General features: G+C 47.0%; 1 protein-coding gene across 1 annotated transcript; it reads right to left on the bottom strand.

The window, feature by feature from the left end:
• Positions 1 to 62,802: 62,802 nt before the first annotated feature.
• SLC1A3 (solute carrier family 1 member 3) lies at positions 62,803 to 136,174 on the bottom strand. Its single transcript, XM_081090144.1, has 10 exons — positions 135,814 to 136,174; positions 133,959 to 134,234; positions 113,689 to 113,826; positions 77,960 to 78,164; positions 74,656 to 74,698; positions 71,799 to 72,091; positions 69,003 to 69,236; positions 68,265 to 68,459; positions 66,564 to 66,698; positions 62,803 to 65,038 (listed from the first exon to the last, which is right to left on the bottom strand). The coding sequence occupies exons 2-10, from the start codon at positions 134,140 to 134,142 to the stop codon at positions 64,834 to 64,836; spliced, it is 1,632 nt and encodes a 543-aa protein (XP_080946270.1). The 5' UTR covers positions 134,143 to 134,234; positions 135,814 to 136,174; the 3' UTR covers positions 62,803 to 64,833.
• Positions 136,175 to 144,179: the final 8,005 nt, after the last annotated feature.

The raw sequence follows: 144,179 nt of genomic DNA, 5'->3' as shown, positions 1-144,179 counted from the left end.
TCTCTGGTTGGTTCACTTTCACCTTGCCCACAGGGGCTGTTCCAGGCCTTCACGGTCCGCACACCTCCAAGGTCCCCTTCCTTACACAGCACCCTTGAGTATCTAATGTGTGCGAGGCCACACAGTCCAGTGCTGGGGATTCAAAGTTGTATGAGATCAGTCCCTTCCCTGAAGGATGTCGCAGGCCAGTGGGGAAGACTGACACATAAAGAGCTAATTGCAACACAAGATGGAAAGGGCAGTGGCCAGGCTCTATGCGTGGGACACATCCGAACTTAGGGAACCTTTTTCAATGGGTTTCAGTTGAATCTGTTTTGCTCAAAACTATTTTCTTATATCTGATTGCCCAGTTTTGAATGACTCTTCTCAAAGACCGATCAGTTCACATTATTCTCAATAAGACTAGTTTTCCTAGAGCTAGCAGGGAACCTGGTAATTTGGTGTGTTTTGTTTGTTTGTTTGTTTGTTTTTATATGTAATCATTGGAGAATTGGGGAGGACTTCCAGAGGGGGGTGATGTCTGAGCTGTTTTCACAGTTGAAGAGAATTGGGTGAAATGACGTGTTTTATTACTACGTGAGACCGTTTTACGTCAGTGTGCGTACACACAGCCCTGTACCCCTCTAAATCCTGTGGTAGAGCTGGGATGGTTCTTCCACAGCAACCCATGGTTTCCAAGCCTCGATGGCTTCCATGTGGTTTCTGACTTGTGCTCCGTTTGGAAATCCAATCCCATGGTCTGTGTATGAGACCTCTCACAGTCCCCTTCAGGTCCTCTCTCTCTGCACAGTCTGATTTCAGGTGCAAGCTGGCAGTAGCTCACCTGCTCATGCACACACCGCTCACTGCCAGCCCTGAGATTCCTTGTTGATTTCACCAACAGAGGGTGAGACACAGGGATACACTTTTCCCTTGTTCGCTCCACGCTGAGATGCAGCTGATATGACATGTTAGGGCCAAAGTCCTGCAATCAAGAGCAGTTAGTGGTGGCCAGTTCCATATGCAGCCTTGTTCTCCTTCCTTCCCTTTCCCCAGCTCCTGCTCTGAGGGGTTGTGCCTCCTGGTAAAATAGCATCACACAGCCGCAGGCTCTGCTCACTGAGGAGCCCAGACCAAGAAAGTATGCACATTTAGTTCAGAACTGGTTAAATGAGTGGGCTCTGAGGTCAGAGAAACGAGGCTTCAGTCCTAACAAGTTACTTAAGCTCTTCATGCCTCAGTGTTGTGGCCTGTGAGGAGTGGAATCATGCCTACTGCAGGGTGTTGTGATAAGTATTACATGAGATTTATGCAGCACCAGACACATCACACACACACACACAACTGTCAGCTGTTGTTACTCTTTTGTACCCATGCCAAGCTGGAGCAGAGTAAATGGCCCTGAATGTGAAGATGGAGACGATGGTGCCTTCATTCAAGCAGCACTTGATCCTTTTCCGAGGGCCTCATGTTATGACACTCAAGTCTTTCTCAACCCTGCGAGTTAGAGGGACAATGAACTTCGACTGAGCACCTGCTTCTGGACACCTCTGTCTGTAGAGTGTGGACAGTTTGATGAGAAGATCGGCAAGGTCAAAAATCTGATTGACACATGCAGCCGCTCTCCTGGGTGATGCAGGGGGAGGGGCAGATCCCGGGGCCCCAGGCTTCCTCGCGGCTCCTCCCTCTTGCTGATTTCTACTGCTCACCATTCTTGGGGGTCCCAAATGGCGCCCAATATACTGAGCTGCCCACGAAGGTCATCTGATCAGGACACGGTAGCATTGCTCTCAGAACTCCCTCAGAGGGGAGGGGGGATTTCCAGTTGTACCTCTGCCCAAAGATAGAGTACTTAAATTAGGAAAAGAAGTCATTTTACAAAGGGTTCATGGAAGGTCTCTGGCTTCCATTCTTAAGTGGAGCTAAGTAACAAGAACTCCTGGGAGGTACCAAAGGGAAATTCCTGGAGTGTTGATTTGCTCGGTTTTGGCATGTCCTTGCTTTTGGAAGTTCCCCAACGTAAACTTTTAGGTCATTTTCTATTTGAAGAATTCTGTCCTTGCACACGTTTGGCTTCTCCAACTGGTGCTTTCCTCAGACGAAACACTCAGTAAGATATAACTAAAGAAAATAAACACTTGACCGGAATTACCATAGTGTGCTTCTAATGAAAGAGCAGGTTTTAAAAATAGTGCATATTAAAACTCAGGTTTCCTAAAGTGGCTTTTCTGAGATAACAAAGCATCCTTTGCAGCGTAGCAACTGAAGATACACTGACTGGCTCTGGTTTTTTTTTTTTTTAATTTTTTATGTGGAATAATTCTATATTCCACAGGGCCTAATTTGCTTCACTTAGTGTAATTGTCAGTTATTTGGATGGAAAATAGCATGGTAGTAATTTTAATTTATTTTGCTTGATATAGTCAAAATTCATGCAGTGGAGAATAAAAGGAGGTCAGACTACGATCTGACAACTTTTTATTTTTCATATTTTGCTATAATTACTAACATTGAGCAAAGAGCCCAACTAAATTAAAAATAAAATACACGGTTGACATTTCCTCCTCATAGAAAGAAAAATGTGAAGTCCAATATAATTACAGAGCATAAAAAAGGACATACTTGTTTGGTTAATTTTCATATTTTCTCTGAAGAAATAACACATACGATGAAAACCTTTGTAAATAGGTTTAAGTTGACTCTGTTTCGGTCAAAACTATTTTCTTAAATCTGATTGCCCAGTTTTGAAGTACTCTTCTCAAAGACCAATCAGCTCATATTATTCTCAGCAAGACTGCTTTTCCTAATGCCAGCAGGGAACCTGGCAGAGTTTTGTTTTTTTCTGCAGGTAACAAGTGCCTTCCTTCTGTTCAAAATGGCTCTCAGAGTTGTGCGAGGGGATTTGTGGCCCATCACCAATGCTATTAATAAAATTAATAAAATAAATTAATAAAATAAGCTCAGTAGTTGAGCATCGACCTTTGAACCAGGAGGTCACGGTTCCAGTCCTGGTCAGGCCATATGCCCAGGTTGGAGGCTTGATCCCCAGTGTGGGGTGTGCAGAAGGCAGCTAATCAATGATTCTCTCTCATCATTGATGTTTCTATTTCTCTCTCCCTCTCCTTTCCTCTCTGAAAGTAATTTAAAAATATTTTAAAAAAACAGTAAGCTCAGCCCTAACCGGTTTGGCTCAGTGGATAGAGCGTCGGACCGCAGACTGAAGGGCCCCAGGTTCGATTCTGGTCAAGGGCATGTAACTTGGTTGCAGGCGCATCCCCAGTAGGGGGTGTGCAGGAGGCAGCTGATCAATGTTTCTCTCTCATCGATGTTTCTAACTCTCCCTTCCTCTCTGTAAAAAAATCAATAAAATATTTTTAAAAAATAAGCTCAGAACTGTTTATGGTAAGGACAGATCTTACAAAACCCATGACACTGTGTGGCCCGGATGCTTGGGACTTGTTTCTCTCTGAGAGGGAATTGTCTTAGATGCTAGAGAGTACCTGTCTGGGCAGCTTCAGTCCTCTCAGAATCTGGGGCTGGGGCTGAGTTAGGACTGACATGCAGACAAAAAAGGCCACCACCTCTGACCCAAGGAGTGTGTGCATATACATGTGATAACCTCAGGTCTTTCATCTGCAAAATGGAGGCAATTCTGTCTGCTTCTTTGGGGTTTTGAGGGGGGTTAAAATGAGGCATTTCTTAAAAAAAGGTGCTTTCACATATTTTTAAGATGGGAGTGGCAGAAAAAATGGGACTTGATCAAATGGGGATTATGTTAGTGGTCTCTGCGCTCTGTACATATTTATTCAGTGCCTTGCTTTTCTTTAAAACGGGGATAATGATGTTGACCTACTTCAAAAGGCTGATGAGAAGAACAGCTAATTACTGTTGGTAAAACACTTTGAAAACATTAAGTGCTATCTATGAAAATGCTAAATAATAATTTCCTGATGCTGCTGAAAGGATTAATTAGGGAATGTTTGCTTGAACCTTGAGCCTCTAATGAAAGGTGTTTCTCCTGTTGCTATTTTTGTGTTAACTATTATTTTGTGCTATAATTTAGGGAATAGCAAGTGTCACGTTTGTCTGGTTTTTAACTGTTTTCAGATGGAATTTTCATAATTTTTTGAGAGATCAAATGGATTTCATGTTAAGCATCCTGTCCAATGTCATTGAACTAGACTGACCTTTGCTTATTTCATGCTGTCATTCACAACTTCCTAGATGTTCTCTTCAAGCCTCTTTTTCACGGTCTGCTTGATGTTTGGTGATACATTTAGAATTCTCGAACTCCTCCTCTAGTTTGCTGACCACTTTATTCACCAATTACAAAAACATTTATTGATTAAGGAGATCTTGAAAATAATTTAATCTTTCTTTAAAAACATTACTAAGAATTAGAATTTGCTTAAAAATAAAAGTTGTCACTTCTATTTTCCATGCTTAAATGCATAGATATGCAGGCTAATGCTCCTGGTTTATTTTCTTAATTTTCTTGGTGGCAAAACTGCTGCCTTTAGAATATCCTTGTCCCAAAAGGGAATCTAATGAAATTTCATTGCCACTTCTTTCTAATGGATATAATTGCTCCAAATCATTTTGCAGTTTTCCAATATCTTGTGAGTAATAGCTGTGTCAGTTGAAAAAACCTAGATGATTTCCGAAGGTAAAGAATTCATTTAAAGCAGGGCTGGGGAACATCCAGATAAGGCCCACGAAATCATTTGGTCCGGCCCTGCCAAGGCCTTAGGGATGAGTTAATTAAATATTTGACCAAATATAGCAGGCTAATTTTTAAGTTGATAATTTTAGATGGCCCATGAATGATGTCATAAATATCCAAATGGCCCTTGGCAGGAAAAAAGTTCCCCATCCCTGGCAAAGGATATTGGACAGCTCACAGAATCCGTTGGGAAGCTGCAGGCCATGAAGACTGCCCAAATTGTGCTACCAAGTGCCTCCTCTGGACACCAGATCCTACCACGTGCACTGCTCACACCCTTGGCATTGGTGCCACCATGGCTGGTACCATAACTGCTGTCATTGTCACCTCTGGACATCATGTTGCTGCTGCCCCACCCATCTCAACAGTACATTTGGGCAGGCCTTTCTCTTTTTTTAAAAAAAATATATTTTATTGATTTTTTACAGAGAGGAAGGGAGAGGGGTAGAGAGTTAGAAACATTGATGAGCGAGAAACATCGATCAGCTGCCTCCTGCACACCCCCTACTGGGGATGTGCCCACAACCAAGGTACATGCCCTTGACCGGAATCGAACCTGGGACCCTTTAGTCCACAGGCCGACGCTCTATCCACTGAGCCAAACCAGTTAGGGCAAGGCCTTTCTCTTTTAATTAAAGTCTGAAGGGGATGCATCTAATGAACAAAGTCACAGGAAGGCTGAGAAACCCAGGGGCTGGCATCTCCAAGGTACACAGTGGGAAGCGGCCTTTCCATCAGCAGTGGAGGAGGGGGAGGGACGTTCTTCAAACACTGGAAAGAAGTTTAGGTGCTGGGTGGCTAGAAAGAATGACAAATGTCCCATGCACAACAAGATAGAACTATGGCCTAGAAATACGTGCAGTTGACTCCTCCTACTTCCTCCTGGGATAAACGTTTAGATGTTTTACATTGTAAAGATTTCTCTTCTTTACTTTTTCTGCTTACACGAATTAAATTCTGATTGGGATTTTAAAAATTCCATTATGAATCTCAATGCTTTCTAATGAACGTCCTCACAGATTTTTTCCCCCTACACGTTTTTTATAAAAGACTAGAGGCCCAATGCACAAAGATTAGTGCAAGAATGAGCCTTCCTTCCCCTGGCTGCCAGCACCGCCTTCACTCCAACCAGAGTTGCCTTTCTGCCTTCCCACGCTGCCCAGAGGCCCCGAGGGGCTGGGGAGGTGCGGAATGCCTGCATGCCTGCATATGCAAATTAACCCACCATCTTTGTTGGGTTGATTTGCATACTTGCTCCTGATTGGCTGGTGGGTGTCAAGAAGGTATGGTCAATTTGCATCTTTCTCTTTTATTAGTGTAGATTTCTTTTAATAGAGCATTATTGAGAAAGCTAGAGGCCCTATGCACGGAATTCGTGCACTGGAGGGGGGGGGTTCCCTCAGCCTGGACTGTGCCCTCTCGCAGTCTGGGAGCCCTCGGGGGATGTCTGACTGATGGCTTAGGCCCGCTCCCCAGGTCTAAGTTCTCAAAGCTCCCTAACTAGCCACCTAAGCATGTGAGTTGTGCACAGTGAGTGCCGGTGAGGAGCCGAAGAGAACCCTCACCTCCCGGTGGGCTAAGGCCAACAAAACCTTTCAGTGAAAACAAAAACACATGAATTTTAAAAATTGTAAAGATCCTTCTAAGCACCAAGAGATGAAGGATGCTCCACTCCTGCTCCTCACCGGCACTCACTATGCACAACTCCCATGGCTCAGTGCCTAGTTAGGGAGCTTTGAGAACTTGACAGAATACATTGGAGCCAGCACAGGCCATTCTGTGAAGCTTCCATTTGAGAATGTTCCGCTTGCAGATCAATAACTCCTGAAACGGAAACAGCACTGAAAAAAGTTATAATCTATGATCTATGAGGGTACTGTGGCCCGGGAGCCTTAATGGGCATGTGGAAGGCTTGTCGGGTTATTCTGACCGGGATGTTTTATCAGAGTACGTGCAAAAGCTCTGCTGGGCCCCTCTGGGATCCTACAACCCACTGTGTTCAACGGGGGCCATGTATACATGGTGGATATGTGTATAATTAATATTTTAAAAGACAGTAAGTGGACTGTAGGTTATTAGTACTACATTTTATTTTGGAACAGATCCATGCTTGTTTGGCTGAAAACACAAAGTCCTTCTCTTTCCAGGAGACTATGTTATATCCAGCTATTGATTTAATAAATATTGATTGCCTATTATGTGTGAGGCACTATGTAGGTATCTGTATGAATGTATAGAGAGAGAATATTCACATAAAAGTTGAGAGTTATTCTGCCTTGTATCATCTCCTGAATTATTATCTCAAACAGCTATTTAGTTCTCGTTTGGGTTTTGGCTCTCCAGCCAGTCTCTGAGCTTTTCGGGGTTGGACTGGAGCGCAAGCTCCGCCTTCGCCCAACTCATCACCCCTGAGCATTAGCAGAGGACGCCTGCTGAGCATCAAAGAGGTACAGGGTTCCATTTCTTCACAAGCCATGCCTTTCCCGCGAATTTTGAAGGTAACGTGCTGACACTACAGGGCACCGATGGGAAGGCGTAGCGAAAGGCATCTATTTGCACAAACGTTCGTGGGCCTGAAGTTGCGGAGGGATCTTGCTTCAGAGCAGCTCCAGACCCTATAGACCTGGGCAGGGCCTGAGGTTCTGCTGTAACAGCTCCCACGTGACGCCGGGCTGCTGGTCCCCAACTACACTTGACCAGGGCAAGGTTTTAGGACCTAAAGTTTAGGTGACGGCCGTATCAGAGATCAGCCTCATAACCGTAGGCGAAGCAGTCAGAGCGCCCCGCTCCCTCCAGCCCTGACACCGCCCCCCATCCCCCCAAAACCAGTCGGCCTGTGACCGCGCCTGGCCGGCCTGAGAGCCGTTTGCGGGGCCCTGGAGGGCTGGCCCCCCTTCCCTGCCTGGGTCCCCGCCCCTGAGCCGGGGTGGAGCGCCGCTGCCAGGTGAGCGCCACCGCGGGCGGAAGACGCGACCCACGTGGGGCGGCTCCCACCGCTCCCGCCGGGACCCGGCCGACCGGTTTTACCTGTCCGGGCCGAGGAGGCTGCGGGCCAGCGGGGCCATCGGAGGGGGAGGCGCTCCGCAGCCTCCCTCCCGCCCCTCCCGCCCCTCGGCGGCTCCCCGCCCGCACCCCCCGCGCCGCGGAGAGCGAGGCCCGCGCAGCAGCTGGCCGGCGCGACTAACACCGACACCGCCCGGGCATGTGTAGGAACCGCCGCGGCCGGGAGATGCGGGGCGGCACAGCCCGCACGGGGCGGCGAGGGGGAGGCCGCGGGCCGGCGGCGGGAAGCGGCTGGCGTGGCGCTCGCGCGGCCGGTGCGCGCCGTGGGCGCCGGTGGCGGGGATTCCCGCTCCCGCCCGGGTCCCGGGAGGACCGCCCTGGCGGCTCGATTGCGGGCGGCACGGCCACCGGCGGCCAACGACTGCCTCCTCCCCGCGGGGAGGCTCCCCCCCACCCCCCCACCCCGGCCCCGGCAGGAGCGGCGGGGAGGTGCGAGCGCGCGGTGCGCCCCGCAACGCCACCCCCGGCCGGGACCTCACTCTCCACTGACTGTGCAGCCGAGAACCGGAGGGGCGCAGCGCCAGGGCCCGCCGAGCTGCCGGCTTCTCCAGCGGGCACGCCTGGGCCGGGCTGGAGGGCGCACTTTTCAGAGTTCCTGGCTTTCCCTAGCGTCCCGGCAGCTCCCGGAGAGATTGGGGGGGGGGGGGAGGGGGGAAGGGGGGCGTTGATCCTGGGATCCCCCTGAGTGATGATGGGGTGATCCTGGGAGCTCCCGAGTGGAAGTGGGGTGCTCCGGGGAGCTCTCTGAGTGACGATGGGGTGATCCCGGAAGCTCCCTGAGCGATGATGGGGTGATCCTGGGAGCTCCCTGAGTGATGGTGGGATGTTCCCTGCAGCTCCCAGAGTGGAGGTGGGGTGTTCCTGGGAGCTCCCGAGTGGAGGTGGGGGGTCCCGAGTGGAGGTGGGGGTCCCGAGTGGAGGTGCGGTGCGGGACACCCCGTTTCCTCTTTGGACCAGCCGGATGAGGTGGGCGCGGATGGTTCAGAAGGACCCGGGACGGCGTGAGAGGGTGCAGTAGGTGGAAGCACAGGGCCTTACAGACACCATGACCCGGCTCCAGACCCTGACTCTGCCCCCCATTAAATTATGTGACGTTGGGCAAATGGATGCTTTTCTGAGCCACCGGCCCCTCATACCTCACAAGGTCGTGCAGGGCTAACACTTACGTGGTACTGACAGTTAGGGGACGCTTCTAAACACCCAATTCCACAGCCACCTTGACAAAGAAGGACCACCGTTTGCATTGCCATTTCCCAGATGGGAAAGCTGAGGCCATACATGTTAGGGGATGTGCCCAAGGCAGGGCTAAGAGTGCAGACAAGGTGGTGCAGCTCCAAGTCCATCCTCTCCCCAGGGCAGAAGCTGCCTGCTCAGTGATAATGTGCGTGTCAAGCTGCTGGAAACAGCAGGGTGGTAGCTGTTATTGTTTCCATTACCACCGGCACATAAACATCCAACTGATCCTAGCTAAGAAGTAATGGACTCATTATTGATTTACAAGGGAAATGGCAGAGGGGCTGAGGGTCCCGGTGCTTATGGGAAATCCATCAAAGGCCGCTGGACAGGGGTGGGGAATAGGAATGTGGGTTCCCAGCTCCAAGCCCATCACTGTGTCCACAGCCTAGACACGGATCAAGACCCTCAAGAAACAATTTGGGACAGAATGGCTCCGTGACAAGGGGCATGAGCCTGTGGGTCTATATAAGTCTCCTGTCACCGACCAGGTGCGTTTCACTCACGTTAACAGGACAAAAAGCACCAAGCTGTTGGTTTTCCTGCCGTTTTGGAAAACACATTTTTCAACGGTGCTATTTGGGCCTCTTAAGAGTGAAATTCTTGGAATTGACTCAAAAAACTGCCATCCAAAGCCGAGCTGTGCGCTTGAAGCTGCCATTTGAGCACAGACGGCTGCGCTGAGTGAGGTATGGGGAGAGCTCCGGCATGAAGGCACTCGGGACGACGCTTTCAAAGGACGCCATCGTGTTTTAATTGTAACCATCTTCCCGAGAGAATTCAGAGTAGATCACGGATGGGGTGGGAAACCGTCAGGCCAGGAAGCAGGTGGCACCGGAAGTGGTGCGATTTCTGCCCACGAAGAGTTTTCAGGGTGGTGCCAGCAGGCATTCTGGCTCCGCGGAGAGCAGCCTGTTTACCTGTCACCAGGCATTGTCCAGTCACCAGGGCAATTGAGGGCTCGCGGGGAACGTGCACACCCTGGGTTAGTGTCCTCGCGCTGCTGTAAAAAATCGCCACAGACTTGGTGGCTTAAAACTACCAAATCCATCATCTGACAGTTGTGTGGGCTGGAGGTCTCCTTGGGTGCAAATCAGCATCAACCAGCAGGATTTGCATCCCTGCCTGGAGGCTCTGAGGGTTCACCTGTTTCCTTTCCTTTTTCTTTTTATAAAAAAAATATATTTTTATTGATTTCAGAGAGGAAGAGAAAGGGGGAGAGAGAGAAACATCAATGATGAGAAAGAATCATTGATCGGCTGCCTCCTGCATGCCCCCTATTGGGGATTGAGCCCACAACTGGGGCATGTGCCATGATGGAATCGAACTGTGACCTCCTGGTTCATAGGTCAATGTTCCACCACTGATCCACGCCGGCCTGCTGGGCTCCTTGCCTTTTCTAGCCTCCAGTGGCTGCCAGGATTCCTCAGGTGATGGCCTCTTTGTCTGTCTTCCAAGCCAGCAATGGCAGGTCTAGTTCTTACATTGCATCACTTGGGACTCTCTTCTGCACCCTCTTCCGCTTTTAAGGACCCTTGTGATCACACTGGGCCCACCTAGGTAATCCAGGGTAATCTTATTTGAAGGTCCTCACATTAGCAATTTAATTCTATTTGCAGCCTTAATTTCTCTTTGTCATGTCATGTAACATATTCACAGGCTCTGAGAATCAAGATGTGGACATCCTTGAGGGTCATTATTCTTCCTGCCTCACAACCCAGTTGCTTTGGTGGAAGGCATAATTTTAATTAAAAAAAAGTATGCTCAACATTTAATCTGTGAAAGGTACTATTAGCAGGGGCACGGACCTGAGATTGAGTCCTAACTCTGCCAGTTACTCGTTACGTTATTTTGGGCCAGTTATATAACCGTCCTAACCCTCAATCACTTCGTCTGTAAAATGGGGCTGATCTACCTTGTTGGATTGTTGTTTGAATTAAATGAGATAGTGCCTGGCATGTGGTAAACACTAATGAATGTTTTGGTTATTGTTATTATTATTAATGTGGCATGGGGATTGCAAAGGAGTATAAAGCATGGTGTTGCCCTTGTGGAGTTTGGGGAGTAAGGCAGACTCGCACATGTGGTTGTGGAATAAGACAGCACACAGGAACAGATGATGGAAAATAGGAAGCAGTATTACACGTAGGTGCCCAACGGCGTACTACAGACCGCAGAAGCCACTGACTGATCTCTTCAGTCATCAGGACAGGCAGGCAGGCAGGCAGGAGGCAGGGTTGCTGCTGATGGAAGCAGAGGAAGGATTGGAATGAGATAGGCAGAGCGGGGAGCGTCAGGCACATGAGCATAGGCACGGCATATTACAAGATGACAGTAAGTGAGACGATTAACTTACCTTATGGAATGGAGGGCTTGTGTAGGGGTGTCCATTCATTCATTCATTCATTCATTTCCCATTTTTTCCCAGGATGTTGAGGGAGGAGTGGACTATCACACTTGAAGGGGCCTGACCGTGGAAGAACTTGACCGCTAGGTTGCACAGTTAAGATTTTCCCTGGTGGCAGCAGGGAGCCCTGGAAAGTTGTAGAGCAGAGGTAGATTCCTGGTGAAAGCAGTGTTTAGGAAGGTCAATCGGAGAGTAGGGTGTGTCGATGGATTGGTAGAAGGAGAGCCTGGAGGGAGGGCGACCTGTGGGGAGATGCTTTCAGGGGCCCAGATCATAGTGGCTGGAGGAGATGCCATGGCAATCGGCCTCAGAAAAGGGGGTGCATGCCAGGGACACAGCAAAGCAAGAACAAAGGGCCGTGGTCGTCATAGAGAGGGAGGATAAAAATTCCTGGAAGTTTGGTGATGACAATAATAGAAGTCAGAAATGAGTTCTATCGGAGCTTTTCTGTGTTTTGTTTAAGATGTTGGCAGGTCATCCAGTTGGCACACATCCAGGAAGCCACTGGAAGGGGAGCTGGAATGTGAGAGAGGTCACGCTGGATGAGTAGGCTTGGAAGTCCTCAGAGGAGAGGTGGTGGCTGGAATCCTCCTGCTTTTCATGATCAGCCCCGTCTGAATGCCCGCACTGGCGGGTTCCTAGCAGCATCCCTCACCCTCTTTTCCTCATTCTGTGTCTCCCTTTGCATGCCCGGATATGGGCTGATTGTGCCTCCCCAAGATTCCTATGTTGGTGTTCTATCCCCAGTACCTTCAAAGGTGACTGTATTGGGGAATAAGGCCTTTAACACTAGATTGCCCAAGGAAGTCATTTTGACTGTTTTTTTAATTTCAATTAGAAAAACAATTATGTATATAAGGACACAATGTCTTAGAATTTTGTGACTTTTCTTTTACAACATATGAATGCGTTTATTAATAATTGTAGTTACCTCCCCCTCCTTCATTTCCGGTATATATATATGTGTTATACCTATATTGCCCAAAAGAAGTCATTTTGACTGCTTGGGGGGGCGGGGGGGGGGGGGAATTATGACTCTTATTATTGAATTGAGTAATTTTCTTATATGACCAGGTCGGCTCTGTATTGAAATAACAGTTTTCATTTTTTTTTTCGATTACCGTCACATGATAACATACAAGTACATGATAAATTGTCGATACTTGATAAGTTGCAGTTGCTCAATAAGCTAAACTAGTACTTGTTATTCGAATCTTTATGCAGTGATACTTGTTCTAATAAGTTGTTAATTGTATTTCTTTTGCGCCCTAAATTCATGAAAGAAATGTCGAATAGAAGTGAGTTATTGGAAAAGCTAAGGAACATAAGTGAAGAGTGCTCCGATATTATTCTTTCACAATGCAGTCATTTTGACTGCTTTTGGGCAATATAGGTATATACTAAATTTCAGTCTTTCTAGTGTTAAAGAGGCCATAAAGGTTAACTTGGATCACTGGGGTGAGCCCTACTCCAGTATGACTGGCGTCCTTATAAAAGAAGGAGATTAGACAAAGACACACACAGAAGAAAGACCGTGTGAAGACACAGGGAGAAGAGGCCATCTATGAGCCAAGGAGCAAGGCCTCAGAAGAAACCAGCCCCGCAGACACCTGGATCTGCCTTCCAGCCTCCAGGATTGTGAGAAAATACGTGCAGTTGCTCGCGCCACCCAGCCTGTGGCGCTTGGTCATGGCAGCCCTAGCAGACTAAAGGCCAGTGTCCTTGTCGCATCCTCCCATCGGAGCCAGGGGCACTCCATGCTACCAGAGCATCCCCTGGTTACACCTCACAGGCCTGTGTCCCAGCCCTCATTCTCTGGATATGTCGTGCGTGGGTGGTATCGAGTAGTTCTCAGAAATGTGGTGAGCTGGCACGGCCATGGCATATTCAGCCCCAGGGCGCCTTATGTGCCATGCCAGCTCAGCCTGGCTCAGTGACCCTGAGTGGGGGGGGGGGGGGGCGGGGGGCGGGGAGGGGTGATGAAAGGATTGAGAAAAGACAGACAAGAGAGTGAAAGCTGGGTCTCGGTGGGACACTGCTCCCTGATGAGGAGACAGCGTCAGCGCCCACAAGCCCTGTCTTTATTTTATAGCAGATGCCACGAGGCAGAGTAGGGGCGTGATCACGTTGTTTACAGCATTCTCGTGAGTTTCAACCTCACTCAACTACATGCATCTGAACTGTAGCACAAGGCACGTGGGGCCACGTGTTCGGACCATAGGTTCAAGCTTACAACTATAGCTGTTGGCTATGATTGTGCTGGGAGGGCCCTGCCCTCCAGCTGGGACTTGCACGTGGCAACGAGAGGACCCTGTCCTTGCATTAGTCCGCGGCTTGAACCTGGCCAAAACACTGTACCTGCGCCCCATACAGAAAGATTGTTCTGTGAACTGAAAATAAAGCTATTTATTCTTCCCTGATAAGGGCACTCTGCGTCAGGAGCCTCCCAGGGTGGGGACACCGGTGGGAGAGGGGGTTGGTCAAAGGCGCCTTTCTGAGCGGCCAGCTCACAGCTGTTGGAGGACTGCTTGGCCACCTCTGGAAAGGCTCCCCGCACAGGCCTTCCTCGGGAAGCATGCTCAGCAGGAAGCGTGTCCTTCCTCGTTAGCAAGACAGAACGCGAAGATTTGACTGCGCTTATAATTCACGCGGTGTGGGATTTCCCCCCATCCAGTCATGATTCTAAATCTCAGTCGGACCCTGTTTTCCATAACACAGAGTTCACAAGAGCTCAGGACCAAGCCAGCACTGAATGCAGCCCTCGGGGGAAACAGACGGATCTATTCGCACGCCCCCCAACCAAGAGCTTATCTACAAAAGGGTAGAATAGTTAGTGTCCAGAAAGTTCCTGTGGTTCAACCGGATAGATTCCAAGTCCTGCCTTAGGACTTGGGGGACAGGGACCGTGACTCCGTGACTGCTGTGTTCACTGGGGCCGGCCTTTACGGTGGATCGGGGCCATGATTGTGAGGCAGGTGCTGCTGAACTGTTCTTCGTCTCCGCAGAGGACAATGTGAGCGAGTGGGCTGGAGTCCTCGCCCAGTCATGGCAGACATTGGGAGCCTGCTTCTAAGGCCACTCTAAGGTCTGGCCAGGTGGTGCTCTTGCTCCCTCCTCTGGCCTCCCGTGGTACTACCCTGAATTTCCCACAGTTGTTCCACAACTTACTTCACCATGGAGTTGTTTATGCGCCTGTTCCGACCAATAGGCTGCCATCTCCCAAAGGCATGGCTCCTGTCTCCTCTATCTTTGTCCCTCGGCCTCGGCCTCTAGTTGGCATTGGGTGAGCCCTCAGTGAGTGGTGACTGACTCTTTGCCCTTTGAAACTCTTTGTCCTGGAGACTGTGTGTGTGTGTGTGTGTGTGTGTGTGTGTGTGTGTGTGTGTGAGAGAGAGAGAGAGAGAGAGAGAGCGAGAGAGAGAGAGAGAGAGAGTAAATGACTTTTGGGAACGACTCAAAGGTTTGTTACTTTGGATATCAAATAAATGTGTGACTAGTGTAGTTGAATATCTAGCATATGTTAATGTTGAGACACAATGTTGACTGACTAACAGAGGGCTGGGAAACACACATATTTGCTAGAGGGAGACACGTGGCTTCATCTCTAGACATTTTTTAAGGAAATGAAAGAGAAACTTCTGAGGTGGGGTGTGGGCAGCCTGCTGAATGCAGATTTTCTCCTGACTTACAGGGCGCTTGGCTCCATGAAGCTGCGTACTAGAGTCAATATGGCTGCCACAGCGACTCGCTCGTGCAGCAGGTGCTTTGGGTTTGACTTCCACACACTTCTTGAGATGCATATTATTTCTCCCCATTTTACAGACGGGGAACTGAGGATCAGAGAGGTTGTTTCTTCATTTAGTCAACCATGTTATTACATTCATGCTATGTGCCAAACACTGTGTTGGGCTGTGGGATACAGCAATGACACGTAGTCCTTGCCCTCGTGGGGTTTACAATCTGGTGCAAGTGAGCAACAATGAGGTAAGAGAGATGGCTTCACAGGGTGCTGTTGAAGGCGATAGCAGGAGGGTACTCAGGAGCTTATAGCAGAGTGAGGAACTGGGGAGCAAACAGCCCATTACAATGGGTGTGATTGTAAGTGTCCACAGTGTAAGCACCAGGTGTTCTGTGAACACATGGGAGACAGGAAGTGCCATCCAGCTGAGACCTGAAAGGTGATGAGGAGTTGGTGGGGGAAGGGAAGGGAAAGTGTTTTCAGGGAACAGAGAATGCAAAGGCTAGAGGTTAGAGCTGGCATAGTTCTGGCTAGACCAGGGGTGGGCAAACTTTTTGACTCGAGGGCCACAATGGGTTCTTAAACTGGACCGGAGGGCCGGAACAAAAGCATGGATGGAGTGTTTGTGTGAACTAATATAAATTCAAAGTAAACATCATTACATAAAAGGGTACGGTCTTTTTTTTGAATAGTTTTATTCATTTCAAACGGGCCGGATCCGGCCCGCGGGCCGTAGTTTGCCCACGCCTGGGCTAGACCATGGGTTTGAGTGAGAAATGAGGCTGGAGAGATAAGTAGGAGTCCGATCCTAAGGGTTATATAAAAAGCTTGGACTTGAACTCGGTGGCTTGAACAAAGTAGGAGCAGGTGAGTTACTTCTCTGGTTCCGTGACCAGAAAGTGGTACGCTGGGGATTGGAACTGATGTTCAGTCTAACTGTAAAGCTCATCGTGTGGCCACTGACCCCCACTGCCGGGAAACAGTCTACTAACTGGGAGGAGAAAAGGTGGAGACTCACCTGTGCTTTCCTACCAATCACCTCCCTGCAGGCCCAGCCCCCACGGGTTTTTCCATTTCAGTTTCCCTGGGCAGCAGCCCCAGAAGAGGGCGTGTCACCCAGGAACAGGTGGCAGGTGCTGGCACCAAGGAGCCGTTCTGTGACTGCCCCCTGACTGCTTTCCACCCTCTTCCTGGAGCTGACATTTCTGTCCACGACACACCTCTGCAAGACACAACCCGTGCTGGGGAAGCTGCTGGCCTTTTACTATCTCCCTAAAACGAGAAGAAAAGCAACCGGGGTCCCACCTTGCCAGAGGAGCAGGCGTTGGGTGGGGAGAAGGTGCTGTGTTCTCTTTGCTGCCGTCTCTGTTCTGTTGGGTGGATTCAGGGTGCATCCGCTTGCGTGCTATTTTGCATTGCTTTCCTGTATGTCTCCTCCCTGGAGGGCTGCCATCGAGCCAATGTTTAACTCATTCTGCACGCCATTATTTCGTAGTTTGGAACCCCAAAATGTTACGAAGCTTTCATGGTAAACAAAGCATTTCAATAACTGCTCAAGAGAGTGGGAAAATGAACTTGTTTCCTCCGTCTTTCTATATTCAGCAGGATGGCTGGCCGTCTTTGTTCATTTTTGTCCTTTGGTTTAGTGCAGTGGGTGAGGGTGCAGTCTGTCCCAGACCAAGTTCAAATCCTGACACTAACACTTGCTAACTGGGTGACCTTGGGCTTAACACTTAACACTTCTGGGCTCCCCTTTCCTCATCTGTAGCAAAGAGATAATAATAGAATCTGTCTCCCAGCGTGACGATGGGGATGGACTGGATTGATTAAAAGGATGTCTGGCACATAAGCTACTTCCTAAGTGTCAAGCTTTGGTTCTTGTTCATGATACAGTTTGCATCTTGTTGTTGTGGAGACTCTGACCTCAGCTCCAAATAGGCTTTTAGGAAAGGCTTTGGAGAGTGAGGCAGCGCTGACTGCACCCCATCCCCTCTCCCTGTGAAGTCCATCAGCATACAAGGAGGTGATTATGCGATGAGGCTCTTCTGAGGACGGAAGGAAGGAGGTACAGCTCTGAGGTGGTTTCTGAGAGGGTTCAGAAACATTGCAAACGAAATAACGTTCTGTATGTTAACACAGGTGGTGTCCATCATTCCCAGCAGCCTCCTGGGGCAGCCCAGAGCACATGGCTCCGTGACAGATACTTGTGTTAAAAGTGGACACGTGCGCCCTCTGAGTGACATTCCAGTCTTTTCCAAGTCACAGAGGGAAGATCCTTTGGGGTGTGCCCCTGTGACGACACGCTGGCTTTCTCCTCAACTCGGGTGAACGCCTATTGCTGTGAACAAGTTTTTATTGCAGGTCAGTTCATTCTTCAGCTCTGAATATGTGAGTGACTGGAGGGAGAAGGCTGCCCTTCGATGATGCCGACAGAGGCTGTGATAAACAGGTTCGGCTGTCTGCACTGCCTGGGCATGTGCAGGTGACCGTGGAGACGGCCATGGAGGGACAGGAATGGGCATATGGTCCTCATTGGCACAGCGTCCCAAAGTAATTAAAAAATGTCTTAAAATGCAGAACTCCCCCAAACTGTAACGTATATCATGGTAGATGTCAAATTAGCATTTTCGGCCTCCCTTGAACAATGCCGTAATCTCATTAATCTACAGAAGGAACCGACTGCATGGACTGCAACCAGTTGGCTGCACATATGTTGCATATTGGACTGGCCATTTGGCTGGATCTCATTAACGCAGAGAAATTGGGTTTTATTTTGGGCGCTGAACTCAAACCTGGGCCTGCTCATTACTTTTTGAGCTCCCTCTTTAAAGGGATAGGTTTGTAAGTGCCAAAAATTCAGTACCAACTTGAAATGTTTTTTGGTTTTTTTTTTTTTTTAACAAAAAACCTATAAAGAAACTCTACAGATGAAAGGGACACATATTGGAAATGGAGACATAAGGCTGGCTTCAGATCATTGCGACATTAAATAGCAGCATTCACAATATTATACATTAGAACTGTCAAATCCATAGGATCTTGCTCACTTTGGGGTAACTCAGTTGATTGACACTTGATTTATTTTGCGTGGTATTGTACACTATTAAGCCTTTCAGCACAATGCTTTGTTTTAAAAGTCTTTATTAACAAGTTTGAAAATTTTAAAATCTTCTAGATATTTTTGAAAGCAAATGAATGTCTACCGTTTGCCTGCACTGTCTTAGTCAGTTTGGGCTGCTATCACAGCATACCGCAGACTCGGTGGCTTAAACAACAGAGTTTTACCTCTCACAGTTCTGGAGGCTGGGAGTCCAGGGTCCAGGAGCCAGCTGACTTGGTGTCTGGTTGGAACCCTCTTCCTGACCTGCCTTCTCACTGTGCCCTCTGCTGGCAGAGGCAGAGAGAGATCATCTCTCTTGGGGTGTCTTTTCTTATTAGGGCGCTCATCTCATTTATGAAGACTCCACCCTCAAGACCTAATCACTTACCAAAGGCCCCACCTCCAACTCTCATCACCTTGGGGATGAAGGCTTCAACAGGTGGCTTTTGGAGGATGCATTATCCATTCACATCACCCACTGATATTTCCCGAGTATTTGGTATGGGCTTAGCACATCATACTAAGCATCGTAAGAACATATATTTGCAAGTGACACTAAGGTATTTGTGGTTAGACCAAGTTCAAAATTATCTCGAATCCTGGGTGGGGTATGGCATCTTCCAAAAAGTACAATGGGGATTCAGAAGAGGGCAAGGTCATGTCTGGGTGTGCTTGTTGGGAAGGGGAAGTGGATTTGGAGTCAGAAACACCTTCATAGCGGAGGGAGCATTTGAAAAGAGGGAGATTTGAAAAGTGGTGGTGGGATTCTGACAGGCAGAGGTGGGAGTAGGAAGGTGGCTTGAATTCTCAGGAGTGAAGGGTGGGAGATGAGAAACCACAGGAACATCTGAGAAGGGGGACACCGGAGGGTGTTTAGAAAGGCGATGTTGGGGACCCTCTGATGGAGAGGACTCAATGGCAGAGCAAAGAGTGTGGTGGTCAGTGGGAGGCTACTGAGGGTTTTTGAGCAAGAAAATGACAGAAACTGGACCAGTTCTTTTTCATAATTTTTTTTATTGGTGACCTTTTTTTTAAATTATTCTTTAATGTTTAAAGTATTACATATGTCTGGGCCAGTTCTTTAGGATGAATAATAAGGCAGTGTGTGGTGCATGGGACAGGCTGGCGAGAACATTGGTTAGGAGACAATGATGACGGTCTCACCTGAGGAAGGGCAGTGGAAACAGAGGGCATGCTTAGCCAGAGCTACTTCGGAAGCAGAATCCGTGGGATGCGGACGCTGGCTGATGCAGCAGGATCATAGGACACCCCCCCCCCAAATTCCCATTTTAAACAGTAGCAATCATTGCATATCTGTAGGCAGGCCAGTTACCATGACGTACGCTGGTTGATAGGACGCTCAGGAGACAAACTTTTGCTCTGTTAGCGATGCCCTCTCAGAAGCTAAGTCGTTCATTCCCTGAGACTAAGGCAAGCTGTGTGTGGAGCAGGACGGATGGGGGTGAGGTGCTCTTCTTTAAGCTGCCCAACACTGCACCCCAGAGGTTACACATTCTTGTAAGCTTGTTAGAAAGATGAGATAACCTGACAGGGGGACCAGAAGTTGGAACTGTCCCTAGGACCGAACCATGCCGCACACATTCTCCCACGACAAGCCTTAATGTTTTCACAGGATCTTGACACCGACTTTTAAAATTAGGCTTACAAGAATTTCTGCCAAGATGGTGGATGGGGTGAAGAAATGGGCTTGTAGGAGTTTTAAGGACTGCAGTTCCAGTAGCCCTGCGGTATCTACCTGGAATTTTGGAATCAGGGGGTGCCCCCAGCTGGGGACATGCTGGCCTGTGATGGGTGCTTATGTCCGTGGGTAAAGAGGGTTCCCTTTTGAGCTACACCCTGAATCCAGAGTTCAGATAGAGCAGGCCTCACTCTTAGGAGAGAGAGTAGACCTTTGATTTCATTCATCTCTCTTTTTGTGCAGGAGAATTTTCTGAATGGAAACGAGACCCCTGAGACTCTTGGCACAGAAATGGTAAATTGGAAATCTATTCATGAAGACTTCTCTGCATTTAATTAAGTGACACCCTCTGGGGAGCTAGCAGTGTACAGAGTAATAACCCATCGCACGGGGCGGCTAAGTGGGTGGACTTCAGCCCAAACTTGTTAGTCACAGGAAGATTCCAGTGGTCTATGAAAATATCCAGAAATGACTATATTTAAAAGCATATTTGCTAACAATTTCTTGTCTTGGTATGGTGACTGAGCGAGGCAAACGTGAATTTCAATGGATTTCCTGAGTCCAAGTGCAAGTATCAAATCAATGTGAACCTTTGGGGGGTTTTTCTTACTGTTGGGGCGAGGCTGCTTTCTGTCCCGCGATGGGCAGCGCCTGGGACAGCGTCTACATTGTGCTCCGTGACTCAGGACTAATGACTGGGCTGGAGAGAGTGAGCAGGACAGGAAAACCTGTTCCCAGCCTGCGGAAGCTGGCAGGACCAGCTTATAGTGGGCAGGGGGGTTTAATGTGTCACATGACCCATGGACTTTAACTTTGTACTCTGGGTCCTTACAGACATGCCTACTTCCTTGCAGGGGACTCTCGGTCAATTACAGGGTAGCAAAGAGGTGTGTGTGTGTGTGTGTGTGTGTGTGTGTGTGTGTGTGTGTGTGTAAGTAGCACATTTTCATGAGATGCGATACAATTCCAGCTCCCATTTTGTGGGCTGAATTGATTACAATAAACAACGGAGATGTAGCTGGTGTTGAGGCTGTGCGGGTCTTCTTTACAGGGTCCCGTGTCCTTCCTGTGAGAGGTATATCTATGTAGTGACAGCTTGAAAAATCTGGGCAGATATTTTAAAGCACGGCCTTGGTACGTTCCCTCCCCGTTAGAAGGAAAGAGGAACGCGTGAGCTCATGTTGCAGGTGATGAAACCTAATTGACTGAGGCATTAAGGTAGCTCACCCCCGAGTGACGTTCATGGCAGGAAGAGCTCCACTTGGGGCTCTGGGGTGAGATCTGGATCCAGGAGCTGGCTTTCCCCTTCCCACGTGAATCACTTGGGCAGGTCTTTTAGGTGCCGGAGCCTCAGTTACCTCGTATGTAAAATGGGGGTAAAATAGATGAGAGAATGTGTGTAGGGGCCCAGAACTGTGGCTGGAACCGAATCGGTCGTCGTTAGCAGCATCCTTAATAACAAACTTGCTCTAAATTCCCACGCTGGCCTGGAATCTCCCCGCCAGTGTTGAGGGTGAGAGCCCGAGGCAGGAATGTGTGGCTGCTGATCTGGAACACGGGCTTTAACTTCTAGCCGCGGCCCTTCCCTTATTCCAGTCCCCTTCTAAGTCAACGCACTTTCCATTCTCTTTTACTGCCCCTGGATCAGCGTAGCCTGTGCTAATATGCTTGGACCTAAAGGGCAATTGCTGCTTCTTAGACAAAAGCCTCATTTGGAGACCTGTATAATCTTGAGCCGGAAAGCAGTAAGGGCCTTGAAGCCAGCCGGACTGGGTTTGAATCTGAGTTTTACACCCTGTGGTGTGAGGCGGGCTAGCCCCGGGAGCCGGCGTAGCATGGTGATCTCAGGCTTGAGTGCTGGGGTAAGATTGTGTATGTTGAAATCCTTATTCCCTAAATCAATTACACAATCTCCCTGAGCCTCAGTTTCTTCATCTGTAAAATGGGGTTCATACCAAAATAGAGGCAAAGAAGCATTGAACGGACTGTCAAACTACAGTGGGAAGGTAGGGGAGGGTTGGGGGGATAAGAGATCAACTGAAGGACTTGTATGCATGCATATAAGCACAACCAACAGATGCAAGACACTGGGGGCGGGTTGGGGGGGGGGAGGCTGTGAGGGCAAGTGCCGGGTGGTAGGGGAGGCCTTGGGGGACGTCAATGCGGGGGGCGGGGAGGGGACATATGTACTACTATTTGTAATACCTTAAACAATAAAATAAAATTTAAAAAAAGATGGAAATAATGAAAAAAATAAAATGGGGTTCATAATAATCTTTACCTCATAGGATTAATATGAGGACTAAATGGTATTACATTAAGCACTTAGCTCGGACTTATAGTCAACTAGAGGTCCAGTGCACAAATTCATGCACCAGTGGTGTACCTCGGCCTGGCCTGTGGGATCGGGCTGAAACCAGCCCTCCAATATCTCCCGAGAGGTCCTGGATTGTGAGAGGGCACAGGCCAGGCCGAGGGACCCCACCAGTGTACGATCGGGGCCAGGGAGGGACACGGGACGTTGGCCAGCCGAAGAGGGACCACGGGAGGGCTCCAGGGCATGTCTGGCCCATCTTGCTCAGTCCCAATCAGCCAGACCCCAGCAGCAGGCTAACCAACAGGTTGCCTGTCTGCGCCCTGTTGGTCATAGAGAGCGGTTGAGCAGCCTCAGCATATCATTAGCATTTTATGCTTTGATTGGTTGAAGGGCCAACTGGACAACCAGACACTTAGCATATTAGGCTTTTATTATATAGGATGAGCAATAAATATTTGTCACTGTTATGACTATTACAATATGACCCTGGGTAAGTTATTTAACCTCTCAGGGACTCAGTTTTTTTACCTGTAAAATTGAATAGTTATATGTGTCTGATAAAGATGAGAAGAATAGGTGTAGAAATGTACATAAAGGACATGATGCATGGTGGATTCTTGATGAAGGGGGAGCTATTTAACTATGTCCGCAAATTAGTCTTCACGAGGGAGAGCCCTCACTGGCTCAGGGCCTCCTGTGGCCAGCTTCATGTCTTTCATGCGCTGCCCAAGTTGAACCACGTTCCCCACAGAATTGACATCGTTCCAGAGTGGATTCTGTCCCAGGTATCACGGGGGAACCCCTCCCTGCCCGGACAGGGCCTACGTAACTGATCTGCACCGCATCGCTACCAGGGTCCCAGGGGTGGCCTGGCCCACGAGGCCGCTGTGTTTGAGTTCCGTAGGTCAACAAACAAACATTTGAAATGAAGTAAGCGTGTTAGTCACGGCAGGTTCAGGTTGCTGTGCTTAGCGTCTGTCCGTCCGCTGTAGGGCAGCCGGCCTGTGCTTCCTACAGCCCGCACAGCGAGAAAACACTGGCCCCTGAGCCCGAGGGCGCTGAGCGCACTTGATGCTGATGCATCGGGACAGGTGCTGGCAAAGCCTCTTCCTGTGGTGGCGGCGGCGGGGAGCATGGGACCTGCCATTTTTCAGGCTAAAGAGAGTTTACCGAGCCAGCGACTAGGCTTGTAGGCTTGGCACTGGGAACATAAATACGGGCTGAGGACACAGTCTGTGATTGCAAGGGAAGTGTCGTGGGCGCTGGGCCAGGGAGGGAAACACACAGGCCAGGAAGCAAACAAAGCTCACATTTTCCTCACTGGCTCCTGGGCGGAAGGCACCTCAGGTGTAGGCGGTCCTTGGGGTCTCGCTGGGGAGGTGTGGCTCATCCAGGGGCGACTACCAGCTTACCTGTGAGTGTCCTGGTCACCCCTCCCCCGCCGCCCGGTTCCTCTCCCTGCACAGGTCTAGCTCTTCTCCCTGCTCAGAAACTCTGAGCTACCTGGGCCCCAGCTGGGCCTTCCTGCCTCTCTCTTTCTTGGAAATTTAGCAGGGCTTAGGCGGAATTGCGGTTTCTGCGTATCATTACCCCCCAATCTGCCAAATCAGTGCTGCATTTAATTATAATGATGATGATAGCCAGACATTGCTTAGGTAAAGGTCTTTGATTTTTCACAGAAAATCACATTTTTATTTAATTTTTCCCCAGAAGCTGCTACATATGCATATTCATCTTCTCCACCAGGTATTTGTTGAGTATCAACATGTTTATCGGCCTCAGAGGTGCAAAGAAGCATAATATATGGTGCCCACCTACCTACCCTACACCCTCCAACCACATGAGCTTTGTCAGTTGCCCTGCGACCTGTTGGCTCCGTGACCTTTGGCATGTTATTTGACCTCGGCTTTCACGTCTTATGTCGGAATACCATTAGTACTCCTTTCCTCGGGTCTTGATTTGCACGAATCCCACATACAATCCTAGTCAATGTCAGCACTCAGCTACCCAGAATGTGCCAGGGACGGTATTATAAGCATGATCTCCTATGCCTCACCACGGTGCTGCGAAGTAATATTACTGCTCCCACTTTACAGGTGAAGAAGCTGAGGTCTAGAGACAGTCTTTTTAAAAAAATATTTATTTATTAATTGATTGGGGTGACATTGGTCAACATGAACATACAGGTTTCAGGTGTGGGTTCCTATGTTACAAGATCTGTATGTGGCACCGTGTGCCCACCACCCAGAGTCAGATCTTCTCCTGTCACCTTCCAGTAGGACCCCCTTCTCCCTAGATTCAGTCTTAAAGTCACAGAGCTATTATGTGGAAACGCTGGTATTCAAACCCAGATCGTGTCCAATCACTGCACTGGAGCTTAGGCGATGTGAAACCCAAAGGCGTGGTCCAAACGGTGAGAACAAGAGGGACCCAGACAAAGGAGCCCAAGAGTTGAGGGCCTGGTTATTCTGACCGCATTCCTGGCGTCACCCCATTTTTAATTTTATGCATTTCTACGTTTAATAAGAAAACACTTACATATACCGTTCCGGAAGAAGTTGTGTGCATTTCACTGTTTGCACGTAGTTAGACATTTTGCTCTCAGTCAATGCTAGAGTGAGTTATTTGCATTCAAAGTTTTGCTTAAGTAAAAGGGGGCATTTGTTTAAAGGGGAGCATGTGGGTGACTTTGTGACTCAATTTGGCACCAGTGCCCTCTGGTGGTAACATTGGAAATCATTTACTTTTTACAGAGTGTACGAAGTAAAGAGGAAAAAGCAGCTTGAATTTACCCTGGCATTGTTACTGTTTTTTTAATAAAATATCTTATAAAGGTCCAAAACTGTAAGAAAGAGGTGGCGCAAACATTGGCTGCATTTGCAGTTTTGAGCGGAAAATATTTTGAAATCAGTTTCACGGTATGTGAGTGAATGTCAAGGGAAGCAACTGCTGCCCGAAGATTTTTACTTGCTGCCTTTTACACCGAGTTCTCCTAGAGGATGCTGCGTTGGAATACACCTGATATGGATGTATATATTTTCCCCCATGAAATGCACTTAAAAGCCGCAGGGGAGAAAGGCCCCCGTGCTGGAGCTCCTGGGAAGGGTGTGGAGTCGTCGTTCCAAAGGCCTTGGTGGGAGGTTGGAGAGCCACCTTCCCCGGATGCTCAGGGACCCAAGGGCGGAGCGGAAAGTCAGTTGTGTGTTTCTGAGGAGAAGACGCTGCTCTGGGAAAGGGGTTATGTGAGCAGGTGCTGCACTTCCTGTTTCATCGCTGAGCCAATCCTCTGGTCTGACTGTGGCCTCTTTTTCTATAAGAAAGGGACTTGGAGAACCTGAGTGACTTGCCACCCAGCTGGTAAGTGGCGGGCCTGGGACTCGGCCTCAAGCCTCTGGCCTCTCGGCTGATGGCTTTGCCGTCTTCCCGTGGAGGATTCCTAGTGCTGGGTCGGATTCACATGCAGCTCAACCCCAAACTGCACCTGTGAACTTGGCCGAGCGTCCTAGCCCCGCGGGGGAGCGGAGCAGCGGGCCCACGTTTTTGTGTAAACAGCCTTGGCTGACGCGTGGCAGTGTCACCTCTACAGAACCACCGGCAGCAGGGAGCTCTGCCCCTGCCGATGAGCTCAGAGGAAAAACACCTGACCTGTGCTAATAACGGGGAGCTTCGCGCAAAGCCACACCTGCCTGAATGGCAGAGCACCTTTAAACACAGCAGCCTCCTCTATGGCACAGCTTAGCATGCCCAGAGGGGACCGGCACCTCAAGAAACCAGACCTGATGCAAACCTGCCCCTCCCCCAGAACCCCCTTGGCCCTGACTTTGCCGTCTCAGAGGCTAACCCTGTCCCTGAGATCGGATACATGTGGGCGCTTTCAGATGAATGACGTCAACTCCCAGTGGCAATTCTGCCTCCTTTTCTTGGAAAAAGTACTTTGCAGAAATATTTACAACCCTAATCTCCCTCCCTGATACAATGTTGGCAGGAGACGGTTTGGACAGCGAGGTGGCAGTGGCTGTTTTGCAAATTCACTTCAGAAGAATTTATCCTGTGTGGGGAGCAGGTAGCCAGAAATATAAGCTCTTGCCCAGCTGGTGTGGTTTAGTGGTTGAGCGTCAGTCCGTGAACCAGGAGGTCACGGGAGATTCCCTGTCCGGACACATGCTCGGGTTTTGGGCTCGATCCCCAGTGTGGGGCGTGCAGGAGGCAGCTGATCAATGATTCTCTCTCAACATTGATGTTTCTCTCCCTTGCTTTCCGAAATCAATAATAATAATAAAAGAACCCTGATCTCTTACCTGCAACTCTTTCTCTCTATGTATAAGCTCTTGTGCCATCTCTCCTCAATGCAGAGTGGAGACCCAGAATGTGGGGTGGCGAGGTGGTGTCCCCCAGAATATCTGATGCTGCTAAGGCTGTAGTGTAAATGGAGGAGTTGCTGGGGAACCACCCCTCGGGGGCAGCCCCCCACTCTGGTTGCACTTCCTCTGGGCCACAGAGGTGGGGACGTGGAGCATATCAGACAGCCTGGCGTCCAAGTAGCAGAAGGAACGAGAGCGCTGGGAAGCCCCGCGTGACTCCATGCCACCTGCCTGGCTGAAGAGGAGGGCTCTGAGGCTGCAGGAAGCTCATGGGCGGCGCACGTTCTCATTTGCCAGGTCATCTCCCATTTAGCTCTCCACTAAGCGGGCTCACACATACTTACCAACGACACTGCTTAGACTACAAAGAGCGGTCTGTTGTCTTGAGCGTTTTATTTTCTTGGTTTTGTGTATTTTAAGTCTCCAGAATCCATTAGGCGGCCCAGCCCCTTGGCGGTTCTGGTTCTTCCCAGACATGCCTTGGTCCCCCCACTCCCTTACTCAGTTCCTTTTACCTCTTTTTCTTTTAAAATTCCCCCTCCCTTCCCCTGAACTGCCATTCCACCTGTGTTGTTCTTTTTGCGCCCTCATTATGCTGTGTCCTTGACCTTCTCCCTCTCCTCTCCCTTCCATTGTTCCCATGTGGGCTCCCCGGCTACATTTCAGGTGGTCAGACGTTGTCCTCCAAGCACCATGGGCACCACTGTCTATTCAGCGGCAAGGGCTGCTCCCTCCTGGCTTGGCAGATGACACTGCCCAAAGTCTCCCCGCAGAGGCCAACCCGTCTGACCCAGATAATGCCACCAGTTAAAACAATCCTGGCCCAGGGCCCACAGGACTCACCAGTCACTATGCTGTATTGGAAAGTAAAACATTAGATTATAATCAACTCAAATCTCCCCTTCTAGCTTCTCTGAGCATAACATGAGTCCCCGGGAGCAAACGAGGGGAGGAAACTACTTCTCCCAGCTTTCTGCACTTCTAGGCCCTTGGCTCAAATTAAATACTCCATTAGAGCAGAGAAGGACTCATGGCCACCATGCCTGTCACCATAAGCGGCTTTCGAATTTGTTTTGGAAGCCAGTAGAGAATTCCAGGATAGCATCTACCATCTCAAGAGTGTAGTTTCAGGGTACAGATTGGATAGGCCAATGGATGCTGGGCCAAGGAGCTTGGCCTGCATTCCATAACAATAGTAATAACAGCTCTTTCTTACTGTAAGCTTATTAAATACCAGACCCCGTTCTATATCAGCTCATTTAATCCTCATAGTGATCCTGTGAAATATGTACTATATCACCCCCATTTCAGGAGGAGGGCACTGAGGCACAGAGAGGCTAAGTAACTTGCCCGAAGTTACAGAGCGAAGTGGCAGAATCAGTGTTGGAACCCAGGCAGATCGGCTCCAGAATCCGTGCTCTTAATAGTTCCCTACACCACAATCAGGAGTAACAGGAGCTCCAGAAGGTGGGTGAGTGAGCACAACTTAAAGACAATGATGCTCAGGCAGAGGCAGAGAGAGAGAGAGAAAGAGAGAGGGAGTGATTGATGGATGAATGAAGGAGTCCAGTAAGAGTCTCTTGTAAGAAATCCTGGCATGCAAGTATAAAAGTCTGAATTAGGCTGGACACAGTAAATATGGAAAGCTATAGACCAGAGGGACGATGTGGAGAACTTATTGGAACTACTTTGGAACTCAGAGGTAGAAGCATGGCCTGGAATGTTCATCTTTGAGAGAATGGTGGGGCCATGGCCAGAAGTAGAGGAGGCAGGAGGGCCTCTGATTTGTGTGTGGCCTTGACATTGGGTTGATCAGGGTTCCAAGGTGCAGAGATCAAACCTCCTCCCACCTCCCATATCTACCCCCGAAAGGAGGGATGCTGCTGGAGGTTAGTTACACCCGGGGGAACCTGCAAGCTAGAGGTGAGGCTCTTCCTGGGAGAAGTGAAGAGATTATAAACAGAAGCACCCTGCATGCCCTGTGTGCCTCAGAATGATGGAAAGTCAAGTTCCAAGCACCACCTGAGTATGCCCCAGCCCCTTCAAAGTCCTGGTGGGTGGGGCCAGGGAAAAGAAGCATGGCGGAGGGTGGAGGATAGCTCAGGGGAAGCACGTACTCCCATTTTCACACATCCCCATGTTTTCTCTCTGGTGGGAAGATGTGAGAGTCAAGGACATGGTGAGGTCAGGGAGAAATGAGCCAAGCAATAGTCTATCCAGCCTGCCCTTATTCTAGGCTGGACACTAAGGGGCTAGGAATTTGGGGCCCAAACTCCAAGCTGTGCTGAAGACTATTTATTTGCCCTCGAACTATGTCCTCCTTTTAATCCAGAGCAGAAGTCATCGATGGGGTGGGATTTAAGGATTTAGAATCTGCCTTAATCAGCCATGATATTGATCTGTCTTTCATGTAATCAGATTTAAATTCCTCTTTATAGTTCTTTAATGTTCTAAACTACTTCTGTCTTCTCATTTCAATATGATACTCAGTGGTGATAAATGTCCTTAAAATATTTGGTGCAAAGAGCTAAAAGAAACTACAAAAATAAAGACATTCTCCCCCATTTTCCAAAGTATTGTGGTGTGTGATAAAATGATATCTGAAGCCCCAAATTTAAAAAGCTCTCATTGACAATAAACAAAGAAAAACCAAGGGCGTGTGAATGTTAATAATTTGGAAATGTAGCTGGAGGTATCCTTATTTTTGAATAACACATGTTCGCACTTCATCATTTTAAATAACAAAGTAATTTTTTTCTTTTATAATTTCAGCAGCAGATATCTTAGGGTAAGAGACCAAGATCTGGATCTATGTGAATAGGATTTTTTTATTTCACCAGTGAATTCAAATAGTGTTTTCCCAGGGTGAAAACAGATGGCAGAGACTTTATTTGTGGTCAAAGGTATTATGTTGAGAGTGAACCTTTCTTCAACAGGCAGATTTGAATAAATTTGGGAAGTGATTTCAGATATAATATGTCTCCTAGAACCTGATTTATGGCAGGTGCTTTTGTTAACAAAATTTATACACTCAAACCAGTGAATCAGAGGAGCTAATTTTCCTTCTGGCAAATCACAATTGTTTTAAATTTATATTTTATTTTTATTTTTTTTGCCATTGACTACATACCTGGATATCAGAATTGTCTTGGAAAACTCAGTCTGTGAGTCAGAGTTTGCATGTATCTCATATCTCAGCTGAAGAATGTTTTCTGATCTGATTTTCAAGGCCTCAGTGTGTTTAAAAGAAATTATTTGGGGGAGATAACAAAATCCTGGTTTGCTGTTAACTTTGTCTATAAATTATAATTTTGATATCTCCAGTGGTGCCAAGTTTCAATGGAATATTGTCCCAAGAGGCTGTTTTAAACCATAAATTACTACACAAATGGAAGAGGATAGTGTTAGTATTACAATACACAGCTTTGTTACCAAGCCAAATTTCTTTTACATTCCCAGTGGAAATTAGGCACTTAGGTGGATCGTCCCTGACTGCAGAGTATTTGTTGGATAACTATGGTTTTGGAAACAACACAGGATACCTGCAAGAAAATTATGAGGCCACACACAGACGTGGGAAAAGAACTGAAAGGAATATGTGTTTGCAGTGACTTAACTGTCCTTGTCTACTCTGGGGTCAGGCTCATTTTCTCATCAGTGAACTTCTTAGATTGTAATTCCTTGGTGTTTCTTCTCTTCTCAGTTTCTTTTCACCCCCGCCAGTTCACAGGCTCAAATGTACAGAATGCAGGAGGATGAGTGACACAGAGCCAGCATGGGCCGAGAGCTCTGAACTGGACAAGGCAGAGGTGGTGTGCCCCCCCAAATCTGCTTGGCCACTTAGGACCACGGAGGACTCCATAGACAGAGGATTTCAGGCTTTATTGTGATGAGAATTTCTTGGTCAACAATTACCTTGTATAAAACAAACAAGCAGCCCGCCGGTGGACTCAGTGGTTGAGTGTCAACCTATGAATCAGGAGGTCACGGTTTGATTTCCGGTCAGGGCACATGCTCAGGCTGCAGGCTTGATCACCATGGAGGGTGTGCAGGAGTCAGCCAGTCAATGATTCTCTCTCATCATGGATGTTTCTATCTCTCTCTCTCCCTCTCTCTTCCTCTCTGAAATCAATAAAAGTCTATTTAAAAACCACACAAAGAAATTTGAAACATTAAGTCTGAGGAGCCCATGAGTCAATATTCTTTTTTTTTTTTTAATATATTTTACTGATTTTTTACAGAGAGGAAGGGAGAGGAATAGAGAGTTAGAAACATCGATCAGCTGCCTCCCGCACCCCCCCCCCCCCCCAGGGATGTGCCTGCAACCAAGGCACATGCCCCTGTCCGAAATCGAACCCGGGACCCCTCAGTCCGCAGGCTGACGCTCCATCCACTGAGCCAAACTGGTGCTGGCAATATTCTTAATCATTTCAGGGAATTCTGATGCAGCTGGTTGAGGACCACAGTTTGAGAGACATTGCATAGAGTCCTACCTTCAATATGTGGTACTCCTACTAGGTGGCATCTCAGCTCAAGTCATCTCATTGGCATAGGCCTTGCTCATGTTCCTCTTACATACACATGGCTGCCTGTGGCCTGGGCATTCATCTTTGCTTCAGTGACCATCAGCTCTAGTGTCTTCATGGAGGAAGAACTACCCACGACGACTTTCCTTTGCAGGGAGCTGTGGGCTTGGCCAGTACCTAATGCTTCATTGTGTATTAGGACAGGAAGGAAATGTAATTATTCAATATACCACCCAGATGCCATGTCCACAATAACGAAAGCAAATATATATTGTCCAGACTTTTTTGTTAAATCCTCACCCGAGGATATTTTTCCATTGATTTTCAGAGAGAGTGGAAGAGAGAGGGAAAGACAGAGAGAAATTTCGATATGCATTGGTTGCCTCCTGCATGAGCCCCAACCAGGGCCCGGGCCAGGAAGAAGTCTGCAACTGAGGTACGTGTCCTTAACCAGAATTCAAACTAGGGACCCTTTGGCCCGCAGGCCGATGCTCTATCCACTGAGCCAAGCTGGCTATGGCCAGACATTTTTTTTTTCTCCAAAGCATTTGATTAGCATTCATACATTTAACCCTCAAAACCAACTTTTTTTGGTAGTAGATGCTATTATTATCTTCATTTTACAGATTAACAAATTGAGGCATAGAACTTGCCCAACTATTTGTACATGGTGGAGCCACAATTCAAACCTACACAAGTTAGCTCTGAAGCCACTGTTTTTTATGATTGCGTTGGCCTCACAACAGAGAATCAGTGTGTGTGTGTGTGTGTGTGTGTGTGTGTGGTTGGGGATGTTACAGGGAGAAGAATGCAGGGCAAAACCTAGTTCAGAAAAGCAAGACTGTGCAGAAGCCTCCATTGGTGGGTATTGGGGGAGGGAGTTGGAAGACAGTGACAGACAGATGTCACAAACCAACAAGACGCAGCTGTCTTGCCTGGGGGGCCAGAGAGGATTCCAGCAAGAGATTTTTGAGGGGTTTCTCGTACTCACTTCTTCCCTGACCTCTTAAGAAGGAGTAGAAATGGTACCTAATGATTCCCTTTAAAATAAGGCCATAGTAAACACCTTCCTTCGGAGCCTGAAACCTCCTTCCTAGCCAATACCCCCCGGGGCCTAGCACCATTTGACAGACAAGCCTTGAGAATGCAGGATTAGTCAGGGAATTTAGCCTGGAGTGTGTGTAAGGAGAGAAGGTGGAGGGTGGTTATGTGTGCGTGGTTGAAGAGCAAGAAGTTTGCAGTGGGAACCTGAGAAGGGAAGACTCTCTGCCCTGAAGCTCTGAGGGCCCAAATCCAAAGCAGCTACTCAGCTGTAATCCAGTCTCCACTAAAGCCTGAGGCAATTATTCCAGAAATTCAGGAGGAGGGGGAGCTATTGAATTACTGGAACAATTATCTCCATTTCCTTTCTTTCCTTCTCTTTGTTTGCAGAGACAGATCTGGGTGGGGGCTGCCTCCTAAATCCTTAGCTTTTTGAGAAAAGCACAGTCATCATTGAAATATCATTTTGGGGGCACATAGGGGTCTTGTCAAGGTTTTCTTGATGCTTCTGAAATGGAATCTTTCCCCTTTAATTAGCTACTTTTCTCTTTCAATCAGTGGCTTAGGAAGTAACAGGGAAGACCTGACTTGAAAAGACCATGGCCATTTAGATTTACTCCCATGTCACAATCAATTTAGTTTAGTTCAGGAGTGCTTTCTCCCAGCGCTGACTCAAGGCAGGGGGTGGACAGCATGATCATTCCTTCCCCCAGTTCTGAGCAGGCTGGTGGTCTGTGCAAAGTGTGGGTTCTGGCTAATCCTTGGCACGCTGTGCGAAGTGGGTATTTACACACCCCAAAGCAACAGGTCTTGGTGCTGAGCCGCAGAATTTGAAAGAGGGGTGCATTTCTCTGGGACAGTTGTTCCTCTGACAACACCCACAAAGATGCTCTCTGTTTCGGGCAAAGCAATTACTCCGGAGACTTTAGGGAGTCTCAAGACAACTGGATGCAAGATGAGAAAGGGGATAGGTCGCGAAGGTAGGCTGTTCCCCCCACAGGGACTCCTTCCTAAGGCACATGACTGACTTCGAGGCAAGAGGCCATGAAAGTGTGTCTGCCCTTAAGAGAGTCAACGCTCCATTTTCTGAAGCGAATGGAGGAAAGGGGTGTTTTGGTTCCCTATATCACTTTCCAGAAATGAGTCTATTGTACAAAGTACTTCAGCCTACAATGCTACCAAATATAATTTACTGTTACTCAGATGATTCAGAAGACCCTCTGGGATCAAGACATTTTCCGCTGCAGCTGCGTGGAGGGGCCATTTCCCAGCCATGTCTAGTAATGAGTCAGAAAAATCAGAAGAAATGCCCCTCTCTGTTATATTGTTCTAATCTGAGCCAATCCTTCGCTCAATTGGAATGTATAGTTTACCTGTGACTGACAAGGGATTGTCCAGGTATGTGGGGCGTGTAAAGGAGTGTAAGCAGTGAACCTTGGTTGTAAACAAGGGGACATCTTCATGGGTTCTTTGTCAGAGCTTAAGACGAGAACTCAGTATTGGGGTTTGTGATGGGTTTGGTAGGGCTGCTCCCCATGTCCACCCACCTCCCTTCTAACATACCTCCCTGCACCGTAGTGCCTGGCGAGCCAGACGTCACCGTTCCCAGGCTCCCGTGCCCTCGGGCTCTGGATGGGATTGCAGTTCAGCCATGATGTTGCGCTGGTGCGAGGTCCAGACGGCAGAAATGAGGCAGAGGCCATGCTCTCGCTGCTGCTTTCCCTTTTAAAAGTTCGGTGGTGGCGGAATTTGCATTTTCTGTGGCAGCATTAACAGCAGTCTGCAGGTTTCAAGAGGCAGGTCACAGGAGCCCTTCCTGCAGGTGAGGATGAAAGCACGTCTGCTCTCATGTGGAGCCAGCTTCCTGTCCGCGAGGGCCACCGCACGGTGGCTTCCTGCCTTTGGTGCTCATCTCTTGTTTTAAGAGGTGGCCGTTTCCTCGTCTTGGGAGTGGCTTTAGGAGCCAACAACCTCAGTCTGTTTCCCTGGCCCTCTCAGTGATTCAGTGAGCTTTTTAATACCTGTAGTAAATCCTTTCATGCTCCAACTTGCTAGAGTGGCTTCTGTTCCCTGCAGTTGAACCCTGTCCATGACTGTGATTGGTACCAGCAGGATTACAAAGAACAGACTAAAGACATCAGAAACTGGATTTGTTTTTTTCTGACTTGATTGGGTTTGAAAGGAGCAATGACTCTGCTAGCATCCGCATGGGGAACACTGGCAGTGTGTGACATGGAGCGGTAAATAGTTCCTTAAAATACTGGTCCCTGGGAATACAAGGACTGTGGAGTTGGGTGGCTGTTTTCACCTACATTAGAGAACTTAGAGAAAGAAAAATATATTGTGCCACTCCAGCAGGACCAAGGGTGATCCCGAGTGGGGGCGTGAAAGGATTAAGGAAAGACAGACAAGAGAATAATAGCTGGGTCTCGGTGGGACGTTGCCTCCCTGATGAGGAGACAACGACAGCTCCCACAAGCCGTGTCTTTATTTTATAGCAGATGCCACGAGGCAGAGAAAAGGCGTGATCACATTGTTTACAGCATTCTCCTGAGTTTCAACCTCACTCAACTACATGCACCCGAACTCTATCACAAGGCACGTGGGGCCACGTGTTTGGACCATAGGTTCAAGTTTACAGTCACAGCCGTTGGCTATGATTGTGCTGGGAGGGCCCTGCCCTCCAGCTGGGACTTGCATGTGGCAATGAGAGGACCCTGTCCTTTCATTAGTCCGAGGCTTGAACCTGCCAAAACACCGTAACCGCGCCCCACAATATATGCTCAAGATTTTAAAGTTACCTGCATGAGGCAAAAACCAGAGGACTAAAATCCTATGACTTTCTAGAGGAATCATTGATATAATGTAGCTGTGGGGATGATACAGTCTATATTCAAATGCGATCTGATCGTGTGGGTTGATGGTTAAAAAATAATCTGAACTCACAGGATCACTAGGGCTCTTGTGCAAAAGTTTGGGTATTAATTGGGAAAGAGTGGGATCTGAGAATTGGGGCCATTTAGGTGGGTTTAATTGAACCTGAGTACCAAGATCTCCAAAACTCCATTAATCTCTGCTCCCAATGGCAGCATCTCCTCCTCCCTGACCTGATGGGGCTGGTCCAAACTCGCTTAGAGACTCCATAATGACCTTGCTGAGGTAGTTTCCTTGCAAGGAGATGCCAGCTTTCCTCCTGCCCCCATTTCCCACCACTCAGTGTTCTAGATTTAACTAGAGTCAACCACCAGCATGTCCCCAGAAGGACAAGCACAATATCTATTTTATGAAGCAAAGATTTACACACCCAAGGAATGGCAAGATTTTGCTCATTTATGTCAGCAAAACCCCTAGGGAATAGTTGTGGGGATGGATTATGAGAATCTAGGCCAGACAAGAAGAAACACAATTTTAAATCTGGCTTAACTGATTATTGTGGGTGTATTTTCCAACCATTCTGAATTGATTGTTCTAGTGGATGCAGGTGGAAATGGGCCTGACCGTTGTCCTGGCTGATTGGGTAGAAATGAACTTAATGGTGGCCTGTGTGGAATGAAGGAGAGTCATCAGAGATCCATGGTGTGACGTAGGGGGAAGAGTCCAAGCGCTTAGGAGAAAGGACATGCGACCCAGGAACTCACTAAGTAACTCACTCTCTGTTCACCAAGGCATTGAGACACAAAATTAGGAGAAAGAACACCCTTGAAAAGTATTGCAGTGGAGTCCTCTATAAGTCAGGAGTGAAGGTGAGAGACGCTGCTATTTAAATGAACACTTTAAAATATAGATTTTTATTGATTTTAGAGAGGAAGGGAGAGAGAGATAGAAACATCAATGATGAGAGAGAATCATTGATTAACGTCCTCCTGCATGCCCCCCTCAACCCCCCTGGGATCGAGCCTACAACCCAGGCATGTGCCCTGACCCAGAATTAAACCATGACCTCCTGCCCTAGCTGGTTTGGCTCAGTGGATAGAGCGTTGGCCTGCGAACTGAAGGGTCCTGGGTTCAATTCTGGTCAAGGGCATATGCCTGGGTTGTGGGCTTGATCCCAGTAAGGGGTGAGCAGGAGGCAACCAATCAATGATTCTCATCATTGATGTTTCTTTCTCTCTCTCCCTCTCCCTTCCTCTCTGAAATCAATAAAAATATATTAAACACACACACACACACACACACACACACACACACACACACACAAACCCAAAAACAACCCGTGACCTCCTGGTTCATAGATCCTATGCTGAACCATTGTGCCATGCTAGCTGGGCTGAAATGAACATTTTGATTGCCCTGGGTTTGTTGAGATCATGGAGGGCGGTGGGCAAGGGGCAATACTTAAACATTGGAAGCACGGTAGAAGCAGCTTCTAGCAGCAGAGCCTGAGTGGAATCTGATCTTTGTTGGCAGTTAATTTATCATGAGGTTCCTAGGAACGACTAGGTGGCCATTCTATCAGAATCCAACTTGATATATATAACAAAAAATACTGTAGATCTGAAAAGCATAAGCCCAACCACAGCCACCACAGTGAAAAGTCAAAGGCCTTCACTCAATTGCCAGATTAGTTATAAGCCCAGAGCCATTGAATAAAGGGGACACCAGAACCCTGGATCCCATCAAGACAATGTAGTGTAAATCTTTCTCCTCGTCTCCAAAGAAACCTGTAACTCTTTAATAACTTAACTCTGCTGTGGGAAAAGAGAACCGCCCAGACTTTCGGGGGCTTATCAGATTCTAACTGTCATTAACATTAATCCCCGAAGACTCTCAATACCACCGTGGCTCTCTAGAGGTGACAATGGCATGTGGGTTGCGTTTGTCTCTCAGGGGTCCCATGGGTTTGTGAGGCCCTCTTGTAATCATTTTCCTTATTTGTAATTGCATACTTGGAGTAGATGTTTCGCGACGGCAGAGTTGGCACGTTGGCTCTGTGGAGTAAAGGCTATTTACTGTGAGGGGTCAGGTGGGAGCTGGAACTCTATCAAAATAGTAAACCAAGACAATACTGCACCCTGAGGAAATCACAAAGATTACTGCCATCAGAGAAGGCTTTTAAAAAGTGCAGGGAATATGATTCTTCTCGTATCGACATTTAACTCATCTACTTGACCTCTACAGAATGACCATGAGTCTTGGGGAATGACAGTAGATCACTGTCAACTTAATCAGATGACAACTCGAATTGTATTTGCTATTTCACACGTCAAATGGAGACAGTTCCTAGCACCTGGTAAGGACCTATAAATTGGGCAAATACTGTTTTAAATGTTAGTACAGGATACCAGAAAGAGTCGTCTTCCACCTCACAGAGACAGTAGTGTTCTTTCCCCTTCCTTACCTAGGGCCTATGCCAGCTCTCCGATTCTCAGTCATATTTTAATTGTCAGGGAAGTTGATCATCACACTATGCTGCGGAACATCGTACTGGGCCGCCATACTGACGACAGCATTAGGCAGGGCCTGGTGAAAAAGAAGTAATGTGTTCTTTGTAAGACGCAGGCATGAGAGAGGATATTTTTTAAAAATTTATTTTTTTTACAGAGAGGAAGGGAGAGGGATAGAAAGTTAGAAACATCGATGAGAGAGAAACATCGATCAGCTGCCTCCTGCTCACCCTCTACTGGGGATGTGCCCACAATCAAGGTACATGCCCTTGACTGGAATTGAACCCGGGACCCTTCAGTTCGCAGGCTGACGCTCTATCCACTGAGCCAAACTGGTCAGGGCGAGAGAGGATATTTTAAAAATCATGAAAATATAAGCGTCTGTCACCTCAGTTAGGTTTATGGAAGGCCAGTGGTCTGGAGTATTTTGAGGGATCTCATCCAAAGAGAAAGACTAGTTGTATCTTCCACGAAAGAAGAGGCACATACTTGGAAGGTGATTCTTTGGTGTTTAGAGGCAGCATATCCCACAGCGGGGTGCTGTTCAGGCCCATTTACTGAGCAACTTGTAAGGCTGCCCGCTTCGTGTGGGGCCCAGAGTGTGAAAAGGTTTTTCCGATGGTGCAGGTTGCCGGGCAAACAGTGTGCTTCCCCTAATAACCCAGCTGATCCAATGGTGACCGAAGCATCTTTATCTGATAAGGATGGTGCATAGAGCCTGCATCAAGCCTTCACAGAAGCATTACAGTACAAGTCCCTAGGGTTCTGGAACACATTTGTCAGAGGATTACTTTCCTTTTAAGAAATAGACCTGCCCTGACCGGTTTGGCTCAGTGGATAGAGCGTCGGCCTGCAGACTGAAGGTTCCTAGGTTCGATTCCGGTCAAGGGCATGTACCTTGGTTGCGGGCACATCCCCAGTAGGAGGTGTACAGGAGGCAGCTGATCGATGTTCCTCTCATCGATGTTTCAAACACTCTATCCCTCTGACTTTCCCTTCCTCTCTATAAAAAAATCAATAAAATATATTTAAAAAAAAAAAAGACAAAGAAATAGACCTGGCTTGCTTCTCATGGAACGACAAGTGATTCTGCCACCTGAGCTCTCCATCATAGGCTGGGTGTTATCTGATGAACCACGCCGTGAGAATGGGTCTTCTCATTCTTCATTCTTCAGCACTTCATCCTTAAGTGGTCTTGAAGGAACAAGACAATTGATTGAACATGGAGCTCACATTCCCGGGGTATCACCTACTGCTGCATTGACTCTCACTCAGTCAATACCTACAGATTCTTAAGGCAAGGCCCAATAAACAAGTTAGCTGAGAAAGAAAAAAAAATCAAGCCTGGTTTATGGATATGTTCCATATGATATGCATGTGTCACCTGGAAGTCAACTTCTGTGGCCTGACAGCCCCACTCAGAGGGGACCTTGAAGGGCAATAGGAAAAGAAAACCTCTCATTGGGAAGAACTTGTCAATGTTGCCTGAAAAGAAAGCTGTTCAGAGGTCCAGCTCAGCACAGATTCATTAGTAATGGTTTATGGCAAGGGTGGGCAAACTTTTTGACTCGAGGGCCACAATGGGTTCTTAAACTGGACCGGAGGGCCGGAACAAAAGCATGGATGGAGTGTTTGTGTGAACTAATATAAATTCAAAGTAAACATCATTACATAAAAGGGTACGGTCTTTTTTTTTTTAGTTTTATTCATTTCAAACGGGCCGGATCCGGCCCGCGGGCCGTAGTTTGCCCACGGCTGGTTTATGGGCACGGGATTATCTGGATGGTCAGAGATTTGGAAGGAAAAAGATTGGAGGACTCATGTCAAGAAGGACTGGGGAGAGGTAGGTGAATGGAACTCCCACAGTGGGCACACAATATGAGCCTGTGTATGACCCATATATTTACTCAGAGAAGAGCATGTTTTGAGGAGAAGTTGCTGGAAAATGAATGAGGCACATTGACCTGTTTTGTGGAGATCTGTGAGCCTCTTTCCCCGGTCTGACAGATTGTTTCCTCATGATTACATTCAGGTTATGCATTTTTGGCAGGAAGACCACATAACCAGTGTTGTGTCCTTTTCAATCAAAACATCAGGAGGCACGTGATATCAATTTGTCTCATTCAATTGGAATTTGAGGTTGCCACTCACCATTTTGGGCACCTGGTGCAAATGAACCAACAGGCTAAAGACAGGTCATGACTATGTCAGCTGGGTGATTACGCTGGTTATCAAGGGGAAGCAGATTGCTGTTACACAGTGGGAGCAGCAAGAAGTATTTTTGGAAACTAGGGGAACCCCTGGGGTATTTCATAGTATGCCATCCCCAGTGGTAAAGGTTATCTTATATCAAAATAATGTATTTAATCTATTTATTTGAATTGTATATTTAAGATTAACTTTGAATGAAAGAGTATAGAAATCTGGTCTAATCAGGATCACCAAGGTTCATATCTGCTAGGAGTGATGGTCTGGGCGATCGACCACCTAAATAACCTGGGTCAGCCCTGGTGCCCACTGAGGTCAAAAGTGATCTATAATGAGCTGTGGAGACAAAAAGTTGTAAATACCAACTGTAGGTAGTCTTGTGACTAAAACTGGAACTCTCACAACCACCATGGTTTCTTCTTTGTTCTGTTATGTATATTTTATATATATATAAACCCTTTTCCTTCCTCCTTTCTCTTTCATCACAATGTTATAAATGGTCTACTGGTGATGGTTACTTTTTAAAGTTAATTTATATATTACAGAATATCATGGTGGGGTTGTGACCAGACTAGAGAAGGAATGAATGTCATTTAAAGATAGATGCAGAGACTTGTGAAACTTTGGGGAAAGTGAGTACATTTTTTTTTTTTACAAAGGGTGGTTATGATATTATTGTTTGGATGTTTAAACATGGAGAGAAGGTAAGTATAGAAGTTGAAAAGCCAGAGGAACAGTCAATGGCATTTATGGTAGATTGGTGCTCTATATTCATTCATGCGTTCTGCTGTGCATTTTCCTGCTTTGCAGAAGTTAGAAAGCAAAAAATTATTTTACCCTGACTCTCTTGCAGCTAATTTTGAATGCTGTTTAGGCTGAGACAGTCAAACACAGTTGAGCAAGATTTGGAAGGCAGAAGAGGAATGGAGGCTGTACTTCTGCTGTATTTTTTTTTTTCCAGAAAGCACAATCACAGAGGGATCTGTCCTTCCTCCCTCCGCCTCCTGCAGCAGCATTAACCTCCACACCAGTGTCTAGTAACTCCGTTGGCTTGAGTGCTGAGGCAGAGCATGGGGCCTCCCCTCTGCTGGTGTGTTAGGCAGAGCTGGCATCGTGCAACTTCCCGGTGTGGCAGCTTCCTGGTTGCAGCACTTCCTGATCACGGCTGTGTGGTGTGATTCTGGAGCCAGCTGCTTCCTGATCACAGAAGAGGCAGAACCCCTTTGGCGACCCATTTCTGCATTGTGGCTTTTTGTTCCCCAAAGCTTGACTCGGAGGCTATTTCTTCAGCTTTCCCAGTGATTCAGTAAGCCTTGACAGTAAGCCTGTAGTCAGTATGTCTCCCACTTAAGCCGGCTATAATGGATTCTGTTCTTTGCAAGCAAACCCTGATCAATATAGGGATTCAGGAGCTCACTGTCCCGTGCCAGTATTTTACCTGAGGAACAAGCAGGGTTCAGGTGTGGCTTCTCCACTGCCACTCGTCATGCTGTCTATTGCTGTGGAGAGAAATCTATCAAAAATTACATGTCAGTTCTTGTCTTTTATTTATTTTTAAAATAAGTTTTTATTGATTTGAGGGAGAGAGAGAGAGAGAGAGAGAGAGAGAGAGAGAGAGAGAGAGAAACATCAATGTAAGAGAAACTTTGATCAGTTGCCTCCTGTATGCACCTGACCGGGGACCTGAAACCTGGGCGTGTGCTGTGATTGGGAATCAAACCAATGACCTTTCTCTGCATGGGATGACGCTCAACCAGCTGAGTCACACTGGCCAGGGCAGTTCATGTCTTTTATTTCTCCTTCATCAGCCTTTGATTCTGATGGGAAACCGTTATGGTTTGAGGAATATGAGACTGAAAACTATTGAGACATTGAGGGGTTCATGAGGACATATGTCACACCCTCTGTGACAGTCGTTCTCAAACTCACCTACACATTAGAGTAATGGGGAGTTAAAAAAAATTCCTGATTCCTGGGCTGTGCCCAGACCAACTCAATCAGAATCTTCTAGGTGATTCCAATGGGTAGCCAGGGTTGGAGAACCACTGCAGCCTGGGAAGAGAGAGAGAGGCGAATTCTCAGGTTATGTATGAGTTGCAGTTGTGGAGCAATAACATCCTAGTAAAGTAGCAAATTTACTACCTCACAGTCAGAAATACATGGGTCTCACTGGGCTAAAATCAAGGCATCGGCAAGGCAGGAGTTCTTTCTGGAAACCCTAGGGGAGAATCTGTTTCCTTGTCTTTTCCAGATTCTAGAGGCTACCTGCTTTCCTTGGTTCTTGGCCCCCTTCCATCTTCAAAGCCAGCAAATGCTGGTTGAGTTTTTCTCGTGATGCCATCTCCCTGGTTTTGACTCTTCTGCCCCACCCCTTCCACTTTAAGAACCCTATGATTACGCTGGGCCCTTAACTACGCTGGGATAATCCAGGTTAATCTTCCCATCTCCTGGTCAGTTAATTAGCACCTTAATTCCACCTCTAACCTTAATTCTTCCTTGCCATGTAACCTAACATAGTCACAGGTTCTGTGGGTTGGATGTGGATATCTGTGGGAGCCTTAGTCTATTTATAAGGAAATAGGGACAAGGGCACTGGGGTACAGACACCCTAGGGATTCCTTCCCCACGCTTTTTGTATCAGAAGAAGCGACTGGAAGGGCCAAGGCACTCAGACACGGCTATACTATTAATTCAGAGGTGATGGGAAGCTTGCACACTTTATATTCATACTTCTGTAAGAAGCAGGGTTAGCCAGAATGAGTTGCTAAGACATTAGAGAACAATTTGAGATTGTTTAGTCTTGCCACTTTTCACCTATTTGCAAAATTATTTTTCTATTATTTGAAAGTTCTTTGCAATCCCCTGGATGTCGGGCTATAGATGATGGGAGGACATACACATTGAACCTTCCAGTTGCTGACCTGCGGCCTCTTGTTAGCAACCAGGAGGGGCCTATTAGGAGCAGGTGGTCCTGCTAGCTAATTGTTTTTCTCTTTTTAAGAGCAATTCAATAGTAACTATTCCAAAACTCACATTATTCTTCTGGCGGTTGTCCTCCAAATGTATTGCTTTGTAATACATTGCTGTACCACTGCTGTAGACTAATTCATCTAGTTCCTGCAGGGGCAGGTTGTATAGCTAATTTAACCAAATTCATTGGGAAGCTGTGGCTCATAAGGGCATTTGTGAGACTTTTTTTTTTTTTGACCTTGCTGAATGATTGGTAGCACATGCTTTGAGCATATTCCATGCCCGGAGTACCAGAGCCATGATCTGTGGTATAGCATGCCCCTTGGGTACTGATTTGTTGCCATGCAAGAGCAGACCCTGTATCTTGAGGAAATGTCTGGCTTTGTCCTCAGGCACCCTCATAACCACTTGCTCCTCTGGTCTCAAAGGCACCCGGACCCATCCTTAACCAGCATCTCAGACTGTCTGCGCGCTGGGGGCCTGAGTGGAAGCTAGTGGTCTGTGTTTCCTGGGGCCACGCTTAGTGGGGTGGAGCGGAGTTAGGTCGCAATCATGGGAACGAGGTTGGGGAGCTGGCTCACTGGCTGCCCCAGTCCAGACTCCCAGGTCCTTCAGCTTCGCCCTCGGGGTGCTCTCACTCTACAATCCTTCCTGCGATTCCGGTGGCTCCTGCTGTTTGCTTCCTCCTCTCCGGGCGTGAGGCTGGCCTCATGGGCCCTGTCTTCTAGGTGGCTGCTCTGGCTGCCTGGAAACTTCTGTCCCTGGCTGAATCTGCGGCACAATTATAGGCTCTATACAAGCTTTGTCATGAGCTCTCCCCACTCTTGACTTGCTATTTTTATGTATATGGTCCCTGCTGCTGATCCTGCGTGCTCATTTATACTGTGTCATCATATTATTGTACATGCTCTTGTTGCAAAGCTCTTCAAATCCTCCATGGACGAATGGATACAGGACACAAATATAGAGAATAGTAACTTCAACGTCCCTCCCCCCATTGAGAGATTGGTGATGACTGTCAGCTGTGTGTTTTACCCCACCACGTGGAAAGGGCAGGGGGAGTGGAGCAAATTTCAACTATTTCACTTTGTTGATCAAGGGAGGTCTCACTGCCGGGCTTAGAAGAGGGGGGCTTTACCCAACCAGGCACGTTTTCAAATGCTCCAGGTAGGCACATGCCCACGAATCCTTAACACCAGGAGTTAATCTCAGACCTGAGTCGGTGGAAAGAATTATTACCTGGCACCTTCATTTTTGTGAAAAATGAAAAAAAAAGATCCTGTAGCTAACTGAATTCCCACTCTGGCCATTTTTTTTTTTCCTGACAGAAATAAAAACTAAACTAGATCCAGTCTTATCTCAATTGGCAGCATCTCACACTCAGATAAAAAAGGTCAGTTTGGATTGTGCATCCAGCGTACACATGAGCCTGAGGGAAAGTTGTAAAACCTGATTCTTGGCCTCCTTTTCTCTGCTCTTTCTCGCCCTCCCCGCCTCCTGCTGTGCATTCTCCTGACGCTGGCTGGAGTTTCCATGTGGGCCCCAGTTGTGCCAACAGCGATGGCTGCTCTCTGTGGAGCCTGGACCACTTGCCAGGCTGTGCGGAGCACCCTGCACGCACGACCTCCCTCCTTCCCCCGCGGGAGGATGGGCACGTTGTAATGAGCCCGGTCAGACACGAGGGTTCACAGCTCCACTCTGCCCTGGGTCGGCAGCCCACACAACCAAGTTGTTGGTATTCTCCACGTTTTCATCCTGGGCTTTAAAATGTAATGGCAACTAGGATGCTGCCTACAGAACAGAAGTAGCGGGCAGACTACGGGGAACTGGAGTTAATGTTTTCTATGTATTTTTAATCCTTTCCCCCAAACGGTAATTACGGGTGTAAATGAAAGTTCTGGGAGCCACTGTTCATACTGAAATTTAACTGCTTCCTCCCTGCAGTCAAACAAACACTGGTGAGACTGAGCCCAGCGGAGCCGAAGATGTGGGGAAGTGCTGGCTTCTGACCTTGGTTTCTGACAGGCTGGACACCAAGCGCCCTCTGTAATGCTGAATCGTCTGAGAAAACTGAAGTACACAGCCCTGTACACCTGCAGGCAAGGCGGTCCGGCTGCTTCTGGAAGGTCTGACCCTTGGGGTTGGAGCACAAGCTTCGCGAGCAGATGGCAGGGCGGCGGAGGCTGGGGTTGTCGTTGTTTCCACCTCCTCCTGGAGTGTGCAGCCCTTCCTCCCTCCTCAGTGTCCTGGGGAAGCCACCTGCGCCAGAGTCCTCCTGCTTCACAGGCAAAGCCCTACCGGTGGCTTTCAGAGTCAGAACCTGGGGCTCCGGGGACTGGCACGTGCTCCCCAGTCAGGCAGCCCGGTTCTCACAGGGCAGAGGGCCCGCTTGTTGGGCCCAGGGCACCGAGGGAGCGCGGCCTTGCATCAGATGCGGGAGATCTTGCATCACGGAGCTCTGAGGATGAGGCTGGAACAACCACAGCTGAAACTGATGCAACAGGCGGGAGGGGCTGGCTGGTGGCCCGAGAGTTGTTGCCCTCACGAAAGGGAAGACAGAAAGGAAAATTAAACACCGTATCTTGAGGCACTGAAGGTGAGTTGCCAACTGCATATTCCCTGAGATCATCCCTGATCTTTTAAGATGATCTGAAAGGGAATACAATGAAGTCACTCAGGAAACAAGTGATGAGGGATGTTAGAGACTCATCAGAATATTAGCCTTTCTTAGTTTTAGTAACACGAATGAGGTCTGGACAACGGTTTGGTTCTTGTTACTGTCGTTCACTTGTGTGTGAAAACTTTCATGTTAAAAACGGCAACAACAGGAAACATGACTTACAGGAGTGGACTGAAGAATGGTCCCCAAAGGTAGCAGGTCCTCGTCCCTGCAGCCTGTGACTGTTTCCTTATTTTGCAAAATCGTTTTTGCAGGTATGTGATTGAGCTAAGCACCTTGAGATGGAGAGATCATTCTGGATTATCCAGTAGGCACTACATCATTACGGTCTAATCCTTTTAAGAGGGAAGCAGAAGAAGACTTCACATGCACAGAAGAGGAGGAGGCAATGTGACCACAGAGGTGGAGACTGAAAGGATGTGGCCACAAGCCAAGGAATGCTGGCAGCCACCAGAAGGGGGAGGAGGCAAGGAAAGGCCTCTGGAGGAAGCACGGCTCTGCTGACACCCTGACCTTGGCCCAGTGATGCTGATTTGAGACTTCTGGCCTCCAAGTGAGAGAATAACTGTTGTTGTGGTGAGCTAGCAAGTTGGTAGTAATCTGTTACAGAAGTCATAGGCCTCTAATACACTTAGCTAACTTGAACTTACTGAGCTCAAAATCAGAGTATCTACTATGTGCCCGGCACTCTGTAAGCAACTTGCACATACACTATTCCACTTAATCCTCATTGCAATACTTAGAAATACCTCCTACAATCCCCAGCTCTGTAGCTGAGGAAGGAAACGGGGACTCAGAGACTCAGTAAGTTGCCTAAGGTCACACAGCTGGTAAGTAGTAGAGCTTACCAGTTGTGTGAATCCAAGTCCTTCTGACTCCAGAGCACTATGATTTCAGGTAATTATGGCAATCATCTTTCAAAACAGTGGTGAGAGCAAAAATAGGTGGTTGGTGATGTTGGGAATCTGTATCCCTACTGGCCTGGCTCATATTGGGCTTGTGTTTGTCAGCAATGTCACTCTGACATTTCTCTCCCGTCCTTGTTGTCTCCCTTCTGGGAACCTCTCCTTCCCTCTGGTCCCCCTTCCCCCCGACCCTTCAGCCACTTAAATATTCTCATCTTTAATTTCCATCAATACCCCCTGAGTGCCCCTATAACTCGCTTATGATATGTCTCTTTTGGTGCTGTAGCTTGTATTAAAGTGGTTTTGTAATGCGGATTTGCTTATTTTGTCCTGCGCTGAACTGCCTGAGGACAGGAACCACATCTCATTTATTTATCTGTATTTCTCTCAGGTTTGGTGCTCATGGAGTACATAGCAATCCTTTTTTTGACTTGAATTTCTCTCTGGTTGCTCATGAAAGTCCACTGCAACCCTCCTCTCCAACTGTATTCCTTTTTATTTATTTATTTTTAAAATATATTTTATTGATTTTTTTACAGAGAGGAGGGGACAGGGATAGAGAGTTAGAAACACTGATGAGAGAGAAACATCGATCAGCGGCCTCTTGCACACTCCCTACTGGGGACGTGCCCGCAACCAAGGTACATGCCCTTGACCGGAATAGAACCTGGGACCCTTCAGTCTGCAGGCCGACGCTCTATCCACTGAGCCAAACCAGTTAGGGCAACTGTATTCCTTTTTAAAAAAAATATATTTTTATTGATTGCAGAGAGGAAAGAAGAGGGAAAGAGAGATAGAAACATCCATGAGGAGAAGGGATCATCAATTGCCTGACTCCTGCGCGCCCCACACTGGGGATCGAGCCCGCAACCCAGGCATGTGCCCTGACCGGGAATCGAACCGTGACCTCCTGGTTCATAAATTGACGCTCAACCACTGAGCCATGCTGGCGGGACAACTGTATTCCTTTTGTACCCTCTCCCAGCTCCCACCTTCACTATCAAAAGCTCAGGAATAGCTCAACGAATAAGACTCTACCACGATGACCATGTCCTACATGTGTGCTGTCCACGCGGGAGCCACTGGCCACATGCGCCTATTGAGCCTTCCGAATGTGGCCAGTGCCCCTGAATTGTAGATGTCAGTCAGCACTACCGTATCAGGCAGCACAACTCCTAACACGGAACACACAAGCTCCTGCACCTGAAGCTCAGCTGGGGACCAGGCTTGTGTAAGATTTCTGCAGAAGTGTCTTCTTGAGAACAGAAACAGGCGCTGACGGGAGGCTGCACGGTTCATTTCCAGGCAGGTCATGGCTCACCTCCCTTCTCAAGTTGTCTTGCGCAGATGGCCATGCAATCAATCTTTGGACTAACCATGTGGGCACTGCTGTTGTCGAGAGGGTGGCAGCCCCACTGAGGTGACATTCGTGCCTATGGCATACGACGGGGGAGACCCTACGTGGTCAGTTATCGAATTGCCCAGGAACCCTTCAGAGGCATTGAGATGCTAACTGGAAAGAATTCATTCCCTTCTCTCCCCCCGGCCCCTCTTTATTTCTGTCAAATTCAATTTCCTTGTTTTGTTTTCCCAGGGCACCAGTAGCTGTCAGAATGTATTGCTGGGAGCCTACTTTGTCATCTTACCTTTGGCGGGTGAAGAACTTTGCTTTTTGGTTCCAGGGGCAGCCAGGTGAAAAGGCGCCCCCGAAACAAGATTTGTTCTGCCAGCTTCCTTCCATTTGTCAAATAGACAGAAGCCTCACCTGCCTCCCTTTGTAATAATGCCCCGAAAGTACTCGGAATCTTCTTCCACCTATGTTTCTTGTCTCTTATCTAATATGTGTGGCCGGGAAGAAGAAAATGAACACGTTTACAATGTCGTGTAATACTTATACACGTGTTGTCAAAGCTCGTTGTTTTAAGCAGGGTGTCTCAGCTTTGGTGAAAGTGAGCAGTGCCTATGAGTAGAGGAGGAACCACAGAAGAGTTTCACAGTCTTATTCATAGGAGAGCCTCATGCTTAGCCCTTTCACGTGCTGACGCTGACGACTAAGACACAAGTCCTGACTTAAGCAATGATTGCCCTTCAAAATAGAAAGATGAATGGCACATTCATTAATAAAACTTTTTGAGGTTCCTCTATATTCTACCCAGTTAGAAAGAACGGTATTTAAAAAACCCCACCTCATTTGCAAAGAAGGAAATTCAGACTACCAATCAATTAAGGCAGCGGTTCTCAACCTGTGGGTCGTGAACAATGAAAATACATCCTGCATGTCAGATATTTACATTACGATTCATAACAGTAGCAAAATCACAGTTATGAAGTAGCAACGAAGATAATTTTATGGTTGGGGGTCACCACAACATGAGGAACTGTATTAAAGGGTCGCGGCATTAGGAAGGTTGAGAACCACTGAATTAAGGCTTTTTGCTTTCCCAATCAAACTGGGTATCTGCAATATTGAATAGTCAATATGACTTTTAAGCCTCCTAACTCCCAGCACCATCTTCAAAGAACACAAGGCATCTCTTCAGGCTTAGCCATTTTCCCTGACACAGATCTGATGGCTACCGCTTGTGCAGGTGATGTTAACAGTGGCCAATGAGAAAGCAGAAAGAGGTTTTCCTTGTCCTCACAAAGCAGGTCAGGTGGAAAAAGGAAAATGCTACTCATTCTTCCCTTGGCAACGAGATCCGGAAGGGTCATGAAGGCCTCAAAGGGTCATGAAGGCCTCAATTTTAAAAGAGTTGTTGATTGTTCTTGTGTTAAATATGTTTGTTGATATTATATATACATGTATGTGTGTATATATATACATACATGTATATGTTATATATATATATTGTGTGTGTGTGTGTGTGTGTGTGTGTGTGTGTGTGTGTGTGTATACAAATATATACACACAGTATGAACTGCACTGTTGAAAGACCCTGACGGAAGGAAAAATTAAGCGAGTTGGGTTTCTGTGATTTCATAAATGAAAATGGGATCTTGCATAACACCATGTATCTCGTGAAACAGACAGAACACGGTGCCTGGCTGGGAGGCATTCTTCCCTTGGCAACAGTTTCTTTTCTCTGGATTCCTCCTCTTTTGACTCTTCACCCCTGTCATCATGACAATGCTACTCAGGGCAGCTCACGTTCATTGTCATCCAGAGGGTCTCCTGCAGATCCTGCTCCGGGTCAGGCCCTTTCCGGAGCTGACCTTCAGTCTTCATGTCCACCCTGAGAGTAGGTGGCGTTTCCATTTCACAGACAAGGACACCGCGGCTAAGTGAGGTACAGTGACTTCCCTGTGTCTGGCTGATCAGAGGTGACAAGAGCTGAACTCGGAACGGAGCCTTGATTTTAAAGCACCACAGCCCGCTGCTCTGCTGTGGAGAGTGAAGGAAGGTTCACGTCATGGACGTGGAGCCCGGGCCTCATGGAGAAGCAGAGCCCTAACCGGGAAAACTCCTTCAGGTTTGGAGACCTGGCCGAGGCTTATGAGGTGGGCCGACGCGTGGTCACCCAACGATGTCCGTGCCCGACCTCTGGAACCTGTGCATGTGTTCCCTGACATGTGAAAGGGATGCTTTCATGATCTTGCGCTGGGGAAATTATGCTAGGTTACCTGGTGGACCACAAGGATGCTTATACCAGGGAGGCAGGAGGCTTAACGTGAGTAGCAGATGTGACAGTGGAAGCACGAGGTTGGAGAGAAGCGAGAAAGGGCCATCAGGCAAGGAACGGGGGCGGCATCTAGAAACTGCAAAGGCAGGGAAATAGGGTTTCTCTGGAAGCCCCAGAAGGAATGCAGGCTGGCCAACGCCTACCTTGATTTTGGACTTTTGACCTACAGGCCTGTAAGAGAATAAAAACGGTAAGAGAATAAACGTGTGCTGTCTTACATCACTCAGCGGTTATTTGTTGCAGCAGCCATAGGGAAAGGATACAGCTTATTAACCAAAAGGAGACAGTCACCCACGGATTGGGTGGGGCAATTGCTGCCCTCATTGGAGCCAATGATTCCTGCTCTTTTTCTATCTTTTCCTTTTTCTTTCTTTCTTTCTTTCTTTCTTTCTTTCTTTCTTTCTTCACAACACTCCAGGGAGACCTCTTTTGTTTTCTTTAACCCTTACCTGAAGATATGGTTTTTAAAAATTGATTTTAGAGAAAGAGGAAGGGAGAGAGAGAGAGAAAAAAAAACCCCACCAATGTGAGAGGGAAACATCAATTGTTGCCTCCTGTAAGCATCCTGACCTACGCACCCCAACCAGGGATCTAAACTGCAACCTGGGCATGTGCCCTGACAGGAATTGAACCCATGACCTTTCGATGTACGGGATAGTGTTCTACCAACTGAGCCACACTGGCCAGGGCCAGGAAGGCCGCTTATATCCAAAGGGTCATGAAGGCCTCAATTTTAAAAGAGTTGTTGATTGTTCTTGTGTTAAATATGTTTGTTGATATTATATATACATGTATGTGTGTATATATATACATACATGTATATGTTATATATATATATTGTGTGTGTGTGTGTGTGTGTGTGTATACAAATATATACACACAGTATGAACTGCACTGTTGAAAGACCCTGACGGAAGGAAAAATTAAGCGAGTTGGGTTTCTGTGATTTCATAAATGAAAATGGGATCTTGCATAACACCATGTATCTCGTGAAACAGACAGAACACGGTGCCTGGCTGGGAGGAGTCTTCAATGGCAGGTACCTGACAAGCCAAGGTGTTAGAACATCACAATTCGGCAGCCATCACGAATACCTGGTTTAGAAAATGTTTACTCCATCTAGAGCAAGAACACCTTTCAGCTACACGGGTTCTCCACCTGGGAAAGGAACATAGTTACTACAGTATTATTGACTGTATTCCCAGGGAACATATAGAAATATATGAGGGGGGGTTGGTTGCTATAGCAACAGGATTGAGATGGTGGGAAATGGGAGGGGTGGTGGGAAGGTAGAGGGGTGGGGAATGACTAGCATTTGGTGTCCAGTGCCTGTGGTTCCCAGGGCAGTCCCAGCTCCAGAACTGTCTCACCTAAATGATAATGACATTGTCCAGTTTAAAATGTAGTCCCAGAATTAAATTCACTGCTTAAATTCTGGAAAATGGGTAACAATAATAGTCCCTTTTCCAGAGGGCTGACACGACTTGATTTTAACTATGTAAGCCTCTCAGAACACAGTTAGATTTCTCTGAGAAATCTCCTGGCACATAGTAAGACCTCGATGAATCTTCATTATTGTTCTAATGGAGCAAGCCAGGCAGGCAGAGATGGGAGGAAGTAGGGCTCCAGACTTTGAAGGACAACTAGTGAGTGTCAGACATAAAATGATGGGAGGGGAAGAAAACCAATACATTTTTAATAATTTGTATCATTTCTCAATTACAATGGGCATACAATATTAATTTCAGATGTGCAACGTACTGATTAGACATTTATATAACCTACAAAGTGCTCCCCTCCATAAGCCTAGTACCCATCTGATACCATAATAGTTATCATATAATTATTGACTGTATTCCCTATGCTGTACTTTACATCCCATGGCTATTTTATAACTGCCAACTTCTTTTTTTTTCTCCTGTGACTATAAATATATATGCGTGTGTGTGTATATATATATGCCTAAGCGACTGGAATCATATGACCGGTCGCTATGACGCGCACTGACTACCAGGGGGCAGACGCTCAATGCAGGAGCTGGCCCCTGGTGGTCAGTGCGCTCCCACAGGGGGAGCGCCGCTCAGCTGAGACCTGTCCAGGTGGCCCACCAGTCTGCCGGCAGCCACTCCCTCCTTCAGTAGTCCTGCAGATCCAATCTCCTGAGAACAGGCCAGGCACAAGCCACCCGCCTCCTGGAAGTTGGCCTCGGGCACTGCAGCTGCTTCCCCTCCCTAGTGGCTCTGCCACCAGGTGGCTCTGACAACCAGGGCGAATGTCAGCCGGGTGGATCCGGATCCTGGGCCAGCAAGGGCATCTCACTGCTCACTCCTCCCACCCCCCTCAGGACCCCACCTGTGCATGAATTTGAGTACCAGGCCTCTAGTATCATCATAATAATACAGCCAAATTTCAGTGCTGACAGCCTAAATTATCTAGTTCAGCTTTCTTGCACCTTCTACAATTTCACTGAAACCATTCGGTGAACCAACCAATTTGTGCTTCTTAATCTCTTTACCTTGTCACCCAGTTCCCCAGACCCCCTCCCCGCTGGCAACCACCAATTGAGAACCGATGTTTTTCGAATGCTTAATAAGTATCTGGAGCTTAATATCAAAGGAGCTGTTTTGAGGGTCAACTAAAATAAGACACCCCTTTGCCCACTGTAGGTCATTGCTTTCTCATCCCGATTTTGCAGCCGGGCCCTAGGAGTTTAAGTAGTTTATCCAGGATCACATGACAGGTGATGGACCCTGGCTGTGGTGGGCTCTAAGCCCCAGCCCTTTCCCTCCCCCTGCTGTGTCCAGCTACAAGGAGAAGGGATGTGACCCAGGAGGGGTGTGGGGACATGAGGAATCAATTCATGTGCAGTTAGGGTTGGGATCTGGGAACCAGCAATGCTTTCCTCAAAGTTCAAGATCCTGGGGTGCTGGCCTCGTGGTGGCCACCAGATGTCAGTGCGAACAACGAATTGGCTTCTGTTTGCAGAGCCAACTGCCAGGGAGCACAGACGCCTTCCTTGGGCAAGCAGGGCCGGCAGGTTCCCCTTGCGAGGGAAGCTCTACCTGGTCGTGGAGCCCATCTGCAAATTCCCCGAATGCGGAGGCATTTTGGAGGCCCGGCTGAGGAACCTATGCTGGCGGGCTAGGACAGTTGGCTCTTTAAAAGTCCAAATCATCGCTTCCTAAGGAACAGTTTGTATTGGGAGGATGGCAGTTCCTTGAGGGAGGTCAGTTGTGGAAACTGAAAGGCACCCAAACCCATGGATTCATGAAGTGAAAAAGTTATTGATTGGTTATTGGTGATTGAACAGCAAAGGTATGGGACTGTAGCTTTAAATTCTTAAAGTCATGAAATGTAATGTACTCACAATGCAAAAAACTATGCACAATTAAAATTAAAATTCCCTGAAATAATACTTGACAACATGTAGGCGCTGTGATGTTCCCTATTCGAAGTCTATTCTATTCTTTCATTTTAAAAAAAAAAAAAAGGCTGGTTGGGACCCACCCAACTGATGACCCACAGGTCGAAGAGCGTGGCCTCGGAGAGAATCTGGCAGTTTGGCTCAGAAGTCCTGGGCTTGCGATGCCTCATCGCGGTTAATTCCGGATCAGAGTCGCCTCAGGGGGGACACCCTGGCCTTGGACATGGACCTGGCTCCAACTGCACCTTTTCCTGGAGTAAGTTATCCGTTCTCTGAAGCGGCAGCTTCTCGTATAACTCGGGTACATCGTCCTCCTGACGGGACCGTGGTGAGGGGTCTGGTACGTAGCAGCTTTCAACCCAGGCTTTCCGCCCGCCCTTGAAGGGCTTCCTCTGCTCTGTGGTCGGAGAGCTTTACACTTAACTAAACGAGGGCATTTGGACGTGGAAGGGGGGTCAATCCTCAGGACAGAGGCCCCCTGCGTGTGCAGTCCAGGCCCGATCGCACCGAGGCCGCGAGCTGGGGGAGGAAGGTCTGTCCAGTTTCCAGCGATGCTGTCACGGGAATCCCCTGTCTGTCCCTCCCCAGGGACTTACGTCACCAACAGCATCACTCATTGAGTATCTTCCCTGCAGGATCTTGTGCTTGGCTGGGAAACACTTGAAATACTGCTGAATGAGTGCACAATCAGGAATGAGTGGGGCCGTGGGGCGGATGTCCCCACTGCAGAGTTCTAGAGGCCCCATGCGGGGCCGAGGGAGGAGCTGGAAGACTGGCTTGTCGGTGGTCAAGGTCGTGAACATGAATCCCAGGGTGCAGTCTGACTCCCTGCAGACAGGTGGGAGTCTGACCGCTGTGCCCAGGTTGGAACTGGGTGTTCCAGGATCCTGGGCCTGGCCCTGGGGCATTGCTTCAGAGCACCGAGCCAGGGCGCTGGAGATGCCAGGGAGGATGCCACAGCGGGGAGAGAACGGGAAAGCCGCTGGGCTCTGAGTCCTCGGCCTGAGGGCTGGGGAGAGAGAGTGATAGAGAAAGGGAGAGAACGAGTGATCGCATGTAATCAAGGGAGAGCGGGGGAGTAAAGAGGAGGAAGGCGGGAGGTGGAGAATCCTCGCAGCCTCAGAAAGCCCCAGACTCTTGGGAGCCCACAGACTCCTGGAAAAGAGGCTCCTCTGGCTCCCACATTGGCTGCTTTTACTACTCAGTCCCCTCGCCTGACTCGATCCTTTTCATGGGCTCCTGACACTTTAGAGCTGGGAAAGACTTGGGAGATTATTTGCTGCCATCCTGTAGTGAGATCTCTCCCCCCCCCCCCCCCCCCACCCTATAAAAAGCCACCCTGGACCCATAGCGTGAAAACAAAAGCAGTAACAACATTGGTGCTAACAGTAGCCCGAGGTGGTAGTAAAAATGCAATTGCTAAAGCGTGGGTGCTGAGCGGTCGGAAGGCCACGGCGGTAAATACCCGCGTGGCTGAACCCCTGCACTGATTTGTGGCTGCATTTCAGCCCGGGGAATAGCTGCAGTGTACTGAGCACATGTACGTGCTGGCGTGAGTTAAGTGTTACCTAATTAAATCCCCAGAAAATGTCATGCTCCCGGTGATACTTCGCCAGAGGGGACACAGGTTTATAGCCATGAACTCAGAGTGCAGGGGGCGGGGTGGGTGTGACTTGGCCTAGGAGCTCCTTGCTGCAAAGCTCCTGCTCAGGCTCACCCACTCGGGGTGACTCGGCCTCAGACGCTCAGAGCTGGGACAGGCAGCCACAGGAAGCATCGGCGTGGCGTCTGGGAGCGGGAGCCCATGAGTGAGGGAATCTTTTCCGTTCTGCTTAGAGAGATGCCTTGATTTCTTCCGACCAGGGCCCTGAAAGACGTTAGTGCCATCCTGGCCTTTGATGTCCGTTTGGGCAGGAAACAAATAGTAAAAGGTGACTTTGTTCCCACATCAAAGTTTTCCTTGATCTTCTTGGGGGTGGATCTGAAAAACATTTCCATTATTTTTACTTCAAGCCTCCTGTCCCCTTCCAGAGGGCTTTGACCTGAAGGAAACAGCCAGGCTTGGATCAGGCAGGACCCTGCAGGTCCGAAGGCCCAGTGTGGGCTCCCTCACGGGGTCCAAGCTCGACAACTTCTGCAACGTGGGTCCTCGGCCTCTCCTCTCCTGAGCCCTCTACATGCAGCCAGGCGGCCCATGAGACCTGGCAGCGCGCCCTGGGGCAAGTCACCACCTCTGAGGCCATAGATGGAGGGAATTAAGGGAGGGGGGGGGGGGGAACCTAGGCCAGACATAGAAGCCCAGAGTAGTTTGCATTTCCTAAGTGAATAAATCTCAAAGGGAGAAATAAGGACTTCTTAAGCAAAAGTAAAAAAATCAGTCTATGAAAAGACACTGGGAAAATCCATTGAATGAAAAAGAACCCCAGTGAAATTTCTCTCCCACTAGGCCACATTTTCTATAATAAAAGTCACTATAAAAATGATAAAATCGTTTGGTGGGAAAAATTGACATGATTTTCTCGTTTGCTTTTCTGAGTATACAGGGTGGAGCAAAAGTAGGTTTATCGTTGTTCATATGGGAAATAATACAATAATTAATGAACAATAACATAAGAATAAACTCTATGTTTCGTGTACTCACAGCCGTAAGCCTACTGCTGCCCACCCTGGACTTCCTGCCCAGCCAGCCAAGGGTGCACTCATCTGCCTCATGAAACGAGGGTATTGGCAGCAGAAGGGAATCGATAGTATTCAGGCTCTGATTCTCAAAACAGGGTCTTATTTCAAGGCCATGGACTTGAGAGCAGGCATTGTGAAGAGAGACTCTTCTGAGTTCCTCCTCTTTCTTCCTTAGCTTTCAAGGCCCAGGCCTGGCCACGGGGTGTTCCCTGGGAAATTCACTGTAGGAAGAGGAGCGGGGAAACAGAAACACACCCCTTCGCGCCGCGGGGGTGGCTGTAAAAGGCAGGCAGGGCGAAGAGAAGTATCGTGCCCAGGAGGGCAGGTGTCACCCAGCTGAGGAGGCGAGCCCTGGGGGCAGGGGGCCTGTCGTCGCCCTCGCTGCGCTGGGCCCCTGCGCCAGGCGAGGGTGAGCGTGTCTGAGACCCTCGTGCCCTGTGCCCTGTGGACGTCAGGTGCAGAGCCAGCAGGTCTCCCCGGGACCCTGCCTTGGCGGAAGCATGTTCCAGGGCTGGAGGAAGCGTGTGGAGAAGAGGGCGGAGCAAGAAGTTGGGGATTGCACCGAAAGATGCTGAGCATTTAAACAGAAAGCTACCCAAAGCTCAATAGAAAGTTATCCAAAGGGGACGAGGAGGGCAAAGACAGGGGTTGCCACCCGGAGGAGGAACAGGTGAGTCAGAGAGAAATCAACGGGCCTCCTGTCTCCCTCCCAGCGACATCCCACCACACCTGGAGGGAATGCCAAGCCCGCACCCTGGTCTGCAAGGCACTGGGGACCAGCGGCTTTCAGAGCCACCCCGAGGGCTGCTAGAACCATGGCTGGGCTCCCCTCCCACTTTCTTCTCCTCTCTCTTTTTTAAATGTTTTTATTGATGTCAGAGAGAAAGGAAGAGGAAGAGAGAGACAGAAACATCAATGATGAGAATCACCGATCAGCTGCCTCCTGCACACCCTCTCCTGGGGATGGTGCCCACAGTCTGGGCCTGTGCTCTGACCGGGAATCGAACCTTGACCTCCTGGTCCCTAGGTCCACACGCAACCCCTGAGCCACGCCAGGGCTGCCCTCCCACATGCTGGCTGGGGAGGCGGAGGGTGGGAGCTGAGAGTGCGCATTTCGAAGGCAGACACCCTGAGAATCACTGCTGTGGACACAGGATGCTTCAAGCTACCTTTTCTCCTGACTTCTGAGCTACGTCCCGTCTCTCTGGCCTTTGCTTGAGTTCCTAGCAGTGAGCGTCCTGTAGATGCCCTGTCCTCTTGGAGTCTGGGCGGCACGGCCCCAGGAGCCTAGGGAAGGCCCTGGCCACACGGTGGCAGCAGTGCCAGGTGGAAGGGCCTGGAGCGGGCAGCTCATCACTCCCCCCTCCCCGCCTCCCCCCCCAAGTTCCCACAGGCCTCCCTGCCCCTCCCCTCCCCTTGGCAGGGAGGGCGCGGGAGGGCCTGGCAGGGGAGGTGCTGGCACACAGAGGGGCCGGTTTGTTCTCTGGGAGGCGTGGGGAAGCTGGGTGGTCTGTGAGCGTGGAACTGTGCCCTCACAAAGCCTCCATGCGGGAGCCGGCCTGACAAAGGCCTCGGCCGGGCCTGGCAGGGCCCCACGAGGCCGGTTTCCAGGGGGACAGTCTGCAAAGCCTCCCACTCAGCTGGGGCCTCCTCGGGAGTTCCGTCCTGTTTGCTCACTGGGCCCCGATGGAGCCGGAACCCCTCCCGCCCCAGCGCCACCTCCACGCCTCTCCTCCCTCATGGGGCCCCTTTGTGCTAAACATCTTCCCAAGGGACAGGAGCCGAGCCGAGAATTCTATGCTTTCATCTGTTCAGCTCACATCGCACCCCCGTGCGAAGGTGTCATTAACTCCCTTCGCTGAGGAAGTGGATTTCCGCTCCCATCGGCCACGCGTGGTTGACCCCAGAACCCACTTCGACGCCACCGCCTATTGTGTACGGGGCCCCGACATGAAATTAGCTGAGAGACTGGGGGTTCAGCCAACCCCACATGTGCAGGTGAGGACGCTGAGGTCCGGGGAAACTGAATGAGCCGGTCAAGGTACCACCACTGATTCAAAGCAAAGTCAGGGACCAGAGCTCACACTTGCTCACCAGGTCTGCTTCCCACTCTGCCCAGTGAAACGACCTTTCCCACGAGGTCAAAAGACTGTGTTCAGACGGAGCCAAGACGGTCCAGGAGCCTGATGGAACTTCTGGAGGACTCAGGTGGGAGCAGGTGTGGCTGCAGCCCAGCGCTGTGCACAAGTCTGCATTCCTCCCCGCTCCCCCGTAGCGAGGGCCCCTGGGTTTGAGGACGCAGGGAGCTGTTCTCTGGCTGTGTCAGTTTCCTAACAGACATGCAGACTTTCTCGAGGTTCCCACTGCTTTCTAACAGCACCTCACAGAGACACTGTGTGCCCAGGCGGGGGGACGTGGTGACGGTTTTCAGACGTGTGCTGCTGATGGGGCCTCTGCGTGCGAAGCGCTCACAGACAGACACCCATGCTCGGTGCCTTCGGGGGCTGTCGGGGGCCTGGAAGGTTCTGTTTTCTCCTGTCCGTCTGTCTGTGAGCTCCCTCAGGGCACTGCAGGATGCCCTCACCCTACTGAGCTGGAAAAGAAATCTTCTACGAGACTCACCACTCTCCTTAATATGGTTGCACAGTCACTGTTATTGGAAGTTTATACTTTCATTTTTTTATCCTCACCCGAGGATATGTGTGGGTGTTTTTTTTTTTTAAATTGACTTTTTAGAGTAAGAGCAAGGGAGAGAGAGAGAAACACTGATCGTTTGCATGCCGTATGTGCCCCGACAGGGAATTGAACCCACAACCTAGGTATGTACCCTGCGTGGGAACTGGACCTGAAACCTTTTAGTGTACAGGTGATGCCCAACCAACGGAGTCCCCCGGGCAGGGCAAGCGTTTGTGATTGAAGGGGCATCTGGTATCCCTCTGCAGTACCAGTTGGGCTCTGCTTTTCATATCCGTGAGCTCTGGCTTAATGAAGGGGCTTTGGAGGGAGTGACGCCCACCCATGGAGGATGGGGTTCCCCGAAGAAACTCTGAAGAACGTCTCATTCCCAACTTTACAACGACTGGAAAAGGATGGTATTTGAATAGCACAATGTGAGAAAACACAGGCACTCTTCTACAGGGAGAACCCCAAATGGAATAAAAAATGTGTTCACTATGGGAAACAATAGGAATGCCAGAGTTTCCAGCCTTGTAATGGGTCACAGAAGGTATTTTACGCTTGAAGTGGGAAAGGGGACAGGAGGAAGGAGTGAGAGAAGGAAAGGAGGAAACAAGAAAAGAGAAGAAAACAGATGTGAGTCTTAAAGTATTTCCAGCGCAGGCAACGGGCACTGTTCAGTGTATTGAAGGTGGTTCTGCAAAGTCTTAAGGGTGAGTAATCAGGCGTTTAAAATGCAGCCACAACATTTATAAGCACATAATGAGCGATAACGGCTCCAGAACAAGTAAATGGTAGGGCATGTCCCAGGTCTGGACTGCCTTTTAAAGCCTACTTCTCTCTCTCTCTCTCTCTCTCTCTCTCTCCCTTTCTTTTCTTTTTACCTGCAGAGAGAAATTAAAAATTAGGATGATTATTTTAAATAATGCCACACAAACTCTTCCATCTATAATGCCCACATCATTGGACAGTGTCTTGAACCTTCACTTCAGTTTATGAGGGGTGGCCAGATTAACAGATAACATGCCAGGTTGCCCCATGCAATATGTGGGGAAAGACACGAAAACATTATGCCATTGAATCCTTATGCTAAAACACTACTTGTCGCTTATCTGAAATCCAAATTTAACCGGGTGTCTCGTATTTTACCGACACCCCTACTTCTATGTGTAAGTTCGCTAAAAGGCCACTGTTTCCAAATTGAAGGCTTAGCCAGCATTCTCTGGGGCTGATGGGGGATGACCAGCTGAAGGTGTTACCAAGCTGCAGCCTGAGAACCTGTGTCTGGGAAACAGAAAGGAAGGGGCTCCTGGCGGAGACCATTGGAGAAGCAGAGTGACCAGAAGGAACAGGGAAACAGAAGGGGACAGTGGGGAAGTTTAAAATCCTGATGGCTTTCACATATCGACCCGCCCTGGGCTCTGCAGACCTTGGAAGTCCATAGGCCAGCGGTTCTCAACCTGTGGGTCGCGATCCCTTTGGGGGTGGAAGGACCCTTTCACAGGGGTCGCCTAAATACATCCTGCATATCAGATATTTACATGACGATTCATAACAGTAGCAACATTACAGTTATGAAGTAGCAATGAAAATAATTCTATGGTTGGGGGTCACCACAGTATGAGGAACTGTATTAAAGGGTCCGGGCATTAGGAAGGTTGAGAACCACTGCCATAGGCACTTAAAGCCAGTTCCCTTTCGGAGGAAATAGTCCCTCCGCTGGAAGGGCTCGGAGCGCCCCCTGGTGGCTATGGTAGGAATCGCCCCCAACCGCCCTCGATCACCCCCCAGATTTCTCACCTCCCTTCCCATTCCGAAGCCTGACTGCCCATCGGCTTCTTCCGCTCTTCCTTCCTCATTCTCCGTGGGCTCGTTCCTCGGAGCCTGCCTCGGGGGTGACATCCCCCAGCTGCTCTGGCCCCGGAAGAGGCCACACAGAGCGGGTCATTGTTGCCCCAGTGCTGGGACCACCGGCTGGGAGAAGGGGCCGCGCTTCGCGGAGGCCGGATGACTGACAGCAGCGTCGGGTCACAGCGCCCCGCGGGCGCCCGGAGGGCGGGCCCGGGCCCCCCTTCCCCGCAGGACTGCAGGACCCTCCTCCATCCGCTCCCATCCGCGGGAAGCCAGCCCTTCCTCCAAGCGCTCCTCGGACCCACGCCATTCACTGCCTGGTGTGTGCGAATGAAAACTTAACAGAAAGGATTTTCCTGGGAAAGTGAGACTTGTCAGCCTGGGAAGAGATCCTGCTGGGGTGGGGGGACAGTGGTGCTGAAAGGGAAAACATGGGCAGGACCCCAACGCCTCAAAACGCAGGATTTAAAACATCTGGTAGGAATGCATTTTCTTTTTATTTTTTTAAATATATTTTATTGATTTTTTACAGAGAGGAAGGGAGAGAGATAGAGAGTTAGAAACATCGATGAGAGAGAAACATCGATCAGCTGCCTCCTGCACATCTCCCAGTGGGGATGTGCCCGCAATCCAGGTACATGCCCCTGACCGGAACCGAACCCGACACCCTTCAGTCCGCAGGCCGACGCTCTATCCACTGAGCAAACCGGTTTCGGCAGGAATGCATTTTCTTATCAGAAACACGTGAAACACGTTAACCTAAGAGGTGTCCATGGCTCCACCTGGGAACAGACCTGTCCTACCACCCGCAGAGAGAGATCGGTGCTGCTCCCCCAGCATCTAAGTCACACTGACGGCTGCCCTGTCCCTTCAGGACAGCAAGGCCTCCACCATCTTCCCCTCCGATCAGCTTCAGAGTCGGTGCGGGCGGCAACCAGCTGCGGGCAGAGAAGGAAACCGTGGCCTCAGTGGGAACCGTGGCCGCAGTGGGAAGCCTCCTAGCGGCCGGTCCGTCTCTTCCTGCACCCCTGACGCCCGTGTCCAGGACGACCCAGGTGTGCACAGCTGTGCCCGTGTGGCTCCCTCAGGGGGAGCAGCTCCCTGAGCGGAGCAGCTTCCTCCCAGGGCCCCCATCGGCCATTCCAACAGCACAGATGCCTGGGGAAAGTCAGGGTGTACCCATCAAACAGTGGTTTGTTCATTGTGGGTCAAAAGTTCCTTTAGAGAAATGGGTGAAAATGAAAGATTTCTACCCCAGACAAAGGCAAATGCACAAAACTCTCCCATGATTTCAAGGGCTCGGGGAACTCACGGAAGTCTTCACGCGGATGACCTAGGGCAGTGATGGCGAACCTATGACACGCGAACTCATTTTTATGGTTGATTTTTCTTTGTTAAATGGTATTTAAATATATAAAATAAATATCAAAAATATAAGTCTTTGTTTTACTATGGTTGCAAAGATCAAAAAATTTCTATATGTGACACGGCACCAGAGTGAAGTTAGGGTTTTTCAAAATGCTGACACGCCAAGCTCAAAAGGTTCGCCATCACTGACTAGAGGTTAGCGGCCCCTCCTAGGGGTCTGTCCTGAAGGCAGCGGGTCAGATTAACCGGTCTCCAGATGCAAGCCCGGCCTGGGCCTTCAGGACACCGCCTGCCAGTTATCTATTAAAAGGCATGATGGGAAAGGGCCGGGCATCCCATGTCCGTCCTCACGACGAGAAGAACGCACCAGCACAATGGCTGTGTCTGACCTGTTCCGTGAGGACCGCATGCAGCTTTCACAAGTGGCGGCCGTAATCACATAGATAAACCTCCCTGATCTCAAGATCAGACAGGAAATCACTTTTTCCAGAAGAACCGATGGTGGCATTCAGCTTTTCTCATGCCAACGTGGAAATGGTTTGGTTTGTCTGAGAAATGCTTCCCTCCCCGCCCTCCTGTTCCCAGTCCAGGCCTCAGAGGTGGGCAGGGAGAGGGTTTTGATTTTTTTTTTTTAAATTTATTTCCTTGTGCCCGGCTCCCCCACCTGGTTCTGCATAGATTTTACCTCGTAAGAGAAATAAAACATTGCTCAGAGCTCTCCGCGAGATTTTCCTGAAAGGAAAGCTTGTTTTCCTTCAGGGAGAATAACAACAACAACGTGCAAAGGTGTCATGTAAAACTAGTTTTTCTTTATTGAAAATACATCTACAAGGTAAGGCTCCCCGCCCACCTGGGTGCGTGACCCCGCAGAGCCTGTGATGGGCGGGCGAGAGGCTCCGTAAGAAATGGTTAGTGTATAAAAGTGATCACATCGCATAACAAGTCACTTGACACGATTAATTTTTGCTCTACCGGTGTAAGATGACATCCGCGTACAGGAACTTCTGAAGCGTGTTCCCCAAATAGAGCCTCGACATTAAAGGGTTACTCCACCATAGCCTAATGTTAACTTTTACGCATACATAATGCGCGGAGTCTATATAAAAATCTCTCTAATTGCAAACCGGAGGACGCATGTCTAGATCCTCAGTCTGTTAGCATCATTAAGTCCACCCTCCACCATGTTCGGTCAGAAACTCAAACTCCGCTGGCTGGCACCGTCCGACAGCTCCCACTCCATGTGTGTGGCTGGATGTTCCTCAGAGGGGGAAAATTAATCTCTAAGCTGGGAGCTGCCTTGCCTGAACCAATGCCCCGGCCGTTTTTTTCTTGGAACCACACTGACCATGTCTTTATACTGATTCCTCGCCTACCATTTCTCTCAGGGACACAAATAAAACCAAGCAAAACCCCACTCCAGCAGAAGGTTTTGAATGGTTAGGTGGAATTCCAACACAAAGACATATCTTGTTTCCCTCATTCCAAGAACTTTTGATTATAGTCCAAAACCTTTTCAAATGGGAGACCACCCACCCAGCTCACAGACCTCTGTTAGAGAGAGCGCTCATTCGTTTGACTTGTTTAAAATATATAACAAGGAATCTCATATTCTGATATGCAGACTTCCTTGAGGAATGTTTCTGAACTGAAGAGAAAAAGTGTTTCTGGTTAAAAAAAACAAAAAACCTCTTTCATAAAAAATTCTTCCTTAACGATGACCTCTATATAACCTTGATATTTAAAAATCCTCTCTTTCGAACGTCAGCTGTGCTTCGTTCTTCCCTAGCTGGCTCTTTCATGTTCCACAGTAAGACCATGAGCACCCTTGCTAGTTGCTAGACTTACATTTTAGTTTCTAAAGGTCTACCGTCAGTTGAGGAGTGGTGGGAAATATCCTTCCCAGACCAGTCCAGGGAAAGGTAGGAAGAAGGGAAAACTCCCCGTCGGGAAGAACTGAGTGAGGAGATTGTGAATAATTCCACGCCTCCTCTGGCCTGGTGACGTGTACAGCTGACATTTTGTATACAGGACCTGGCAGCCCACACCACATCCTGCCCCTACTCAGAAGCGTTCATTCCCCATCAACATCCACGGGATGATGCTTGCTACCGGATGTTCCCAGGGGAAAGAGAGGACAGGATATTTGGGTTACAAGTGACCACGAAGGCGTTTAGGGAACTCACCCATTTTACAGATGAGGACACTGAGACCTAGAGATAACACGGAACTTGCCCGTGGCCACATGGAACTTTCACTTTATGCACCTCCTCACAGCTGTGCTAGGTGTGGACTCCTATGGTCCTGCTACTAATAAAACAAACACACAAATCAGGACAGAAAGGGGAGAAAAGCCTTCTGTCCAGCTGAAAACCAAGTGCAGTTTATCAAGTTGTTCTGTTTTGATCCTAAAGTTGAAGTGTGTTCTGAAGGACTTTCAAAGTTTGAAAGTTGATTTAAGCACATGTTTAGCCTACTATTTGTTTGACTCTAACTTATAAAAAAAAATCACATTTACAGGATTGTGTGTCACATAAACTTGCAAAATCTGATCAAGACTATTTTTTTTTGTTTTAAATCTCGGTACCTTCTTAGAGAAGACTAACATGAAATGACTTGAAACCTTCGAATGCGGGATGAACACTACACATGTCGCGCTGCCACACCCTCCCTCGTGTTTGGATGCACGCTTGCAAACCCTGCCAGACCTGGGAGGACAAGGGAGTAAGGGGCTTCCTGGAGAGGATAAGCTGTAACGAGATGGAAACATTTTGTCATGGTTTTCAAACCCTGGTGCTCAAGAGAGCATTTCTTTCTGTTAGTCTACATCTTGGTTTCACTGTCGATGGGTTTCTCAGTGTCGCTCTCCTGGGCAATCAGCTGATAGGGCTTCTTCATTTCGTTCTCTTCGATCACTGAGTTACCCATCTCCACATCTGGGTTCTTCAGTTCATGTCGAGACAAGTGCTCCACAATGCCGGCCCCCAGGGAGTCTCCCAGCACGTTGGTGGTGGTGCGGAGGCGGTCCCTGGGGAAGGCGGGGAGAAGGAACAGTGAGGCTCCATCAGGTGACTCCAGCTCGTGTTTTGAACCCCCCCAGGAAGTTTGGAAGCATCTCTTAAAATTCTGCTTGGTGTATCCCCCAACCGCCTCATTACATAATCTATACATCACCTTTACAATAGCAGTTATTGCAAGTTATAAGGACCTATAGGTGATTAATTTTCAGTTACTAGAGTACCAACCGTGCGGAATGATCCTTCCCTTTCTCCTTTTATTTAAAATTTCTCTTTGATTCTCTTTCCTACAACTCACCTTGCTTTACACCCAGCGGTTCTCAAAGTATAGTCCAGAGACCCCCCCTGGGTGTCCCTGAGGCCAAAACTATTTTCATAATAATGCTAGGAGGTCATTTGACCTTTTTACTCTCATCTCCTCAAGCATGTCTAGCAGAGTTTTGCAAAGACTACAACAAAAGATGCAACCGACTGAATACAGAAGCAGCCGGGAGACCCCAGCCATCTTGCATTAAAGCCAGACATGAAGGTGATTTGCAGAAATGTAAAATGATACCATTCTTTCCACTAAATTTTTGGTTTGGCAAATGATGTTTCTCATAAAAATGTGATGTATGTTCACATGTAGCGGATTTATTATTGTAACCTTTAGATGAAGTCCACATTTTAAGACTTTCTGTTTTTCTAATCTGCTACATGTTGATACAGATGACCCACGTAGATGAGAGGAGAAGCCAGGGTGGCTGGGTAACTTGCCCCGTGTCACAGAGCCAGGATGTGAACACAGATCCAAGTGACGTGGAACTCATGCTCGCAGCTGATCTCCCCCCACCCCCGCACCCGTCCTGCCGTGGGCACACGGTGGGGCTCTGGGGTCCTTAGACCTGGTGACGTCAACCTGTGTTGACTCCGCATGGACTGTGTCCTTGCAGGCATTCACTTTGGGAGCCCTGGGGAGATATTGCTGCAAGTGGATGGGAACTTAGGAGAGAAAACAGGCGGAGGAGCCAGCTGGAAGGGTGAGGGGTGGGGCCTGGAGGGTACTTGTTGGACCCTTCCCCAGAGCCAAAGTCAATTCCACGTAAGGATGCTGGCTCTCTCCCCAGTGCCTGCCGGGCTGCCTGCTCCCTGCTGGGCTCAGAGGGGACCCTCTGTGCCGCATCACGCCATTGGAATGGGAAACACAGGAGGACGGGCCAGCCAGCGTGGAGGCCTGCCGCTCTGTCCGCCGCGGGAAGGTTGTGCAATTCAGAAAGGGCCTTGCTGGCTTGTGCTGGCTCTGCGGACGGCGGGTTTCCCAATCCCCGAGTGGCTTTATGGAGTGAGAAGTGTAGCAGCCACATGTGCACCCAGGCTGGTGAGGGACTGAACCCACATGGCGTCTGGGGCTCAGGCTCAAGCAATAAAGACAATTTAATAGCTGGCCTGGCTGCCGCTCCCTGGGGAGCCCCCCGGCAGGCGTGCCAGGTGCCCTATGCCCTAAGCTGACAGAGGGGCGCCCTACGGCAGCAGCCGACACAGTCCGAGCTTACTCACAGGAACCAGTCCACCGCGATGATGAGTGTGATGTCGTCGGTGGGCAGGCCCACAGAGGTCAGCACGATGACCATGGTGACCAGGCCTGCCTGAGGGATCCCAGCGGCCCCGATGCTGGCCGCCGTGGCTGTGATGCTGTTAAAAGAAGTTCCCAAACAGAAACCATTTGTACGAATCTCCCCCAGTGCCCTGCAAACACCCAGCGCAATGTCTGACTTGCCAAGCGAAGAGATGAGGATATGCTTTAGAAAACCGAGAGCCTGTAGAAAACCCATTGAACTAACCATCACGTTCACGAACATTTATGAATGGCTTATTGTATGCCATCGGATACGCTAGACATGGCTTAGCTCATTTGATCCTCAACCACCCTCAGGAAGTCGGTCCTATTATGATTGCCATTTCTAAAAGAAGAAACTGGTGGCTATAGCCTTCTCACGTACCTGAAAACATTTTGTAAGGCCTAAAATACTGCATGGTTCAATAACAAATTGTTTCTAAGAATTTCTCTGTCCAAGTGGAGGGCTATAAACATACGGAACTTGCATGGTTAATGAGGTCAGAAAAAAATCAGATTTATCAATGAAAAAGCAAAATGATTATGAACTAAGTTCTGTAGAATTATAAATATTTTGTATGGAGACAGCGTGGACCCAGTTTGTAAGGCACATACCCTTGTCTGGGGCTCGGTTTGTTAAATGCCTACTTGATAGGCGGGTGTGAGAATGTGAACATGTTTTAAAAGCAGTTAAGTCTTACCTAGGTGTAAAGTATTGATAAAGTAATGAGACTGTTCATGGATCCCCCACATTGGTCCCCTTCCATGGTATTGGGATTTGTAGCTGGTGTATGGCTGCTCGGAGTGAAGACTACATTTCCCAGCCTCCCTTGGACTCCTTTAGACACAGTTCTGGCCAATGAGACATGCATGAAAGTGACCAAGCAGACTGTGCACCGCCTCTTCTTCCCTATGGCTAACATTTGGAGGTGGCGATGAGCCACCTTGGACCATCTGGGTGAGGGTGACGCCCCAGGGACGATGGAACCACAGGCCTGGGCCTGGTACACATGGAACACCTCCCAGCCACGAGGGCTTGTGGAGCAGAGCCCAAAGAGAGAAATGCAGTTCTGTCTTACTGAAGTCACTGTTACTTCATTTTTTAATGCCTTTTAAAACTGGAGTGAGAAATATCCATACCATCTATTCTGCAGAAAGATGTATTTTTCTATTTCTATGTATTACATATTTCTGTGTATTTCTTCAAAGAGAAAGAGCTAGGTATATTTATAGATGATATACTAATAAGTAAATCAATCAAGTGGCAAGTGCTATGTGTGGTGTGATTCCATTAACCACAAATAAAAGGGTGTGTATGTCTCCGCATAAGCAAAATTCTTCATACACCAAACATGAACAGCGCCACCTACAGCACGATGGAGAGTGATGGTGGCAGGCAAGCTTCATGTTTGACCTTACACATTTCTATATTATTAGACTTTCATTATTAATGAATATGCACATCTGTAATTTAAAAAAACAGTAAGTAAAAATAACTAAATATCAAAAATAAACCTATTCCACAAACCTTGACCTCCCATTTACGTGTGAGTCCCTTCCCACCAGTTTCTTCACCTGATCCCTGATCACTGCCTCATCATTGAAAGTGATTCTTAAGAAAATGTGTAGAACTTTCCTTGTACCTGATCGTAATAATCTGTCCAAAGTTCAGGTCAAAGTTGTTAACTTGAGCGATGAAAATGGCAGCCAGAGCCTCGTAGAGGGCGGTCCCATCCATGTTAATGGTGGCCCCCACCGGGAGCACGAATCTGGTGACGCGTTTGTCCACGCCGTTGTTCTCTTCCAGGCACTTGAAGGTGATGGGCAGGGTGGCCGAGCTGAGGACAGTAACACAGGGCATGTCAGCTGACCATCCTGATTGTGTGGACCAGGCCTGAGTGTTTGGTGTTTTGGATGCAGAATTCCTTCCTGTTCAAGGAAGCAAGTCAGCGCCCATAGAATTAGGGAAGCCTGGTCAGGAACAGTGGGGGTCCTCTTATTGGGTCCCCTGGCAACTCTCCCGCCTCTGGATCCTCTGTGAGGCCTCACTTGTCATCATTTCCCGTCACCACAGCCTGTGGCAGGTGACTGCCATCTCTCCCTCAGGCCAGCTCAACGGGAAGAGGGAGGTGATAGTGGACCAGGAAGGAGAGCCGATTCCATTTTGTGCCCCCACAAGGTATACAGCCAGCCATCCCTTGAATCCCAAAGGGAGTCTGATTAGCATCCGGAGTGAAAAAGCCAATTCCTACGCCTGGAGGTTTAAACCCGCCCTCCCCATCAGGGTCCCCAGGATTCAGGTCCTCCACCTGAACCCCAGGATTCTGGCTCACAGTCAAGTCTGAGGTCCATGTTCCGACGGGAGTAAGCCACACACACACCTGGAGGAGGTTCCCAGCGCCGTGATGAGCGCCTGCAGCAGCCCTCCGATGAAAACCCAAGGGTTTTTCCGCGTCACCAAGAAGTAGAGGAGGGGCAGGACGATGACGGCGTGGATGAGCAGGCCGATGATGACCGTCATGGTGTACATGGCCAGCTGGCCCCCGATCACGCCCATGTCCTCCATCTCGACTATTTTGCCTGCAATCAGGAAGAGGATGCCCAGGGGGGCGTACCTGTGCGGAGGACACGGGACAGTCGGGAGTCTGATTTGCCGACAGGCCCTGCTGCAGAAGGGACCCGGGGAGGAGAGAAAGTGGCACGGAGTTCTAGCCAAACCTTCCCACCAGGACCGCTGTTGGCGCTCGGAGAAACTGTGAGCTTCTCTCTTTTCTTTTTTAAATATAAATTTAAATGTAAACACTGCGGAATTAGGCCTTCCTCTCACCCAGAATTTCTCTAGGTTCATTGGTAAGAAAAGACAAGGACAGAGGTTTGGTTACCCACCTCTTTTCTCCTAGATAATTCTCTCTACACCTGGGTCCCTTTTTGGGTCCTCAGATGCCACCCACTCCGCTGCCTCCTGCTGACCTGCTAGGTGCCCTGAACCACCAGAACCCACCCAAACCCAGACGTTAGGACACATTTCCCCCCGCAGAGCCCAAGCCCCAAGCGACAGCAAGAGGCGCAAGGTGCCCGTCAGTGTCTTGGACTGGCAGGCAGCTCTCTCATTCCAGGACGCTGTTCTTAGTTCTTCCTGCCTTACACACGACTCACAATAATACTTCATATTCGTCTTCAACTCTTTTACTCAAAGTTCTCCTAAGAGGAGATTTTGTTACAGTGCCAATGGAAAACCAGTACCACTTGCCACGTGTAGAAGGCAACCATAAACTACATTCAGAGCTATTGAAATGAATAACATGCATGTATCCGCCGCAAGCAGGTTACAGGTGTTCTCATTCAGTAATGATTAACCACAGGCGGCTACTGCCCCTTGTGATCCTTCCCCCGTAGACTCAGCAAGAATGAACCACGGAGACAAAGAATGGCTTGTACGTGTTCCAACAGCCCGGCTGCTTAAAGGACCCGCTGCCCGGCACTCGACCTCCTCCGACGTGGGCAGCCAAGGACAACCAAACTCACATGACCAGCACCTGAGAGGCCAGTGCTCCGAAGGAGAGGGGGCTGCTGGGAAGTGGGGTCAACGCATTTCAGATAGAAAAATACAATGCTGCCTTTAGAAGTCCTTTGAAAACACAGGCCAGGGAATTACAAGATAACCTGCTTGCAGAAATGTTGAATAACTCGACGTTGAATGTGCAGGCAAAATGCACAGCGAGAAACGCGCCATGTGGGGTTCATTCAGAGGCCCTGAATGGGCTTCTTTCATAAAAGAGGTGAAAGGTGCAGGCATTTTAATAATATGAAGACAAATGCCCACTTTCAGCCCTGCCAGGATCTCAAAGGAGGGCCCCCAGGATTTCATCTGGGGGCTCCTGTGGAGACCACATTCTGACCGGTCTTTGTGCCCGAGTTTTCATTTCCATCTTGTGGAAACCCCTGAAAAATGAATGTCTCTGGGCTTTGGTGGCAATAAAGACAAAGAATATTTCTAATCCTGTTGGTATTTGTCTTAGAAATGGATGGCTTCCTGCCTCAGGTGCCAAGCAGGCGTCTGGATTAAAAATAAAGGTTAAAGCAATCAAAGGGCTTTCTCCCCACTGGAGAGAATTTACTTTTCAAGGCCAATGTTCCTCTTTGGATTTAGTCTTTCCCTTTGTACCTTGCTCCCCACTTCATTTGAAGGGCGTTTGTGACAGTTGTGGCTGGGCCCTCTATACTGCTTGCCCAGGAGCGCCTCAGGCACCAGCAGACACTGGGTTTCTTAGGGCTCAAACAGAGTGGGGATCAGAGTTCTTCTGGGGGCCCAGGGGCCTCTACGTTTGTTTCTCCTGCTACTGGGAATGCTCTTTCCCTGGTACCTGGCATGGTTGTCTTTGCCTGGTCCCTCAGGTCTTAGCAAAAAAGGTCACCTCCTCAGAGGCCTTTTCAAGGCAAGTTTGATGCCTCCTCCCCAGTCACTTTTTAATCACATCACATCACATCACATCACATAAAACAAAAGCTGCCGCTTTATTTTTTATTCACAGCACCTGTGACTGAAGCATATGGTTGATTTGTTTGTTTATCTTCTGTCTCCCTTAAAAGAATGTAAGATCCAGGATATTCTTATGTTTTCTTCATGGCTATATCCATAGTACCTGGCAGGATATACTTGGTATATAGTAGACACTCAATAAATATGCCTTACATGAATAACTAAGGAGATTTAAAATTGGGGAATGAGAGAGGGGATCCCATCAGCACGGGATAAAGGAGTTGACGCCTTTCAAAAACAGGGAAGCAAAGTTATTAAGAGAGGCTTACAGATGGGTTCAAGACCACTGCACGCCCAGAAAATCACTGATTTGCCCGGTTGGTGTGGCTTAGTGGTTGAGTGTAGACCAGGAGATCATGGTTTGACTCCTGGTCAGGGCCCACGCCCAGGTTGTGGGCTCGATACCCAGTGGGAGGGAGGTGTGCAGGAGGCAGCCAATCAATGATTCTCTCTCATCATTGATATTTCTATCTTCCTTTCCGGGGGAGTCGGGGGGAGTCATTGCTTTTCTTGTGCTTATCAGGATGAGATCATTGCAATGGCCACCCTGCCTGATGGCGTCGTCCTCAGAACAGAACCCGTGCTGACGGCCACACGCATCTTGAGCATGGCATATTCAGCAAGTGGAAATACGCACCACATGATCACTGCCACCAGCCTCATGATGGCCTCATTGAGAGAGTCGAAGAAGTCCCTCAGGGCTTGGCCCTGCTCCTTCATGTTTCCAATCACGAAGCCAAAGCACATGGAGAAGACGACCAGGCCCAGCGCATTGACCCCGTTCACGGAGCCGGGGACCGGGATCATCTCCTCCGTGATCTTGGAAAGCGTCTCCATGGCCTCCGACACGTTGTTGATCACGGCGCCCAGGAGCGTGTCGTTAGACGGAACGGGCACTTTAATGCTTCTCTTTTCATAGTTGGTTTTAAACTTGAAAGGAAAAGGCACAACAGGGATTAAAGGTGATATTTTTTCTGCTTTATACTTTTCTGTTGTCCAAATTTTATATTATACGCATTACTCTGCAGTCAAATAATAGTGTTATAGACAGTGTCTATTGCCTGGCTGGTGTGGCTCATTGGTTGACTGTGGGCCTATGAACCAGGAGGTCATGGTTCAATCCCTGGTTAGGGCACATGCCAGGGTTGTGAGCTTGATCCCCAGTGTGGGGCATGCAGGAGGCAGCCGATCAATGATTTTTCTCTCATCATTAATGTTTCTATTTCTCTCTCCCTCTTTCCTCTTCTCTGAAATCAATAAAAATATTTTTTAAAAGAAAGTATCTATGATCTATCTATCTATCTATCTATCTATCTAATCTCTGACAAACCTCTACTACTTCCTCAGCATACACACACACACACACACACACACACATAACAAACCATCATAGGAAAGACATATCTGGTTGAAGATGTTTAACTAAATATACAGATGTGCTTTTGCTTTATTCTGAAGCCCTAATAAAATGAGTATAACAGCTTTAAAAAAAACTATAAACCCAAATATTCACAATATCCCTTTACCCTCAATGGGTTCATGCTATGGGATTATGGACAAATCACCTAACGTCTTTTTGCTCATGTTCCTCGGCTGTGGAACAGGGATAACTGTGCAGGTTCTAGCTCACAGGGTTGTTATGATGATCAAATTAAATAGAATATATGAGAACACCTCGTAAATTTTACAGTACTAAATTAATGGTGGCTAATGGTGCTCAATAACAGAGCCCTTCACTGACTAGACTCAGTTGGAGATTTCAGTGCGTATTAAAATTCTTAAATCTCCAAACAACAGTCTTTAAAGCAACCCTGAGAATATCAATTCTTAAGAACAGGTGCTAGATTAATAGTTGAACCCACTTCTCAAGTCCGTAGTGGTATTTCTGCTTTTATTCAGAAGGTGGTCTTTCCCCATAAATTCTACATAAACGTTCCAGACAGGAGATATAAAGTATATTACTAAATAAAATGTATTGCCAAATAAAGCCCCTATCTTTCTATGATTTTAATGTGAGCAGAATTCCTGGCCTTCATGTTGATGAAGAAATTGCAGCCACAGGCGATTTCTGGGAAAATATACTTGCTTCCCCTTCAAAATCCTGTAAAGGGAATCCAAAACCAAGTGCAAGAAATCTCCACGAGTCATCAGCACTTTCCTGTGCTGCCAGAAACCAGCATTTTTGATGTCGCCCAGTGCCAGCTGACGAACTAGAAGAGCCAGACCCAGAGTACTGGGTTTGGCTGGTCAGGTTGAAAAGGGTTTTTTATTTATGGTTACAGTTGTTTTTGAATAAAAGGAATTAGATTTTGGCCTCATGGTCTTCTTCTTCCTCTTCTTCTCCTTTTTTTTTTTTTTTTTTAAAGAAAGGGTTCTGTTAGAATTTTGCAGTGTATGCATGCATTACCTATTAAAAATAGTCAATAGAATTTTTAAAAAGAGGGAGAAAAACAAAGGGTGGCTTGTAAGTCTAAAACTTGGTCCTTCATGAAGTTGGGAGTTTGTTTTGTTTGCTTTACCGATCCTAAGCAGAGGGGTTAGGGTCTTATAACGAGGGCAAACTGACGCCATCTGGAAAACTGTTTGGGAACTATTATCGAACCCAGAAAGTCTAATTATTTCCCTTTTAATATCTGGGCAACTAAGCTTTTTTTATTCAAGTGAGGTTAGAATGAACTTTACGGAGTTTCTCCCCTAATAGTAAAATATATTTGTATTCAAAACACAGAGGGCCAAGGGTTGCTTGGATATCCGAGGCTAACGGGAACTGGAGCTCACTATAGCCTCCAGGTGGGGTATCCCTTCCTAGGAAGCAGGTTGTTGGAGCAGAAAGATGACAGAATTTGGAGTTAATACAATGGATGTGAATCTGGGTCTGTCACTTACTACTTGTGAGAGCTTGTGCCTGTTATACATATAACCCCCGAGTTATCCTAGATGAGCTGCCTCATCAATGAAATGAAGACAATGACATCTGTCAACTTATGTGGCGTCCAGTTCATAAAGATTCCATTTCCTTCTGATATGGTTGCTCCTTTAGAATCCATAAGCCTCTAGCAGACTTTTTAAAAAATGGCCCAATGATTTTTAAAAAAATCAAATCCAGAAACTTGAATAATCTCCCTAACCTTTAAAACAGCTTGTAAATGCATTTCATGTTGGAGTTTGCCTGCTTGGTGGGCTTGTGTGTGTGGGAGGTGGGGGTGGGAAGAGAGAGGGAGCTTCCTGATTAGCCTTCTTATAAATAACAGAGATTCAGTAAGCTCTTTGTAGGTAAGACATGCAGCATTTGGCAACTAATAAGCATTCGGTGTAAGGTAAGACCCATCCCTGCTTCCTAAACTCATTAGAAAACTCTAGTACTTTCCCATCTGGTTGAGACGTTGTTTCTTATTGCAGAGATATGGACAAAAATAAAATATAAAAGAGGGCCCCGCTGTGTTGGTGTGCCATAGAGGAATTACTAAGGTCATTAGTAGCTGTAGAGTGTTTACCTGTTTAAAGCAGGCTTCCACCAGATTTGGAGGGAACATATTCCTGCAAAGAAGATAACAGTCACTTGGAAATTTTTCCCAAATAATAAGTTAACGCCTTAACTACCTTTTCATTCTGCCTAAGGGAAAACTGCACTGAGCTAAGCAGCAAATGGAAAAAGAGAAAGATTTTGGCGGCTTTTATGACTTAAAATGCGGCATATGATCATCCCGAAGTGTGGCCCATGTAGTTCATACTTTTCAGGGAAGTCCCAAATTTAACTCACCTGTCCTCTTGTCAGACAATGGGGTTCTTCGTTCAGACATTATATTATCAAAACCCTGTTCCTTGGAAGAATCAAAGTGAGAATAGAAATGCCTTTTGTCAGAAGCGTTCTGGTTAATTGCAGTTATTATTCAGTAAAGGCCACTGTGTCATGGTGCCATGTCATGGTCAGACTGTGGGATTTTGTTCTCCAAGAGTTCCTCCTGGAGGTCCGCTGGGGGATGGGACGTTGACACTGAATTGCTGGAGCTTCTGAGGCTCTTCTGTTGACTAATGGGAGGAAGGACCACAACATTTGACCTTGAGGCCTCTGTGGTAAGATTTGTCACTTCCTCCGAGCAGTGTTTGAATTTATGGCAGGGAGAAGATAAGGGGCCACACTCTAGCTGAGGAGTCTCTAACCAGAAGCGTGACCTTGGTCAAGTCATGGCACCCACTTAGGTCTCAGTGACTCATCTATTTCATGAGGAAATGGGCTTACACTCTGATAAGAGCTCCAAGAGTGAAGACTGTGGGGAAAGGAGACATGGCCCAGGCAGCTGTAGAGTCTGACATTGTAGCAGTTGTATGCTGTCAAAGTCATATTTGAAGTTTATAAATTCTTATCCCTTTCTTCCTACTGCCTAGACCAGTGGTTCTCAACCTTCTGGCCCTTTAAATACAGTTCCTCATATTGTGACCCAACCATAAAATTATTTTCGTTGCTACTTCATAACTGGAATGTTGCTACTGTTATGAATTGTAATGTAAATACCTGATATGCAGGATGGTCTTAGGCGACCCCTGTGAAAGGGTCGTTTGACCGCCAAAGGGGTCGCGACCCACAGGTTGAGAACCCCTGGCCTAGACCATCCTGTTTCCTATCCCTTCCCATCTACACGCTACGGCTCTGCTTCTATAAACCTCAAGACAAATGTGAGTTCAGGAGATTCTAGGATGAATGTTTAAGCCACGTGATTGGGTGGGGGTAGGTTAGTCACATAGGTATCACTATAGCAAGGAAGGGCAGAACATATGGTACTCTGATGGGTCAACCAGATTGGGAATGACAAGATCCCAACTCTTCAAACAAGGAATAGAAATTGTACTGAAAAAGATTATATAAAATACTTCTAATTCAAACTACCTGAGGATAAATAGTTACGAAAAAAAATGGTGAAAAGCCTTAATTAACTGTATGAACAGAATAAGAGATAGCTATTGGGTGACAACTTGATATGAAATTTTATAGGGTAGCTTGTTATCTTCAGATCTTTGCAATTAACTCCCTGAACAAGACTTTCAAGAAGAGGCCCTGTGGGGCTGGGTCATGCTTACATACAGACGGTACAAAGTCACCCACAGTAGGAATTGAGAAGTGTGGCCAAAGAGGCCCTTTGCCCCCCAACTCCCTGTTGAATCCACCTGTCACAGACCCGGTTGCTGAGTTGGCATATGAAATACAATCTCCAGGAGGAGTTTTTTTCAGATGATCAATGGGGATCCCCATAGGGTTGGTATCTAGGATTGGTACACCAGTCACGTTGCCAATAAGTTTGTAAGGAAGGGAGGAAAGGGCTATATTTGGAGTTGACAGTCTGGGTGGGGCTACATGGTGGGTGGGGGATGCCAAGCAGGTGGGAATTTAGAGGCCTGGGCTGGGATATCTTCCATTTGCCCTTCTAGATCCACCCTCCATGCTGCTCTGTGCCCTGGGAGGCTGACACAGGACTACAGCACGTGGGTTCTCTTGCCTATGGCTTCCTGTTGGGTTTGTCTAGATCAGTGATGGCGAACCTTTTGAGCTTGGTGTGTCAGCATTTTGAAAAACCCTAACTTAACTCTGGTGCCGTGTCACATATAGAAATTTTTTGATATTTGCAACCATAGTCAGACAAAGACTTATATTTTTGATATTTATTTTATATATTTAAATGCCATTTAACAAAGAAAAATCAACCAAAAAAATGAGTTCGCGTGTCACCTCTGACACGCGTGTCATAGGTTCGCCATCACTGGTCTAGGGGGACGCTCTGAAAGATCACAGAATAGGAGAGAGATAAGTGGATGTTCATATTCTTCCAGCTCTCTCTCTAACAGGTTGGGCAGCAGCTCCCTCCCTCTACACTAGAGCTATAGCTCCTCTCCCCAGGGCCTTTCCCAAGGCCACAGCTCTTCCTGAGTTCCAGTAACAGCTCCTGGCTTTATCCCCCAGACTAGAGGTAGTAACAGAACAGTTTCCTATTGCTGTTAGTCCCCTGGTGCCCCACCATCCCTTATAAGTTCCCTTAACTCTGCCTGCACCGGTGCAAGCACCTTTCAATGATCCTTTTGAAAATGCAATATGCTTCCTGCCAGGACCTGACTGATGCAAGGGTAGAGAGAGCAAGCAGGAGGTTCCAGGATCAAACTTTGACATATGTCATAGTTCCATGTAAGAACAACTCTATCACCAAGTCTGTTTCAATATTAAATAAGACTCAATTGTAATCAGTGTGTGTTTTGTACAGAAACTAATGCTAAAGAAGTCATCCTTTAACCTTTTATTACTGATTGGCCTACTCCTTTCTCATAAACAGTACAAACAACAACAACAACAACTTTGAAATAGGAATGACTAGATGATCTCTAAAGTCCCTTTTGGAAAGAAATTGTTATGTATAATGAATGAGAATACAGATCACAGGTTCTGAATTATAAGAGTCCAAACAGGCTACACTTGAATAAAAACTAGCCTTAAAAAGCAAGACTTGAGAAAAGTAAGGAATTATTAATATTCCAAGGTGAGCTGCAGGGTTGAGAGGGGATCAGATTTAAATCCTAAAAGCAGGGCTCTCAAAATCCATCTATGTCCACCCCTTGCTCTTCTGACCTCTTCTACATAAGACTGATATGGATCCTAACTTTAATTTCTGTTAGAACAAAGTAAAGATGTGGCCATTTTAAGCCCAGCAAGACGGGTTCAGTTGGATCCCACTTTCAGGGCTTGATTAGCTCCCCCAAATAAGAGGAGTTGGGTGGTCAAAATACACCCGACCGGACGGGCTTGGGAGGACGTACCTGATCAAGTCCAGGAAGGCATCTGCAGCTGTCACTTGTATAACCTTGCCTTCTCTGTGCATGTGCTCCTTTGTGCCCTTCCCAGGATGGATGATGATGACAATGATTATGCCAATCACCACGGCAATGATGGTCGTAGTCATGTAATAGACTACAGCGCGCATTCCCATCTTCCCCGATGCCTTTCTATCCAGAGCCGCCATTCCTGGTGAAGGCAAACAGAAGATTTTCAGGAAGTCAGTCCAGGGAATTCTCCAGCAAAAGGGAGTGGGAACAGTATCTCCTTCTACACTTCCCTACGCTCATCCCACCTGACAATGGGATTTCATACATGTATGAGAACTTGGCGCCAAATTTAATCAGGGCATCTCAGGTGAAGGGGAAAGGCCACAGAATGTCCAAGCACCAGCTGCCCCGCAAACACACAATCAACCGTTTTCTGCCTCAAGAGTTGATTTCACGTGTCTCTTGAATGATTTGAAAAAGCTATAAAATTCTTTCCTCGGTTACCACTACCAGTAGTTGGAGAAGCTATGAGTGTGAATAGTAAGTAGTATGTTGTGTGTGTGTGTGTGTGTGTGTGTGTACGCACTCGTATGTGTTCGTGGATGAAGAGAGAGAGACTTACAAACATTTTTAGGCAAGATAGTCTAAGCATATCTCAAATCTAAGCACTGTGGTGACTCACATAGATTAACTGCCATTGAATTATTATTATTATTTTTAAAATATATTTTTATTGATTTCAGAGAGGAAGGGAGAGGGAGAGAGAAATAGAAACATCAATGATGAGAGAGAATCATGGATTGTCTGCCCCCTGTATGTCCCCTACTGGGGATTAAGCCTGCAACCCAGGTATGTGCCCTTGACCGGAATCAAACCTGGGACCTTTCAGTCCACAGGCCAACACTCTACCCACTGAGCCAAACCAGCTAGAGTTCTTCAATTTGTATTTAAAGTACAATGGAATTATAAGGCCTAAGTTCTCCAATTGCTTCTCTGCTGTTTCATTTAATCTCATCTATTCAAAACCTTTTATAAAGAAGTATTTGGGTGGGGTCCTCATTTTTGGACCCTGCTTTCCATCACCTTGTTCCACAGGCCTGGAGTACCTCATGTCATGTTAAACATTCTTCTCCTCACTTTCAGGACAGGCTCACAGATTACCTCAGGCAAGGTGTTATCTTAGGAGGCATGACTTTTAAAGTTTCCTGTCAAATGGATCAGATCTTAATGCCTCTCTGGATGGAAAAAACCATGCAAAGGACACAAAAATCTCAAAAGATAAGATTATGGGCTCTTCTGTTTCATTAGCTATTTTCTGCCTTCCCTCTTTTTCCTCCCATGAAAACAGTAAAATCACAGGATAATCCAATTATAGTTTATTGTACTATTTAAAATGGTGTTTCTAGAAATAGTACATGAAAAGGTTATATTATAATTAAATGATCAGTATCAGATTCTAATAGTGGTTTAACATTTAGGTAGTGACCTGTTCATACCAAAATATTTAGAGTAAGGTAAAGTATGAAAAAATCATGTCCATGACTGCCAGATAACTGGCTGGATTTGCCCTCAAATCTTAATACAATGGTAATGAGCTTATGTGGGAATCAAAGCCATGAACTTCCATTTATAATTTCATTTGTATTTGAATCATATCACTTATCCTTTTCATAGTAAGCACTTGCTTAGTACGTGATATATTCTTATTTCTAACCACAACCTATAAGGCAGATTAAAAGACAATTAAGTAACTCTCTGAGGCCTTAGTTCACACCAAGTAAAATGGAGTGGGAACGTGAACCCAGATCTTATGTGACTGAGTTTACTGTACCCTCTGCCCCTGAAAAAACTAATTACAGCTCCCACAGACCAGGAGGCCAACTCTGGCTTTAGTGTATGAACTTGGCTTCTTGAGTCTTTGCCCTAGGGGTAAGTATCCATTTATTGGGATGACGCTACTTCAACACTTCAGCATTAAAAATGAGCTAATCTGTTTTCTGAGTATCCCATGCCCCATTTCATCCTCGTCTGAACCACATCTCAAAAACATCTTGACTTCGCTCTGCTTCAAATACTTTTCTTCAGGAGGGGCCTCTCTCCTTCCCATCATTGGCTGAGCTTGTCACCACTGAAACCTGAGCTTCTTCGGCCAGTGAGCGGCATGGACACAATAAGCTGCACATCTCTGCTAGGAGTACCAGGTAGCAGTACTTTCTTCCCTGAGATGCTTTCTTTCCCTCCCACCTTCTCCTCTGTGTGCCGGTCCATCCTCACACCATCTCTTCCCTGATGCTCCTGCCCACTGTTCCTGACCTAGAGCTATTCAGAGAGCTGGGTATTGTAGGCCGCAGTCACAAAGACAGGAATGGAAGAGAGTTTCTTGATGCAAATGGGTTCATATGCATTTGCCTTTTTATGTATGAAGACAGTCTTTTGGCAATCAGTTCGGCACAACATATGTACACCAAATTCATGGGTTTTTTTGGGCGGAGATGGGGAAAGTGTTTCATAAATATATACATGGAAGTCTGCAAGTCTATATTTTAAGTCAGATTTCTTCTGACATAATATTTAGTATAGTTTCTTGGATAAATAAAATATGTATTCAGCCAAGAATTACAGAATAATATATAAATAATGTCAAGTTCCCCAGGCTCTATGATTTGTATGGACTTTATTCTCCCTCTGCTAAATACCTATGTCCCACACATCAATGTGTCTCACAGCGTGTTGTCCGATGCTTCCTGTCCCTGGCTTTGAAACATGAACTCTAATGAAGGCGCCCTCTGTTATGAACTGTCTTTCTCATCCTCACTGCGTTCCAGCACTCGTGCAGGGCCATTGGATCGGGCCCAGAAACAACGGAAGAGGGGGGGATGGCAGCTGCTGGTTCCAGAATATTGTTTCCGTTTTTATTTTATTTTAGATGTACCCTTTCTCCACGGTGGGCTTCTCAAACACTCATCTGATGAAAGCCGCCTGCTCTCAACCCTCCTAGAATTTCAAGATAGGCAAACTCACAGCACGGGGACGCAAGGCTGAGCTCTAGCATGTACCCTATTCATCTGAATATAAGGTGGTGTCTTTTTTCCCTTTTAAGTAAGAAAGGTGAACTCTAAAAATACAGTGCACTTTATAGCTACGGATCAAAAACCGGGATCTTGTGTCCTAAAGCAGCAGCCCAATGCTGGAGCAAGTGCACACGGGACCTTTCTGGAAGGTGAGTGAGCCAGAGGGCCCAAGAGCTCAGAGGAAAGGCAGTGAGGGGCTGGGGGTGGGCATGAAACAAACCCCTTGGAGTCTCTGCCCTAACTGGTTTGGCTCAGTGGATAGAGCATTAGCCTATGGACAGAAGGGTCCCAGGTTCCATTCCAGTCAAGGGCACATGCCTGAGTTGTGGGCTTGATCCCCAGTAGGGGGCATGCAGGAGGCAGCCGATCCATGATTCTCTCTCATCATTGATGTTTCTCTCTCTTTCCCTCTGAAATCAATAAAGATATATTAAAAAAAAAAATCCCATGGAGTCTCTGCCTACAGCTATAGTGTATTCTTCTTTTCACTGAAGTATCTCCTTCTGGACTCCTTCTAGACTAGATTGTAAAAAAATAAAATAGTAAAATTCTATGATTCTATGCATCTGGTACACAAGGCAAATCTTTAAAAGTTAGGTTAGAAATTGTTGGGAATATTGAATCACAATTTATAAGCAGGTTATAGCCTCTGGGCTTAATCTAAAAGGCAATATTTCTTTCTTTTTTAAAAAAATATATATTTTATTGATTTTTTACAGAGCGGAAGGGAGAAAGATAGAGAGTTAGAAACATCGATGAGAGAGAAACATCGATCAGCTGCCTCCTGCACACCCCACACTGGGGATGTGCCCGCAACCAAGGTACATGCCCTTGACCAGAATCCAACCTGGGACCCTTCAGTCCGCAGGCTGACGCTCTATCCACCGAGCCAAACCGGTGAGGGCAAGGCAATATTTCAAATTACAGCCAATCGCTGGCTATTTTAGAAGCACATTCTTTTTTAAAAAAAATTATGCCACAGTGATAAAGAGTTCAGGCTCTGGGGTTAGACCACTTGGTTCCCGCTTTTGGCCCTGGTACTGTATGACCTCCGTAAGCCTCAGTTCTGTGAAACATTATTTAAGCTGTGTGTGTGTGTGTGTGTGTAGGAGTGTGGCCAGGTCACAGTGTAAATACATTTATATTTTATTTATCGGTTCTGGCAAACAAAATGAAAAGCTGGCAAACACTGATATATACCCCATCAGGTAATGGTAGAGACTTTCAAAAGGAACCATGCGCTCTGGTTTTCTAGCATCTTCTCTTCCTATGACCTCGGGCGCCCACCGCCCCCAAGAAGCCGCCTTCCTGTGTCTCACTCATACAGACCAAGGATGAGTGTGCTGACCTCTGGCACCTGGTCAATTCACGTGAGCAGAAATTCCACGAACGTTGTAACGAGGGGAAAAGTTTTAGAAAAGGTTTGCTTCCTGGAATGTGGGTAATGGGTGATGCTTAGTGAAGAGAGTTGAAACCATCTCCACAAAGAGTTGAGCTCGGTGCTGTGGCATTCACAGCCAATTAAACACAAACCCTTTCACACTGTCCCAGGCTTCCTTCCGCTGTGGCTGCTTCTAGCATCACAGACCTCGGCATTTCATCGGCCTCTAACGCCTCTTGTTTTATGAGTTTATACTGCAATGACCGGGAGGCCTCCTTACAGACTCACTGCTTGAGTTTGTCAGGCAAATTGATTTTTAAATCTGACCCTTCAAACTTGTCAACAAAAGTCTTCCCTCCAGCGCTAGTGTTCGCTAGTGAAAGGAAGGGGTGGGGAAGGCGAAGGGAAACGTTCTCTTTTGGAAGACGGTTCAATGAAAACAGCAGTGGAGCGGACAGTCGTATTCGTGGCAGAACAAGTCCCATCGATCACCTCTGACCCTCACTCTGGTAGGACCAGGCAGACGATCCCTTTTCCCTGGTTACAGGCGTCCCCTGAACATGAACTCCCCTACAGGGAGGCAGTGAGGGGAGGCTGTGGCCCCAGGTCAACTGCTGGTACCTCCAAACAAGGAGCTTCGCCCTAACCTCCGGGGTGGGACTGCTTCTCGGGGTGACCGGCCGCTGAGGCCCCCTGAGCGCCCGGCTTTGCTCTTATCCGCACCAGCCCTCATCACAGCCCACCGGAACCTTGCAACCGGCCCAGCAGTGGGCCTGCCAGACAGCCCGCCACAGGCCTTCCTCCTCCTTCCTCTTCCTCGCAGCCAGCTCCCGGGCCCGCACAGGAGGCCAGCTCTGAAATGCCCTCTCGCCGGCCACAGCTGCCCGCAAGCCCGCTGAGTGGGGGCTTAGATGCACAGGAGCCCGTCCTTCGCTCAGGGCATCGGAATGCGCTGCACAAGATGCTTTTCTGCAGAGGAGCCGGGGCAATCCGTCTCCTTTATGTGCGCTCAGCGGAGCAAGAGGGAGAGGCGGCGGGCCAGGAGGAGCTGGCAGCCCCGGATCTCAACAGCTGCCAGCGCGGACCAAGGCCCTTTCTTCGGTTACCTCATGGTAGCAGCCCCGCACAAAGGATCACTGTCCTCCTGCCAGCACGGAGAAGCCCGGGGCCACGGAAAGCAGCAGCTAGAAGTGCGGCTTGGGCAGCGGGGACAAGGGGCCCAGCAGACCAACTCCTGGTTGTACCTGGGAAGCCTGGCTCTGGAAGGAGAAATCTACGGGAAGACACGCCAACGTGCGGTGGGCCGGCCACCAGCACCCGCGGGGCAGGGCCGCCATGGGACCGTGAGCTGACTTCCTCCACAGGAGGAAGAGCGCGTGGAGAGCAGCAAATTGCTTTGATTTAATGAGAGGAGGTTCTTGGAGGGCCAGGGACCGAACCCCCTCCTCCTTTCTCCCCCAAAGAATCATGATTTACAACCAGCCATGGCGGGAGGAGTGTGTCATCTCCTGAAGAGCCCCTTTGGCTCTGCCATGTGCTCCTTGCTGGAGAAAAGGCCTGTATGCTCTGGGTCCTGAGGGACCTGAGGAAGATGCTGACGGAGACAGCATGGCCCAGCCGCAGAATGCTGAAGGGACGGGACTCTCCCACTGGGCCGACCTGCTCGGAGCTCAGCAAAAGGCGCCGCAAGTGGACTGCAGAGCGTGGCAGCCTCTGGGGGTGCCTGTTCTTCCTGCGGAAGGTCTGTCTGTCACAGAAGAAAAGCCTCCTAGTAACTCAAAGCAACAGATGGACATTAAAAACCCATGAGGCCCGGCTGGTGTGGCTCAGTGGTTGAGTGTCGATCTATGAACCAGGAGGTCACAGTTCGATTCCCAGTGAGGGCACATGACCAGGTTGTAGGTTCAGTCCCTGGTAGGGGGTGTGCAGGAGGCAGCCGATCCATGATTCTCTCATTGATGTTTCTATCTCTCTCTCTCCCTCACCCTTGCTCCCTGAAATCAATAAAAATAAAAAAATGACATACACACACACACACACACACACACACACACACACACACACCCCAATGCAGCCTGGCCCTGATTCCCAGAAGAGCTGAAGCAGAGATTCCTGGGGCCAAAGGAGGTGCACAAACTGTGTGACCCTATGTCCACCTCCACCCCCAATTCTTTGCCACCAAAAGATTATGGAAGCAGAACCAACCTGACAACACTGAATGGATTGAGGCTAAGATTGCTGCCTGAAACTGAAATGGAGATATTTTTAAAAGACATATCTTATCCTATATAATAAACTCTATATGCAAATAGACCGAATGGTGGAACGACTGGTCGCTATGATGTGCACTGACCACCAGGGGGCAGACACTCAACGCAGGTGCTGACCCCTGGTGGTCAGTGTGCTCCCACAGGGGGAGCACCACTCAGTCAGAAGCTGGGCTTACGGCTGGAGAGCATAGTGATGGTGGCAGGAGCCTCTCCTGCCTCCAAGGCAGAGCTAAGGAACAGTGAGCCAGGCTTCTGGAGTGGGCCTAAGCTGGCAGGCAGACATCCCCTGAGGGGTCCTGGACTGCCAGAGGGTGCGGGCCGGGCTGAGGGACTCTCCCCCCCCCCGCCCCCAAGTGCATGAATGTCGTGCACCGGGCCTCTCGTTTCTTATATAAAAAGAGACAAGTGAGAATAAAATGTGCTCCCCACAGCTATTTTCCAAATTAAATCCAGAAAGTAGTAGTATAAAAGGATAAAATTTACAAAATTTAAGTCCACATTTTGGCCAGCTAAGGGAGTGTGCAAAATTAAGTCTTTGAGGATAGAGTTGGAGTTGATACGAGAAGGAAGAGAAGATTGTGGCAATAAGAGAGTTGAGACATTGACAGACAGGAGGAGAGAGGAAGGAGAAAGAGAAAGAGGGGGAGACTAAAGAGCAAGAGGTATGGGATGGAGAAAAAGTTCAGTAGGTGCTTTTATCTCAGTCGGCATATTTATTGGGCTGTGGCCAAGAGCCCTCCCCCTTTCAGTTCTGATTAGTTTTCTCAATATTTAAAAGTTCATCAGTTGTTCTTATCTAATCTATAAAGGAACAGTTGCACCCACAAAGCGAGAGGTCACATTCCCAGCCACCTGACCCAAACAATGAACACAGTATCGCTTCACAGAGTGGAAAGGACTATGCTAAACTCGGTCGCCCCCCTCCCCCCACTCACCTCGGCCTCACTGAAGGTGAGAGAACACTCTCCCGCTAGAACAGGAAAAGCTGCATTTTTGGCCCCAACAATGGAATGGACTATTTCTGGTATATTCCACCAGCAGTAGCGCCACACCCAGAGGACTTTCCCTTCTATAGACAGGAGTGTTTTCACATATTCTCCTTTAGTTTTGTAACATTTATGTACATAGTTTCTATGTGAGTCTCAGCTTCATATCTTGATTTTTTCCCCCAGGGGTATTTAGGAATTCCCAAAAATTCCCCAAAGAAAATTAGAGGCAGTCCCTTACATCAAACTTCACTTACCCTGAATATCCTTCAGGGATCTAGGAGGGTGCCAGAGCAAGGATGTGGGAATGGCGTTTGGCTGATGTGAGACTGAGGTAGCATGGATTGGATTGGTAAGATTATTCTTTAACTTGGAATTTATGGGTAGGGTGGGTAAGGATGCAGCCAACAGTGTTTGACAACAACTAGTGGGTGGGTACATTTGAGGAATATCTGGAAACACTAAATGATAAGACAGAGAAAGAGAGGTCAGCTGGTGTGTCTCAGTGGTTGAGTGTTGACCTATGAACCAGGAGGTCACGGTTCGATTCCCAGTCAGGGGGTATGCAGGAGGCAGCCAATCAATGATTCTCTCTCATCATTGATGCTTCTATTTCTCCCTTCCTCTCTGAAATCAATAAAAATATATTGTTTAAAAGTGGCTATATTAACTGTTTCTCTAATTAATTTTTTTCACTTATTTATGCATCACTCTACTTTTATTAAGGAACTTCTCAATGCTCTGGCCAAAGACAAGGTCATTAGAGCCCTCGTGTTTTAGTGTAGTAAGACTTAAAAAGATATTAGTGTGAAACAGCCCTGAACAAATAAAACTACTTGAAATTTATACAGCAGAGTATTTGGAATGAAACTTGGAAGAAAGTAGGAATATTTGCTTGTTTCCCAAATTTGAAACTGTTAGGAAGTAGTTGAAATAACTCGATAGGTTGCTTGGTGTGAACCCTGGCTCCCTCATGTATTAGCGTGGACTGGTCAAGACAGGTAACTTCTCAGTATCCCAGTAAATGAGGGATCATAACAGTATTTACTTTATAGGGTTGTTCTGAGGATTAAATGAGTTCAACATGTGATGCCTCAGAACAATACCTGGCACATATACGTTAGCCATGACAATGGTGATGTTTCCGCTTTGTGAAGAATTCTTTTAGCTCTGAAGGGCTCCTTGGAACACCACTGTAAAATGTGAGAACTTGGTACGTGTAACTGGACCCGATACTGCCAGGCACCGGCTAAGTCAGTGGTTCTCAACCTTCTGGCCCTTTAAATACAGTTCCTCATGTTGTGACCCAACCATAACATTATTTTCATTGCTACTTCATAACTGTAATGTTGCTACTGTTATGAATCATAATGTAAATATCTGATATGCAAGATGGTCTTAGGCGACCCCTGTGAAAGGGTAGTTCGACCGCCAAAGGGCTCACGACCCCACACAGCTATAACTGGTATGGCTGGCATTTGAACTAAAGTCTTTCTGCCTCCAGAACCCACTGTATAAACTCTACACCTACTGCCCCGGAGATTCTTTTTTTAAAAAAATATATTTTATTGATTTTTTACAGAGAGGAAGGGAGAGGAACATCAATGAGAGAGAACCACTGATCAGCTGCCTCCTGCACCCTCCCTACTGGGGATGTGCCCGCAACCAAGGTACATGCCCTTGACCGGAATCGAACCTGGGACCCTCCAGTCCGCAGGCCGATGCTCTATCCACTAAGCCAAACCAGTTAGGGCTGGAGATTCTTTATAAATTAAGACTTCTTTGCACGGGACCTGTATCAGTTGTTGATTTGCGTTTCATTCACCTAATGGGGAAGACTCGCAAAAACCTGTTAAGTTCCTATTTGAAAGGGCCGCCACCTATCACACTAGGAAAGGATAGCGCATGTGCTAGAAAGCAAAGCGATGATGAGGAGTGGCTACGTCAAAGCACTGGGCTGCCCGGGTTGAGGTAGTCTGACATCTCACTGAACTGAGAGTCAAGACCTGCCAGCTTTATTCAGGGGCTGATATACTCATGGGTAACCTAACGAAGAAGAAAGAAAACTCAACAATGGGTCACCACATGTTGGGGGAGGCCGTGAGTCATTCCTAGAACCCCCGGGCCTCTTGCGGAAGCCACAGCACCCCTCCTCACATTCCCTGCAGAGCGTCGGCTTTAAACTCTCGCTCAGCCTACCCACAATGGCACTCACCTTCGCCGAGACTAGCTAGTCGTTGTTGGGCAGCTTTGATTTCTTAAAAAGAACCGAAATCTGGTTCCTTATAACCCTCGTGCCCTGAGATAAAAAATGTTTGCTTCTGGAGGAACAAGAGTAAGTCTGGTCCCCATTCCCAGGGGGGCTTTGGTGTTTTTTTCTTCAGACTAAGCACACCTCATTTCTTCACCTGGTCCTCACCTATCGTTATTTCCAGATGCTCACCCATTTATAATCCCTCCCGCTGCCTGCCAGTCAGTGCTTTGTGCTCCGGCCCACACCTTCCTCCTCAGCTCCGTTTCCTACGGAGTCCTACCCTACCCTTCCAGGCAGCCTAGACTAGACGTGCCTCGGGTTTCCCTGTCTCTGCATCGTTGCTTTCAGGGCTTCCTCTGTCCTGTGGACATTCTACCGCTGGTCCTGAATCCCCACAGCACTTCTTTTGTGCTTCTTGGCTTCATAGTCTGCTTCGTTTTACAGTCATGTATGTACCTGCCGGCCTCTCTATTTAAATGTTCAACTCCTTGAGGCTAGAGACTGGCAGTCTCTTCCCATCATTCTTCTCCACACTGGTTAGCAAATGGCCTGCCCCACACAGGAGTCCAATAAATGTGTCTTGGATTGGATTCAACACCCTCCTAGCAGCTCCTCTGCTTTGTTAAAGTTGCCCCTGAATGTTCTCGGAACTGAACAAATTACTCCCGATGCAGTGTGACCGGTACAGTGAGCTATTAATTCTACGGAGGAAGCACACGACTGTCTGTATTCTTGTTAGCCACCACATCCCACTGTTGGTTCATATTGAGCTTTTAGTCCCAGGAACTGCTGCCAAGCTCAGTTGCTCCCCATCCTGCAATTGCGAAATTGCCTTTTGCGTCTAAAAGCAGGAATGAACGTTTATTCCCTGCTCAATTTCATCTTGTTGGTTTCCATCCAGCATCACAGCCTATTGAAGCAATTTTCAATCATGACCATAGACACGTGATAGAAACTACCTTGGGGGGACTTACGTCATCTAAAAGCACCATGTATAAGGGTTAGAAGGAGCTAGATCTTAAAGTTGTTGTTTAAAAAAAAAGAAAAAAAAGGAACAGAACAGGATTTTTAAAAAACCCACCAGGTACTTTACCAGGCATGTTCCCAAGTTGACATGGAGCCTTAAGCCCTCAATAGGTCCAAATGTTCAGCCAGTTGAAAAATCTCCTTCACTGTTTTATTAGGTTCTATTTTATTGTCAAAGGTATTACCGAAGACTCGAATATTTTCAGAATAATGAAAACAAACTGTATCAGGGATTCTACAGCAAAATGTCATTATAGGAAGTATTTTAAAAACACAAAGAGATTCCTTGTAGCCCATGATCTGGGAGCTCACCTGCTTCTACTCAGCCCTCATCCTTCAGGATGATGAGGTGAGGGCGGGGAGAATGAGATCCATGCCCTCGTTAAAGCAGCCAGGGTAAATGTGGAGCCTTTCTGGCCAAGCTTGTCTGCAAAGGCTCTGGCCAATGTCAACATCAGGAGCCTCCTCTGCGATGTAGGGGCTGGTGGACCTGCCCAGCAGCTGGGGCTGCCCCAGCAGGAGGTTCTGTCCCCTCCACCCGGCCATCCCAGCTGAGGAGGACAAAGTGGAAGCAAAGAAAGAAGAATCTGAGGGATCTGATGATGACATAGGCTTTTGGTCTTTTTGACCAAACCTCTTTTGTAACACGTTCAACAAAAAGCTGAACTCGGAAAAAAAGTAATGCCTTTCATTCATCTTTACTCCTTCCGCAATACCCTATCAGCTTATGACTTTCCAGGGTCTAGTTCTTCAACTGCAAATACACGTGATGGTCTCTATTTCTATATGCCCAGTGGCTATCACAGTAGAGACGCAATAGATATTTGGAGAATAGAGCATGAATGACAAAGTCTGCAGATTCAGTGGGTGAGACTAATTAAGCAACTGCACCCAACCCACACATCCATGGCTTTTCTGTAACATTACTACAACAAGAGCTCATCACCGCCACTAGTGCTGGGATAACCTCAGAAAGTTCTTTTGTTGAGTAAAGAAGTCATATTCTCACCAAATAACCAAATGTTCAACCACACGCGGCGTAAGTGCACAAGTATGAGGAAATTGTGGATCATACTCTGCTCATGTGGAGAACAGTCTTTTTATCACAGGCGGAAATTAAGGCAACAGATGCACTTGCGCATTATAAACTGATTCTATACAAATGGTGCAGAGGCCACACCACATTAGGGGTTGCATGGCCTGACAGAGAGAGGGGGCTTTAGTGACAAACAGATCTGAGTGTGAATGCTGTCTCAGCACTTGCTGGGGGATGGGGGGAGGGGCCTTGGGAAGTTTCCTCATCTGTAAAACACAGATAATAATGATGTAGCAGAAGGGATAACAAGTATGTCTGAATGTCTGTTCAATGACCGGCCTGTCTTTTATAATTAATAACTGCTAGCAATTATCATGCAGGTGAAAGAAAAAATGTCACTGACCAAAGAATAAATGTGCAATCAAGACGATCATTTTGCTACTTTAAGGTGGAAGAGAGTAACACAATCTGAATGGCAACACCAATGTTCTCATACACTGACAGCGAATTATTGGCAGTGACCGTGTGCCAGGCTCTGTCCCAGGCTCAGTGAACCATGTGGCGTTGTTTCTAACTTGCACACATCTAACTGCTAGGGAATCTTGAATAGAGACCATGATCCCACAGGGGACCTGCAAACACCCTTGGAAACCAAGCCTGTCATCAAAAAGCCAAAATTAAATGCCTAAAACTGGGGCTTCGCCATGGCTGAGGAGCTCCAGGTTTGGAGAGGAAGGCCACGAAGCCAAGAAGTTCAGTGACGTACGGAATGGCACCAGTAGCTCGTGGTGAGGCTTGGCAGAATGAAAGCTTCCCCATGGTCTTTTGCAGAGCAGTTTCAAGCGCTGCTCTAACACACTAACTAGAAACTGGTTCCGTTTATGACAAATGAAGTTCTCCCAATCTTGGAAGGTCACGGGCTTTCTTGGCAAATGGATTTTTTTTGTTCTTACACAGAAAAATATAGTGACTTCGATTGTTTACTCGGGGTCATCTCCAAGCAGTTTTCTTGTCTAAAATCACTGACAAACTGCAGCGAGCATGACTTAGGAAGGAGCAAGTCGGCTAAAAGGAGGTGGACGGGCAAGCAATACGATCTCCGAAACAGGCTACCAATTAGTACAGAGCCAAGGCTTGGTCAAGGAGAATGCCATCAGCTGACCTGGCCAAGGTGAGGAAATGATCCTCCCTAGGTGGACCCCAGATGCCCAAGCGAGAAAGGCCTCACACCTGATACTCTCCCACAGGGAAGCCAAAGGCCTTTGAACTTGATGTTGACAGCACTGAAGTGGAGTGAGAGTGGCAGCCATCCGCTCACATTGGGGCAGCGCCTATCGTCCACCTACCACCCACTGCCGTGATTGCCATGAGCTCCCTCTGGGGACCCCCATTTGGCATGGATGGCAAGTCTCTATTGAGACGACTGTTATTTCCACCTCATAAATGAACCTTGAATGCCGGAGCGCCTTCCCCCAGAGCTAGTCAGTGCTGCAACTGTACAGAAACGGATCTGGAAAGTGTGTTCTTGACCCAAACAGGGATTAGCACAGGCAAATGCAGCCGGAGCGAGCCTCTGCTTCTTTAGTCACACGCTCTGCACTACCAGGCTGGCCCGCTTCTATTTCAGAGGGAAACACCTCGTCTCCCCGCAGAAATGGGAGATCCGGGGCTGGAGTCCATGTTTAAGAAATTTGAGACCCCTTTCCTCAGCACCCAGCACCCTGCCTGGAGGGGCGCCATACTGAATGCATGAATGAATGAATGAATGAATGAATGACAACAGGCAACAGTGACCGGGCGTGACCCAGAGCCCCGTGCAGTGAGGACACGGAAGGGAACGAAGCATGAAAACACATGGCAGATGCCGTCAGGGAAAGCAGAGCTGTGCAAGGTCAGACCGGGAAAATAAAGGAAGTGCCCCTGAGAAGTGTATCCACAGTCTTAGGAAGCCAGAGCCCACGTGACTGCCCCAGGAATGCGGTGGACTAACTCTCACATGAGCAGAAATGTCAAGTATTTCAAGTAGGGAGATAAACTGGGTAAGAGTGAGATGAATGGGAGAAGTACGCAAGCTGCACACACACGCCCCTCCTCGTGCTGTGAGTGAGGCCTGAGAGCATTTCCCCCGGCTTCTCATAACCACTCACTGGGCTTGCTGTTTGCACAGGGTTCTACATATTCCCAGCAGCCCTGCAGGGGTGTAAGGCCCCCTCAGAAGTGACTGTCTTCTGATGGTGGAGCTGATTTGATGAATAAGAAAACAGGAACATTTTGCATTTTTCTTCGGTCATCACACTTGGCTCATTTGAGACGGATTTATTGAGCACTTACTATATGCCAGGCCCAGGGCTGTGGCTGGAACTACAACCCGGTGCTTGCTGTCCATGCTGGGCCCGTGGGGAGCACAGTGTTGGGCAGGCACCGCGGTGTGGGGTGAGCTACACTCGGGGGTCGTGGGGGCAGGAAAAGAGGGGGAGCGTGGGGAAAGGGAATAACCTATAAACACAAGTTCCGGCAACCCTGGGCTTGGCGGTCAGGGGCGATGGAAAAGCCACGGCAGAGAAGGAAGGAGCCCACAGCAGTGCCAGGTTGGACCTGCCCGAGCATGGCTACCAGACCGGACTCTGCGAGCCAAGGATTGAGCGGCGGTGGCGTCAGAACCAGTAAACAGGCTGGGAGAACTGTCGGGGGAAGCGTGGATCAGAGGTTGGGCATGTACCCGAACACCGGGACATGTCGAGGGCATGAAGGCTGGTGAAGCTTCCATGATGAATCACGAAATAGCCCCAAATTCGAAGACGAGTGACCCTCGCCAGGCGGCCCAACACCTCGCATCTGGTCACATTTATTATTGCAAGCGGCTGCCTAGAAGCGAGAAGCATGCAGACCCCCGCACCTGGCAGCCCCAGCCCGACCAGGGCGGAACGGACTCCCCAGGACTCCCCAGCGCAGGGAGGCCAGGGTTTGTAGGCGGTCACAGCAAGTCCCTCCGGGAGGGGCCCTGGGAAGCAGCTCCCAGGACGCATTTCCATCCCCGGGCCCCGCCCTCGCCATTCCGAAGCCTGCGGCGAGCTCAGCTTCCCGGGGTGGGGGCTGTAGTGTTGCCCGGTGCCCAGCAGCATTCTCCGTGACATTTTCTTCCCCTCGCGTGGACGCCCCGGGCGCTCCGGGGAGAACAGGGGAGCATGTGACTCAGCGTGTCAGCCACACAGCTCGGGATCGGGTTTCTTTCTTGTAACTCAGCGCGGGAGGCCGTGCAGCTCCCTGGGCAGCTCCGGGATTTGGGGGGGGGGGGGGTGCCGGAGTGAATCTCGCTCTGTGTGTGTAACCGCACACCTGCTGCTGATGCCCGGGACCAGAAGAAACCGGCAACACGCGTTGTTCTATTTTAAGGAGGGCGCTCAGGCCCAGGGCAGGCAGCGATGCCCTTTCTCTCCTTGAAAGCGACGGAGAGCCAGCTGTTCGGCTGCAGGGTAAGCGCAGTGGCCCGACTTCCAACAGCTGATCTGCGGCCGGAGGGAGAAAGTGTGGAGTGAGTGTGTGTGAGTGTGAGTGTGTATGTAAGTGTGTGTGTGCGCATACCCGTCGGAGCTGGGGTGCCGAAGCTCACCTTCCCTCATATCCGGAAATGCCCACCAGGGAAGCGACAAGCTGGCACCCAGACCCTCCTGTGCAAGGCTCCGCTTTCAACCGCTCCTCACATGCCCTCGGGCATTAGTAGGCACTCCACCAAATATGAGCGGAAAGACTGAATCAGGGAATCTTTCCAGAAAAAGCATGGCAAAGCTCTCTCTGGCTGTTCAAAAAGAAAAAATAATAAGCCAACCGCATCCATCGGCAGCAGGGCGCAAGCGTTCTCTACGTCAAGAGTCCAAATGTTGGCTCTTCTGGTCTGATTCTGCTCAAGGAAGCGGGTCACAGTTCCAGGAGAAGCTGGGTCACCTGGAACTTGAAGTCTTCTCTGCTATGCTAACCTCTCTGAAAAGTGTTATGCAGCATATCATATGTTTTTACACCAGAGTGGAGGCGTTCATGATTCTAAAATAACTTGGCCAGTGTGGCTCAGTTGGTTGAGCATCACCCCATGCACCAAGAGGTTGCTGGTTCGATTCCCGGTCAGAGCACATGCCCGGATTGTGGGCTTGATCCTCCGGGGGGGGGGGGGGGGGGCAGGAGGCAGCCGATTCGTGGTTCTCGCTCATCGATGTTTCTCTCCCTCCCTCTCTAAAATTAATAAAAATATATTTCAAAAAATAAGATAAAATAACCAAAGACTCTCTGGGGTCTCAGAAAATGATTGGGTGAAGTGCCCAACAAAATGGTCCTTTACTTTTATGAAACTTACAGTTAGCCAGAGGAGGTGGAGAATGCCAATGGGGCCACCTAATTACTGGGCTGGAAGGTTTCCTGGAGGAAGTGACATCTAAGGTAAGACAGGAGGTAAGGGGGGTTCCAGGGAAGAGGAAGACATGAGGAGAGGGGGTGAGAAATGAGATGAAAGAGAAAAGCAGGAGCCATACAAGACGTGACCTGTATTCCAAAAGCAATGTGGGGATAAGCTCAGAGTTGAGTCTTAGGAAGATCATACTGTTTTCATGTGAAAACGCAGTTTGGAAAGGGGCAAGTTCCTAGGGGGAGTGGGGGAAGGCAGGGAGACTGGCACGGGCGTTGCTGCTGTAGACTTGGACTGAGATGCTGTCTGGACCAGGTGGAGGTGGTGCCATAGTCAGAAGTTAGAGTTAGGAGGGCCAGTCCACAAGCCCGGGGGTGGGGGAGGAGGCCGAGCAGGGAGCTAAGTTCGAGCTGAGTCCCTAGTTTCTACATTTCCTTTGATTTTGTAAAATCAACTTTTAATATTTTTCTACTCTCCCTGTAAACCTAAAAACGCCGAATTCTCCTCCATATTTCTGCTCCTTCACCAGGAATATGTTTATTCTACAAGCACTCATCGTCTTCATAATATTGAACCAGCTCGGTAAAACCCGCACCTTTACAGACACCAGTGGGTCCTTTCTAGGAAGGGAGACGGGTCTAGAACTATGAAGCCTTAAGTGTATCTTTATGCCTGTTTTGCAGATGATTCTGGTTATGCATTCACCTGGGACTCATCATGTAGCTGTGCCCGTTTGGAAACAAAAGAATGGATTTTTGTGCGTCTAGAGAAGTTGGTCCCAGGATAGAGAACAATGTTAAGCAACACTAGAGAAATGGAATTAGCAAAATCCAGATTGTGGAGAACAAATTGCAAAAGAAAAGAGATAGAGATAGAGATAGAGATGGGGTGGGTGGGGGGGAGGAAAGAGAGAGAGAGAGAGAGAGAGAGAGAGAGAGAGAGAGAGAGGAAGAGAAAAGGCCCATAGATTAGGAGACGTAAAGGATATGTAAAACAAACCCAACGTACAAATGTGGCTTAATTCAAACCAACAAACTAAAGAGAGAGAGAGAAAAAGAAATGGGGATTTTTGAAAACTGACTGGGTATTATGAAGTGATTATTGTTCATTTTCAAACAACTGATAATGGGGATTATGGTTATGTTTAGGGAAAAGAATCCCTATCTTTTAGACATTAATGACTGTAACAGAAACCAGTCTTTCCCAACGACTACAGAAAATCCCTATCCCGAATCTAGGAGAGAAGGCTTTCACTCACTCTCATCTGGAGCTAGAGGTCAAGGTAGAAGCAGCAGACAAGTTCACCCAACATTTAAACTGGCTTCCCCATCTGCCTCTACACTGAGAGCTGGGTGCCCCAGGTAACAGTAAGGTAGACGGACATTCCCAAACTCCACTCTCAAGTCTGCCTCGCTGTTTATTCCTGAAAGTGAACAGAAAGTCAGTCAAAGTTTGAGCCAAATTTTAAATGCACTGAAGTAATCCATGTGGAGCATCTTATAAGTCTTTATTTTTGGAAAACTTACACAATTATCCTCAATTGGAAAGGTACTTCTCCCTCAAGGATTGCAGAGTGGGGGGCATGAGTATCAGGGTACCAGAAAAATCTTCAGAGTTCTTTGAAACCATATAGATTCTGTCCTCCCCACACCGGTAAAGACAAAATTAAGAGATTCTATTAGCTACCATTAATTAGTAGGCAGAGTGATTTTATGACGCAAGAATGCTGGGACTAGAAAAATGTTGAGAACCGTTGATCTAGACTTTTCTTTGGGGCATTTGCTCTAAGTGAACTATACCTTGTCTTTCAACACAGGCAAGGACTGTTTTAGAACAAATTTGTTGGGTAAAAAGAGTTCCTGAAAGAGGTAGAAATATCTTTCTTTTTAATAGACTAGAAAAGGCTAGAACCCTGCTCACTTTTCAAATTTGATCTTGTCAACCAACAGAGGGTAAGATTGTGGTTTTCTTTGGGAAGGCTAAAAATAGGAATTTAAGCCAATTGTCCATTTTTGTGATAGACATAAGTAACTTTTCAGATAATCTTTTACCCACAAGCCAATCAGATAAACTCATTCAGCTAGGGCAGACTTGTGACTTTCATACTTAGACACACATCCTATATAATAAAGAGCTTATATGCAAATTAGACCAAACAGCCGGACGACCTTCCGACAAAGCCGGGGCTGTGAGGGCCGAGCCCCTTGCATGAATTTCATAAGTAAATAACATAAGAGTTGAACTGTACAATTGGGACTGTTCATTTTATATCGTATTAAAGTGTATATTTATGCTGTGTGGGGTTTTTTGTATGTGTGTATTTTCTTTTTCTATCGAAATCTTAGTAACCCTTGAACCACAGATTTTTAACACAGTCATAAGACATTAAATCCCATACATTCCTGCCTTGACTCTTCATAATGTATATGGCCGAAGGGAAAAACAGAGAGAATCGCTAGCTCTAAGGGCCAGTCACACACTGGGCCTGTTCATGCCTAAACAAGTCCTTTTCAGGACTCTCCAACGAGGCGGCACTGTTTGAATGTGGGTTTGGACAGTCTGCACATGCGGGAAGTTTGAATCAGCAGCTCAGTGTCCCGGGAGGCCAGAGGGTTTATCCTACAAGATCACTCGGGTTGTAAACGAAGCCTATCAAAGTCTTGAATACCTCCCGAGGGCAGCAAAAGGGTGCAAAAGCCAAACTTTCACACGATGCCGCGCCGACAGGATGAGGTGCGGTGCAGGAAGCATGTGGAGCTAGTCCAAGATCTGACTAATTATGGGAGTGAAAATGGTAGATTTCTGCAGGCTCAAATTAATTTGTGTTCCAAATATACTAGTCATCATAATATTAATTTTTGTTCCAAACTATGCTACTCATCAGTAAGGAAAGGTATATTAAAACGAACCTCAAATTTCCTTGAAAAGTTCCTAAGTTAAAATCATTTTCAAAAACAATAACAGAAAAGTATTCAGAAAAATAAAATACTATTTCTTGCACACCTATGTGCTTGGCCCTATAAAGAAAAAAAGGATAAATATTAACCAATGGTAAGCTTAATGCTAAGTAATGACTTAATTAAAAAAAGACAAACACAAAACTTCTAAGTGATCACATAGAAATGCAGAATAGCTTATTAACCCCTTCTCTACTGTAATGCTACAGAGCCTGGCCCACGTGGCTCAGTGGTTGAGCATTGACCTAAGAACCAGGAGGTTGGATTCGCAGTTAGGGAATATGCCTGGGTTGTGGGCTCGATCCCCATTGTGGAGCCTGCAGGAGGCAGCCAATCAATGATTCTCCCTCATCATTTTTTTTCTCTCCCTCATCATTGATGTTTCTATTTCTCTTTCCCCTCTCCCTTCCTCTCTGAAATCAATAAAAAATATATTTATAATGCTACAGGAAATAATGGATGATCCAAATAACAGAATCCCAAAATACTCACTACAGTAATCAGAGCCTATTTTAGCCTCCTCCACATAAAGTTTGGGATAAATTAAAAACAAGAAACAAGAAAAGACATGAAGTTAACGTGATAAATTGCAATAAAAGAAACTGCTCTCTTTTAAAGTATCATAAGTGAGACTGCTGCCTTTTCTCTAAAACTGATTTCAGTTGTAAAAATAAAATAAAAGAAATGACTGGAGTCTGGATGTTTGTTAAGAAAATAATAGTCTTTCAGTCAAAATTTGACCCAAATCTGCCTTTTTCTGGTGCTAAAATCTATTTCCATGTAAGACTTACTGATTCTATCTTAATTCTTTGGTGTGAGTAGACCTATGGTAGATAGAGAGGAATAATGTACCAAAGTAAAATTGATTCAGTTTGCTTTAATACATTTGATCTCCCTCCTTTCTTTTCTGAGCAAAGTTTGGAATCATTCTGAATGCCAAAGGAAATATCTATTAATAATTTGAGAGTATCTTGATTGAGTGTCAAAAATGAAAATATTTGGAAAGATTAGTTATATTTTGCTCCAGAGAAATTCATGGCAGCTAATTTTGCCTTTTGTACATTGAAAATAATTAAATTCTCTCATTCAGTTGTCTTAATAAGTTGCATTATGACTGGCATGTAGCTGAAAACAGAAGCTGGTCAACTATGAGTGTTTGCTGTGTAGGGCTCCTAGAGTATTTTTTTTTTTTTTAAATATATTTTTATTGATTTTTTACAGAGAGGAAGGGAGAGAGATAGAGAGTTAGAAACATCGATGAGAGAGAAACATCGATCAGCTGCCTCCTGCACACCCCCTACTGGGGATGTGCCCGCAACCCAGGTACATGCCCTTGACCGGAATCGAACCCGGGACCTCCTAGAGTATTTTAAGAGGAACATTTTTAAATTAGACTCTTACTTGAAGCTACAAAAGAAGAACTACACATTCCCAATAGGGTAATCAAAGAAAAACAAATGAAAACCTAAAACGTAATTCCTCAGAATCACGAAGCATTCTCTGCATCGCTGGGGTGGGAGACGAGGTGGGCGGAGGCCAATTCCATTACAATCCTTACAAGTGGGTAGTTTATAATGTGGTGTCAGATGGGATCCATATTTTCAGAGTAGATACATTTTGGCGAGTGACATCAGGCCTGTGGACAGAGATGATGTCAACGAGAAGCATCCCATGGGACCAATTCTATCTCTGCTCTTACATCCCAGCAGCATCCTACGGGACCAATTCTACCTCTGACCTCACATCCAGCGGGTAGAAGGGTGGGTACAGCGCACTTTTAAACTCCTGCACGTGCCTCTGCCCTCCTCACACAGTGCCACTGTACCCCACTGAGGCAGGAATTACTTACACTCGCAAAGTTCCAAGGGATCTTTTCTTTTCTCGAAAAACACCCCATTGAGCATTATTTGTGAGTACTCATGAAACAGAAATACTGAAACAGAAAGTTTTCAAAGACTTGGAAGCCACTTGTAATTTTCTCCTTAAAGAGACCACAGATATGATGCTGAAAATTGTTTTCCGTCTAACACCCAAACCCCATCTCCCCGGAGGGAGGCTAAATGGACGCTGTCGACGTACACACAGCTGCATTGCTCGGCACCAGCTCCGGGCCAGTGCGCCACCTACTGAGGAGCTGGCCGCAAAACCCAATCAGAGGGAGACGCGCCGTCTGCCCTCACGCAGCTTGCACTTGGAGTGGCCTCTGGCCCCGAGCCACCCCAGCAAGTCACAGGCGGAAGCACAGCCAACGCACATACCAGATGGGCCTCTGTCCAGTGGGAGGGTGGACATTACTGAATAATGTTTACTAGTAACATTTAGTTTTCCAAAAAGCGTGGGCTATTTTGTTTATTTTTTGAGGGTTTTAATGTTAGGATCCTTGTGTGGATTTCCACACAGAAAGGATAATCTGAAACAGCAAAATAAACAGTGGAAACCAATTGTCAGTGAAAAAAAGCCAGCCCTTGTTATCGAAGGTCATCTGTTCTACTTTATTGGTGTTCTTTAAAATTCCAGAGTTCTCTTGGCCAGACCAATAACCCATCCTGTCTCCGGCACCAGCACCACCATTGCCCACCTTGGCCTCAAATTCAGAAGACGCAACCATCTTTAGTTTTCCTTAACAGTATAGTTTTGTTAATTTAAATACTATTCAGTGGCCTAAGTTGAGCTTACACCAAAGAGTCTTTAGGGGTTTTCTTTAATGAACACAAAGAAATGACTTGTAAGTAGCTGGTGCATTACTTCTATATCTGTAAGAGGACGTCAACATCAATGCACGAAGGTGCTTGGCGGTAGCCATATTTAGGTATAAAAATTAGCAATAATTAGTACCATGATAAAATAGCCCATCAAGTAAAAGCAAAACTCACTGCTGGGAATCCCAGACATGAGACAGAAGCAGAAGGAAACAAACAAACAAAACCTACATCACTGAGAATGGTCAGGGGCAAGCTTCCCTGTGGCTCTAACTCATGGTCAGTGTGGGAGTATGAGGCGGGCAGAGGCCAATTCCATTACAGCTCTTACAAGTGGGTATTTTACAATGTGGTGTCATATGGGATCCATCTTTTATCCAAATAGGTACATTTTGGCTAGTGACAAAGGAAGTAGAAGTCATTCTTCAAAGATGCGGAATTCAAGAATGGAATTCGAGGCCTAGCTAGCACTTTCAATGGCCTTGGGTGTCCTAACGAGCAACTGGCAGGGCCCTTCTTGCCATCACCCAGATGCAGACAGCTAAGGAAAGCGAACATTTACCTTCTGTCTGAATTGGAAATAACCGACCTGGAATTATAGCTCAAAATACAACGGCATAAGAAATACATACAATCCAACAGCACTGCAAAAGACCTGAACACAACTTTCAGCCCCGGGGCCTTTCTGTAAGTTGAGCTGTACCAGACCCCTGAACAGCTCATAAAATCCACTTCATTCCAGTGAGATTTGTATCCGCACTCCGGTCTCAGCATCCACATTCTTTGGAGGGAATTTGAGCATGAAATCCAGAGGTCCTCTTGCTTCCCAGTGTCTCTCCCCCACTGCCACCCCCACCTACCTCCTGGGGCAACCACGGGGGCAGCTGAGAACTGTCTCAATTTCTAGAGATAATCTGATCACTGCCTTCAAGAACGAACATTCTGGATAACCCCAAATATCTGTATATACATTTCCAAAAGTAAAATTAGAGAGAAAATAGGGAGAAAGGTAACTGGTGTCCTTCCAAGGCTTAGTGTAGGAACTCTGAGGGAGGTTAGATTGATAAGCAGTCATTTAGAATGCCCATTTCAAAAGAAGTGACATTAAAAATTTACACCCAACTTATTGAAAAAAATTTTAATCGTGGTAAAAAACATAAAACTTACCATATTAATCGTTTGTAAATGTACAGTTTAGAAGTGTTAAGTGTATTCACATTGTTTTGTCACTGCCTTATTTTTAACTTTACTCACTATAACTACAAAAATTAACACATTGTATTTTAATGTACCAAAAAGTTCTAATTTATGCATCTATGTCTACATTTTAAAGGATTACAACAACTATTTTCGGACAGCCAAGGACTTAATATTTGAATTTTACCATTTTGAAACATAAAATGCAATTGTAATACCAAGACTACATATCTTACGACTTCAAAAGTTTTAGGAAAAAAACACAGATTTTTATAGGGAAAAGCGAGAGTCCTTCTACACCTAAGACTAACAAAATGCCACTCTTTTAGACAATGCCATTCAACTATTTCCTTTTCTGGAGGAAGTTTTATTTCAAAAGAACATACTATTATAGAACTAGTCATTTTTACCATTGTTTTATCATTTGCTTTATACTTTGTAACAAAAACTTAAAACTGCTTATTTATACTGGAATTAATCACAGTAAAGAATCTTCCTCAAGAATGACCATAACTATGATTTATGATAAGCTTATAGTCATCTCTGTATATAGTCTAGTGTCCAGAGCTTTTAAGAAGTTCAATTTTCATAGATAATACTCAATAATAAAAAGACAACCCAATTGAAAAACAGGCAAAGGATCTGAACAGATGTTTCTCCAAAGAACACATAAAAATAGTCAATAAGCACATGAAAAGACCCTCAACGCCTTTAGCTATCAGGGAAATGCAAATTAAAACCACAATGAGGTGGCTATAACCAAAAAAGACAGATTAAAAACAAGTGTTGGTGGGAATGTGGAGAAATTAGAACCCCATAGACCGCTGGTGGGAATGTAAATATTGCAGCCACTTTGGAAAATAGTCTGGCAGTTCTTCAAAGATTAAGCAGAGTTACTATAGGATGCAGCAATTCCACTCCAAAGTATATACCCAAGAGCAATAAAAACACATGTGCATGAATGTTCATAGCAGCATTACTCATAATAGCCAAAAGGAGAAAAGTGAACAACCCAAATGCCCACTAACTGATGGATGAACAAAATCTGGTATGTCCATACAGTGGAATACAATCGACCATAAAAAGGAATGAAATACCCATACATGCGACCGCATGGATGATCCTTGAAAACATTGTGCTAAGTGAAAGAAGCCATCACAAAGAACCGTATACTGGTATTGTATGATTCTCTTTATATGAAGTGTCTTAAACAGACAGATCTAAAGAGAAAGAAAATAGATTGGTGTTTGCCTAGTGCTGGGGGAATGAGATTCTTAGGGTCTGATGACTAAGATGTTTGGGTTTCTTTTAGGGTAATAAAAATGTTCTAAAATTGTGGTGATAGATGCACAACTTTGAATACACTAAAAGCCACTGAATTATACACTTAATATGTGTAAATTGTATGCATGCAAATTATTTCTCAATAAAGCTATTAAAAAATAAGTGCAATCTTGAAATAAGATAAATCTGTCTTCTTAACCAATTCCGAGAAATAACAAGGGAATTTGTATAAACAAAACGAGTCTCTCTGTTGTGAAATAGATCTCTATCATTCTAAGGAACAAAGGAGCGTAGTAGTGAATGGCAAACGTTAGTAGCATGAGTACGTCCGCCGAAGTGGGAAGTCCGATGCGCGTGGCTGTGCCTTCGCCTCTCACAGAAGGAACACTGTGCTTATGTGATGTGAACAGCACTTTCCAGGCACTTGGCCTCGCTTGGTGGTGCTCAGATGTTTATTTAATGGGAAATTACACAGTGACTTCAAGCCCTGTTCCCAAGGAACATCTGTGCTCTGGAAGCTCAACCCAGATGTTTTCTGCTAAAACAAACATTGACACTAGGTGTCCAGTTCAGAGGGAAATTATGAATAGATTAAAGACAATAGAATGAATTCTCTCAATTGAAAGATTTTCCACTATAAAAACATTTTAAACGATTCTGGCTTTCTCTTCACCTGAGTGACAGCAGAATAAGGGGTTGAAAACTATGAAATACTATACCTAAATGATAGTAGAAAAATTGAAATTGTCACTCATGCTTAGATGTAGCAGCAGATACTGTTCATGAAATGTGCTTATAGTCCTGCTCTTACTCCGCATAAGAGCCATATCCTCTCACAGTAAATGTCACACAGAATCCAATACACAAACATTTTTATGTACCTATAAGAGTGCTATGAATTTTTAGTTTTATTCCTAAACATGTTTAAGAACTACTACATGAATGTCCGGCTCTAAGATTACCCTTGGAATCTTACCAAAGGAATGCTTTCAGATACGTCATGAAGCATGGATCCCAAGATTCCAGTATAGAAGCTACCAATGTTTCCATTTTTTCTTAAGTACTTAGTGTGTGTAAGTTAGGTATGCTGATATTAAGAATTTTTTGTACATATCACTATATTACAATTTGGGGAAATTTTGCAATATACATCCAGGAAGATGGCTTTAAAAATAATAAAACTTGAGCTCTTAGCACAAACACCTCTGAGGACAATGCATTCAAATTACCACTTAAATAGAAATAATCTAGTTGAGAAACTTTATAAAACACAGAAACAAATCCTGGAAAAGTTGCAAATTAAAACAGAATTACCAACATTAGAGGTACAATCAGACTACTTCTTAGGTTTGGGGGGACTCTGGAGAAAAGAACAAACATGCAAAGCTATGTGTGTACATACACACTCATGGTGTGCCATAATGAAAAACTGTCCCAAAGCTTCATAGACTAAGCATTTTATCGCATTATTTCCTATAAAGGCCTAGCATGCTCTGGCTGCAGGGGAGCTTGGGCACTTAATATAAAGTGCTGGTAGAGAAGCTTGTGCCCTGAGTGGAAGGAAAGTAAAGAACTTGGTTGGCAACACTTTCCTCAAGTGACTGACAGCTGTTGGGACCGTGTGTGTGTGTGTGTGTGTGTGTGTGTATACATCTATATATACAGTTTTTTTCCCCCACCAGTACTGACAAGTCCTGCTAATATGGATGTCATTTTAACAGGCTGGAGGCCGTGAATCATCCTGCTCTTCTTATAGAATCCTCCGAAAAGATGAGCCAGCAGCTCCTTCTGACTGTTTCACTTGCCCCAGGATCAGAGCTCAGGTACTAACTAGCCAATCTGAATCCAATGGCCTGGGAGAGGAACCATCCTTAGTAATTTAGGGGAAGTTTCTTCCCTCTGAAGAAAACTCGGATGGAAATTCAAGCACTTGTTTAAAAAATTAAATAAATACAATGGTGGCCACACCTCTTTCCTTCATAACGAAGTCCAGGACAGGAACACCTGAAAGCAGGTCATACTGGCTCGCAGCCTGGGGACCTGAGATTATTGCAAAGATCTTCTCCAGGAAGAAGCTAACAAGAAGTTTATCCTGCCTGGAGAAATGAATTTGCAGAAACTTACGTAAGACTTGGGAACCTAGAGTCTATCCAGACTCAACAATGGCTGGGCCATTTCGGCAGATCAATCCTCCAGCAGAGAATTCTACCACCAAAACCTTCTTGCTGCTTATCATGAAATGCCCACTACATATGGGACACAGGGAAGACAGGGCAGGCACTGTGTCCCGGGAACATATAATGCATGACATTGTCCCAGAAAGCCTGTCTGGCTTAGAAGAAGACCTCCTCTGCCATCCCCCCCCCCCCCCCCGGGTCTGTCTCTCTGTCTTTCTGCTGGTAGAAACACCAGCATCTTTTTACCTGACTTTATGAGACACAGAGAAGCCTTTTATAATGGAATGCAAGTTCCCAATAATTTCCAGGATAAGCAGTTCACCTAGCAGAAATCCATTTAACTCTGAGTCAACAGACTGGCATGTGTGTGCAATCCTGTGGTTTGCTCTGTGTTTTTCTATATTATTTCATTTATACAAGTGGTAAGCATTCACTTTATTTAAGTGATTTTAAATAAAACCGTCTGGAATACATAATGAAGCTACTCCTTTGGGAGCATGTGTTAGCAGGGGCCAGGGGAAAGCCAGGGAAGCCTTCCTGGAAGAGAGGGGGTATCTGAATGAATAAGGACCTGAACCTTCCAAAGAACAATTCTAGAAAAACTGGAAAATGCTGATTCTCAACCCCGGGTGCACAGTACAGTCACCTGGAGAACTGTAAAGAAACATCGATTCCCAAGCCTCATTTCAGAACAATTAATTGAAGAATTCTGGGGTTGGGTGGGGTGGGAGGTGGAGTCTGGGGGCTATATCCCATGTAGAGTAACTAAACGGAATCGGACGGTACAAATTCTCATGTGGATGCCAGAAGTGAGAGGCGCACCAGCGGGTGGCTCATGCAGAAGCATCCGCCTCCCTCCACCGCCCCCCTCCCCCCCACCTCTTCTAGCCCTAAGCCCAGATCTCCAGTGAGTTCCTCAGGCAACACGCTCTCCTGGAAACCATTCTATGTCCACAGAAGGAAAGCATCCCTTCCCATCACTTCCCGCAGACCTGCGGTTCCAACAGTGGTTTGAATGATCAAATTGCTAAAATCTTATGTCTTAGAGAATAATTCCTTTTTAAAGAAAACCTTCAATTTTTCTTTTTAATTTTTTAAAAAGAAACTTTGAGAAATTTCTTTCAAACCAGAACCAATCAAAACCACAGGCAAACTTGAAGCCGCTGAACATCACAGATAAGAAATCCCGGCTCACACAGGCCCACGCTCTCTGGAAAGTCTCATCTCACACAGAGCCTTGAGCCCGGGGCTTCTAATCTTTCAAATCAAGACCAATTCCATTTTACCACAATTATTTTTTCCATCAACATTCATTTCTGAGGGATTAGGTGACCACAGGCTGAATCCTCTGAGCCAGTGGTTTGTGGCAGCTAAAGCAACAGCGGACCCAACCCCAGCTGGTATTCCCAGAGGGTTGGGTCCAGGTCACTGTCCCTACTCAGTCATGTGACCTCTGGGCACTGGGTTCAATTCTGGGAACGAAAGGGCGCAGGGGAGGGCAGCCAGGGTGGTGAAGGGCCTGGAAGACCTGGGCACATGAGAAGAACTGTGACACCTCGGCTGTGCTCAGGTGTGTGCCCCCAAAACCATCCAAAGAACCTCATTGTCTATCGCTCCCGAGGGGCACTTAGGACCAATGGTGGGCCTTATAGGACGCAGACTCCAGCTCAGGAGCCTGGGCCACCTGAGGATGGAATGTTCAGGAGGCGGCTGACGGCCACCTTCCAGGCTGGAGCGGGGATTCCCATGCTAGGCGCCAGGTTCCCTCCACCTGCCCTCCGGCTCACACAGCCTCAGGGCCCGGCTCGCCCCCTGGAAGCTGAGTGGCTCCCTCTGAAAGGGAAAGTTTCTGTGGTTGAAACCCTGTCAGGCGCCTCTTCTCTCTGACTCCTCATCTCTGAGGCCACATCTCCCGAGGTGACTTTGTGGGAACCTCACAGGGAACCCCAGCTCTTACTGCGTTTGATGGTGAAAGAGTCAGGTGTGAGAAAAACAAGGCAGCACCCAAAAAACCAAAACCAACCAAACACACCAAAGCTTTTTGTCTGCTAACAGCGTTGTTTCCTGACTAGGGAGCCGGAACACTGGAGGGTCAGGAAGAGGGATGGTGGCATTGCCTTTCCTACTTGGTTCCCCCACTGGGCCTGCCCTGCCTCGGTCACATGACCCTGTGCTCTAGAATCACAAGTCTATCTCCCAACGACGCGTTCAACTTCTGGAGGTCAGGGACCTCGCCTTCTTCATTTTGGTACCCTGAGTCCTACAGAAGTGGCTGGTTCATAAAACAACTCAGCAAATGCTTGTTGAATGAGACCGTCTGCAATGGAAAGGTAGACATTTTCTGGGACAGCTAGACTTCAATGGCTTTGTCTACACCTCACCAAAGCCCAAATCCACTAAAAAAAAAAAAAAAAAAAAAGGCATTGAATCCCCCAGATTTCCTTTCTATATGATATAAAAAGGCCAGGCGACCTCTTTACCCCTCAGATGGGTCCTCCCATTTTACCCCACAACCTCCCTCTCCGATGGCCATTATTGGGCCGCCTCCCCCGTGTTCCTGATCAGCCCGAGAGAGAACAGAAAGCGGACCAGCCTGGGGGCCGAGCTGCTCCCTGGCTGTGTCCAGGCGCCGTGACAAGTGCCGACATGCTGAGAGACTGGGCTTGTTGAAAGCGTTGGTGAGCCGGAGGGCTCCGCGCCCAGCCTGGAGGCAGCGCGTGGATTCCGGGGGCCACACACGGGGGCTGGAGTTTCTCAGGAGAGACTGGGGCGTTGTGTAACCAGTGATAGTATTTAGGGCGAGGCAGCTGTGACGAGGGAATCACACCCCCGGCTGCAGGGCAGAAACCAATCCCCTCCAGTGGGGAGGAAGGAATTCTCTGGCTCCCGTGTTGTTACTGGCTGAGCTTCATGGTGTCTTCAATTTCCCTTTCATAGGAAAGTGATCGCTGCAGGGATCACAGGCCAATGACATGTGTGGAATCTGGAGGCTCAGTCACACGCCCCTGAAGTGAGCTCTCTCTTCTTGCTCTAGCATTTTCGTTTAGATGATGAGGACCACAGGGCGGCTCCTACTGCAGGACTCTGACTGCCAATAGCCACCGCCACCTGAGCAGATGCTATCTGCCCCGTGTAAGTCCTCACATCCTCACAACCCCACGACATAGGCAGTTTCCGCCTTCATTTTACAGAGAATGAAGAGAGGCTCAAAGAACCTCCTCCCTGCGCAAGAGAGATACCCCCCCCCCCCATGTATGTGTGGGGAGAGGGAATAAACCGACAATTCCTTTCCTTGTACATAAGTGCTGGAGTATTTCAAACAGGCCTCCGCCATCAGCAGAGTCATGGTGATGAGTAGTTTATTAAATGTTTCTTCAGTTTTGGCAAGTCCTTAACAAACCCTCCACATGTGCACCAATTAAGAACTGTCCAGTTCATGTTTTGCCCTCTCGTGTTAAATGAAATGACTCTCTTATTGCAAATGGCGTTTGTGTGAAGCCAAGGGCCATCCTTTGAGGGCCATCCTTTATTGCCTCTAGTTTTATTTTCTCGGGGAAGAGAGCCCTGGGCCAGCGACTGCGGCTCGCTGGCTTCCATCACGGTGAAGCCCCACGTTCCAGACTCGGAAGGAAGCTGCTAAGGGGTATGTGGCCCATCCCAGAGCCTATCACTGGAGGAGGGATTACAGGTAGGCAGGTGTTCTGTTTTGTTCGATTTTTTAAAAAATTTGCTTGCTTCATTTTGGATGCGAAAAAGAACTGTTGGAGTTTCCCAAGGACAGATGGGTTCTAAAGAGCTCTTGTCCTTGGAAATGCTTAGGCAGAAGCCGGACAGTGACTTGGAAGGGATGACTGGGCTGCATCAGTTTCCCAAAATGGAGTGAATACAACGGCATTTATTGATTCTGGTTGGTGCAGAAACCCCTCCTTAATTGAAAACCACACAGTGAGAAAGTCACTCTTAATTCTCATTCGCTCCTTTGGGTTACAGGTAAAACAATGTCTTAATTTGGTGCTCATATGTATTGCACGCCTCATTCACATTCGCAATTTCGCCCCCAGGTCTCGGGCCCTGAGAGTCTTTGGCAGCCAACAGCATCATCTACACTCCCGTTACACTGTAATCTACTATCTCCTTCATCAGATGAGTAACAGGAGGTGTCCTTCTTCCACAATGATTTGAGGCATTATAAGAGAAGTATGCTGATTTAAAGAACATTTTCAGTAAATGATGGAGATTGCCATGACTCGAAAAATCAGATTTGAGATCAATTTCTTAAAATCAATCAACTTGTCTCTTTCTTGATGGGAGTAGAGACCCAGCCTCCCTCCCTCCCTCCCTGACAGTTGAAATTGGAATTTACATAACTTGTGTGATTTAAGCGGGGCAGGGGAACTCTCCCTCCCCGCCCAGCACACATCATGCTGGGTCCTAGCCCTTTGTACTCATGTACCCTCTGTGCCTAGCTCAGTGTCCGATGTAGTAAGAGCTCACAAAGTAGCTGTTAATGAATGAGTGAATGTTCAAAGGACAACTTCCTGCATTTCATAACCCTACTTCCGGCGCGCCTTCCACAGGCCCCAGACATCGCTGCTGCTTTTACTGGCGCTGTTGACAGCCCCCCAGCAACCTTTTACTGACATTTTGCCCAACTCCACAGTGATTGCTTGTCAAAAGGGATGATCCCCCCGCCCAGGAAACCGGTGACACGGAAGATTTCCTTTTAGGTAAGTGACTGAGGAGGAACGGACACTTAGAACGAGAACGGAAGAGAGCGCTAGTTTTCCGAAAAGATTCAGGAGTAAAGAGGAGGCGATAGTTCCGTCTACATAGCACAACCTGGAAAGGAATTTAATTATTATCTAGTGACTTCAATCAGACGAAGCCAGCCAAACCAACTCATATTTCTGGCATGAAATATCTAGTTTGGCTGTCCATCCCAACCAAATCAACAGAAACCGGTGCCAAACTCCTGTTTTATTGTGGTGTATTGGCACAGACATACTCTTCTTGTTAAAAAAAAAAATTAAATAAAAAAGGTACTTGAGTACAAATCCAGCAGCTTCTGGAACGCTAACACACACCAACGATGTTGGGAAGGACTGGACTCTCAACTTCAGGAGAGAACACGACTGGCAGGGGCTCTAGGGCCACAACTCACACATGAGGTTCCAAGGACAAAAACCCACCCAGATTCCCCAGAGTCGAAATGCGACGTAAGTACAATCACATGTGCAGCATCTTCTCCAAGATGCTGATCCCAGAGACGCAAGGGCCTCCCGCATTGCCATCTCTGCCTGCACAGACCCTGGCACGTTGGACCTTATGAGCACTAAGCCTGTCAAGCCCTCTCCTATTGGGAAGTACTTTCCATGAAAGGGTGACCTCTGAGTCCTTATTCCTGGGTTCCTGTCAGGAGCCGAAAAGACCAGTGAGGACACAAGGAGGCGAACCCCAGAGGATGGAGCGGAGGGATTTCCCAACGGCCGTTTGTTCTGTGGCCAGTGAACGTGGTGTTGAGTAGCTGATTTCATGTTAGTTAAGCTTTGACATGGAACTGTCAACAGTGGAATAAGGTGACATATGAGACTCAGCGTGACCCCATGGATGCACAAGCTAATCAGTGCATCTCTGCTTTATCTCAGACACTCAAGCCCCAAGGGTTACACTGGGTCTGCAGGCGAACCGTTGCCTGGCAGTGTTTTGTTCTGTTAGTTGTATGAACACATACAACTCTAGAGCAGCAGTTCTCAACCTGTGGGTCGCGACCCCTTTGGCGGTCGAACGACCCTTCCACAGGGGTCTCCTAAGACCATCCTGCATATCAGATATTTACATGACGATTCATCACAGTAGCAACATGACAGTTATGAAGTAGCAACGAAAATAATTTTATGGTTGGGTCACAACATGAGGAACTGCATTTAAAGGGCCAGAAGGTCGAGAAGCACTGCTCTAGAGGTTCTTAGAACATTCAGGATTTGGGATCCTTTTGAAAACCTAGAAGATCGGGCCCTGTTGACACCTGGAAACGATCGGCTGGAGCTGGTAATTTTCAGGTCCCAATCGTCTCCTGGCCTCCCTCTGCCCACACTGCTCTGCAGGCCGGGCCCCTTGCTACTGATCATCGCACTGGTCCATGCCGCCTCTCCTGTCGGACAGAAACATTCCTCTGAATCCATGACCCCAGCGGAGTAGGAAGCCGAACGGTGGCCGGAAATGGCAGTTTCCTCAGTGGAGTCACCGGCGTGGCCGCTGGAGGCACTGGAGCCTGCTTTTCCCATTTAAAAGAGTGGACCCTGACTCTCTTCCCTCCTCAGCAACACGTTCCCTAGTGACATCGCCCAACACACCCGGGGACTCTCCAGGGGGTGTGCAAATTGCAGAAATACCTCCTCCCTCTCCTTCTCGCCAGGTCATACCCCACTTTGGGGTGGAATCATTGCGCTTAAAACTGAAGGAAACTCTCATCGAATCAATCAGGCATTCCAATGAATCCTAAGTATCTAAGTTACTGTGTTGCTTGGAAATGACTTATTTGAGACTGACACCTTAAAAGGATCTTTGGCAAAGGAAATAATTATGGCCCTTGTCTTCACACAGGCCTGGAAAGAGAGCTGCCACTTCTTTCTTAATGGCCCAAGTGACAGCATCCCCAAAGTGCCATTAACTTACTTTTTTTAAAAAAAATAAAATTTATTAGATCATAATGTTGTCTGAATTTACCACCTTTGTCAAAAAAGCCAACTCAAAGCTTCCGATAGAGCCTATGATTCCTCAATCAAAGTCAGCAATTTATGGACAGCTTCAGCATCTATAGTCGACCTTTCACTAGCCAGGCAAACTTCCTGAAATAATCTTAGTGAATGAGTCATCTTCTCAAATTCTCTTGCTTTTCTATGTCCCTTTTGAATAACCTTCTCTGGGAAATGAGCAAGCCTTGCTGCATTAAAGCTTTTAGGACAAGCCCCCTTAATGAATTCATAAAGGAACATAACAGCCTCTTGACTGGGATCTATTTATTACATTTTAAAAGTTCATTTCATATGGGTTGTTTGCAGCTTAGCATGCCTGTCTCTTTAACAACAGCATTATGCAGATTGATGAGTTCACTGAGGTTTACCCACAAATGTCCCTTTAACCATGCAAAAGGGATTGCATCATCATATTTTTTCCCAGCACAATTACTCAATGAAGTCTCTTATTCCTTCCATAGATTTGACGTGGTAAGTATTAGAAAATATTAGGAAATGTCACTTCAAGTTAACCATCAACTAGGATTGCTACCGAGGGGAACTAGCATTTTCTCAAATGCTTCCTAGTGAGGGCTTTCCCCTTATAGAGGGTAACATGGGGTGTTTAGCACAATTACCAGAAAGCAGAAACCTTGAAACACTGATCCCACCCTTGAAGAGAGAGGATAAAGGAATCAGGACGCCTCCGTTTGTGTCCAGGAAAACGGCAGGTACTCAATTCAGGTGCCAGCCAGTGGGATGGGGAGGAGGGACTCCCCGCTCCAGAAAATACGATGGCGGAGGTGGGTTCTGTCCACTCATTGCTGCAAAGAACTTGTTTCCCAGATAACAGCGGCACGTGGATAACAAAGTGAGGCTGTGCCCTCCTGTCAGCACCGATCTAGCCTCTGTGATAAGGCTGCAATGATTACCCCTGGTCAGCAGTGGGCCAGGCCAGTTTCAAAAACAAGCCTCCCAAGTCATCCTATCCTATCCGCATGATCGTTTTATGGGCCATTCTCCCGCCAATGGGAGCTCCCTGTGCGTGCAACCACTTGTTGAAATACCTGGGCAAGTGGGAGCCAGCATCGATCTGCCAGGCGTTGAGGAGGAATCTGACATAGTTTCTGTCCATGTAATGACCAAACCCCCCCAGGCATGAAGTGGTTTGACTTGTGCTCCAGGACCTTTGAGCTGTCCTGTGAAGTTCCCATGACACAGATAGCTTGCGAGGAGAGTGTAAATGCCCTTGAGAACGCCCTGGGAGGGGAGAGATGCGCAGGGGCAGCTCACCTAGGTGGAGTGACTTGCCTAAGAGGGGACCGTGAGCCCAGGGTGGAAGCGAGAACAGGGTGAGTGATGCCCGAGCTCTGGGCTTTAGCTCCCCGCCCAGAAACCATCCTGCTGGGCAGGGTCTATGGACACTCCGCCTCGAAGTCAGAGATAGGCGGTGGGGAAAGAGAAGAGTGGGCAGAAAGGAACAGCGACGCTTCCCTGCGGCGTCTTGGCTCCCTTTGCGCTCAGCAACCACAGACACACGCGAGGCTAACCATTCCCACGCAGGAGTGCATGGCTGTCTCGCTGTCATGGGAAGAGGATGCTACCCTGTAGAGTTGCACTCGCTGGAAATCCAAGTGTCAGCTGACAAAATACCAGGATGGGGACCACTCTCTCACCCCCCCCCCCACTTCTCCCACAAGCTAAAGGGTGACAGTGAGGGGACCACCGGAGAAGGAGAAGGCAGCGGAACTGTGCAGGTTCACCAGGGAAAGGCAGCGCTGGCGGCCGCGATGGTGAGCCCGTGGTGAGCATTACCTCTTGACGGGACTCCCCAGAAGGCTCCCGCTCACGTCCCGGTGGCTCTGAGAACAAGCATCCTGCATCAATAGCTAACAGGCTGTCCAACCAGATGCTCTCTGGGTGGGATGAGAGGATGAGAAAACAGACCTGTTGTATGTACGCTCTTGTCAACCTGTTGCCGTGGTCAGAGGGGCTGCCGGTGCCGTTTGTTTAGCAGGGCCCCTCCTCTGTGGGAGGCAGACCAGACTGCGTGCCTGTTTCAGCGTTTCCTCTTGTGATTGGTAGCATACCAGGTGCTATCAGTCATGCATTCCCAAAGCGCCTTTCCATCATGTTGAAGGAACTTTTTTGTTTTGTTTTTTTTCTCCCCTAGAACAGAGCCTGCATCCAGCAGAACCCCAAAGAGCGTGTTTTCCTAAGCAACCCTGGGGCGCGCTTTCACGGCCCCGCCTCCGTACCTGTGACGAGACTGGAGATGATCAGCGGCAGCACCAGCATCTGCAGCATCCGCATGAGCAGCTCCCCGGGGAAGGAGAAGTACTTGACCTCCCGGTAGGTCATTCTGTAAGGCCGGAGTGTGAATCCAAGGATTGTCCCTAAGGCGGGGGGAGAAGAGAAGAAGAAGAAAAAGGGAGTCTTTTTGAAACTGAAGTAACAGTCCTAGAAAACGGAATAAGGATTTGGCTGGTGATCACGCCTGTCAGGACAAGCTAACTTTATTTAAGCAACAAATATTTGTGCTCTTTTGAGAGCAAGGGCTGTGCCCAGCTTTTCAGTCGGTCTGGGAGGGGATGGCAGAACCCAGGGCTTCAGGTAGAAGTTCTGGAAAAGTTCTTTGTCTGACTTAAATGCGGTGGAATCCATTTGGACATGGCTCAGTACAGAGGTACAAAGATGGGGGCATAGCTAGGAGACAAATGATGTATCCCTGAACAAGGCAATATAACGAAGTCCCTTCGTACAGCAGATGTTTAGAACGACTAGCAAATGGCCTACAGCGGGTGGTATAATTTTATTTTTTCCAAAAGAAACCAAACACGTCCTCCCGCTCACGCTGCTAACCCATTTGCATCATTCCTGTCCCCGCACACCACTCTTTCTACACGGTCTTGGCATCGCCTGGGCAACCGTATTGTACAGACTTGTTAGCTCCTGGCAAGAGAAGACGGCAAAGTGAGCGGAGACTTTTTTCTCAACCATTTTCCCCTTAAACTTAGAGGAAATTAAGGGAAGGAGAGGGCAATTTTCTCCTTAATTTTCGTTCCGCTCCTGAAACTTTAAAACATATGTTTAAAATAATAACTTTATGTGTAAATCCAATTGCCCATGCTACCTTTTGAAATATTTGGAAATTAACAAAGGTATTGAATAAATTTTACTACTTCTCCCTTCCCCTAATTCACGTTCTTTGCCCCAAAATTTTAATTACTCCATCATTGTAAATTTTTTTCTTTTGCCCAGCTATTACTAAAATGTGTCTTATAGAGAAGTAGCTATTCATGTAAGCTACTGGTTAGGGGGTTGGGAGAGAATACGGGGTAGACACAAGCTTTTCCAAAGGATGCAAGCAGTCTTTCCAGGAAGCTGCACCATCCTAACTTCTTATGATATGGGGCACAAAGTTCATTTCAAGTGTCGCTGCAACTCCAATTTCAACTCTTGGGTCTCAGCAGCCACGAAGCATCTATTCTTTGATGACATACTCTGATACTCCAATTAGGAGTCTGTATCTATGTGACTAAAAAAAAACCATCTGTTTCACTCAGTTTTCTGGGTCCTCGGGAAAACATTTATGGCCTTTTTTCTAATGTAACAGTAATATATTCAAGAGAGAAACATTGATTTGGAAAATGTAGAAAAGTGTCAGCAAAAGTCTGGCCATATTGGTTCCACCACTGAAATAGCACATAGCTCATGCTTTACGGAGCTCTCAGTATACGCCGGCATTGTGGGCTGTGCTTTACCTGTGTTAGAAAGTGTAGTTCTCACAAAACCCCCAGGAGGTAGGTGCCGCATAACCACTAATTCACTGATGGAGAAATCTAATCACAGGGAACTTAAAACTTGTCCAGTTCCAACAGCTACTCAATCGCAAAGTCAAGTAGCCACTCAAGTGGCAGAGCTGGGAGTGAAGTCCAGGCAGTTTGGGCTCAGATCTCACATCCTTTTGATTTTTCTGTGTGTGTGTGTGTGTGTGTGTGTGTGTGTGTGTGTGTGTGTAACTGACTTGAGAGAGAGGAAGGGAAAGGGATAGAGAGAGAAACATGGATGAGAGAGAAACCTCATCGATTGGCTGCCTCCTGCACACTCCCTGCTGGGGATCAAGCCCACAAACCCAGGCACTGACCAGGAACGGAACTGTGACCTCTTGGATCCTAGGTCGACGCTCAACCACTGAGCCACGCCGGCCGAGCAGATCTCACACCTCACATACTTCCTGCCTCTCCACTTAGGGGAAAGACAACCCCTGTTAGTGCTTCCTTGAGCTTCTTTCCAGAAGCGTTAAATAAATGGAAAGCAAGCAGGAGATATTTTTCCAGATATGGTCACGATAAACTTCAATTTTAGGTCTCATGATATCAAATCCAATGATTGTGCTAAAACTTCCTTAATACTTCCTTTGAATGAGAAGGCTTTCTTTTCTATACCTCGGGAGCTGAGAGTATTATCATAAAAAATTGTTAAAACAAGCAAAAATTATAAATGTGCTGAGTAAATGGTATGTATTTTTTGTTTTTCCTTTGAATTTACTTAATATCTAAAGATGTTGATCCTGCCCTAACCGGTTTGGCTCAGTGGATAGAGCATCGACCTGCGGACTCAAGGGTCCCAGGTTCGATTCCAGTCAAGGGCATGTACCTTGGTGCGGGCACATCTCCAGTAGGGGGTGTGCTGGAGGCAGCTGATAGATGTTTCTCTCTCAGCAATGCTTCTAACTCTCTATCCCTCTCCCTTCCTCCTGTAAAAATCAATAAAATATCTTTAAAAAATAAATAAATAAAATAAATATCTTTAAAAAAAATAAATAAAAATAAATAAAGATGTTGATCCTTTCTCCTAATTGTATTTTCTCCAAGTGTTTTCTAAATCCTACTAGTTTAAGAGTTTATATATGTATATATGTATTTGGTATAGATTCTTTACCTAATCAAGATAATTACCCTTTGCCTATAAAATATTTGCTAAAATTATTATTCTAATTTGCTTGCCATATATTACTACTTTAATATATAGAGGTGTTTTGCACTTTATAAAATAATGTCTGTGTACCTTTTTTATTAGGTGATTTCTTCAAGAGTTATAAACTTTCACTTCCCTTCCTCTCCTAATTTTAATACATCTTTAATTCAGTTTTGCTTCTTTGTTTGCTTTGTTTTAAGATATTGAACTTTTCATCTTCCTGAATTTGGTTTGGGGTAAGGCATTGACTTTGGAGTTTCAGTACAAGACTCTGGTTAAACCTGGGTCTTTCCTGCTTATTCATACCAAGACTTTATCTCCTAATAAGAAAGTAAATCAATAAAAATTTATTCTTTTTACTTTATTTCTAAGTCAAATGTAATTTCACTGGAATTCTGTTTTCTGGCCTTTATTTAAATGCATTAAAACTTTTGTCATTCAATTATAACAAAAAATATATACACAGTAAACACAGGAAACTTGTTTTGGTCATTTGGAATTTGAACATATCAAGCTAATAGAATTTTTCTATATCCTCCAAGTAACTATTTAAGACCAGGTTTGGGTTTACAAGGACATCTCTAAGCTGGCTGTTACTAGAAATGTCTCTATCATATACAACAATATTTTCAAGGGTCAGTAGGACCCATGCTAGTCCAGAAAATCTATTTAAGTTATAAGTTAGAAAAAATGGGTAGAATAGCTGCTCTACAAATGACACAGATTCTAGGAGCAAGGGACAAGTCAGTGTAGGTGGAGGAAGAGATTATTCTTTCTAAACACTAGGGGTACTTGATCCCAACCCCCAAGGTCCAATCTTTGCCAACACGGATGCTACTCCCCTCTCTACAACCACACCAGGGGCACGCTTCCCACCTCTTTCTCTCCTGGGTGCTTTAAGTACCTTCTCTGCTCTTCCTCCATCAAACCCCACATTTACTCAGTGCAACTGGTTTTCGTCTAGGTGTTAGGAGGCAAAGCCAGCCAGCTCAGTGAATGGATTCTGGGCACCGCGTAAATGATAAAGTCTCTTAACTCCCCAGTCTGCCAAATAAATATCTAACAGACAACAGCAAGACAGTCAAGGAGCCAACATCTCAAGAGGTGGTGAGATTTTTTCCTTCTGTCTTCTTCCAGTCAACAAGCCGGTTTGCTTGGAAGTACAGTCCTGACATCAACAACTCTAGTCTGTCTCAGTTTCTTTACATTCTCCAATGCAAGAACCGCATTTTCTAAAAGCTCCTGTTTATAGTAGGGACACCAGAGGAGATATCACTTATTTATAAGGGCTAGTTTTAAGTGAAATGCTTTGAACACAGGAGTTGTTTAGACTAATAAAGATTGTTAATACTTTAAATCCGTTTTGTTCCTTACCACGCTTTGATCTGTTTACTATCTCTGTGTTTCCCAAGCGAGCCAGGTCTACTCTTGGGGAGGAGAACATGTTGCAGAAGGGGAAGATTTATTGAGCCCTTACTGTGTGTTAATGGTAGCATGATCCTCATCGCAGCTGTATGAAGTAGATATTATCATGTCTATTTTCAAGATGAATACACTAATTCATCTTACTAAAGGTTACAGAGCTAGGAAGTGAGGGATTCTAAACAAAGCCTTCTACTACCTATAATGCCTCTTCAACACAAACACAGCCTGGAAGCCTGAGTCTAGCTCCTGGGTGTTCAGCATTGCTATCCTCTAAACTGTGGGAACATTGGAGTGATAATCTTGGATCTGCTAGAGGTGTCCTGGGGGCACCCAGCCCATCTTGAAACCCATTACAGGTCCTACACATGAGGACCTCAACATATGGCTATTTGTGCCATGTCACTGTTTAAAAGGGCTACACTAAATCCCCTTCCGTGGCATGATTTAACTTGTATGAAATTTATTAATGAAAACAGCCCACCTTTTCCCTCCACAGCACACATTTAAATTCTTGGAAAGCATCAGCAGCAAAGGTGGAAAGGACATGACCTGCTTCAGGTTCCCGTGGGTAATGACAACAGCTAACAGTCCTCAGCACGTGCAAGACGCCAGGTCCTCACAAGGACACTGCCTCACAGATCAATGGAGGCCAGGACGACTAGTAGAGGGAGGACCAGAGTCACTGAGAGGCCAGGTAAACTGCCGGAACCTCCCAGAGGGCATAGGTTGGGGGGGCGGTCCATGTAGAGAGGGGTCAGCCGGCTTCCCCACGGCCAGGAGAGTGCCCAGGGAGTCTTCACACCCACTGCCCAGACTCCTACTCACTATGGTCATGCTACTAACGTAAAGGGCCCAAGTGAGTACATGATTTAATGATTGGGTTTTTGTTCTATTTTGAATTAGGTTAACTCATTGTAGAGCTTAAGCTGGGAAAAGGTTTTGTTGATCTTACTTAATGAAGTCAACACCTAGCATTTTTCAATTCCAACAAAATACCAATCTCAAACAAGATACCTTTTTCTTGCCTGGCTGGTGTGGCTCAGTGGTTGAGCATTGACCTATGAATCAGGAGGTCACGGTTCAATTCCTGGTTAGGGCACATGCCCATGTTGTGGGCTCGTTCCCCAGTGTGGGGCACGCAGGAGGCAGCCGATCAATGATTCTCATCATTGATGTTTCTATCTCTCTCTCCCTCTCCCTACCTCTCTGAAATCAATAAAAATACACATTTTTTTTAAAAACCTTTTTCTTCGGCTTTCTGCTCCCACCGCAGCATCAGGGTGAAGTCGGTGTGATGAGGTTGGCTGGCTAGCAGCATCCAATCAAGAAAAAATGCTCTGAATGCGAATCTGCTTTTTTGGGTGAGCACTTCAGGTTTCTGATCACATTCTATCCCAGGAACAAAAAGCTCTCCCTGAAACACATTTTCACAGCCTGATGCTCAGGCTTCTCAGCGTCCCCCCTCCACCTTCGTATCAATTCAAGGGGCAGGGCGGGAGGCCTGCTTCCAGGGGAAAGCAGCTCATGGCCCCTGCAGGGCGGAGCCCCATTAGTGGGCACTTAGGCGCAGCACATTGATTGAAGTTCCCAGAGCCAATAAGCCCTTTGCGGCCACCCTACCTTTAGTGCAAAAGAACGGATGCTTATTATTGATTACTCTGCAGAAATAACAGTAATAATCAGAACGCCTTCCCAACAGGATCGGTGAGAGCTGAAGCAAACTCTGCTAAGTTCCCACCGTGGTGTCATTACGCAACACACAGATGTCACAAGCAATGTCCAGGCTGCTCACTCTCCGCCAACAGTCTCCTCTCATTTCTGTTTGCACATTTTAACAAGATTTCTAGAATCTAGGAAATAACTGGGCCGCTTCAGGTGACCAAAACGAACTCTGCTGGTTGAATGCTGCGAAAAAAGATGCCTTTTTATTTAAGTACTTTCTCTCTCCTACTGTGGAAAGCTCAAGAAGAGAGTCCATCAGGGGTCTCCTGTTTCCCCTGGGGAGTCTACACAACAAACACTTCTTTGGGAGATTAAATGTCACTCTGCTTTCTAAATAAGACACAATGTGCACACTGGAGCCCCAGAGAGAGGACATCGTGGGTCTGAAAGCCACACACACAAGTTAAAAGCCAAAGACCTATTTTAAGAATTTGGTCCATATTTAATCTGAAAAACAAAAACAAACAAAAAAAATACACTGAAAATATTAGAAAGCCAGAAAATATTTGAGTTAAAAAATGAGGGCAGTTTGAAGTAAAATTTGGAGCAAATCACCCAATTTATCTTTTGGTAAACGCTGGAGTTTGAAATAGTGAAATATTAGTAAAGTTTCTCCCTCATCTCCAAACTGGGTCATGAACAGATTGGCAGACCAGTGCCTTCTAGAGTAATTATTCAGAATGCAAAATTCTCCAGAAAACGAGAGGGTGCCCCCAGATTCTCAGATGCCAGCAGAGAATCTAAAAGTAACTTGACATTGATCTTGAGAGGCCTCACGTTCCGAGGCTGGCCATAAGAAAACCACCAAATGCCCACCTGAGATGGGCCCACTCGCTCTGCCAGCCTTACACTGCCCACCAGTCAACGGGCATCCAAATTCTAACTCAGCAAAACTTGGCCTATTGATCTTTAGCCAGAAAAGGGGCCATGCTGTCCACTAGTATGCAAGACAGCTCAAGGAAATTAAAGTATCAAACATTTTTGTTGTTAGTGGATCACTGGTTCATATAACAAAATACTACTATTTCTCAGGTAGGAATTTTTTTTTTTCCATTTTCGTAACAACAACAAAACAAACCTAGCACTACTCTGTCTCAAGATTACAACTATCATGAGATGCAATGTATTAGACACGCTGTCTGATGTAGCAAAATCGCCAAAGTGACACCCATCACCTTTGCCATATTCTCTTGGTTAGAAGCAAGGTCACAGGTCCCACTTACTCTGACAGGTGAGCTGCATGGAGTGGTTAGGGGTCTGTGTAACCTGCAAAATCTCTACGCCTATTCACCAAGCTACTTCTCCTGTGATGTAGACAAACTCATAGAGAAGATGCTTTCAAGATGTTTTGTGAATGAGTGATGTTGGGATTTTAGCTCCAGCCCTGCCTTTACCTCTCATGTGATCTTCTGTATGCCTCAGATCCCCTCCTCACCAATTTATAAACAAAGAAGGGTTTAAACATCACCCTCTTTTTAGCCTGGACTACTGTGGTACCTTCTAACTGGTTTTCCTGCTTCCACTTTGGATCCCCACAGTCTATTCCCAGCATAACACCCAGCGGGACCCTTTAAGACCTCCTCTCTGCTCCCTCCACTGGCTCCCCATCCCCTGGGAGTGAAAGCCTAGGCCATGCAATGTCTGTACCTGGCCTGCCTCCCTATCCCCACTATGCTCAGATCTCATCTCCTTCTCCCTTCACCTCTGTTTCAACGTCTGCCTCCTTGTTCACACGATCCCACTTTATGGCCTTTGTACTAGCTCTTCTCTAAGCCTAGAACTCTTCCCAGATAGTCACAGGCTTTACTCATTTAAGATTTAGTTCCAATGTCATCTTTCTTCAAAAGGTCTGCCCTGAACTTTCTTTTCCCTTATCTCGCTTTATTTCTTTCAGTCGTTATCACCTTCCAAAACACAATATAATTTTCTAATTTATTATGCTTATTGTTTGTTATTATCTGTCTGCTGAAATATAAGCTCCATGAGAACAGAGATTTTCTTTGTTTATTATTTTTCAGTTTTGTTCACTGTACATTAAGCCCTCACAACAGTTCCTGGCACGGTAGGTGCTCAATTTTTTGTTGAATGAATGAACACTCAGGATGACTGTTGCTGTTCAGATGGCCAGTATTCATGAGCGCCTGGCCCCCAGCTGGTGCTGAACAGTGTCCCGGATGGAGGAATCATTGTGTTACACAGTAAGTCTTATTCCCCACTGCCCTCCGTGAGCATAGCAGCCTACTTGCAGGAACAACCCTCTTCCAAACTGTCATTCCTCTCTCATGATCTGTGACACTGGTTCTTGACTGAACTATGACGACTCATGCTTATATTTCTAGACTCACAAACGAGGAGTGATAGGTCCTGGTCCCTCAATCTCTGACGGGCAGTTTTTGTTTGTTTGTTTGTTTTTTGTTTGTTTTTGAAAATGAAGGCCAGCAGGTGTGAAAGATCATGGACTGAGAGTCACAGAGGAGGTTTCTGGACCTGATACTGCCAGTAAATACTTTACTTAAGTGATTTAACCTTCATATCCAACCTACAGGATTTAATATCATCATCTTGCAGATGAGGAGATTGGGGCCTAGGAAGTATAAGCCATTTGTCCAAGGTTACGTGGCTACTGAGTGATGCTGGCAGAATGAGGGCTCAAACCTTGATCTGCCTGTTTCCACAGCCCAATATATTCAAATCACATAATCTTCTGGAGCCTCTTTTGTTTTTTTATCTGAAAAATGGGAAGGATCGATAGGAATAGGCAGTATCTAAGATCTTCTTGAAATTTATATTCTCAGCTAAATATTCTGAGTTTAAAGGAACCAAAGAACCATGTATACCAAAAAAGCATTATAAAGCTTAGCTGCATTATATGAGTTCATCTTGTGTCTTCTAATGAATTCTACAGTCCTGGATAATGTACATGAAAACATGTAAGTCCAAAAAAATGCTATGTCAATTTTGTCATTACAGTAATTATGACAGGTATGCAATAAATCATTTGAGGGATCAAATAAAAGTGTCTGTTTCAGCCGAAACCGGTTTGGCTCAGTGGATAGAGCATCGGCCTGCGGACTCAAGGGTTCCGGGTTCGATTCCGGTCAAGGGCATGTACCTGGGTTGCGGGCACATCCCCAGTGGGAGATGTGCAGGAGGCAGCCGATCAATGATTTTCTCTCATCATTGATTTCTCTCTCCACCCCCCCCCCCTTCCTCTGTGAAATCAATAAAAATAAATATATTTTTAAAATATTCTATTTGAGAAATAATCATCATCAGAAATAAAATCCTTAGAACCCATTATCTTCCTTTCCGGTCAAAAATATTGTTCCAAGGGGTAGAAACTGGAAATGGGAGATATGTAAAGTTTCCAAGTTGCCCTGTACCTTCGGCTCGTGTGCCATGGGCTTGCCAGGCCGCACATGACAAAGCACACTCATCCTTACCCCTGCAGCGGCAACCGTGGGCCAAACTGCTTCCTAAATCCCACCATCTGGGGGAGTAAATTGCAACCTCTATGGGGTATAAATTAGCAATATTTATCAAAACCCCCAATGTGTATGCCCTCAGTCTCAGCAATTTCATTTCTAGGGATGTGGCTCACAGTCACCTGGGTGAGATTACTAAGATACAAAATTGTTCACTACACCATTAAAAAGATCGTATCTAGAATCTGGAACCAACCTAAGAGTCCGTCCACTGGGAACTGCTTAAACAACATGGTGCACCCCTACAATGCAGCCCCAGGGCAGAACGGGAGGCGTTTTCTGTGTTAACAAGGAATAAGAGCCAAGAAACAGTGCAAAGTGAAAAAAGCAGGTGTGAAGTGGGCTGTGTACACCATGCTACCATTTGTATACAAAGGCAAAAAAAAAAAAAAAGTGTGCATTTTTATGCTCATAAAAGAACGCTAAAGGCACAGAAGAAACTGATAAGAGGGTACACTGAACACCTGGGGACATGGGTGGTGGAATACTCCCACTCTTTCATTCTATACCGTTTTGTACCTTTTGATTTGGGGCAGTATGCATTTATGCATTTCACAGGTAACATAACAAAAGAAATAAGCAAAAAGAAATGGCCCACAATTTTTTTAAAAATCTGACTGAAGTGTCTCCTACATCTTTTCTGTTAGACGCTCTGATCGTCCTAAAGCGTCGCTTTGGGTCTGGGTTGGCTGCTCCTCGACGCTGCTTGAATTTGCTTCCACATGGAGTTTACTTAATTGGGGCCACGCTGAGGAAAGCCACCGGTGCTCAGATCTGTGGTGTGTGGATCACTTTCTGACCAAACAGCTTGTTTTTCTGGAGACCAGGAAGTGACTGTAAAAAAAACTTTGAACTCAATCGTTATAGATAGGCTCATGGGCTGTTAGCCGTTGGAGTTGCAAGGGTACCAGGGCTGCAAACTCACATGGCAAGCCACGCGGCAGAGGTGACACGCTGGCTCATCATCCATCATGTTGTGCAAAGCACCGCAACGCCGGAACTTACAAAGTCCTGGGAAGTTTATTGACTCTCAGCTTTGTTTACATGACTACTTCATTTGCCTTAAAAAAGCAAATCTCAGAGCACAAAAATAAATAAATCAATACAGACAGCTTGGGCCAGAAGCAGAATCTTAAAGGACTCGTCATTTCCTTCTTGATGCCTTCACCTTCACTTTCGGCAACAAGCTGAAGACACCGGCAAGCATATATATATATATCTCCCTGGGGTTTTGCCTTCCTCGCTTTAAAGATGGAATTTCGAGTGATGCTAAAAGCAGGGGCCATCTTTTTGGGGTGAGAAGGGCAGCAACTGTCCATCGCTACTCTCATTAGGGATAAATGAGCTTCATCTTACAAGATTCCAAACACAAAGTCGCTCACTAACAGCCCACTGCCTTCCCCTGGGAGGCAGCAGGCTGCGGCCTGGCATCATCGCTGGAGAACCGGAGAAGTCTCTTCGGGGACAGGAAGAATGGAGTTGCCCTCTCTGGAGACAGAAACTCAGCCTTGAAATTCAAAACTCAAGTGTGCCTTTCAGCTCGCAGCTCCTCAATTTACCTACGAATCTTTGATATGATGCCCAGTGAGAAAAAGGAGTGCCCGTCCCCACCTTATCTTAATCCATCCAGGGTGCACCTTCCTTTATCTAGTTCTGGCGCTTTGTTCTTCTTCTCCGTTTGGTTTCAAAGCCACTGGAGTGCACCTCTTGATGGGGCACCGTGGTGGGAAGAGTCTTGGTCTCCCTAGGGCAGTGGTCGGCAAACCGCGGCTCTCGAGGCACATGCAGCTCTTTGGCCCCTTGAGTGTGGCTCTTCCACAAAATACCATGTGCAGGCGCGCACACACAATGCGAAGTTGACTTAAAACTTTAAGTAAACTTTATTAAGTTAATTTTAGGGAACGTTGTGGAGTGAAAGAAGATGCAGTGTCGAGGATGGAGAAAGGTATGTGGAGGTGGTTTGGACATATAGAGAGGATGAGCGAAAGGAGAATAGGCGACACAAGTATACGAGTGTGGATGGGAGAGTTGGAAGGGGTCGACCTCAGCGAACGTACCTCAACAGATTGAGGACGTTTTTAGCCAAGGCCAGCTTAGGAGTCCCCTAATTAAGTTAATAACAATGTACCTACCTATATAGTTTAAGTTTAAAACATTTGGCTCTCAAAAGAAATTTCAATCGTTGTACCGTTGATATTTGGCTCTGTTGACTAATGAGTTTGCCGACCCCTGCCCTAGGGAATAAAGTCTGGGCAATTTTGACAGCACCAGCGCTTGACATAAACTCATAATTTTTTTCCTGGGTGAGCACAATGATGGAACTTTGTGTCCTGAAGTTCTTGGTGTGTTTCCTCATCTCACGGCAATGATACTGCTCACCGCGCTGCCAGGCCAAATGCTTGATGAATGACAGCATGTCCGTGTTGCATAAATACCGAGTGCCCGGCACCTGGAATGTACGGTTTGGAGACGGTGCTTACATTCCAGTCGCCGCTTCCAAACAGCTAGGCTCTTCCCCGGCCTGTTTACTCTGGAGCACAAACAGGGGCCCACGGCTTCCCTCTGATTTATGGGGGCCGGGCCGCGGGCGGGAGGCAGCCGTGGCCGCGCGGAGGTGTGCCTCACTTGTGTCCTCTGGCCTTGGCATCACACCCAGAGGTCCTCGGAAGTCAAGGCCAGACAAAGAGGCTGCTGGTTAGACTGGACAGGACGGATTGGGGGGTGGTCAGTGTCGGAAGAAGGTCCTTCCAACTGCACAGTGTCCTGGACTAGAAAACACTTGTCGATCCATCCCACACATTCTGCTGAAGAGGACGGCAAATCGGACTTTTAACGACAGAGTTCTGCAGTTGGAAGCCGGCATTGGTGTAAATGTACTTCGCTGTTGAAAAGATAAAGAGGCCCAGAGATTTGTCTTAAATCGTAAGGTGAGTTAGTTGGTGGCAGAGCCGGGTCTGTCACCAGGACTGAAGGCTCTCGGTGCTTTCTCAGCCGCATCCGGACACTCGCAGGTACAGGTACCGATCAGCAGGGGGCGGGCTGGCCCTGGGCGCACGCGGCTGTGAGCGGGTGGGACCCAGGGCTTTGCCGGCCCGCACCGCCACGGGGGGGGGCTATTAGTACTGCAGGCAGTTGCTCTGGACACACCTGCCTATTTGACTACCTGCTCGAAAGAGAAACACATTTGGAAATCGCCTGCTCAGTTTGCTCATTATCTGTATGAACAGGAAGAAAACACAGCAAAATAAAATCCAGAGGGCCTCTCGGAACGCCACGCCTTCAACATAACCTTTACCAGCCCTGCTAGAAACCAGCAACGTTTCTCCTAAAGTTCCCGCAGCCCTTCTCTCGCCCTGCGGGAGGGGGCGGGGCAGTGAATGAGCAGGAGACACCAAAACTGGAGGAAAGGAGGCCAGGGAGGTGCCCTCTCCCCTGGCCCAGGTGGCAAGAACATGCTCTGGGGAGCAGGAAACATTTTCTCAGCAACTCCCCGTTCTCCTGAGAGGCGCCTGCTGCCCAGTACCCGCTCCCCTGAGCTGTCCAGTACCCCCTCCCCTGAGCTGTCGGAGGTGCGGCCTGCGATCACTCTCTGCCTTGGCTCAGGAGGCGGGTGGGTGAGGGATTGAAAATGACGGTATCACTTACTAGGAGCCTTTCATCTCTGCCTCTCAGAGCCCTTTACAACTATTAAGTCTCTTCCTACAACCCTCTTGGCTCTCTTCTTAGCCAAGGAAACAGAAGCCACCCCTAGACCTAAACCAGGGGACCTGCCTGTCCCCTTCCTGCTCCCACTTCACCCCCCCGCCGCCCCCCGCCCCCCCGCCACCCCGTCCCTGGGTCTCCGTTCCCTGCAGACCAGCCTCATCCAATCAGCGTCCTCACTCGACGCCAGAGCGAAGACGGAAGCCCAGGACCAGGGCTCTCCAGCTTCTATGGACACTTCGCCTGCCCGGCGCTGAAGACAGTGTGTAAGGTCCCGTGGCTTAAGTGGCGGCGCTGAGATACATATCTTGGCAGAGGTGTCAGAATGACTCTGTTTCCCACGAAGCAACAGGCGCAGTTCCAGAAATGGGACATGAACCTAAGTGTCCGGAGCCCGTAGCTCTGATCCTCTCCGCCAGGCTGCACGGACTGCACCCACCATAGGAGGCACCCCCCCCCCTACCATCACCCCCCCCCCAACGCTTTATGAAAAGGTGGGAGAGAGGCTGGGATCCTCGTGTGCCATGAGCACATGGCAGGGACTGCTCCCCCGACAGCTTTTCGGGGTTCTGCCCCTGCAGAAGCAGCAGAGGAACATCAGGCTCTAGGCCTTACACCCTATTCCTGTGTCACTTCTGCAGAGCAGGGCATTGCAATCCCCGCTTCTCGGCTCTGAGGGCCTAACCCTTCCCTCCCAGCCCCTCAATCTCCCTCTCTCCCTTCCCATTCCCAGAGAGTGTTGAAGAAACCAGAAATCCGAACCCGGAATCCGTTCACTGGATTCCTGTTGTTCAAACTGTGTGGTGATGCCTTTTCTCCATTAGGAGAGGGGATGTCAGCGTGGGTACCAGGCTGTGCCCACACCACTGACTCAAGGAGTTGGCCTGTTGGTCCCACCACCAGTCGCTTCGGCGCAGTCGCTGATGGCTGGCCAATCCCTGGGCCCGTGTGGCTGAACTGCCTGCCTCCCTAGATAGTTCATGTGTCGGAGAGACACAATTCCACAGTGGCACTGCGGGGAGATGATTGCTTTTAGTCATAAAGAAGGGCATGGAGTTCACACTGTTCTGTGAATAGACTCACTTACAGTAGTGTTTGCAGTAGGAGAACCCGATTCATGGGTCCTTATTTATTTAACATTCAAAGACAGCTCCAGTCCTTGCTCCGGCTGGAGAGAGATGGTAAGAATACCTTCCAAATCTTTACGGGGAGCCTCTTGCACTGTGTCTCCACTGCCGTGGCATCCCACATCTCAAAGTCAACACGCCCCTACCTGATCGTATTATCACCCCCTCCTGTGTCTTCCTCTATTCTATCTCTACTGACGGCACCATCACACCTCAGTCACCCCAGCCAGGAGTTGGACCATCGGCTTACGGTCCACCTTTCCTGTCAACACTCCCTGACAACCAATCACCAGAACTCAGGACGACCCTCGTCCAGAGGGCTCCATTCATCCTCTCCTCTCCCTCCCTCCTGCTCTTATGTCCATGCACACCCTTAGCTAATTGCTGCAATAAAACAATCGTGGACATTCCCTGAGACCAGCCACCAGCGCCCAGGACACTGTGGTGACCGAGTGTGAACGTGGAGCCAGAATGGTGGATTGGAATCCCAGTCAATATGCTTCAACTGTGGGATAAGAATCTGAGCTTCAGTTTTCTCATCTGTAAACCGAGATTACGAATACCTCCCTCCCTGGTATGCTGTGAGGATGAAATAAAGCTAACATACTAACAACACTGACAACAGTGGCTGGCACACAGTGGAAGTGTGCAGTGCATATTATCTGAGCAATGGTAGGTGAGGAAACCGAGGTCGGAGCAGTAAAACTCCTCCTTCAGGATCACACACCTACTAAATAACACTGCCGGCCCATGAATCCAGGTCGAAAGCAACATTCTTATTCTCTTCCGCATGGCACATCTGGGTTGTTAATAAGAAAGTGGAGCCTCTAAAGTGCTCTAGAACAGCATGCAAACTATGATCTCATTAAAAACATTTAGAGTTAATGACAAACTTCCCTAATATTACCTATGAACCTTGTCTATTCCTTTGTCATCTCATTTCATCCATCTCTCCTGCTAAACTACCTGAGGGCAGATTCCCCATTGCATAGCAGCACAGGGCCAGCTATGCGGCATTTAATAGTTGTTAAATTGCTGAATAGCATAGAATCTTCTTATAAAAAAGAAACTTGCCGAAACCGGTTTGGCTCAGTGGATAGAGCGTCGGCTTGCGGACTGAAAGGTCCCAGGTTCGATTCCGGTCAAGGGCATGTACCTGGGTTGCGGGCACATCCCCCAGTGGGAGATGTGCAGGAGGCAGCTGATCGATGTTCCTCTCTCATCGATGTTTCTAACTCTCTATCTCTCTCCCTTCCTCTCTGTGAAAAATCAATAAAATATATTAAAAAATAAATAAATAAATAAATAAATAAAAAAGAAACTTACTTATTTAGCAGATAATAGTACTAGGAGATAATATATGAATGTGGTTAACATAGTCAAACTTTCAAAAAGTTACTTAGAGGAAAGTACTATTTCTTCCATCCCATTCCCCAGACACCCAGCTCCTATCTCAAGAGGCATCCATGGTGACTAGTTTATTATACATATGCTAGAGGCCCAGCACACGACATTCGTGCACTGGGGGCGGGGGGGTGGGTGTCCCTCAGCCCAGCCTGTGCCCTCTTGCAGTCCAGGACCCCTCAGGGGATGTCCACCTGCCAGCTTAGGCCCACTTCCTTCGGGCAGGGAGACATCCCCAAGGGATGTCCTGTGCTGCTGTGGAGGCGGCAGAGGTCCCACCACTGCCGCTGCACTTGCCAGCCGTGAGCCTGGCTTCTGGCTGAGTGGTGCTCTCCCTGTGGGAGTGCACTGACCACCAGGGGACAGCTCCTGCATTGAGCGTCTGCCCCCTGGTGGTGTGCGTGTCATAGCGACCGGTCATTCCGCTGCTCAGTTGATTTGCACATTAGCCTTTTATTATATGGGATTCTTCAGCGATATTAGGGAATTGCATTGAATTTTAGTGCAATTTAAATTTCTTGCCAAAGATGCTTTATGCACATGTAAGCAGCACGTTTTCTTTTCTAAAAAGACACCAATTTCTCTCAAACCCACAAAAGGACAACCCAAACATAAACTCTGTGTGTGTGTGTGTACGTATGTACGCACGTGCGCACACATGTGCGCGCCAAGAGCAAAGGAAGGTGCTAGTTGTAAAACCACCCTCCAATTCTATGCAATTCTATTTACAGATCCCTCCCCTCCGAGCTGAGCTTATGATCCATTTCTTTGGCCTGAGATTTCATTTTTATTGTGCCGTTCGTTCCGTGGACATGGAAAGAGTAGGCACTCTGTGACATGAACACGACCCAGGACTTTCCATGTCTTTCAGCGAGATGTCTGAGGTTACTCTAACGTACTACAATTTGAAGCAAGAAAAGTGCTTCCTGGTGGGAGAAAGACAGAAATCACCGTTCCCAGCGTGGTTTTCGCCAGACAGAGGTCTGCACTGGCCCTGGCAGGCACCTACCTAACACCTTAGCAACGAACTCTGAAAGGGGCTTAGCACTTGGCGTTGCCTTCTCCAGGGTTGCTAGCCTGCTCCTTTTACGTGGGCTGTGTCACACGGCATGGCACACTCAGACTTGGGCATCACTTAGAAATGACATCAGAAATGTCATTGCTTAGAAATGACATCACACCAGCGGGCCTATGCCTGTGCTTGCAGAGGAATTGGTGGGAAATATTTTCAACTCTCTGCTTTATTCTGAATAAAAAAGCCGCATGTCTCTACTCCTCCATAATATTTTCTAGTTTCCATTTCTACATACTAAAGGTACATTCATTTTATTTCTAAAAGACAAAACAAAACAGACTGAACAAAAAAAAAATACCTTAATATAAGGTTTTCTGTCTTTTTTATGTTTAAGTGATTAAAACATAAGAATTTGTAAACTAAGTATCGGCTATAGTTCTTCTCGTCTCATCTTTGGGGAAAGCAGCTATTTTCTTCTTCCTCGCTAGTCTCTTCCCAGTTTGTTTCTATACGACAGCAAATAAATTAGAGAGTTGATGCTTACTCATTTTTTATTTTAAAATTGATTTTTGTTGTTTCAATATGACGTTAAGGGTTGATGTTGAGACGTGTTCTTTCCCTGTTATTTCTTTCAGGGCTGATGTAGACGTGGTGCCCAGTGACAAGCCAAACGGAGCCTTTGTTGGCACGGGGCGTCCACGGGAGATGCACCCAGAGATAACGGAAGGGCTCTTCCTTCTCTCCGAACTCTGCTTGCTACCAAGTTGTCTATTTGTGACTCCAAGTCTTTGGTGTAGACTCAGTGGTCGCTCTGACTGTCAATGAGCTCTTTTATGTGCTTCTTTGTTAGTGCCTTCTTCTTGTTACGTCTACCTCCTCAGTTTCCATTCGAAAAGCCAACCACCAGGGCACCCTGCCAAGCTATCTCCGCCGGCTCAGCCAACTCACTGCAGTTCTCACCCATCTGAGGAGAGTCCTCCTTGGGCTCGGAAACGATCCCAGGGCTCACAGAGAAAATGGATTCCCTAATTCTGGCATTGTCTTCTTCCTATTAGATACGGTATTTGTTTGTAATCGTGAACTTACTTCTCCATCAGTCTGCTTTCTATGCTCAGGGGTTTTTTTTGGGTTTTTTTGTTTTTTAAAATATATTTTATTGATTTTTTTACAGAGAGGAAGGGAGAGAGATAGAGAGTTAGAAACATCGATGAGAGAGAAACATCGGTGAGAGAGAAACATCGATCAGCTGCCTCCTGCACATCCCCCACTGGGGATGTGCCCGCAACCCAGGTACATGCCCTTGACAGGAATCGAACCCGGGACCCTTCAGTCCGCAGGCCGACGCTCTATCCACTGAGCCAAACCGGTTTTGGCTATGCTCAGGTTTTATTACTTTCCGTTCTTTAACTGAAACACTTCCGTCCTAGAAACTGAACTCTTCTGGTGTTTAGCGCACACCATTTGGAATAAGCGTTTCTGCATCTTTTCCAAACATACTCCCGCATCACTGAGCTCTATTATTATACATATAGGATTGCAAAATAAATGGGTGTTTGTTAAATGACTGAGAGGGATGTGGTTTAATGATTTGTAGGAGGTTTAGAAGTTTTCTGCCGAATCTAAATGACAGTGCTATATGAATGCATTGGCACTGCTTGCTTGGCCTCTACCAAGTCAGCTACATTTCCCCGCCTGGCATCCCTAACAAGATGTCAGAAAGTCCACAGAGGAGAAAGGTGGGCTGGCAGAGTGGCGAGGAGAACGGCCTCTGGTCGGAGACAGCCTGAGTCTGACTTCCAGCTCTAGCATTTACTAGCTGCATGTTTTGGGTCAGGTGACTTGATGTCTCCTTGTTCAGTCTCCTCATCTGTAAAATAAGGATCACAGTCCTCATCCCTACCCACTCACTTCAGAGGCTTGTTTAAGGAATAAGTAAGCTAATATATACAAAGCGCCTAGAAAGTAGGTGCAACGGTACTATATAAAGCTGGTCTCTCTTAGTCCGCAGCTATTGCTTGTCTTGACAACAACCGTAACTCAAAGCAAAAAACGAGGTGAGCATACAGCATTTTACATCAACTTCCAAGGCAGTGACACAGTGCTGGAATACTTCTTCCAGGAACACATTCGAAGCTGGGAGCCGACTAAAGAAAGCCATTACTTCCCTGCCTCAATCTGGACACTGTCTTTGAACATCTCTACAATGAACTAAAGTCATTAATCACCAACTATTACTCACAGGAGCCAACGATGCTGAAATGGAATATGCCTAAGGTCTTGAGACAAACTACTCTTGCACTGTATTCCTACTTATCTGCAATTTAAGAATCCAATATTGGGAGGGGAGGGGGAAGTTATAATTATATTTACATGCTACAAAATTTTCTTAGCTTTTTTTGTCATTATCTCTTTAGGTTTGATGGGAGATCTTGGCAAACACCAAGGTAGAGATTGAAATTATAAAAAATGCCCTTTTTATGTTGACACATTATTAGAAATTTAAGTTAAAGCATTAAAAAAATTTTTTTTTACAGCATGGCACTGACTTGCGTGTTTATTAGCCAAAGGATTTCTATTTGGGGTCAGTCAAAAGCTCCAACTAGGCAAGTAGTTTCCTCAGCTATCTTTTAAAGTAGGATCAATGCCACCCATAAGTAAGAAACTACTATTTCAGATGCCAATACATCGAACAAGACAATAATGTTTTATTACTACAGATTGCTATCAACCATCCTAAATTTGTAAGAGGCTGAAATGTTTCAAAAAGGTATAGCTGCCCTAACCGGTTTGGCTCAGTGGATAGAGCGTCAGCCTGCAGACTCAAGGGTCCCAGGTTCGATTCCAGTGAAGGGCATGTACCTTGGTTGCGGGCACATCCCCAGTAGGGGGTGTGCTGGAGGCAGCTGATTGACATTTCTCTCTCATCGGATGTTTCTGACTCTCTATCCCTCTCCCTTCCTCTCTGTAGAAAATCAATAAAATATATATTTTTAAAAAATTTATAAAAGAAAAAAGGTATAGCTATTTGTGGCCCACGCTTCAGGGCAATAAATGAAAGAGATCTGTGTTAACACTTCCCCCATTTACCCTTCCCAGTCACTTTATGAGAGAGTGCAAACACATTTAAAGATTTGGCCTTTACATCTAAAAGTTGGCTACTCAAATCAGCACCAGTTAGAATATAATTACTCTTAAGAGACGTGTATCTCATTTTGGGTGTACTAATTGTATAAATTAGTTTTAAGTGAAAGTGACATTGTATAATGATTACATTTTCGCCAAATCTAACAGGCTTGCCTTTCTTTTGTTTGTTAATCAACTGCTCAGGCCTGATGATTAAATGATTACTCTTTGTCCTTCTATGAGTTGGGAAAACATTTGATTTACTTCCCTTTCCACACAATCAATCAATTGATTTGCAGAATGCCTAATGCTGCTTCTCTCAGATTCCCATGAGTTTATTGCTCCAAACATGCCAAGGGACTGTCATTTACTGGGGAACTGGGGCGGGGGGGGGGGGGGGGACGGGGGGGAATCTTCAAAGCCAGAAGAGAGCCTGGGCGATCATTCTGAATACCTACAATCAGTCCATCTGATAATATTCCCAGGCAGCCGGAGGCCCCTGAGAAACAAGAGCGAGTCTTCTCGGTTGTTATCAAATGACTTACCCACAATGACTGCGGTGACGGTGAGCAGCACAAAAGCATTCCGAAACAGGTAACTTTTAACATCCTCCTTGGTGATGTTCTGCACTTTCTTCTTGGCCAAGAGCGTGCGCTTCCGGACGCCTTGCTGGAACCTCTGCATCCTGCCGCCCGCCCTGGGCTCTTCTCCTCCGTTGCTTTTGGTCATCCTTTACTTCTCTAGGAGGGTCTCTTCTCTGCCCCTCAATGTCTCGGAATCACCCCCAGAGAGCCAGGCCCCTTCGGTGTTTGAGAACACACCTAGAGCGAAGAGACAGGAGTTACATCTCCAGCGGGGAGAAGTCAGTGAGCTCCACACCAGGAGGCACTGGGGGCAAACTGCATGCTCTCAGTAGGAATCACCATGGAGGTACAATGAACGCCTCCACTGGGCCTATCTGCCGGGCCACGTGTGGGAAATGTGCGTACATTCAGAATACGTGAACAGAAACCTGTGTTCTACTTTTAGAAATCTGTCTTCCCGCCTCCATGGAGGCTACAAAAGGGTTGATCAGAGCTGGGATGACTGAACACTCTTACCCCCACCCCATTTCCCAGAACCTAGCTGAGAGCTTTGCACAATGTCTGCCCTCAATAAATGTCCAATTGAATTGAATGCACAGGAAACACTCAATAATTACTTGCTGGCTTCTGTTGTAAGCATGGTGAAGGCATAACCAGGTCAATCAAGTGAACTGAGGTATTGATATTTCACAGTTGGAGCTTCCTGTTATAAACAATGAAGCGAGTATTTTCTCCATTAAAAAAAGAATCATCAGAATGTCAACTAGGGCATATGGCCATGAAAAGAACACAAGTAGCCACAGGACTTGGCAACTACATTTGCCTATTTCACAAGGCAACTTCTGAATTTTTTTTTCCTGTAAAATAAGAAGAATCCTCCGGGCACCTCTATACACCACCTGAAGTCATAATTAACTTCCACTTTTCTTACAAAGAGGAGTGCAAAGCAGCATTTGTCCTTGTGGCAAACACACCGAGGTCTTCTGAGGAAGCTCTCCCAACTTCTAAGTATTTTAAATGCTAGGATTTCTAGAACAGAGGAGATGAATCCAATTTTCATTCCAAACGTTACAGCTTGTGGTTTCTAGTTTCTCTAAAGGGTTCCCAGGTTATTAAAATCGAAGTAAATCTTTGCAGAGGTGGAAATCGTTTTTGAAAAATCAAGGGATACCTCCTGCTGCTTTACAAGATTTCTAATCCCTAATCTTTACCACGGATCAAGCCAAGCCAAAACAAAACAAAACAAAAAACCAACCAACCAACCGTGCCCGTGGACGTGTGTGTCTGGCAGCACCAGCAGCCTGCGTGTGCGACCGCGGGGGAGGTCACTGGCAAACCCTCGGGCGCTTCTGGCAAATCCCAGTGTGGAGAAAAAAAAAAAAAAAAAAAAAAAGACTTGCCTCACAGTGTTGACTTTTAAATACAATTACAGGGTGGCGTCAGCGATAGTAAGACCTACACGTTGTCTAAACACCTCCCAGCAGACGAACCGTGTAGGGAGGAGTGATGAAGAGGAGACGCCAAGACCAGATTTTTTTCCTCCTGATCTGATTGCCTCCACCAGCCAGTCACTGCTCGGCAGAGCCGCCCAGCCTGATCCCTTCCCAGATCCCCAGCCACAACCTGCCCCTCGTCCCCACGAGGGACTAAACGCCAAATCCACGCAAGCCCCGGCACAGAGACACACCCCGCGCTCGTGACATTCAGTGACCAGCGTGGACGTGATCGACCCAAATGGCTAGCGTTTCCCTCGCCACCCCTCTGCCGGGGAACGGAGGCATCCCGCCCGCAGGAGGAATCCCGGCGCCCGACTTACCTTTCCCGACTCTGCCGGGTGGGAGGGAGCCCGGCTGTGCCCCGGGAGCCCAGCAGGTCGGAGCGGAGGGGCGCGCGGGGAGCCGGCGGGCATGTGCTCCGGGACCGAGCGCCGCGCCTGCAACTTAAGGAAAGGGGCGGAGCCGGCGCGGGCGCGGGGCGGGGCGGGGGACACCCGGCCGGGGCGGGAAGCCCGGGGTTCTGGAATATCGATGGCTCTGGGCGCCCCGGCAGCAGGCGGCCGGCTTTGTTTTGCTCCCGAGACCCCTTTCTGGCGCGGCCGGTCCGCTTTCATTGTAAATGCCAACGGGGGCAGGAAGGCCGGAGGAGGCAGCGCGCCGCGCGCCGCGGGCTGGAGGTCTGGTCCGAGCGTTTCCAGGGAGCCTTTCCGAGGCTGCATTGAAAGATCTGGCTTTATTCTCGCAGGCTCCCTGTCCTTGGAGAAACGCGAGAGCGTGCTCTTTGGCCTGCTTGTACCGTGTTAGGAAAGAGTCCCTCTCTTTAGAATTGGGCACATAACTGGCATTTCTTGGGAAGATCCTGGACGCAGTCTCGTGGGGGTGGGGGTGGGGTGGGAGGGATGCTTGCTACAGTTCTCCAAACTTGCCTAAAGTTACTCAAAACACAAGCTGAGACATGCCTCTATTTAAGCAGGTTAAACTCTATTATAACAAACCTAATTTAGCTCAAAGTGCCTGCCTCGCAGAGATTAAAATGGTGACACAAGGAGTCCAGGATATTTGCTAAACTACAGAGTAAAAAGTACACACTTGAAGTTTTGTGACTTCAAAAGATAAGTTGCTGTGCAGATAGGTGCCTCAACTTTAAAGGATGCTAAATGTCCGCCTCCCCCTCCCCCCCCCCCAATCATTTATAGGAACGAGAAATTTCTCATTGCCTTGAGAATATATCTGGCACTTTTAGTGCACTTTTCTTAAGAAGGAAAATAGATTGTGGACATAGATTTTAAGACTGACTCATCTCCAAAGCTTAGACGTTGTTTAACATGAAAAGTTTAATAGGAGTAAAAACCCACACCAAAACTTACAGCCAGAGGTCTGTATTCCTGCTCATTAAATCTCATATTCACCATGCAAACTCTGCTTAAATTTTGTGTCTGTTACCCAAGAAGAAAGGATGTCTTTTTCCTTCGTTAGTAAATTCAGGGGGAGATTCTGAAGATCTGTCCTCTGCCTGCTCCTACGTCCCTTCTGCACAGCTGCTGGCTGCAAAGCAATGGTGAATCGCGTACATGCTTTCAAAGGACAAATTAGCAGGGAGTATAACAACTCTTAAATTTGGCATCATTTGAAGAATTTATTGAAAAAACATACTCTTGAGAGTCTCGGCCCTCAGCAATCTTTCTCTTCCACTAACAGCCCAGGTCGCTTAGCATCTGTACCACGTTGTTTAACACTTAATTATACTGTCTCCTGCTCCTTTCTTTTAAAAATCCCGTTAAATTTCGGCTCCTCAACTAAAGTATAAGTTCTTGGAGGACAAGAGCCAGTCTTATGCTTGATGCATAGTAAACATTAAATAACTCACAAATGGATGGCAGATTGTAAGGGTCGGAAACAATGCTTTTCAACCTTCCGTGTTAAAACACGGCTACTGGATTTGATGTTGGCACTTCTGGTCTAAGTGTGGGGAGCAGATGCCATTTCTCAATACAGTGACTTCATTTTAAAGCATGTATTTACTATACTAAATCCTTCCTGGGCCATGGGTTTAAGGCTAATCTATCCACATTTCTTGCGGAAGTGACCTGTATTTCCAGGGAATTTAAAGAGAAACCTTTAAATGATTTTAAATGGAATTTCAAGCCAAGGGACATTTCCGATTTTTAATCCTGGTTTCCCCCTCCCTGCACCCCACCCCCATCCCACTAAAACCCTAAGGAAGAAAAGGGACCAGAAAAAACACACTTTGGTTAGCATGGAGATGAGAAGGTCCAAGTTCCCCCCCCGCCCCCCAAGTTTCTCACTTTTCTTTCTAATCCCTAAAGCTTGATTAAAAACCATTTCATTATTTTGGTCTGCACAGACATTATGGGAGTCTGGTGTACCCTTGAGAAGGGAAGTAATTCGCTCCTGAAAGTTTTGTTGGCTGTAATAAAACCTAATGAGAAAATGAGACGCAAAGAGTCTCAGTTCAGAGTTCACCTGAATTACAAGGGCCTAGGGCAGTGGTCGGCAGACTGCGGCTCCCGAGCCACATGCGGTTCTTTGGCCCCTTGAGTGTGGCTCTTCCACAAAATACCGACTTCTGCGCATGGGCCACGAAGTTTCAATCGCACTGTATGTGCGAGCCCGCACGTGGTATTTTGTGGAAGAGCCCCACTCAAGGGGCCAAAGAGCCGCAGTTTGCCGACCACTGGTCTAGGGGAAATATTGGGAATGACTTCTTTTAAGCACCGCCTGCCCTTTTGAAAAGCTATAACGATAGTGCCCTCGGGGCGGCCTGGGCTTACTCAGCACACATTTCTACCTTTCCCCTACTTTATAACTAAAACCCCTGGGTGTAAAACATTTTCTTTCCCTTCACAGAAATACTGTGGAGCGAAAGATCAAGAAATGATAACAAGCCTTTATAGGCTGCATGCCATTTAAAGCTCCTCTGGGTAGGAGACAGCCAGGAAGTCATATTAATTTTGGTATTTCAGAGTGGAGAAAAACTCATGTTGGCAATGCTGCTCCTTTTTAAAAACCTCTCAAGGATTTCCTTTGAATATACTATTATTAAGCATGTTATAGGTAAATTCTTTTTTGAGAAAAAATGTCATTATAACAAGATACAACCAAATCCAACCTAACCTTAGATGGACCCTCCCACTCATTCGTTTTAAGTGTGAGGGATCATAATTAACAAGTAAGTGCTGTAATATAGTACAGAACAGTCCAATTTCGACATTCAAGATAAGGGAATTCTGGAAGTTGAGAAAGAAAATGAGTTGGCAAACCTTTTAAAGTTTATCGAATATTTTTCACTTTTACTTTTCATTTCATAAGAGATTTTGTCATTCCTTGTTCAAATAGCTTGTGTTTAGGATCATCACCAAGTGTGTCAATTCTCCTTCCAGAAATTGGAAATTACAGAATGTGATGACAGTGGGTGGGACCAGGTTTAACCCCATGGAAGTACTAAAAGTAGTAGGACTCAAAGTGGCACTTGTGATAGTTGGTCTTTCGTTTTTTGTCTTAAAAATGTTTTCCTTTCTGGATTTGAATGTAAAAACAAACAAACAAACAAACAACAGAAAAATCTGTAGTGAACTGTGGTTAGTTGGATTTTTAACTGACTGGGTTTATTTTAGCCTGTGTGAAGCCTGGAAAACCCCAATAGAGGTGAACTATAATGAACTTTTATTTCATTCATTCATTCATTCATTCAACAAACTTTAAGCTCCAAACACCAGTCCCTCTCCTCAAGAAGCCCACAAGCACACTTATTGTGCAGTGTGCAAGGGGAGGGCCCACAGGGAGTTACAGCCCTCTTCGTGGAGGCCTATTTACCAGGTCTCCCTACAAGACTGCGCACTCCTCCAAGGAACTGTGCTTGGCTCAACATTATATGTGCAGCGGACCCAAAACACCAAAGTAAAGAACTTGAACTCCTAGGCAAGGCAAGAGGGAGTCAGAGGATTTAAGCACAGGAGTGATTTTACTGTTAGGCAAGAGAGAGGAGGAGCTTTTGAACTGGGATAGTTCACACACACATTTAAAAAAATAAATCCCATTGGAAAATGCAGACAATCTCACAATATTGAGGCCCTTCAAGGGACAAGCTGACATGGAGTCCAGACTGCTTCCAGGACATGAGGTGTGTACGTACTCTCCAGGTTACCTGGCCTGCCCACTTCATTCGTTATAGTCACCAGCATGACCTCCTAGTACATTCTAATGTTTTGACCTCTGATGGGGTTTAAGAAGCAATCTGAGCAAGGGCAGAGGCCTGGGGAACCCTAACATAAAAGGGAAGAAGAACAAGAGGAACCCCTAAATAGATCTGCAAATCACGAGAAGTTATACCAACCATGTTATCACAAGTTAGCTAAGAGTTGGACATAATGGTGGTTTAAAGAAATTGAACACATTTTCTCCATATTAAAACTAAATGGGTCTACTTTTTAATGAAGATGTCATTGGTATTAATTATGACTTATATTGGGAAGTGGCATTTCCCCCAGTTACTCAACATGAGCCAAACCTTATAGAACAGTGCTTCTCAACCTCGGCTGCACATTAGAATCACCTGGGAATCTTTTGAAAATCCTGATTTCTGGGCCTCATCCTCCGGAAATTCTGTTTTTTTGTTATGGGGTGGGACCACAACATTAGTAACAAAGAAACAGAATTTCCAGAGGATGAGGGCCAGAAATCAGGATTTTAAAAAGATTCCCAGGTGATTCTAATGTGCAGCCGAGGTTGAGAACCACTGCCTTAGAAGGACTAGACTTTTGGTTTAAGTGGAAAAGATTGTGTAAGTTAATTGGAATTAAAGCCTTCAGCAGAGTGCTAGCAACAATAATAGTCAACACTTTTATAAGAATTTATAATTTTACTAGAGGCCTGGTGGACAAATTTGGGCACGGCTGGGGTCCGGCTGGCCCGCCCCAATCAGAGGGTTGGGGAACAATCAGGGTCGGAGCTGGCCCAGGGCAGGGGCCACAGGCGGTTGGCGGACTGGCCCGCCCCCTGGTTGAACTTCTGGTCCAACTCCTGGTCAAGGCTAATTTGCATATTAGCCTTTTATTATATAGGATAAGCACTTGTACTCGCGTTATCTAATTTAATCTGTGTGACAATGCTTTGAGGTACATTCTATTATTTCCTAGGCCAGTAAATCCAGACGTTGACATGGAGCTTTACAGGGATTAAGGAATTTGCCCAGGATTCCAGTCAGTGAGTGACAAACGTTAACAGTTTTTGGATCTTTGGTTTCTCATCTTTTCCCAAAGGAAGTCCTGGTAGCTTTTGTTAAAGACGGATAGAAAAGAAAGTAAAGAACATTAAAAGGAAGGTCGAGCATCAGATATTTCTTCTGGGAAGTCAATGCTAAACTTCTTCTCCCTGACAGGTTGACTGCCCCTCCTACGTGCACCCAAGGCTCGCTCTGGGGCTTAAGTTCCCAGAGTGGCTACCACCCTGATCGGTGACTCTCCATTTCTGGACGGTGGGATCTTCGAGAGCAGAGCCTGTGCTTATAAACACTGTAAACTCAGTTACCAGTACAAAAGGTGCTCAGTAAAGAGTTGCTGTGTGAGCCACAAATACGAGAGTTCATCAGTCCATCTCCAATCCTAAGACTTGGAGAAATGACCTCAGTGAACATCAACTTTAAAAAGGGGGAAGAAAGCCCTGGCTGGTGTGGCTCAGTTGGTTGAATATGGTCCCATGCACTGAGAGGTCACTGGTTCTATTCCCAGTCAGGTCCTATGCCCGGGTTATGGCTCAATCCCAATCGATGTTTCTCTCTCTCCCTCTCTTTACCTCTCTCACTAAACTCAATAGAAACATATTTTTTAAAAAGGGGGAGAGTGAAGAAAACCTAGGAATTCCCTTTTCAATTATTACAAGTTAAAATAGGCCCAAGTGGGGCTGATCTAATTGAATGGGTGGGAGGTGGGATCAGAGCCTGTCTCAGGGTTCCCTTCCTTCTTCCCTCAGGTAAGCCTCTAAGCAGCGGTTCTCAACCTGTGGGTCGCGACCTCTGAAAATACATCCTGCATATCAGATATTTACATTACGATTCATAACAGTAGTACAATTACAGTTATGAAGTAGCAACAAAAATAATTTTATGGTTGGGGGTCACCACAACATGAGGAACTGTATGAAAGGGTCGCGGCATGAGGAAGGTTGAGAACCACTGCTGGGCATTTCATCCATTTGTGGATTCAACTCATCTGCCTTGAAAACGAGCATGAATGAGGAGTCAAGCTGTTTCGTGCCATGATTCCTTAGTGCCAGGTTCAGGCTTCGAGCTTGGGTTTTCAATCACTAAACCACACGTTCCTCCCTCCTAATTTTGAACATCATCTGTAAAATGAGGTGGGATAGATTATTTTTCTCAAGTCGCTTTCCCTATTAGCATCCTATGATTCTAAATCAAGTCATGCTAATAACGGGCTTGCCCTATTCACTTTGGTCTATTTAGTTAAAGACACGGATTTTTCTTTGCACTCAATGATTAATGGCTTCTCATTAGATCCCCCTGCCACAAATTAAACACAAACACATAAACAGTCACCAGAGGAAGCTTACTGAAGGGCACGGGTTTTCTGAAGCACAGCGATGACATGAATCTTTCATAAGCGTTTGCTCATATAGAATCATAATTACAGCAATCACGACAGATACACAGCTTTTGTAAGGGGAAAAAGTAATTACAATTTAAAAGCACACAGCGCAAAGTTGCCATCACAAAAACGACCATTATAGCAACTATTTCGCATTTGGACATTTTTTTGGCAGGAGGTCTGGGCATTGTTTATTGTGAGTCGGAAACAGGCACTGAGAAAATATGCAAATTTTTTAAGCAAGAGAAAATGCAGCTTTGAGTTGAGAAAACAGGGTGAATGGTAGAGACTGGGCCTTGAACACAAATCAACCTTAGTGGTTGAAATAACTTTTGGTCATGGGATGTTATTATAATAATCTGGGGTAAGGTCAGAATAAAGTTAGTGTATGCTTTAAAACATACATTTGACATTTGTGTTGTGCTCCTGAGTTAAGTCCTCCTTCTGCTAATGTGTTGATGGACTGATTTGCAGGAGAAAGACCAGGGAAGACAGCCTCCAGCCTCTATATAGATGCCATCTTCCCTGGTGGGGCAGAGGCAGGTCACCTCTGGGTCACAGAGGAGGCAAAGGCAGGCCTCTTCCTCACCCACCTGCCTCCCCACACAAGTGCACACCTGCTCACTTGAAATGAACTCACGGTGACCAGTTCATTCCTGTCAACAGCCCTCAGTTGTCAAAGGGTATTTCTATTAGAAAGTCCAGTAAGTTTTTCTAAATCTCTTAATAGGTGAATGTAGGAGGTAATGGGATTTTGAAGAAAAATACACTGAGATTGAGTTGTGTAAGTTTGGGCAAATGTTGTGGTCCTCCCATCTAAATAAAGGTGAAATAAGACCTGGGTTTCAAACTTTTTTTTTTAAACCATCTATACTAATAAAAGGGTAATATGCTAATTAGACCGGGTCGACCGGACATCTTCCGGATGTCCGACTTCCTTCCAGACAAAGCCACAATGGCGGGGGCCAAGGCAGAGGCCATTAGGGGAGCAAGGAGTTAGGGGCGATCAGGCCGGCAGGGGAGGGCAGTTGGGGGCAATCAGGCCAGCAGGGGAGGGTAGTTGGGGGTGATCAAGCTGGCAGGCAGAGGCAGTTAGGGGCAATTAGGCAGGCAGGAAGAGGCAGTTAGGGATGATCAGGCAGGCAGGCGAGTGGTTAGGAGCCAGGGGCGCCAGATTGGAGAGTGTGCAGACCAGGCTGAGGAACACCACCACCCCCAATCCCCATACATTTCGTGCACCGGGCCTCTAGTCTGTTCAAATAAAATCTCATGATGAAACGAACAGCAATGTGGCATATCACAGATAAGCCTAGGCCAGGGAGCCCAGAGCCGCCAGATTGTCCCTTCCTCTACCTTCCCTTCCCCGTCCCTCTTCTCTTACCCTTCCCTTCCCTGCCAGCATCTGGGCCTCCCTCTAGAGTGGGTGCCCAGAGCAAGATGGAAACCACTAGCTCAGGTAACTCAAAGTCCTCAAATTCTAAGAATAACATTCTCATAAGCTAGAAGAACCTCTGAGGAAAAGACAAAAGGTGTAAAGTATACTCTCAAGACCCCACAGTATTGGTGATGCCTCAATTAATAAATCTTATAGAGGTATGAGTTGTTTTAGAATATTCAACCACAGGTAACCTGTGTGGGTGTACGTGCAGGCCTCACGACTAGGCCTGGGAGTGTGGGGATGGTGGTGGTGATAAGACAGACTGGACTGAGGGACCAGTCACATTTTTAATGACCTTGTGACCTAGCTAAGCCACAGGACAAATTAATGGTTTGTCCAAAGTCAAACAAGTGAATGTGCAAGTCAAGACCAGAGCCCAGTGTTCACTTGCAGCCCCAGTCACTTTCAGAGACACATATTGCCCGATAACACCAATTATATTCAGTGAAAGCCCGGAATGCTTTGAGTCAGTTATGAGACAGATGCTTTTAAATCTAGTACCATAAAGCCGTGCTGTCCAACATGGTGGTCACTAGCTACGGTCGCTAGTGAGCTCCTGCATGTGGCCAGTGCAGGCTGAGATGTGCTGTAAGTGTAAAGTACACAAAGGATTTTGAAGGGTTAATAA

The sequence above is a fragment of the Myotis nattereri genome (assembly GCF_964212035.1).
Source record: "Myotis nattereri genome assembly, chromosome: 4".
NCBI lineage: Eukaryota > Metazoa > Chordata > Mammalia > Chiroptera > Vespertilionidae > Myotis > Myotis nattereri.
Note: the sequence above shows the minus strand (reverse complement) of the source record. Positions and strands in the feature narration are given on the sequence as shown.

What these genes read in the sequence shown, in the direction of transcription:
- SLC1A3 (XM_081090144.1), bottom strand. Translation starts at nt 134,142, where the DNA reads ATGACCAAAAGCAACGGAGGAGAAGAGCCCAGGGCGGGCGGCAGGATG. An exon ending in CGTCACCGCAGTCATTGTGG is followed by an intron (nt 113,827 to 133,958) that starts GTAAGTCATTTG and finishes CCCCCGCCTTAG; the next exon opens with GGACAATCCTTGGATTCACA. An exon ending in TGGAAGCCTGCTTTAAACAG is followed by an intron (nt 72,092 to 74,655) that starts GTAAACACTCTA and finishes TTTCCTTTCAAG; the next exon opens with TTTAAAACCAACTATGAAAA.